Source organism: Natrix helvetica (assembly GCF_964273705.1).
Source record: "Natrix helvetica genome assembly, chromosome: 1".
Classification (NCBI taxonomy): domain Eukaryota; kingdom Metazoa; phylum Chordata; class Lepidosauria; order Squamata; family Natricidae; genus Natrix; species Natrix helvetica.
In genome coordinates, this window is record NC_138548.1 from 372,823,820 (window position 1) to 372,950,821 (window position 127,002).

At 43.5% G+C, this 127,002-nt stretch overlaps 1 protein-coding gene across 1 annotated transcript; it reads right to left on the bottom strand.

Annotated features, from left to right (window-relative positions):
- Nucleotides 1-24,990: 24,990 nt before the first annotated feature.
- Nucleotides 24,991-117,782, bottom strand: LOC309382730 (vomeronasal type-2 receptor 26-like; the record flags this gene model as incomplete). Its single annotated transcript, XM_081934522.1, has 13 exons — nucleotides 24,991-25,886; nucleotides 55,606-55,732; nucleotides 58,808-59,107; nucleotides 60,127-60,183; nucleotides 62,401-62,640; nucleotides 102,442-102,546; nucleotides 103,702-104,019; nucleotides 104,383-104,514; nucleotides 104,666-104,957; nucleotides 115,393-115,502; nucleotides 116,046-116,270; nucleotides 117,207-117,461; nucleotides 117,621-117,782. 13 exons carry the CDS (start codon nucleotides 117,780-117,782, stop codon nucleotides 24,991-24,993), a joined length of 3,219 nt encoding a protein of 1,072 aa, XP_081790648.1.
- Nucleotides 117,783-127,002: the final 9,220 nt, after the last annotated feature.

Sequence of the window (127,002 nt, forward strand, 5' to 3'; positions counted from 1 at the left end):
CCTCTCCTGCAGGGGCACAACCTCCAGTTCTTCTCTCTCTCTGCACCGTTTCCAAACTTTCACAGAAAAGGCATCCGTGATGTAGGAGCATAGAAAAGATGCCTGTGCAAGGTAATGCATGGTGGGGTAAAAATGTGTATACCCACCGTATTTTGCCATGTGGCTCCTCTTCATCAGAAAGGAAAAAATGCTATGAAGGAATTGAACGGGAAAGTCATCGTGTGCCAAGAAAATGGTGAAATCCCAGCGTATTGTTGTGATCAGGACTTTTCCTCTAACCGACTCCTTCAAAGCTTCAAATATTGATTGTATGATCTTCAGCCCTATATTGAATGAATAATCCTCTGCCCCATAAAGAAACACATTCACCTGTCTCCAGTTTTTGTATGGATCAATATTTATGGACACCTCATAAATTGTTTTGGAAAAGGTTTGTGTTAAAACAGGACAAATGCCATTCCTTAGCAACATAGAAGTTAATATCCTCATGAACCTCTCTCCCTGGTCAGTCTCTGGAGCCATCAGGCCAACCAAAGTCCACCTGTAATGAAGGAGCAGCCGGACTATCCCTGGGTACTGGAGTCCTTCAGCGGGGAGCATCGGGTAGAAGAAAGGAGAGTGAGTTTTATCACTTGAAGTCTGGGAAACAAAACTGTAGCTGATCTGAAAAGCAATGAAAGGTGTCTTTTATTTAATGCCCATCACATCCAAAATTAAAGAAAAGAATTCTGGCTTGATTGAAACGACGACTTGATTCCTAGTAAATGTTTATGAATTGATTTCATTGCCTTTAGCTTCTCTAATAGAGAATCTTTCAAACTAACAATGACAGAATTAGAACAAACTTTGGACATCTTCTTGTTCAGTTCTCTGCTCAAGCAGGAGACCTTGTACCATTTTGGATACTTGTTTATATCCAATCTCTTCTTAAAAACCTCCAGTGATTGAGTATCTACAATCTCTGTTGGCAAACTATTCCAGTGATTAAATTGTTTTTACTGTTAAGAAATCTCTTTTTATTTCTAGATTGGTCATCTCCTTGATTAGTTTCCGCCAGTTGCTTCTTGTCCTGCCTACAGGTGCTTTGGAGAATAGGATGAAAACTCTTGGACTGTGTCCAGAGTGGGAGGGAATATGTCTCTTCTAATCCTTTCCTCCATTTGCATATTGAGCCGTTATCCTTAATACAGTACATAATATCACTCTTTTGTTCACTTTCAATAGAGGACCTCTGAGTGAATGTTACACGACTAAAATTTCTGTTCCCAGCACAAACACACCTGTGGAACTTTGTAGATCCCTGATAGGGTTGAAATTTGGATAGAAACATCTATTTCAGCCCCTTCTAGAAGAGCCATAACATTTCTTTGCCTTCCACAGCTGTAGTTGGGAACATTGGCTTCCCCATCTGAAAGGAGATCCAGCAGAGCATCTGAAGTAATTTGTGCACTGTAATATTGTTCATAAATATTGTAACCCAGGGTGATGTTGGGCAAGAGATTGGAATCCTTGTTGATCTCCTGGACAGCAAAAAGGAAGGAGAGCCTTTTCCAGTGTTCTGGAAATGCTCTCCTGCAAATATCAACATATTAGAATGCAATCAATAAAAAGCATTTTATTTCACATTTTTAAATTATAAAATGCATCATTGACTCAGATCCAGAGGTGGTATTCAGCCGGTTCAGACCGGTTCAGCTGAACTGACAGTGGAATTCAGGGGTGGGCCCATTCACTCGCTCCAGCTCTATGCTGTCCTATTTAGGCACGTTTTCAAGCCAAAGCACATGTGTGGACGGGGCGCTTGCGAGTGAAGCGAGTGTGTGAGCATGCTCATATTTGTGAACCTGTAGGGAAAGTAAGTGACTACCACCTCAGCTCAGGTCCATTCTTTGTGAATGAATTACAATTTTTTTTTAAAAAAGTTATCTTTTAAGAAAACCCAGTAAATTGCTTAAATATAAGTCATCAGATCAGTTTCAAAGAGATGATACCAGTTTGTGATGGAAGTTACCTTCTGAAATATTTAAGAGTTGGAAGTTTGATCTATCCCTCTATATAAACTATGGAACCATTAAACCCTAACGTTGGAAAGGCTACCATTCTCACCTTTAGACACATACACACAAACACACATTAAGGAGTAGCTGTGACTGTTAACAAAGCCAAATGTTCGCTTCGAGAAATTTAGGGGTTTTTTTGCCACAATTTTTTTTTCAAAACAAACATAAAAAACCTTCTTCTTTACATACTGTAGAAAGTGTATCAGTTGGTTACAAAAAGCTTTCGTGCATCTCTTCCAATGTCATGAAGTTTAGTTCATATTAACTCTAGTATTTTAACAGGTGTTTATACATATTACCATCATCATACCTCCACTTTTATTTGACTATAATTATTTAAACGTCCTTCATCATAAAATATACCAAAATTTAGTACATAACCATATACTGGCATTTCATATACTATATCTAAAATCCTCCATTGATGCTGAATCCTTATGTCCTATTCTAGCTAAACATCGATAATATTTCATAACAAAATTTTCTAATCCTCCTTTCAAAATCACTGTTTATAATTTACATTCAGTTTCCTTATATTATACATACATACATACATACATACATACATACATACATACATACATACATACATACATACATATATATATATATATATATATATGTATGTATTTGTGTTACAACCCCTGGTATGCCCATAGGGTATGGCTAGCTGATGAGAGCTAATTAGCTCGAAATAGATCTATACTAGTCTCCCTTTATTTATTTATCAGTACAAATACAACACACACACACACACACACGTATATATATATATTCATATATATATGAATTATTATCATTATCCTTCTTTATTTGACTATATCCTATATCATAACATTTTCCCCTAATAATTAAAACTTAACTGTGTCTAATTTAATTCTTTTTTATTGTTATTATTATTATTAACCTTTATATATAATCCAAAAGGATTTCTAGCCTTCCCTTCATGCTTATCATTCAATATTCATATCCAGTTATTGCTTATCATAACACTACACATTGTATACATTATTATCATTATCCATTTTTTATTTAACTATACCAACCCACCATGAATTCCATTCACTCTTATCTACTGCTAATTTGCCTTGACCATTCTTAGTTCAGATTCTTATAGAGAGCTAGCATCAGTGGTGGGTTGCCAATTCGGACATGTGCGACACTTTTGCACGAGGACAGAAACGTCCGAGTGGGTGGGTGGAGCCTCCTGCTGCCGCTACTACCAGTTCACCCTATCCAGGCCAAACTGGCAACAATGCACCTCTGGCTAGCATGGAATAACCGAATAACAGAAGGGACCTTGGGGGTCTTTTTGTCTGCTCTATCAGGAAACCTTATACTGTATCAGATAACTGGTAGTCCAATCACTTCTTAAAAACTTCCAGTGTTGGGGCATCTACAACTTCTGCAGCAAGTCGTTTCACTGGTTAATTGTTCTCACTGTAGAAAATTTCTCCCCAGTTCTAAGTTGCTTCTCTCCTTGATTAGTTTCCACCCATTGCTTCTTGTCCTACCCTCAGGTGCCTTGGAGAATAGTTTGACTCCCTCTTCTTTCTCTCAACCCCCTGAGATATTGGAAGACTGCTATCATGCCTCCCCTAGTCCTTCTTTCTCTTAAGCTAGACATACCCAGTTCCTGCAACCGTTCTTCATATGTTTTAGTCTCCAGTCCCCTAATCCTCTTTGTTGCTCTTCTCTGCACTCTTTCTAGAGTCTCCACATCTTTTTTATATTCCTGATTTCTTGAACCTGAGAGAATCATTTCAAAAAGCACTCATACATGTTTGGAAATTCCATGACTTAACAAATTCCTGTCTGTGATTCCTTCATATTATCAGTAAATTTGAGTCCAGAAAAAAGAATACGGAGATTATCTCATTTTCAATGTAGGGGGGGAATATAGCATTCTTGCATTTTTGTGTCCAATGTCGACACTTTTATGGGGTAAGGGAGGGGTAAATGGGAGCACCCACCCTCTCTTCTCCAGTCTAGCTCTCCAGTCTAGCTCTACTTGGACAATATCACAGAAAGTGAGATTAGAGGTAACAAAAGTGATCAAGTGATTTGTAGACTGGAAGATAACTGTATGCCATGAATGGACATTCACTTACCACAATAATTCATTCAATGGAGCTGTGTTAAAATTTAAGAGGTGAAACTTAGCCCTCGTTGCAGAGTACATGCCATCAATGAAAAATTCTCCTGGCCTGTAATGATTCTTGGGGTTCACCCCTTCCTTCATCAGAGTCAAGAGACATTTAGCCTTCAGATTCATATAGACTCCTTGGGTCCACAGCAGCAGCAAAAGCAGCAACATGATTTGTGCTCCTGATTGAGCCACCAGCCCTGTTCTTGCTTGGAATAAAGTTTGAGAAGACTCTACAAGTTGTAGAAGCCCTCCTTCAAGACCTAAGCTTCAAGGGCTTTTCTAATCAAGATAAGGTCCAGCCAAGGCTCCACAACTGAAGGGAAGATGCATGACCACAGCCCCTGCCTACACTAAAAGGCTCCCCTTCTTCTTTCTCCAGAACCATTTATGCACTCACAACTATAGAATAGAATAACAGAGTTGGAAGGGACCTTGGAGGTCTTCTAATCCAACCCTCTGCCTAGGCAGGAAACCCTATACTGTTTCAGACAAATAGCTATCCGACATCTTCTTAAAGACTTCCAGTGTTGGGGCATTCACAACTTCTGGAGGCAAGCTGTTGCACTGATTAATTGTTCTAACTGTCAGGAAATTTCTCCTCAGTTCTAAGTTGCTTCTCTCCTTGATTAGTTTCCACCCATTGCTTCTTGTCCTACCCTCAGGTGCCTTGGAGAATAGTTTGACTCCCTCTTCTTTGTATCAGCCCATGAAATATTGGAGCCACTGCTATCATGTCTCCCCTGGTCTTTCTTTTCATTAAACTAGACATACCCAGTTCCTGCAACCGTTCTTCCCTTTGTTTTAGCCTCGAGTCCCCTAATCATCTTTGTTGTCTTCTCTGCACTCTTTCTAGAGTCTCACTTTCCAGTGTCATGAAATCAGCAGATAAGGTTTTGTCTGGCATTGATGGGAAAACATGTTGTTGACCTCTATTGTCAAATTTTCTAAAGTTTGTAGAAAAGTCACTAGAGATTAAGTCTCAAAACAACAAGGAAATCACTATGGTTTGGAAAATTGTAAGGAGGAAATACATTGCTTCTCTGAACTTTTGAACTTCTGAAGATTTGAACTCTGGGAGTAAGACAGAAGAAGTTAGATTCAAACTCATGTCAAAATAATTCTCATGAAGGCTATAGCCTAGGTTGACATTGGGCAAGATCTGGGGATCCTGGTTGACACCTCGCAGGGCAAATAAGAAGGACAGGAAGTTCATGTGTATATTGGTGCTTCTCCTGCAAAATAAGCCCACCAGATAGATTAGGCTAAGAGACAAGGATTGGCTCAAAGTAATTCAGTCCACAGGTGAGGGTAGAACCTTGGTCTTCCATCCCTCTTGCCAGTCCAACAGCTTAACTACTATACTACCTTGTCCCCAGAAACCCAGAATGGCACATGTATCAGTATCTCCTAACAACAACTTGCTAAGCAGTTTGACTAAGAATCGGTGATTGCCCCAAAGTCACCCACTGAGCTTCCAGGGTGATGGATAGACTTGGTCCTGTGTCTCCCAGCCACCTAATCCATCTAGGAGATTATGGGGAGTCTGGGAAAATAACAGGTGAGATGTTAGTAATCAACATCAAGCGATAGCAAAGTAGTTGTCTGAAACGAAATGGCACCTCAATTCATGTTGCTGAAGGCCTGGGAAGACATGTCACAATGTTCCTAAGACTTAATAAGGAACTCAGTAATAAAAGAAAGCTGAAATACTTAGGAGACTACATGAAGGAGACTAAAATAAACTGACAAGACTAAACTAAGGAGACTAAACTAAGGAGAAAGTTCCCAACAGTGAGAACAATCAACCAGTGGAACAACTTGCCTTCAGAAGGTGTGAGGTTTTTAAGAAAGAACTGGACAACTATTTGTCTAAAAGGTATAGGTTAGGGTGCTTGAACAGGGGGTTGTATAAAAGACCTCCAAGGTCCCTTCCAACTCTGCTATATTGTTATTTCATCCCTAATTCTTCCGATAGATCATAGAACCATCAGTCTTTCTGCAACTACTAAGAGAGAAGCTCACCTTTACCAGCCTCCCTCCTTCATTTTCTGAGGGATTGTTTTACTGCCTCAGTTCCCTTACTTAGGACAAAACCATCTGATCTTCCTTAATCATATCAAACATCAGCTTGTATTCGGCCAAGAGAGTCTCACCAGTGGAAAGAAATAGTGGCAATATCCACCTGCTAGGCTTATCTGAGCAATTATCATGATGAAGGATTTCTGAGTGTTTTGCAGAAATCTGCTCCTTTATATTTATTCCTGTTAGATCCACTTCTACCTTTTGCACTTTTATCATTTGCTCTGTTAGAGCAAAAATCAGCTCCATCCCTTGAATGGCCAATGGAGACCCAGCAGTTCCTTCTCATTGCTATACTAACTGTTGCTCTTTCAAACATTCTACAAAACATGTTTTCCCCTTAGTCTAATATAGGCAGCTCTGATGGATTCATGGAGGGAGGATCCTAACAGATTAAGAGCAGAATGATCTAACTATTCCTTAGGATTTAATTCATCTTTTTCCTCTGTGCTGCATTCATTCCTGTATATCTTTTGTAGAACTATGTATTTTCCCAATGTATTTTCCCTAAAGTCAACAGAGAATTCTGCTATCTAAGGCAGGCAGAGAATTGAGGCGATAATTCTTGATAGTGGAACCAGCTGAAATCAGTATCAACTATGGGAAACTTACACAAGAAGTATGCTTGAGGGAGAGATGTCAAAATTGTACAGTTGGAGCCGTGTTTTTCTTAGAGAGAGATGCCCCCAATGAGATAATCTCCTGGTCTGTAGTGATTCAATGGCTCCATTCCATAGTGTTCCAAAGTCAAAAGACGCTTCGCCCTCTGCACCCCATAGGCAGTGTGGGGCAGAATTAACATCAGAAACAGATGCTGCAGGTTCATCCTTTCTATGACTTTGCAACCCCTTTCTCAATCAGTCAGAAGGAAAGTTGGAGGCAACTGAAAGCCCCTTGAAGACCAAGGCCATTCAGAGTCTTTATCAATGCAGATGGAGCCAGCCATGGTTTCCAAATCTTTCAGGGTTTGGGAAGAACTCAATTCTACCTTTGAACAACTTGTTCCTGCTCTCAAGTACATCTGGAGAAAAACATTTTTGCAAGAGCTCCCTGATGCAATGCTGCTCGGCTTGACGTGGATTGATAAGGGGAAAAGATTAGGATCTTTGACCATGAAACAGATTGCTCAAAACTAGGATCTGGATAGTTAGAGTTCATGTAGAGTACCTTGTAATCGTCCAGACAGGAGGTGATCAAAGTGTGAGTGACAGTGACTAAGACAGTGGTTCTCAACCTTCCCAATGCCGCAACCCTTTAATACAGTTCCTCATGGTGTGGTGACCTCCAACCATAAAATTGGTGTCTCAGTTCGTAAGACCATCGAAAATAGGTGTTTTCCGATGGTCTTAGGTGACAGCTGTGAAAGGGTCATTCGATTCCCAAAGGGATCCACAGGTTGAGAACCACCGGACTCAGAGTTTCCAGTCAAATAGTGGGTGTAACTAGTGCACAATTTGCATCTGTGTAAAAGTACTCGTACTGTGGCTGTCACCTAGAGGTGGGTTCCTACTGATTAGGTCTGGTTTGGCTGAACCGATAGTAACTTGGTGGCCTGGGTAGCTGGAACTGGCAGCGACCCAGGCCTGCCACACCATGAACCGGTTCTCCCGGAAGCGCCATAGGCACCACCATCTTGTTTTTTGCTTCTGTGGATGCACAGAGCAATTTTAGTGGTACTGTGCAGCCCCGAGCAAACCACACCCCTGTGCAAACTGGCAGTAGCGGTTACCAGAACCCACCCCTGCTGTCACCTGCTCTTTGATTAGGATCTCCTAAGTATCTACAACAGAGGTGTATAACTTGATTTCATTGAGGGGCGCATCAGAATTGTGGGCGCCAGCATGATGTCACTTATGTCAGGGGTGCCTGTAGTGGCCTGAGCACTCTGCCAGCGAAAACAAGCTCCTGACCTCCGTTTTTGGCTCTGACGGCCTCCTGCAACCCTATGGCAGCGAAAACAGAGCTTGGGGGAAGGCTACATAAAACACTCACGAGCTCCTTTTTAAGTTGTGGAGGCACCGTGGGGTGATCCTTTACTATTTCCAGGACAGCCCCGTGGGCCGAATCTAAGCACCCCATGGGCCGGATCCAGCCCCCAGCCTTTGATTTTGACACCCCTGATCTACAAGAACCATAAATGATCTCAGTGATTAAAGATCAGGGGTGGTAGAGTGGGAGATGGGGCGGTATTTTTCTGGGAAGCATGATTCCAGTGTGTTATACCGGTTAGGTATTCCAGATCTCTGGGTTACAAGATATCTGGAGTACTGCTGGCACAGAACAAAAAAAAGATGAACACAAGTGACAGCCACTGTTAATGCCTACATATTTCATGGCACTAAAGGTGCAAAAGCACAAATATTTCTCCTCCCTTATTGCACCGTGTTGTGGGCCAGCAGCAGCCTGCTGAGCTGTTGGTGGACTCTGACAGCTCAGTCCATTATGGGGCTTCTCTGGAGGATGAGGAAGACTCTGGAGGATGTTTGGAGTCAGAGCAAGAACTAGAGAGACCTGTTGGCCACCAGGTGGCATCTGAGCAATGAGGAGGAACAGAGGGAGGTTGTCCCTGATGTGCGTATGTGTAGAATTGATAGGAGAAAGGAACAGCTGGGGAGAAGACATCATAGAAGGAAGTAAGGACAGCTGGCTAAGGATGTGGCCCCTCCCAAAGAGTTCATAGGTGGAGTGACAGGAGGGGAATCTTTGCAGGAAACAACAGTCCATTATACAAGCCATTGAGAAAGCATTCTGTAAGTTTAATCTTGGGTTCTTGAAGATAACTTTCTAGGATCCCAGCTAAGGGGTGGCTTTATCTATGTAATTAGTCATGGCAGACAGCCAAGCCTGTGTCTGCATATTTATTGGAATCACGGGACAGAACACACCTACAGATAGCCAACTGGCAGCCCTGTTGAAAATGACCCAGATCCTTTTGGGTAAAGAGGATCCTGAGATTCACATTCAGGATCATGCTGAGGAATCTGCAGAGCATCTTTTGCAGGGTTGCCCAGGGCCTATGGAGTGGTTAGTTCTGGCCCGCAGGGTTGCCCGGGAAACAGCGGACCAGCCCGTGGTGCCTCTGACAGACAAAATGTAGCTTGTGAGGGCAGCATACAGTCCTCTTGAGCTCCGTTTTCATTGACAGAGAGTTGCAGGAGGCCATTGCAGCTAAAAATGGAGCTCGTGAGGGCCATGGGCAACATTCTCAAGCTCTGTTTTTGCTGGCAGAGGGTTGCAGGAGATCATCGCAGTCAAAATTGGACCTTGGGAGTCTATTTTTTAAGCATGGTTTGTCATGGAGAAAATTTTATAAGAGCTGGCATAATCACATATAATCAATTGTTTCATCAACCTCACTAGATATTGATTCTATATCCAATTTCTTGTTGTTTCTAGCAGTTCAGACAACTTGCTTCTTTACCTTATCACCACTCTGCTCCAATTTATATAAGAGCATAAGGAGGGACTCCAGATCACATTAGCCACACTTTTTGCAATTAAATTAAAAAATGTGCTTCAAGATATTTGTGTTCTTGGTTGAGGAAATTCTGTTACACCCTCATCCAAACCATCCATACACACCTATGAACATTTCTAAACACTCGATAGCAAAGAGAACAGGGGAAATCACATTTATTAAACAGCCGGTAAACTATTTCCATCATCTGAAGACATAATAAATTTGAAATAATGGAGAAATGGAGGAAAAAAACAATGTTGTTTAGCTTTATTTACTTTTTTAAAAAAAGCTCAATAAAGTGTCCAATACAGGTAAAATATGAATTTTTGGGAACCAGCTGTACGAAATGCACTTGATTATTTTATTTTGACATTAAATGTTCTTTTGTATTCAAATCTGGTCTTAGGAAAATAATGTAGCATTTGGGAAAAAAAATGAAGCTCAGCAATCCAGCGCTGGAGGCCAAGATAGAGAAGACCTGCACGGCCACCATGTATTTTCCTTTGGTGCTTAGGTAGGTGGGCACAAAGGAGATCCAGACACTGCAGAAGACCAGCATGCTGAACGTGATCAGCTTGGCTTCGTTGAAGGCCCCAGGCAGATTCCTGGCCATAAAAGCCACCATGAAGCAGATAGCAGACAGGAAGCCCATATAGCTGAGGGCACAGTAAAATATGGTGATGGATCCTTCATTGCATTGTTGGATGATCTCTCCAGGCTGAGAGTGCAGATCAGACTCAGGAAATGGGGGAGAAGTGCCAAGCCAGCTGCTGCATATGACTATTTGGGCACCAGAGCAAGAAAGGACCATAGAGACGGTCAAGCTCTTCCCCAGCCATTTCTGAACTTTATTCCCTGGTTTTGTGGCCAAGAAAACCAGCACCACTGTGATTGTTTTGGCCAAGACAGAAGAAATGGCAACTGAGAAGATGATGCTGAAGGTTATCTGTCGGAGAAGGCAGGTGGCTCTGCTTGGCTGGCCAATGAACAAGAAGGAGGTGAAGAAAGAAAACAGGAGGGAGACCAGGAGGATGTAAGAGAGGTCCCGATTGTTGGCTTTGACGATTGGAGTGTCTTGGAATTTAATGAAGATTCCCAAGACAAAGGCTGTGAGGAAAGAGAGGAAGAAGGCAAAAAAAGCCAGGATGATCCCCAGATTCTCTTGATAGGATAGGAAGGTTTTAATCTTGGGAATACAATTATCTCGAAGGATGTTTGGATGTCGATCATCTGGACATTTGGTACATTTTTCTGCATCTGTAAGAAGTAAAAGTAAGACTTCTCATAAATCACATATTTTAATTATATGGGGAAATAGGAAAAGCATGAATAATTATATGTGAAGGAAATCAATGTGCAATAAGGAAAAAATGGGGACTGTCTTCCACTGTTCACATAGAGGATGAACTTCTGCTGAGTATATTTAAGTTGGTTTTCAGAAATAGCAAAAACACGTATATACCACTCTACAGTGCTTTAAAGCACTTTTTTTGGAATATAGTTTTATTATTTTTACATTTAAAACAATGCACTACTGCAAACTCGAATTGACCATACATTCACATTATATACAACTAGTCTCAACCATTAACTTCTAGCCTACTTAATACATTGTCTATCCTTCTGTCCAATCACAATATATACAGTTTGTTCCAATCTTGTCACCTTGTCTTATACCAATCATAAAATCCGTTCCAGACATTAAAATATTCTGATTCCCCTTTATTTTTAAGTTCAAGAGTGAGCCTATCTGCTTCCGCACAGGCCAACACATTTCTGATTATATCTAGCTCCGATGGTGTATTTTCATTTTTCCAATATTGTGCATAAATTATGCGCGCCATAGTTAGTACATGTATAATTAGATAAAGTGATAAAGTATATCTTTCTTAAACCCTTCCGATATTATACCTAGGAGAAAAATTTCTGCTTTACAGCACTTTGAGCAGTGTACAATGTCAGTATATTACCCCAAATAATCTGGGTCCTCCTTTTAATGATCTTGAAAGGATGGAAGGCTGAATCAAGGTCAAGATCGAACTCCTGGTTGTGGGCAGAATCAGCCTACAATACTGCATTCTAACTACTGCGTCACCACGATGAGCAAGGAAGGAGAATTGTAGACCCAAGCAACAAATCAAAAGATGTCTTTCCAGGAAAAGCAACTCCCTGACACAACTTTATGTTACAAAGAAACTAAAACTGTCAGTTCAGTCATAAGACCATTATATAGATTGGATGATAAAGATAAAGGATAGGAAGGAAGCAAAATCATCATCTCAGTTACCAAACCTTAAGAAGACCAAATAATGCTGAGAAGATGTGAGGAGATCCCAGGAGGGATCTGAAAACAGAAGACCGTTTGATAAACTCCATGAGATTAATACCTTAGAAAGAACTTTTGTTCATCAAACTTGTTTATTACTTTTGTACTAGGACCTTGCACAGAAAATGACTAGAGTCTCTCTTCTTCCTGAAGTCGTACCTACCTTCCTGGGTGGAGATGGTTCCTTTTGCACAAGGAATACAATCATAGCAGCAGATGGGTTCCCCTTCCCGGGCTACTTTCACAAATCCAGGATGACAGCTTTCTACACATCTGGAAGGAGGTAAGGGCTGAGGAGAGAGAGAGAGAGAGAAACATTCAGAAAATAAATTTATTTCATGAAAGGAGACAAAGAAGGAAGATGGACTTGGTGATCTGAAATTCAAGACTGAGTTTCACTTTGTTTGAAGGCTATGAAAATGCTGGAGCTCATCCAAGAGATTCAGGTGGATGTTGCTTCCATGTTATCCTCATTTTTCACAGACTGCAAGTTTTAGATTCACACTCTACATTTATATATATAATTACTCAAGGAAAAATAGAATGGATATTTTGCTTTGGTAAAATTAATCCTGTTGCCCATGAATCAAATCTAACTACATTTAACAGGACTAATAAATAATAAATAAATAAAACGAATAATAAATACTAATAGATAATTTAATGAGACTAATTTAATAGGACTAATAAATAAACACGAAGAACAATTATAGGAATCTGGGTATGTCTAGTCTAATGAAAAGAAACACTGGGGGAGACATGATAGCACTTTTCAAAACTATTTTCCAAAGCCCCAAAATGTAAAACAAGAAACAATGGTTGGAAACTAAACAAGGAGAGAAGCAACCTGGAATTAAGGAGAAACTTCCTAACAGTGAGGACAATAAACCAGTGGAACAATTCACCTCCAGAAGTTGCAAGTGATCCATCACTGAAGGCTTTCAAAAAGAGAATGGATAACCATTTGTCTGAAATAATATGGGGTTTCCTGCTCGAGCAGCGGGTTGAGGAGCTCTGAGGTCCCTTTCAACTCTATTATTCCATCTTCTAATGATAATAAATACACAAGGGTACATTTCTTATGAAAAGCTAGACAGTTAAACACAGAATTGTCTTGGACAAATTGATGACATTCAATTTGTCCGAGAGAAATTGGACAGTTCCTGTCCAAAGAATGCAACCTAGTTGGTAAGAGCTTCAGCAAAAGCATGAAATCAACATATTCCCACCTTCAACCCTTCCATCCCAGAGGACAAATTTGGATTGATAATAAATGTGAAATCCTTTGATCCTTGTCTTTCTAGACTTCCAAACTTTACTTGGTTAATAAAGGTCTTGGAGAAAATCACCCAGTTCATAAGGTCCAGGTCTGATGCCAGGTCTCCATTTTCATTCAAATAAACTCCTTCTATGGAATCATTGTAAAACTGAGGACTTTGAAGGAAGGAGTGAAGCTGGCATAGAAGAGAGAATGATTTTTCTTAGAATGGATTCCCAACATTCTATGGTGTGTTGGGGATGAACACAAGATCTCGCTGTTTACATACCAAATGACAACAATCAGATTAATTTCTCAAGTAAAATGAAGCCCAAGAAGGAACTTTATGTCCATAGATTGCATGAATATCTGAAAAGCTCAGGGGGATTTTCAAACAACACAATATATAAAAATACTTTAAACCCAAAAATGCACTAAGTCAGAAGCTTTCAGAAAGAGTGCTAACGATTAGATGGCTGCAAGGAACATAAATCAGTCTAGTTCAGATGTATACATGTACATGGCAAGAAAAATGAATATTGCAAGGCGGATGGCATAGGGAACAAAGCTGTTACAGAATCTAGTAGTCCTGCTCAAAATACTTCGGAACCTTGTCCCAGAGGGGAACAACAGAAACAGACTGTAAAGTGAGTGTGTGGGGTCTCTAACAATGCTTTGAGCTCTAAGTGCATAGTGCTTATACGCAGCATCTTGAATAATGGAAAGCAAGCTTCCTATAATCTTCTCTGCTGTCCTCACCACTCTCTGTATATACTTTCTATCTGAGGCACTGCTACCACCAAACCAAACAGTGATGCAGTTTGTTAAAATGTTCTCAGTCGTATCTCTGTAAAAAGTGGCCAGGAGAGAAGGAGAAAGATTTGCTATTCTCATCCAAGGCAGGAAATGGAAATGCTGGTTTGCACGCTTCACTAAAGATGACCTGTGGAGAGAACAATTCAGATTGTTGGTTATCTGCACCCTCAGATACCTAACCCTACCTTTCCCGATAAATGGAGTTAAGGATCATTCTTACAGGGAGGCTCAAAGTGAGGCAGGTCTGACATCTCATTTCAACCCTACAAATATTCTCCTTTATTAGAGAACCTATTGCTAAAGAAAGGAAACAAGAGAAAAGGATTCAAAGCCTTCATTAAAAACATTTCTCTCTCCTAGAGGACGAACACAGGGAAGGTAGTGAAAAGGGTAGCAAGGTGCAAGATATGAAGGAGAGGGGGTGTGTGGCTCCACCTGGGGACAGGGAGGAAGGAGCAATATCGAAAAGGCTCAGGTCACAAAAATAAAAGTATTTACCTTTACCTTTATTTCGATTTTTATACCGCCCCCTCTCCCCAAAGGGACTTGGGGCGGTGTACAGTCAAATGAAATAGATAAAATGGACTACAAACATGCAAACATAAAAACATAGAAGAGGAGGCAATACAACACTGTACAGGTAAAGCAGATAAAAACAGTATATAAACAATCCTAAAAAATACCCAATTAAAATTACCCAGTTAAAATATATCTGCCAAGAGGTATAATGAGGTTATGAATGGTCCAGGCCGGCTAAACGGAACAGGTGAGTCTTCAGTTTTCGTCGAAAGGAGAGAAAGTCGGTGGTGGTTCTGATATCGGGGGGGAGGTCATTCCAGAGGGTTGGGCCCATCACAGAGAAGGCTCTACTCCTAGGTGTCGCCCGTTGGCACTGCCTAGTGGACGGCACCCGGAGGAGCCCCTCCCTGTGAGAGCGAATTGGTCGCAGGGAAGTGTGTGGTAGCATGCGATCCCGCAAGTACCTAGGTCCTGAGCCATGGAGCGCTTTAAAGATGGTGATTAACACCTTGAAACGCACCCGAAAGACCATAGGCAGCCAGTGCAGCTCGCGCAGGAGCGGTGTTACGTGGGAGTACCTAGTACTCCCAAAAATAGCCCGCGCGGCTGCGTTCTGGACTAGCTGCAGTCTTTGAGCGCGTCCCAAGGGAAGCCCCATGTAGAGGGCATTGCAGTAGTCCAGCCGAGACATCACCAGTGCATGAGTGACCGTGCGTAGGGCATCCCGGTCCAGTAGGGGGCGCAATTGACGCACCAGGCGAACCTGGTGGAATGCCCCCCTTGCCACGGCTGCCACATGGTCATCCATTGACAGCCGGGCATCTAGGAGGACACCCAAATTGCGCCCCCGTTCCACAGGGGGCAATTGCTTGCCCCCTATGGTCAGCGATGGAATCAACTGACTGAACCGGGGTGCCGGTAGCCACAGCCACTCAGTCTTGGAGGGGTTGAGCTTGAGTCTGTTGTCCCCCATCCAGACCCCGATGGCTTCCAAACACCGGGTCATCACCTGGACAGCCTCGTTGGGGTGGTCTGGGGTGGAAATGTACAGCTGCGTATCGTCAGCGTACAGATGATACTCCACCCCAAAACCACGGATGATCTCCCCCAGCGCTTCACATATGCGTTGAACAGAAGGGGCGAGAGGACCGACCCCTGAGGCACCCCACAAGTGAGTGGCCTCAGAGTCGACCTCTGCCCCCCTGCCAACACACATTGCATCTGGTCGGAGAGGTAGGAGCCGAACCACCGCAAAACGGTGCCTCCAACTCCCATCCCCCCCAGCCGGCACAATAGGATACCATGGTCGATGGTATCAAAAGCCGCCGAGAGATCTAATAGGACCAGGATAGAGGAACAACCCCTATCTCTGGCCCTCCAGAGATCATCGACCAACGCGACCAAGGCCGTCTCCGTGCTGTGTCCGGGCCAGAAGCCGGACTGGCGTGGGCCTAGATATTCGGATTCCTCAAGTTGTCGTGGAAACTGCTGTGCCACCACATTCTCTACAACCTTCACTAAAAAGGGAAGGTTGGAGACTGGACGATAATTAGCTAGCTCCATCGGGTCAAGGGAAGGCCTCTTGAGTAAGGGCCTCACCACCGCCTCTTTCAAGGCGGCAGGAAAGGACCCCTCGCTCAAAGAGGCATTCACCAGGCCCAGTAGCCAGCCTCGTGTCACTTCCCAGGATGCCAGTACCAACCAGGAGGGACACGGGTCCATTAAATATGTGGTCGGTCGCAGCCGTCCACGCAACCTATCCAAATCCTCGGGGGCAACAGACACAAACTCCTCCCAGAGTGGTCTCACAAGAGTCACTGTTGGCGGCTCCTCTGGTCCACTGAAGGGGGTCCATCCGCTCCGGATCTGAGCGATTTTGTCCTGCAGATATTCCCCAAACTCCTCTGCTCTGCCCTGTAAAGGGGCTTCCCGCGTCCTCTGTGATAAGAGAGAGCGGGTCACCCGAAACAGGGCGGCAGGGCGGTTATCGGCGGACGCAATAAGAGTGGCACAATGTCTGCGTTTGGCCACTCTTAATGCCACAAGGTAAGTCCGTAAATAGGCTCTTACTTGTGTTCGGTCAGATTTGGAGCGTGAAGACCTCCACCTGCCCTCTAGGCGTCTCCTATGGCGCTTCATCACCCTCAGGTCCTCGGTGAACCAAGGAGCCCGGGTGGGTCGTCGCCGCAGGAGAGGCCGCAAAGGCGCAACTCAGTCCAGGGCCCCAGCGGCCGCCCTATTCCAGGCGGCCACTAGGTTCTCGGAGCGAGAGCGGGTCAGGGCTACAGGGAATGGCCCAAGCTCCGTCTGGAACCTATCCGGTTCCATCAGGCGCCTGGGGCGGTACCAACTTGGACAGTTTGGTTCCGCCTCCTCGCGGTGGGGGGTAGCACCAGGGAAGTCCAGCCGGAGACATGAGTGATCTGACCATGACAGGGGAGTAATGGTTACATCCCCTCTTCCCAGATCACTCGCCCACTGTTCAGATACAAAAACAAGGTCCAGAGTGTGGCCACCTCCGTGTGTGGGGCCCTGAATTAATTGGGTCAGGTCCATGGCTGTCATGGAAGCCATGAACTCCCGAGCTACTTCGGATGCTTCCCCCATCGACGGCAAGTTGAAATCCCCCATAACCACAAGCTTGGGGGTCTCAACTGCCGTCTCTGAGATCAGCTCGAGGAGCTCGGGCAGGGCTGCTAACGTATAGCGAGGAGCCAAGTATACAATCAGCAAGCCCCACTGCCTCCCTGGGCCCCATTTCACACCAAGGGACTCACATCCGGGTATCTGAGGTACAGTGAACTCCCTCGGGTCTAGACATTCCCGTATAACTACCGCCACCCCACCACCCTTACCCAGGGCCCGAGGCTGATGGAATGCATGGAAACCCGGCGGGCACATTTCCACGAGGGGTAAACCACCCTCGTGGCCCAACCAGGTCTCCGTTATCCCTGCAAGGTCCAGCTCCCCCTCTGAGATCAACTCATTAATGAGGGGGGCTTTGTTGGTCACGGACCTTGCATTGCAGAGCATCAGCCTCAGGCCTTGGCTCTGTAGTTCCTGACCACCTAGGTTGCGGGGGTTGGTACAAATGACCGGGTGTAACCAACAACCACGGTCTCCCAACCGACGCTGTGGTCTTCTCCTGTCCTCGCATCCCCCCTCCCCGCGACCGATGTAATAAGACAACCCTCTATTGGAACGTTCTTTCCCCTCCCCCCCTCCACCACACTCACTTCCCTCCTGGGAAATTATTTGAAATAATTGTAATTGTTGATATACTAGAAAGTGACAAAGGAAAAATGATTGAACACATGGTTGATACAATGTAGAATAAGATTCTGTTTTTTGCTTATCTTTTATACGTTGTTTTTAATATTGTAAAAATTGTGAGATTTGGAGGGATTTCTACCACTAGCGTGGGAGCTGCCAAAATTTTCTATGTACCCCTTTACCTTTTCCCATAAATGTTTAAAAACCTATAAAATTCTTTTTAAAAAAATAGAGAGAGAGGGATTCAAACGAGAGATGAGCTGGAAAGTTGGGATCCAATTTAATGTTTATCTTTCAATATAGAAATACATATAGAATATAGAATTATTATAATAAACACACACAGACACACAGATATATCTAGTTCTTCCATGTATAAAAGTGATTCTTATCTGCAGAAGAGTGATGAGGAGCAGAAAAGAAATACCTGCCAAGCCTTCAGCCTTGGAGACTCTGAGTTCTTCCCCTCTTTGATCCTTGCGCTCTTAGATCTGGATAAATAGGTTGCATGTAAGGCCCGTGCTACAGCCCAGACAGTGTTGTAAATGAAATAATTATCCAGAGACAGGATGTGATCCCTCTCCTGCAGGGACACAACCTCCAGTTCTTCTTTCTCTCTGCACCGTTTCCAAACTTTCACAGAAAAGGCATCCGTTATGTAGGAGCATAGAAAAGATGCCTGTGCAAGGTAATGCATGGTGGGGTAAAAATGTGTAAGCCCATCGTATTTTGCCATGTGGCTCCTCTTCATCAGAAAGGAAAAAATGCTATGAAGGAATTGAATGGGGAAGTCATGTTGTGTTAAGAAAATGGTGAAATCCCATCGTATTGTTGTGATCAGGACTTTTCCTCTAACCGACTCCTTCAAAGTTTCAAATACCAGTTGTATGATCTTCAGCCCTATATTGAATGAATAATCCTCCGCCCCATAAAGAAACACATTCACCTGTCTCCAGTTTTTGTATGGATCAATATTTATGTGCACCTTATAAATTGTTTTGGAAAAAGTTTGTGTTAAAACAGGACAAATGCCATTCCTTAGCAACATAGAAGTTAATGTCCTCCTGAACCTCTCTCCCTGGTCAGTCTCTGGAGCCATCAGGCCAACCAAAGTCCACCTGTAATGAAGGAGCAGCCTGACTATCCCTGGGTACTGGAGTCCTTCAGCGGGGAGCATCGGGTAGAAGAAAGGAGAGTGAGTTTTATCACTTGATGTCTGGGAAACAAAACTGTAGCTGATCTGAAAAGCAATGAAAGGTGTCTTTTATTTAATGCCCATCACATCCAAAATTAAATAAAAGAATTCTGGCTTGATTGAAACAACGATTGGATTCCTAGTAAATGTTTATGAATTGATTTCATTGCCTTTAGCTTCTCTAGTGGAGAATCTTTCAAACTAACAATGACAGAATTAGAAGAAACCTTGGACATCTTCTAGTTCAGTTCTCTGCTCAAGCAGGAGACCTTGTACCATTTTGGATACTTGTTTATATCCAATCTTTTCTTCAAAACCTCCAGTGATTGAGTATCTACAATCTCTGTTGGCAAACTATTCCAGTGATTAAATTGTTTTTACTGTTAAGAAATCTCTTTTTATTTCTAGATTGGTCATCTCCTTGATTAGTTTCCGCCAGTTGCTTCTTGTCCTGCCTACAGGTTCTTTGGAGAATAGGATAGAAAACTCTTGGACTATGTCCAGAGTGAGAGGTAATATGTCTCTTCTAATCCTTCCCTCCATTTGCATATTGAGCCGTTATCCTTAATACAGTACATAATATCACTCTTTTGTTCACTTTTAATAGAGGACCTCTGAGTGAATGTTACACAACTAAAATTTCTCTTCCCAGCACAAACGCACCTGTGGGACTTTGTAGATCCCTGATAGGGTTGAAATTTGGGTAGAAACATCTATTTCAGCTCCTTCTAGAAGAGCCATGACATTTCTCTGCCTTCCACAGCTGTAGTTGGGAACATTGGCTTCCCCATCTGAAAGCAGATCCAGCAGAGCATCCGAGGTCATTTGTGCACTGAAATATTGTTCATAAATATTGTAACCCAGGGTGATGTTGGGCAAGAGATTGGAATCCTTGTTGATCTCCTGGACAGCAAAAAGGAAGGAGAGCCTTTTCCAGTGTTCTGGAAATGCTCTCCTGCAAATATCAACATATTAGAACGCAATCAATAAAAAGCATTTTATTTCACTTTTTTATTATAAAATGCATCATTGACTCAGGTCCAGAGGTGGTATTCAGCCGGTTCAGACTGGTTCAGCTGAACTGACAGTGGAAATCGGGAATGAGCCCATCTACTCGCTCCAGCTCTATGCTGTCCTATTTAGGCACGTTTTCAAGCCAAAGCACATCTGTGGACGGGGCGCTTGCGAGTGAAGTGAGTGTGAGAGCATGCTCATATTTGTGAACCGGTAGGGAAAGTAAGCGACTACCACCTCAGCTCAGGTCCATTCTTTGTGAATGAATTACATTATTTTTTTAAAAAGTTATCTTTTAAGAAAACCCAGTAAACTGCTTTAATATAAGTCATCAGATCAGTTTCAAAGACATGATACCAGTTTGTGATGGAAGTTGCCTTCTGAAATATTTAAGATTTGGAAGTTTGATCTATCCCTCTATATAAACTATGGAACCATTAAACCCTAAAGTTGGAAAGGCTGCCATTCTCACCTTTAGACACATACACACAAACACACATTAAGGAGTAGCTGTGACTGTCAACAAAGCCAAATGTTCGCTGGAGAAATTTAGGTTTTGAAGTCCTTGAGGGGAGACTTAACTGATATTGAAATCATTACATGGCTATGAAACCAGGAATCTGTAGGAGATGACCTGGCTGAGCCCAAGGGAGGGGTCAAGCATGTCATCAGTCTTGAATCCCTTCACACCCACAAGAGATCTAAGTCCAACCCATCATGAAGTCCATTCACTCTTATCTACTGCTAATTTGCCTTGACCATTCTTAGTTCAGAGCTAGCATCAGTGGTGGGTTGTCATTTTGAACATGTGCGACACTTTTGCACATGCACAGAAGTGTCTGGGTGGGTGGGCGGAGCCTCCTGCTGCTGCTACTACCAGTTCACCCTATCCGGGCCAAACCAGCAAAAACGCACATCTGGCTAGCAAGGAATAACAGAATAACAGAAGGGACCTTGGGGGTCTTTTGTCTGCTCTATCAGGAAACCTTCTACTATATCAGATAACTGGTGGTTCAATCACTTCTTAAAAACTTGCAGTGTAGGGGCATCTACAACTTCTGCAGCAAGTCGTTCCACTGGTTAATTGTTCTCACTGTAGAAAATTTCTCCCCAGTTCTAAGTTGCTTCTCTCCTTGATTAGTTTCCACCCATTGCTTCTTGTTCTACCCTCAGGTGCTTGGAGAATAGTTTGACTCCCTCTTCTTTGTGGCAACCTCTGAGATATTGGAATAATGCTATCATGTCTCCCCTAGTCCTTCTTTTCATTAAACTATACATACCCAGTTCCTGCAACCGTTCTTCCTATGTTTTAGCTTCCAGTCCCCTAATCCTCTTTGTTGCTCTTCTATGCACACTTTCTAGAGTCTCAACAACCTTTTTATATTCCTGATTTCTTGCACCTGAGAGAATAATTTCAAAAAGCACTCATACATGTTTGGAAATTCCATGACTTAACAAATTCCTGTCTGTGATTCCTTCATATTATCAGTAAATTTGAGTCCAGAAAAAAGAATACGGAGTTTATCTCATTTTCAATGTAAGGGGGGAAATATAGCATTCTTGCATTTTTGTGTCCAATGTTGACACTTTTATGGGGTAAGGGAAGGGGTAAACGGGAGCAACCACCGTCTCTTCTCCAGTCTAGCTCTCCAATACAATACAATACAATACAATACAATACAATACAATAGTAGAGTTGGAAGGGACCTTGGAGGTCTTCTAGTCCAACCTCCTGCCTAGGCAGGAAACCCTATACTGTTTCAGACAAATGGCTATCCAACATCTTCTTAAAGACTTCCAGTGTTGGGGCATTCACAACTTCTGGAGGCAAGCTGTTCCACTGATTAATTGTTCTAACTGTCAGGAAATTTCTCCTCAGTTCTAAGTTGCTTCTCTCCTTGATTAGTTCCCACCCATTGCTTCTTGTTCTACCCTCAGGTGCCTTGGAGAATAGTTTGACTCCTTCTTTGTGGCAACCCCTGAGATATTGGAAGACTGCTATCATGTCTCCCCTAGTCCTTATTTCTATTGAACTAGACATATCCAGTTCCTGCAACCGTTCTTTATATGTTTTAGTCTCCATTCTAGCTCTACTTGGACAATATCACAGAAAGTGAGATTAGAGGTAACAAAAGTGATCAAGTGATTTGTAGACTGGAAGATAACTGTATGCAATGAATGGACATTCACTTACCACAATAATTCATTCAATGGAGCTGTGTTAAAACTTAAGAGGTGAAACTTAGCCCTTGTTGCAGAGTACATGCCATCAATGAAAAACTCTCCTGGCCGGTAATGATTCTTGGGGTTCACCCCTTCCTTCATCAGAGTCAAGAGACATTTAGCCTTCAGATTCATATAGACTCCTTGGGTCCACAGCAGCAGCAAAAGCAGCAACATGATTTGTGCTCCCGATTGAGCCACCAGCCCTGTTCTTGCTTGGAATAAAGTTTGAGAAGACTCTACAAGTCGTAGAAGCCCTCCTTCAAGACTTAAGCTTCAAGGGCTTTTCCAATCACGATAAGGTCCAGCCAAGGCTCCACAACTGAAGGGAAGATGCATGACCACAGCCCCTGCCTACACTAAAAGGCTCCCCTTACTTCTTCTTTTCCCAGAATCATTTATGCACTCACAACTATAGAATAGAATAACAGAGATGGAAGGGACCTTGGAGGTCTTCTAATCCAACCCCCTGCCTAGGCAGGAAACCCTACATCCCTTCAGACAAATGGTTATCCAAATTCTTCTTAAAAACTTCCAGTGTTGGAGCATTCACAACTTCTGGAGGCAACTTGTTCCACTGATTAATTGTTCTAACTGTCAGAAAATTTCTCCTCAGTTCTAAGTTGCTTCTCTCCTTGATTAGTTTCCACCCATTGCTTCTTGTTCTACCGTCAGGTGCCTTGGAAAATAGTTTGACTCCCTCTTCTTTGTATCAGCCCCTGAAATATTGGAGCCACTGCTATCATGTCTCCCCTGGTCTTTCTTTTCATTAAACTAGACGTACCCACTTCCTGCAACCGTTCTTCCTATGTTTTAGCCTCCAGTCCCCTAATCATCTTGGTTGTCTTCTCTGCACTCTTTCTAGAGTCTCACTTTCCAGTGTCATGAAATCAACAAATAAGGTTTTGTCTGGCATTGATGGGAAAACATGTTGTTGACCTCTATTGTCAAATTTTCTAAAGTTTGTAGAAAAGTCTCTAGAGATTAAGCCTCAAAACAACAAGGAAATCACTATGGTTTGGAAAATTGCAAGGTGGAAAGACATTGCTTCTCTGAACCTTTGAACTTCTGAAGATTTGAACTCTGGGAGTAAGACATAAGAAGTTAGATTCAAACTTTTGTAAAAAAATATCATAATCAATATTATGAGATGGTTTAGTATAGACGTGAACAAGCACACATCAGTATGGACTTTGTTGATTTTGATTTATAGTGAACTGGTTCTATTTGTCAAGTTAGGCAAACATCTGTTGAGATGGATGGTTGCTCATCCGTTGAAGGCAGACACATTTAACAAAATAAAAGAGTTGGAAGGGAATTTGGAGGTATTTTCTTGCTCAAGCAGAAGAACCCATACTAGACAATATTTCAGGCAAATTTCTTTATTTCATGTTTCAATTTGGGCAAATAACAACAGTACATCCATCATAACACACATAAGTATAAAACAATATAAGAAAGAAGAGCTGGAAAAACCCAGCTTGGGCTGGGAATCATATTCCAAGAATGGGATGCAGGAAAACTGGCAGATAGAGATGGTGGAACCAGAGGCAGGAGGGTGCTTTGGCCCCAGTAGAGGTGGGAGGCTTACAGAGAGTGGCACAAAGGAAAGTAGGAAGGCTGCTCAATTCCAATTGATCATAAGAAGGAAGGAGGAAGAAGAAATCCAGGTAGCTCGTTCAAGAAGTCCTTCTTGAGACCAGTGGAGGAACCTTTGGCCACTACCAGGATCTAAGCCCTCAACAGGAAAAATCCCCAAATAACAAATATGGTGAAGTAGCTGTCCTGCTATTTCCTTTAGGTTTTAACTAGGTGGTGGTGGTGCACTGAGTGCTTCTCTCAGAGAGCATATAATTGCATATAAGGCCCTTCCTGGTGTAGGTCTGTGTGAGTTGAGGGAGTGCACCTCTAGAGCCTTTTTGGTGATTGGACCTGCCCTGGAGAGCATCATCCTTCTGAGCATTGGTCCTAATGCTGGTGGCCTTTCAGATGGTTGAGAAGACCTGTTTATATGACCTGGTTGGGGGGAGGGGGGAGGGCAGAAGAAGTGATGCAGGGAGGTCACAAGGTGTCATACAACCCATGCGAGGATTCTGTTGTGGATTGGCTATTGATTTGTGTTTATTGTGATGCTATCGTATCTTCAAACTTTTAAACTGTTTGACATGAGCAATTAATCCCTATTAGGATGCAGCAAGCAAGCGATGTTTGTTTTCATTGATTGTTAGTTAAACTGCATCCAAAATCCCATAAAAGTCCCAAGAAAACCTTTTGCTCAGAATGAATTGCATTATCACTTTCATTTCAGTTCTGCAAGGGCAGTTTTAATTTATTTATTTGAGAAAGAGAATAATTATTCACAATTCTTGCGCATGAGTGGACGCCTGGCACAGTGGTTTAAATGTCAGAATCTTTACAAGCATTCATTCACAGAGATTTTCTACACTGAAGAATAAAGGAAGGACAAAGGGGTAAATAGTGTTTATTTAAAAGTAGCATATTTCTATCATGACGTAAGCTTTTTGTTCATTGTCTTATAACCATTAGATTATCAAATACTGTTACTCAAATTTACCAAGTCATATTCTTGAGAAATAGCCCACTCATTTTCTTTCTATCTATTTAATCATCAGATGTTCTTTTGTATTCAGATGTGGCCTTAGCAGAATGATGTAGCACTTAGGGATGAAGACGCAGCCCAGCAGTCCAGCACTGGAGGCCAAGATGGAGAAGATCTGCACAGCCACCACGTACTTCCCCTTCGTGCTCAGGTAGGCAGGCACAAATGACACCCAAACACTGCAGAAGACCAGCATGCTGAAGGTGATCAACTTGGCTTCATTGAACGCACCAGGGAGTTTCCGGGCCAGGAAAGCCACTGTGAAGCAGATAGCAGCCAGGAAACCCATGAACCCGAGGGCAACATAAAACATGGCAACAGAGCCTGAATTGCATTGCAGAACTATTTCTCCAGGTTGAGATTGCTTATCTGAAGTAGGAAATGGGGGAGAGACTCCCAACCAGATGGAACAAATTATAACTTGAACAATGGAAGAACAAAGGATGATTGAATTGGCTAAACTCTTTCCCAGCCATCTCCTCACTCTGTTTCCTGGCTTTGTGGCCAAGAAGGCCAATACCACTGTGACCGTTTTGGCCAAGAGAGAAGACACGGCAACTGAGAAGATGATGCTGAAAGCTGTTTGTTGGAGAAGGCAAGCGGCTCTGGTTGGTTGGCCAATGAACAGGAAGGAAATCAAGAAGGAACACAGGAGAGAGACCAGAAGGATGAAGGAGAGATCCCGATTGTTGGCTTTGACTATGGGAGTTTCTAGAAATTTGATGAAGATTCCTAATACAAGGCCCGTGGTTAAGGCCAAAAACATGGCAATGGAAGCCAGGATGATTCCCAAATCATCCTTGTAAGAGAGGAAATTGAACTTTTTAGGGACACATTTGTCTCGATATTTATTGGGATGCTCATCTTCAGGACATCTAGTGCATTGTTCTGCATCTGCAAAGACCAAGGGGAAGAAGAGGAACATTGGCCTGATTTATTCACACTGCTTGCTTCATAATATCTCATTGTAGTTTTGCATTTTCTGAAAATATAAAGATAATCCAAAACCAGAAAAGCAAACTATGAAGGAGTCTATTTATGTAAACATCTGGTGATGATTGGGGGAATTTCCTAAAAAAGGTGACATAGAAAGAAGACATTCATTGGAAGAAGACATGTTCCATCAATGGTTACTTATAGCAGGTGTCATATCTCTTCAGATATAGTCAAACTATTTACAAAACAACTACCATGTTTTCCCAAAAATAAGACACGTCCTATTTTCTTTTGACCCCTGAAATAAGCACTTGGTCTTAATTTTGGGGAGGTCTTATTATTTTTGAGATGCAGGAGGCAGTGAGTGTGGTCACCTCATGGCTGCTGCTATGTTGCAATATTTTCAGGGAGGGCTTATTTTCAGAAGAGGGCTTATTTTTGTGCAGATGCTCAAAAGCCCAATTGGGCTTATTATCCAGGGAGGTCTTATTTTCAGGGAAACAGGGTATTGATCTGGAAAGTTGAAAAAAATATATCTCCCTTTGGATTTCTCTCCATTTCTCACTTTCCTCTCATCAACTTGATTCATCCTAAATCTGCATTAATTTGACTTTTTTGAGAGAGATTTCACTACATAAAAAAATATCAATCCTAATTTTCATTGCCTATTTCTCCATTTTTATCTGTCAGTTTTGTGTGTCCAATCACACTTGGCCAATAAAGAACTATTCTCTTCTCTTCATCTAAAAATAATTAAAATAAACCATGTACATTAATATTTTTTTAAAGAGAACAAAAGAATCTCCAGCCAATAGTACAGTTATGCAATACAATTGGCATTATGAGATTTTTTAAAAAAGAGCTTTTGTGGAGGACCTATATAAAGGAAACTGAAATCTAATGAGCAAATTGGAACAATTTGGATCATTGGCAGGCTTCAGGAATAATAAACAAAAGACCAAGATGTTGAAATGACAAGATCAAATAGAATTAATCAAATAGAAAATGGATTTTGTGATTGAAAAAAAGGTAATATATTTGAGTATGTAATAAACATACACTCAAATTTTGTGAGTTTATGTTTATAAAACTTAAAACATAAAACGTTTATTCATAGGAAGCATTTTATAGATGAGGAATGATAAGAAATAATGGTAAACCAACCTACATGTACTAAAATTTTCTCAAGGGGATTGTAAAATGAAATCCAGAGGAGATTTCATAATAGAAGAATGTCCATATTCTGATTTTATGGTTTTGAACAAAGTAAGAATAAATGCAAAATAGAATTACCGTATTTTTCGGAGTATAAGACGCTCCGAAGTATATGATGCACCTAGATTTTGGGGAGGAAAACAAGGGAAAAATATCTGCCTCTGCCTCCCAGCAATTTGCCTCCTTGCAACAAACAGTACAGACAATATACACTGTTTGTAGTGTTATATTTCAGACTATACTTATACAGATGCTGTTAAAATTGATGTGCTTTCTGGAAGTATAGTTATTTTCTGCTATTTAAAAGAATAGCACTTTTAAAAACAATAGCACTGGGCCTCTTCAGATCAAGCATTTATTTTAAAAAGCTTCTTCATGTTGTTAAGTTGTCTAGAACAATAAAAAAGCAGTCTTTAAAAAATAAGTCTAATTTGAACATCATATAGGCATTTATAGTTGTGGACTTACCTCCTTGCAGCAAACAGCCTGATTAGCACAAGAAAAAAAAAATCTGCTTCCCAGCAGTTTGCCATGTGGAGCAAGCAGCTAGTTTCAATTTCAATTTCTCCCGATCATCAGCTCTTAGAGGCTGCAGGGATTACTATAGCTCAGCGATGGCAAACCTTTTTTGGCTCGCATGCCATAAGTGGAGGGAGCGCAGGGAGGTCGTGTGCAGGCGTGCCGCACCCATAATGCAATGTGCGACCCCCCAGTGCGCATGCACGCACTACAGGCGTGACCCCCCATTTTTGCATGCTTTTTTCGCCCTCCCCAGGCTCCAGAAGCTTTATAGGAGCATGGGGAGGGCGAAAATAGCCTCCCCTGCCCCCCGGAAGCCTTCCAGAGGCTTCAGGGACCTTCAGGATGCTTCCCTGAAACCTTCGAAGCAGTCAAAATGACCCTCCAAGCCGGTTTACTCGGAAGGTCGTTTTAAGCACTCCGAAGGCTTCAGGGACCTTCAAGAGGATTCCCTGAAGCCTCTGGAGAAGTAAAAACGACCTTCCGAGCAAACAGGAAGTCTGCTCCCGGACTTCCGGTTTGCCCGTAGGGCCAGTTTTTTGCGCTCTGGAGGCTTCAGGGAAGCTCATGAAGCCTCCGGAGGGCCTCTGGGGGGGGGCTCTTTTTGCATTCCCCAGGCTCCTATAAAGCCTCTGGAGCCTGGGGAGGGTGAAAAATGGCTTTAAAAAAGGGTGAACTCAGCTGGCCAGCACACACATGCGTACTGGCCAGCTGACAGGGCAGAGCCTCACGTGCCCTGACAAATGGCTCCACATGCCACCTGTGGTACGCGTGCCATAGGTTCGCCATCACTGCTATAGTTTATTGAAGCCTCAGCAAGCCCCATTTGCTGCAAAGAGGTAAATTGCTGGGAGGCAGAGGCCAAAGGGTGGGGGCCATGGGTGGGTGGGGCTACATTCGGTGTATAAGACACACCCAAATTTTCACCCTCTTTTAGGGGGGGAAAAGGTGCATCCTGTACTCCGGAAAATACAGTATGTCCTAATGATAAGCATGAAATTGATAAATGTATAAACATTTGGTGAAATATGAGACAGAAAACAAGTGAAATAATGTATGATAATATAGAATAGAATAGAATTCTTTATTAGACAAATGTTGGACACAAAAAGAATTTGACTGCTCTCAGTGTACATAAGGAGAATAAAATATATTAATCAAGAATAAAAAGATACAACACTTAGTGTTAGTCAAGATTACTGATAAGCTATCAAATCATATTAAGAAACAATTGAGAACAATATAAATGGAAAGATGCAAGCAATATGGTTATAGTAATAAGTTGGAAGAGATAGATACTAGTAAAGAAGAGAAGAATAATAGCAATACAGTCTTAGTAAATTATTTGACAGTGTTGTGGGAATTAGTTGTTAAGCAGAGTGATGGCATTCAGGAAAAAAAAAACCTGTCCTTGTGTCTAGTTGTTCTGGTGTGCAGTGCCCTATAGCATCGCTTTGAGAGTAGAAGTTGCAACAATTTATGTCCAGGATGTGAGGGGTCTGTAGATATTTTCACGGCCCTCTTTTTGACTCGTGCAGTATATACGGCTTCAATGGAAGGCAGGTTGGCAGTAATTGTTTTTTCTGCAGTTCTGATTATCCTCTGAAATCTGTGTCTGTCTTATTGGGTTGCAGAACCAATCCAGACAGTTATAGAGGTGCATATGACAGAGTCAATAATGCCTCTGTAGAACTGAAACAGCAGCTCCTTGGGCAGTTTGAGCTTGTTGAGTTGGTGCAGAAGGAACATTCTTTGTTGTGCTTTTTTGATGATGTTTTTTTATGTTAGGTGTCCATTTTAAGTCTTGAGATATGATAGAACCTAAAAACTTGAAGGACTCTACTGTTGATACTGTGTTATCTAGTATTGTAAGAGGTGGTAGTGTAGGAGGTGGTAGTATATACATTTTTACTGAATATACAAATGGCCAATAGGAAATAATAATAATAATAATAATAATAATAATAATAATAATAATAATAATAATAATAATAATAATAATAACAACAACAACAACAATAAACTTTTATTTCTAGACCGCACCCTTTCCTAAGCAGGACTCGGGGTGGTGTACAGTCATTATTAAAACCATATACAAATACATAGACATAGACGTAGACGGAGGAGGTAGAAAATATACTGTACAATACTTAGTTAAAATACAAATAAAATTAAAATTCCCTTAAAAAAAAAATTCCCCAATAAAATGTTTGCCAGGAGGTGGAAGATGGAGCTATAAATCGGCTAAGCCAGCTAATTGGAACAGGTGGGTCTTGAGCTTCTGTCGGAAGGAGCGGAGGTCGTTAGTAGTTCTAATATCGGGGGGAGGTCATTGCAGAGGGTTGGGCCCATCATGGAAGGACTGTGGGGAGCTGTTGAGCCCCCCCCGCCCGCTATGGATTATCTGCTCACTCTCTTACGGTTTTTAAGAACTGCCTAACTCCCTTCTATTGAGAACTGTAGATTATAGGCCCTACTTATTTTTAACCACTTCTACCTATTTCTTTATCCATCTCTCTCATCCCTCTCATCTTATAATCTTGGTTGCCGTTCTGTTATGATTTTAACGGGTAGACTTATTTAACACCTTTAGCACCCAGTATCCATCTTAAGCCCGGTGTATTTATGTATTTATTATTTATCATTTATTATGTATACGAGGTCTGACCTTATTTTAATGCGGGAGTCCCCCCTCTCGCAGCTATGGCCTCCTGCCCTCTCAAGGGCCCACCTCGAGGACGGGTTTATTAACCCAGAGAGGTGGAGGAAGCGCACACTGAGGGGTTTTTTAATTAATTGTTTTTTAAAGGTTGTAAGGGGTTCCAGGGGTGGGTGGGGGGAACAGGTCAGAAGGGATGGGAGAGCCAGGCACCTAGGTGTGGTCAAAGGAGGAGGGAGCGGAGTGGGGGAGGAGAGGGAGGATAGCATTCCTGTGCAGGGCTCCTTGATACCAACGGTCGTGGGGAGGGGCAGGTGCGAGGACAGATTAAGAGCGCGTAGTCGGTTGGGAGACCGGGGTTTTTGGTCATTCCCGGTCGTTCGTACCAACCCCTGCATACGAGGTGGTCAGGATCTACAAACCCAAGGCCTGAGACTGATGTTATGCAACGCGAGGTCCATTGTCAATAAGGCCCCCCTCATCCACGATCTAATTTTGGAGGGGGAGCCGGACCTCGCAGGAATAACCGAGACCTGGTTGGGCCACGAGGGTGGTTTACCCCTCGTGGAAATGTGCCCGCCAGGTTATCGAGCATTTCACCAGCCTCGGGCCCAGGGAAGGGGCGGTGGGGTAGCAGTGATTATCCGGGAAGACTTAGAGCCGAGAGAGTTCACTGTGCCACAGACATCCGGGTGTGAGTCCCTTGTCGTGAGATGGGGCCCAGGGAGGCAGTTGGGCCTGCTGATAGTATACCTGGCTCCTCGCTATACGTCAGCGGCCCTGCCTGAACTCCTCGAGCTGATCTCATTGGTGGCGGTTGAGACCCCCAAACTGTTAGTGATGGGGGATTTTAATCTGCCGTCGATGGGAGAAGCGTCTGAGGGGGTTCGGGAGTTCATGGCTTCCATGACAGCCATGGACCTGACCCAGTTAATTCAGGGCCCTACTCACGAGGGAGGCCACACGCTGGACCTTGTCTTTGTCTCTGGCCAGTGGACGAGTGATCTGGGAATAGGGGATCTAGCCATTATTCCCCTGTCATGGTCGGATCACTCACTTCTCCGGCTTGACTTCCCTGGAGCTACCCCCCACCGCGAGGAGGCGGAACCGGAAGGCATTAGATGGTTCCGCCCCAAGCGCCTGATGGAACCAGATAGGTTCCAGACGGAGCTTGGGCCACCTCCTGTGGATCTGACCCACCCCCGAGTTGAGGACCTGGTGGACGCATGGAATAGTGCGACTACCGGGGCCCTAGACCGGGTGGCGCCTTTGCGGCCTCTCCTGCGGCGACGAACCACCCTGGCCCCTTGGTTTACGGAGGAGCTAAGGGTGATGAAACGCCACAAGAGACGCCTAGAGAGTCGTTGGAGATCCTCCCGTTCCGAATTTGACCGAGCACAGGCACGAGCCTATTTGAGGACGTACCTTGTGGCATTAAGAGCGGCCAAACGTCAACATTGTGCCGCTCTTATTGCGTCCGCAGATAACCGCCCTGCCGCCCTGTTTCGGGTGACTCGCTCCCTCTTGTTTGAGAGACCGCGGGAAGCCCCTTTACAGGGCAGAGCAGAGGAGTTTGGGAAATATCTACAGGACAAAGTCGCTCAAATCCGGATGGGATGGGCCCCTTTCAGTGGTCCAGTAGAGACGCCCGTGGCGAGTCTTGAGGGACCGCTTTGGGAGGAGTTTGACTCGGTTGCCATCGAGGATTTGGACAGGTTGCGCGGACGTCTGCGACCCACCACATGTTTATTGGACCCGTGTCCCTCCTGGCTTGTACTGGCATCCTGGGAGGTTACGCGCGACTGGCTCCTGGGCCTAGTGAACGCCTCGTTGGGTGAGGGGTCTCTACCGGCCGCCTTGAAAGAGGCGGTGGTGAGGCCCCTGCTCAAGAAGCCTTCCCTGGACCCAACGGACCTAGTCAATTATCGTCCTGTCTCCAACCTTCCTTTTTTAGCGAAGGTTGTAGAGAGTGTGGTGGCACAGCAGTTCCCACGTCACCTGGAGGAAAATGATTATCTAGACCCGCGCCAGTCCGGCTTCCGACCCGGGCACAGCACAGAGACGGCCTTGGTCGCATTGGTTGATGATCTCTGGAGGGCCAGAGATGGGGCTGTTCCTCTATCCTGGTCCTATTAGATCTCTCGGCGGCGTTCGATACCATCGACCATGGTATCCTGTTGCACCGGCTAGAGGGGCTGGGAGTCAGGGGCACCGTTTTACGGTGGTTTGGCTCCTACCTCTCTGACCGGACGCAACGTGTGTTGGCAGGGGAGCAGAGTTCGACCCGGAGGTCACTCACATGTGGAGTGCCACAGGGATCGGTGCTCTCGCCTCTCCTGTTCAACACATACATGAAACCGCTGGGCGAGATCATCCGTGGTTTTGGGGTGGGATATCATCTGTATGCTGATGATACTCAGCTGTACATTTCCACCCCGAACCACCCCAATGAGGCCGTCGAAATGATGTCCCGGTGTTTGGAGGCCGTACGGGTCTGGATGGATGGCAACCGACTAAAACTCAACCCTTCCAAGACGGAGTGGCTGTGGCTTCCGGCCCCCCGGTTCAACCAGGTGTTTCCATCTCTGGCCATTGGGGGCGTGCAACTAGCCCCCATGGAACAGGTGCGCAATTTGGGCGTCCTCCTAGATGCCCGGCTGTCCATGGATGACCATGTAACAGCCGTGGCGAGGGGGGCGTTCCATCAGGTCCGCCTGATGCGCCAATTGCGTCCCTTATTGGACCGGGATGCCTTACGCACAGTCACCCATGCGCTAGTGACGTCTCGCCTGGACTACTGCAATGCTCTCTACATGGGGCTTCCCTTGAGATGCACTCGGAGACTACAGTTGGTCCAGAATGCGGCCGCGCGGGTGATTATGGGGAGGACTAGATACTCCCCTGTAACACCTCTCCTGCGCGAGCTGCACTGGCTTCCTGTGGTCTACCAAGTGCGTTTCAAGGTTTTGATTATGATCTTTAAAGCGCTTCATGGCACAGGACCTAGTTACATGCAGGATCGCATCCTGCCCCACACATCCCTACGACCAATTCGCTCACACAGAGAGGGACTTCTCCGGGTGCCGTCCGCCAAACAGTGTCGGGGGGCGACACCCAGGAGCAGAGCCTTCTCTGTGATGGGCCCAGCCCTGTGGAATGACCTCCCCCGTGACATCAGGATTATTTCCGATCTCCGCTCCTTCCGTGTACAGTTGAAGACCCACCTCTTTCAATTATCTGGCCTGGCTCAACCGTAATTTTTCATATTCCTCCTGACTGTCTTTTTTAAATTTTAAATTTTTATTGTATATTGGGTTTTTATTATTGGGGTATGTTAATGGTTTTAATTGTCTAAATGTTGTAATCTATTACCTCCTCCGTGCATGTATGTCTTTGTATATATGTTTGTTTATATATGTTCTAGTGTACGCCGCCCCGAGTCCTGCTTGGAAAGGGAGCGGCTAATAAATCCAAATTTATTATTATTATTATTATTATTATTATTATTATATCACAGAGAAGGCTCTACTCCTAGGCGTCACCACTGCTTGGCGGATGGCACCTGGAGGAGTCCCTCCCTGTGAGAGCGGATAGGTCATAGAGATGTGTGAGGTGAGATGCGGTCCCGCAGGTAACTAGGTCCCATGCCATGGAGCGCTTTGAAGATAGTAACCAACACCTTGAAACGCACTCGAAAAACCACAGGCAGCCAGTGCAGCTCGCGCAGGAATGGTGTTATATGGGAGTATCTTGTTCCTCCCATGATAACCCGCGCGGCCGCATTCTGAACTAGCTGTAGTCTTCGGGTGCATCTCAAGGGGAGCCCCATGTAGAGAGCATTGCAGTAGTCCAGGCGAGACGTCACCAGCGCATGAGTGACTATGCGTAGGGCGTCCCGATCCAATAGGGGGTGCAATTGGCGCACCAGGCGAACCTGGTGGAACGCCCCCCTCGCCACGGCTGTCAGATGGTCATCCATCGACAGCCGGGCATCAAGGAGGACGCCCAGATTGCGCGCCCATTCCACGGGGGGCAGTAATTCGCCCCCTATGGCCAGCGATGGTGTCCACTGGTTAAATCGGGGCACCGGTAGCTACAGCCACTCAGTCTTGGAAGGGTTGAGTTTAAGTCAAACACCGGGACAAACACCGGGACAACATTTCGACGGCCTCGTTGGGGTGGTTTGGGGTGGAAATGTACAGCTGTGTATCATCAGCGTACAGATGATATCCAACCCCAAAACCACGGATGATCTCACCCAGCGGCTTCATGTATGTGTTGAACAGGAGGGGCGAGAGGACCGAACCCTGCGGCACCCCACAAGTGAGTGGCCTCAGGGTCGACCTCTGCTCCCCTGCCAACACACACTGCATCCGGTCGGAGAGGTAGGAGCGGAACCACCGCAAAATGGTGCCCCCTACGCCCACCTCTTCCAGCCGGCACAGTAAGATACCATGGTCATTGGTATCGAAAGCCGCTGATAGATCTAATAGGACCAGGATAGAGGAACAACCCCTATCTCTGGCCCTCCATAGATCATCTACCAACGCAACCAAGGCCGTCTCCGTGCTGTGACCACTGCAAAACGGTGCCCCCTACGCCCACCTCTTCCAGCCGGCGCAATAAGATACCATGGTCGATGGTATCGAAAGCCGCTGATAGATCTAATAGGACCAAGATAGAGGAACAACCCCTATCTCTGGCCCTCCATAGATCATCTACCAATGCGACCAAGGCCGTCTCCGTGCTGTGACCGGGTCGAAAGCCGGACTGGCGCGGGTCTAGATAGTCTGCTTCCTCCAGGTGGCATGGGAACTGTTGCGCCACCACACTCTCAACAACCTTCGCTAAAAAGGGAAGGTTGGAGACAGGACGGTAATTAGCTAGTTCCTCTGGATCCAGGGAAGGCCTCTTGAGCAGGGGCCTCACCACCGCCTCTTTCAAGGCGGCCGGCAAGGACCCCTCCTCCAGTGAAGCGTTCACCAGACCCAGGAGCCAGCCTCGTGTAACCTCCCAGGATCCCAGTACAAGCCAGGAGGGACACGGGTCCAGTAAACATGAGGTGGCTCGCAGTCGCCCATGTAACCTGTCCAAGTCCTCGGGAGCAACAGAGTCAAACCCCTCCCAGCGTGGTGTCTCAAGACTTGCTTCCGACGTCTCCCCTGGTCCACTGAAGGGGGCCCATCCACTCCAGATCTGATCGATTTTGTCCTACAGATATTCCCCAAACTCCTCTGCTCTACCCTGCAAAGGGGCTTCCCGCGACCTCTGTAATAAGAGAAAGCGGGTCACCCGAAACAGGGTGGCAGGGTGGTTATCCGCGGACGCAATAAGAGCGGCACAGTGTCTACGTTTGGCCGCTCTCAGAGCCACAAGGTAGGTCCGTAAATAGGCTCTTACCTGTGTTCGGTCAGATTCGGAGTGTGAGGACCTCCACCTGCTTTCTAGGTGTCTCCTGTGGCGTTTCATCACCCTCAGCTCCTCGGTAAACCAAGGAGCCAGGGTGGTTCATTGCCGCAGGAGAGGCCGCAAAGGCGCTACCCGGTCCAAGGCCCCCGCAGCCGCCTTATTCCAAGCGGCCACTAGGTCCTCCTTCCGGGAGCGGGTCGGGCTACAGGAAGTGGCCCAAGCTCCGTCTGGAACCTATCCGGTTCCATCAGTCACCTGGGGCGGAACCATCTGGGACAATCAGGTTCCGCCTCCCTGCGGTGGGGGGTAGCGCCGGGGAAGTCGAGCCGGAGAGAAGAGTGGTCTGACCATGACAGGGGTGTGATAACTAGAACCCCTATTCCCAGATCACTCGTGCACTGTCCAGATACAAAAACAAGGTCCAGTGTGTGCCCACCCTCGTGTGTGGGGCCCTGAATTAATTGGGACAGGTCCATGGCTGTCATGGAAGCCATGAACTCCCAAGCCACCTCGGATGCTTCGCCCGTCGACGGCAGGTTGAAATCCCCCATAACCACAAGTTTGGGGGTATCAACTGCCATCTCCGTGATCAGCTCGAGGAGCTCAGGCAGGGCCGCTGATGCATAGCGAGGAGCCAAGTATACAATCAGCAAGCCCAACTGCCTCCCTGGGCCCCATTTCACACCAAGGGACTCACACCCGGAGATCTGTGGCACAGTGAACTCCCTCAGTTCCAGACTCTCCCGTATAATTACCGCCACCCCGCCACCCTTACCCACGCCCCGCGGCTGATGAAATGCACGGTAACCTGGTGGGCACATCTCCACGAGGGGCAAACCAAAAAGGAAAATATAAGTCATTGAAAGGATTGAAATTTACATTATATTCTGTTGATTGACATTTGTCAGTCAATCGGAGTGCCGATTTACTGATCAGGTACAACACATAGAACAGCTTGTAAGAATAAACCTGTGGTCCTAGTATATTTAATCCCAGGCTCTATTATTCCCCCCAGATTCCTGGTGAATTTGATTGTGGATATTCAGCCAAACAAGAGAAATAAAGATCCAGCTTTAGAAAAACATTTTCTTGGACTCACTCACCTACCTTCCTTGGTGGAGATGGTTCCTTCTGCACAAATACGACAGTGGTAACAGCAGATGGGCTTCCCTTCCTGAGCCACCTTCATAAATCCAGGACGGCAACTTTCCACACATCTGGAAGGAGGCAGGGGCTGGGCAGAAGAGAGAGCATCAAGGTAAAGGAAATGAAAGCAGAGTGAAACCATAGCCTACAATTTAATTTTAAACTGGGAATGGGCTTTCTTGGTCTGTTTAAATATTAAGAATAGGTTCGCACGAAATAACAAATCTATTAATAAAAGTACAGAACAGTGCAATTCAATTATAAATGTATTTACAAAAATATATATTGAGTCCCAACTTTTTTGGTGCAATAAAATGCAAAATAAAACTTACAGTACAATTCAATTATAAATATATCTATAATAAGAATAAAAGAGCCACAATGGCGCAGTGGCTAGAATGCAGGACTGCAGGCTACTTCTGCTGCCTTCCGGCTGCCTGCAATTTGACAGTTCGATTCTCACTAGGCTCAAGGTTGACTCAGCCTTCCATCTTTCCAAGGTTGGTAAAATAAGGACCCAGATTGTTGGAGGTGTAAACTACTTAGAGAAGACTGTAAAGCACTATAAAGTGCTTCTTCTTCCCACAAAGAGGAGGGAGTCAAACTATTCTCCAAGGCACCTGAGGGTAGAAGAAGAAGCAATGGGTAGAAACTAATCAAGGAGAGAAGCAACTTAGAACTGAGGAGAAACTTCCTGACAGTTAGAACAATTAATCAGTGGAACAGAAGTTGCCTTCAGAAGTTGTGAATGCCCCAACACTGGAAGTCTTTAAGAAGATGTCGGATAGCTATTTGTCTGAAACAGTATAGGGTTTCCTGCCTAGGCAGGGGGTTGGACTAGAAGACCTCCAAGGTCCCTTCCAACTCTACTATTGTATTGTATTGAAGTGGTATATAAGTCTAAGTGCTATTGCTATAAAAATTATACTGACTCCCAAATTTTGGTGCAGTAGAATACAAAATAAAATTTACAGCCTCAACTCTTTATTTTTACAAACATAGTAATTATTAGCTGTTTCTATAGCAACAAACTATTCTAATTAGCAAATCCCAAGTCAATCAATCAGAATAGAGCTGGAAGGGACCTTGGAGGTCTTCTAGTCCAACCCTCTTCTCAAGCAGCAGACTCTATGCCATTTCAGACAAGTGGCTGTCCAGTCTCTTCTTAAAACCTCCAGTGATGAAGCCCCTACAACTTCTGAAGGCAAGCTGTTCCATTGGTTAATTGTCCTCACTGTTAGGAAGTTTCTTCTCAATTCCAGGTGGCTTCTCCCCTTGATTAGTTTCCATCCATTGTTTCTTGTCCTGCTGTCTGGTGCTTTGGAAAATAAATTGATCCCCTTCTCTTTGTGGCAGCTTCTCAAGTACTAGAATGCTGCTATCCTGTCTCCTTGTTTTCTCTAGACTGGCCAAACCCAAATCCTACAACTGTTCTTCATATGTTTTAGTCTCCAGGCCCTTAATCATCTTAGTTGCTCTTCTTTGCACTTTCCCCAAAGTCTAACATCTTTTTTGTAATGTGGGGATTAAAACTGGATGCAGTATTCCATGTGCGTCTGTACTAAGTTTTTATAAAGTGGCCCTAACACTTCACACAAAGTATCATAACAAATTCCAGATAAGAACAGAATGTATTGTATAGGGTTTCCTGCCTAGGCAGGGGGTTGGACTAGAAGACCTCCAAGGTCCCTTCCAACTCTACTATTGTATTGTATTATTCTGAAGCCCAAGTGGAATATTGGAGAGTAACTCAGCTTTTGAATATAGTTGAGCACATCTGGGAACTCAAGAGAACGAATAATATAGGATAGAAGGATGAGGTTACAAAAATTCAAAGGACCAGTTCCTGACAAATAATCTCAACTGAAGGATGTCGTGTCCTTTGAGCAAAAGGACTCATTTAAACAATAAGAATAATTCAAGCAACTTCAAACCTATAACTGGGGGCAGGATGTCTCATGTAAATCTGGATTTTGGAGGAAGAAAAGAGCTGTCTGAGCATTCAGAGAGAATTTAGGAAATGTAATCAGCTCTACCTGATGGAGCCATTTGGGCCACACAATGGCCTGTTGGTTGATGCTGAGTTTGGGCTCCAGGGATTCCTGTCTGGAGAGACTCCCAAATTTCATACTGACAACTGAACCATTAGGAAACTTCAGCCAGTCCACAAGGTCAAAATCAGCTGCCAGCTCTCCATTCTTGTCCACATACACTCGGTTCGTGGAAGAGTTGTAAAACTGGGTGGCTTGGAGAAAAGGGTGAAGCTTGAATGAGAAAGAAAACAGAAAAAGAAAGAAAGTTGTTTCAACATGGTTCAAAATAGTTCATTCTCAGACTAATAAAATTGCAGGAGACAACTTCCGGGTTAGAAATGAAGAGATCCAGCACTTCCCTGCTTCATAGAAGGGCAGTGAGGAAGAAGAGAAAAAAAGCTTAGCCATAACATCTTTGAAGACATACTTAGTCATTGTGTTGCTAGAATTTATCTGTCTCCCCACCCCATTTCTGTCTCTCATCTATCTTATCTTATCTTATCTTATCTTATCTTATCTTATCTTATCTTATCTTATCTTATCTCATCTCATCTCATCTCATCTCCTATCTATCTATCTATCTATCTATCTATCTATCTATCTATCTATCTATCTATCATCTATCTATCTATCATCTATCTATCTCAAATTCAAATTCAAATTTTTAATTTGTTAGCCGCTCCCTCTCCGCAGGGGACTCGGGGCGGCGTACAATAAAAATATACATACATACATATAGACATACAGGTACACACATATACATACATATACATACATGGAGGAGGTAGTAATCAAACATATATCACATTAATAATAATAGTAGAAAATTAAAATTAGCCATTAAAATATCCCATGATAAAATACAATTTAAAAGGACTGTCAGGAGGAGGATAAACTACGGTTGAGCCAGGCCAGATAATTGAAAGAGGTGGGTCTTGAGCTTTACACGGAAGGAGCGGAGATCGGAAGTAATCCTGATGTCAAGGGGGAGGTCATTCCACAGGGCTGGGCCCATCACAGAGAAGGCCCTGCTCCTGGGTGTTGCCCCCCGACACTGTTTAGCGGACGGCACCCAGAGAAGTACCTCTCTGTGTGAGCGGATTGGTCGTAGGGATGTATGGGGCAGGATGCGATCCCGTAAATAACTAGGTCCTATGCCAGCGATGGCGAACCTTTTTTGGCTCACGTGCCACAAGTGGGGGGAGCGCAGGGGGGTCGTGTGCGGGCGTGCCGCACCCATAATGCAATGCGTGACCCCCCAGTGCGCATGAGCGCACAACGAGCGACACCCCCCATTTTTACATGCTTTCTTCGCCCTCCCCAGGCACCAGAGGCTTTATAGGAGCCTGGGGAGGGTGAAAAGAGCCTCCCTCGCCCCCCCGAAGGCCCTCCGGAGGCTTCAGGGACCGTTCGGAGGCTTCCCTGAAGCCTTCGGAGCACTCAAAAGGATCCTCCGAGCAAACCGGAAGTGACTTCTGGGTTGCTCAAGGGTCGTTTTAAGCGCTCCGAAGGCATCAGGGAAGCCTCCGGATGGTCCCTGAAGCCTTCGGAATGCTTAAAACCACCCTCCGAGCAAACCGGAAGTGACTTCCGGTTTGTTCGGAGGGTTGTTTTAAGGGTTCCGAAGGCTTCAGGGAAGCCTCTGGACGGTCCCTGAAGCCTCCGGAGGCCCTCTGGGAGGGCGGGGGAGGCTCTTTTCACCCTCCCCAGGCTGCTATAAAGCCTCTGGAGCCTGGGGAGGGCAAAAAATGGCTTTTAAAAAGGTGAACTCAGGTGGCCAGCGCGCGCATGCGCGCTGGCAGCTGACAGGGCAGCACCTCGCGTGCCCTGACAAATGGCTCCGCGTGCCACCTGTGGCACGCGTGCCATAGGTTCGGCATCACTGTCCTATGCCATGGAGCGCTTTAAAGATCGTAATCAAAACCTTGAAACGCACCCGATAGACCACAGGAAGCCAGTGCAGCTCGCGCAGGAGAGGTGTTACATGGGAGAACCTAGTCCTCCCCATAATCACCCGCGCGGCCGCATTCTGAACCAACTGTAGTCTCCGAGTGCATCTCAAGGGAAGCCTCTATCTATCTATCTATCTATCTATCTATCTATCTATCTATCTATCTATCATCTATCTATCATCTATCTATCTATCTATCTATCTATCTATCTATCTATCTATCTATCTATCTATCATCTATCTCCAACCACCCATATCTATCTATATTATCTTTCTCTCCCTCCTCCCTCCTTCCCTCTCTCATCTATAATTTATCTAACATTTATTTCGCTAAGCTTAAAATGGATCCACTCATTGACCAAGTGTCTTATAACCCTACCCTGTATAAATAGGATTAAATCAACTAAAATATGAGCACTTGAAAACAGATATTACACCCACAAATTCAATGCAGTAGCAGCAAAATAGTACTGTGTCGAGAAACCATAAACCTTAAATAAACTCATTCAGGGAAAGAACTTCTCTCATATCTCCTCCTCCTCCTCCTCAAAAGTCTGCAGAAACAACCAAGTTTGAGTTGCTTTCCTAGATCTTTGTAATATATAAAGGCAGGATCACCTTTTTCTGAGATGCTGTCCCAAAAAGGTGTGTGTGTGTGTTTGTGTGTGTGTGTGTGTGACTGAGAGGCACCACATTCCAGAACTATGGATGCTTGAAGAGAGAGAACCTGGAGAATCTAATCGGGCAGGCAGAAGTTCTAGGGAAAAGACAGCCTCAAAGACTTCCAACTCAAACATTCCCCCCTCCCCAAAGTCTTAGAATGCAACCAAAACTCCACAATAATCTGTGGAGGTCTCTGCATGGCACAGTACGTGTTCAAAGTATGGGAAGATTGGGGGAATAGAGGTGGAGTTGTCTGTATTTGGGAAAAAGAAATACCTGCCATGGCTTCAGCTTTTCAGTGTCCAACCTCTTCTTGTGCATTCTCTTGGAGATGGACAAATACGCAGCATTTATGGAGCTTGCAACATTCCGCACAGCACTGTAGATGTTGTAAGTGTCTAAAGTCAAGGTTCTTTCAACCACTCCTTGGGGCAGAATTTCAACGTCCTCTTTCTCCCGGCATCTGGTCCAGCCTTTCACAGCCAAAGGGTGCTTGGCATACGAACACAGAAAAGCATCATTTGCAAACCTCTCCATTAAAATATATATTTTTTCGAAATCATCGTATTTTGTTCTTTTCTCAGTCTGGATGAGGAAGGAAAAAATGCTATGGGTGTATTTGAAAGTTAGGGGAGCATATGTCATCTCAAAAGTGAGATCCCACAAAGCAGTCATGACCCAGACTTTCCCGACACTGGGCTTTGTCAAGGATCCAAGAATATGTTGTATAATGTATATTCCCTCTGTGAAGGACAGAGCTTCAGCATAATAAAGGTATACATTGACCTGGCTCCACTGAAGGAAACCTATGGAATTAAGCTTCATTTTTTTGGTATCTAGTGAGATTGTTTGGGAGAAGACAACACAAATATTATTCTGGGTGAGCATTGGCTTAAAAGTTTGGATGAACTGCTCTCCATTGCTGGTGTCAGCAACAACAAGACCGATCAATGTCCATCTGAAATATTGAAGCAATACGATAATCCCTGGGTACTGGACCCCTTCTTTGGGGACTGACTGGTAGAAAAAAGGAAAATAGGACTTATTGCTGAGTAATGGCGAAGCAAAAGCATAGCTGACCTAAAAAAAAAATAAAGGCATTCATTTTATTTCGCATTTTTATTTGACTGACTGTCAAACTATGTACGACCTGAAAATTACAATGATTGTATGATGTTCTATGTTTGAGTAGACAAAATTAAAGACATGAATATAGGTTGCTCTCTCCCCCCCTCCCCATTACTTACTGGGAGAGAAAGCATATGAAAAGAAATCTTGGATCCCAAGGTGAACATGAGCCAAAAGTGTGATTCTAGTGCACAAAGAAAATTCCATCGTGGCCCTGGGTGGCATTAATGGATGTGTAGTGGCAAGGTCAAGAGAAGGTATGTTTCCCTTTCATTGGCAGCTAAATATCGGAGACTAAATTTTTGGAAGGACAATGATAAACTAGAGGAGAGCAAGTCAAGATGATAAGAGGCTGGAAACAGTTGAAGGTATTAGGTGTGTTTAGCCTGGATGAAGAAGATTATAGGCACCATTGCATGAGGGGCTGCCTATGGAAGACAGGGCACAATTGTTTAGCTCCAGTGAAGAAGACAAAACAAGTAGCTTACAATGGAGAAGATTTCAGCTGGATGTCCTAGTGTAGGAGCTGTCCAACTTTGGAAAAGGCCACCTCAGAAGGTAGTTGAGTCCTTTGCTAGAGATGTTTCAAGACAGCCTGGATTATTGTGTGTAGGGGATACTGGATTCCTGCACTGGATTACATAATGCCCCCAAATCTTTCCAATCCTCCAAATCTGTGACTCTTTGGTTCTTACTGCCAAGAATGTCCATTGGTGGGATTGTTGTGGACTCTGCCCATCTCCCCTGACTGGTCCCATCAGGGAAAGGGCCTTCCTCCAGCACAATTTCTAGATTGGGTCTCTGCTACCTATTGGGATTGCTTCATTAGCCTGGACTACTGTGTCACTCTTGATTCTTCCATAACCCCACTATTCCTTATTATTTCTAGAGGGAAAACGTCTTTCTTTGAAAATCCATTCAAAAACAAAACAAAAACCCAACAACTTTCAAATTTAGATTTTTTAGAATTATTTATTTCTCAGTGCATAACATATGTACAATGAGATTGGTTGAGCTCCCTCAATGCACCCCCCTCCAAACACAATAGAACTCACAGTGAAGACAGAAAATCCCTAACCCGATAAATCATATTAACAAACACCCAGTCCTATTGCACCAGTGTGAACATGTTACATGTCGTGGCGGCCCTGCAAGTCCACATAACGTAGTTATGATGTTATTTCGCATTCAGGAGTCTGACAGCCCACAGATAGAACTCAGCAACTAACTGCAAAGAAACATACTTGTGGGATTTTGTAGGTGCCCAGCATGGTTGAAATCTGAATTGAGTATTCAGAGTCGGTCCCTTCGAGAACAACCAATGTACTTTTTGTCTTCCTGCAGCTGTAATTTGGGATGTTGGCCTTGCCAGCTGAAAGGAAATCCAGTAGAACAGCTGAAGTCATTCTTGGATCAAAATAATTGTCATGGATGGTATAGCCCAGGGTGATGTTGGGTAAGAGGAGGCGATTGTGGTTGACCTCTTGGATGGCAATCTGGAAAGACAGGAGCTTCCAGTACATCATGGATCCTTTCCTGAAATATATCATACTGTTAATTGGTTTGGAGGAGGAGATTTGTAGATAATTTTAGAAGATCTAGAGAAGAGCATGGATACAACTAGGCATAAGACTGAACTCTGTTATTCTGCCTTGATCCACCTCCATGGAGACCAAGGCATTAGGACATCTAGAAGGGAAAATGCAGTCACAGAATCAATCTTATTCTCAAGGCCAGATCAAAAGTATAAAATGATGGCCACATCATCAGCTTTGCTTGAACACTTACAGAGAGGGAGAGCTCAGGTCTTTCCAAGGCTGGAGTTCAGTAGAATCATCCAGCAGAAGACCTGGCCATTCTCTCCAGCTGTGTGAAATGCCTGTCTCTATTTTGTCAGTTGCTTATTCCTGAACTCCGACTAGGACAGAAAGTTTAAAGCCCCAAGAAAAGGGCACAAACCCTTACAGAATTGTGGTGCTATTATTTCTCTCACAGCCAGAGTGACTTACAAGCCAACATCAGTCTTGGGAGCTCTCCTGAAGTTATAGACTATAAATGAAGCGTAGGTTGCAGAAATGAGTCCCCCAACGAGATGGTCTCCTGGCCTGTAATGATTCCATGGATCTGCCCCATCCCTCTCCAAAGTCAAGAGGCATTTGACTTTCATCATCTCATAGGCTGCTAAGGGCAGCTGCATCAGGAAGAGTAGTAGGAGCACCATCCTTGCTGGATCTGGAAGACTGACTGCTTTTGTTCTAATCAAAATGATCAGCCAATGACAATAGAAGGCACCTACCTTTTCCAAGTCCGAGGTTTTGTTCACTTGGCTAAGAGGGACGGAACTCACTCAAGCCTTGGGTGAGAGTAAGAATACTGATGCAACCCCTCCCCACCGGTACAACTCCTCCCAGGGTCTCAGGAGCATCTGGGAGGGATTTATGTTTCTGACCTTTCTCTCCACACAATCTCTTTCTGTTGTTCCTTAGTTTATTGTTTATGTTGAGAGTTGGAAAAGTCCCTAGAGAGTAGATGGAAAAACATGAAATAAATCACTATCATTTTGTTAAAATCCTGCGCACAGCTCCAATTGTTTCCATTATTCGATGTGCCAGCACTCAATTTAGAATTTGCAGGATGGGTACCAAAGAAGGAGAACATCCAGAGAGATGCCACTACTTTAAATCAATCTTTAAAAAGATTTATTAAGAAATTGCCCCTAAATACTTTACAACATCTGGTGGATATGACCTCAATCAGTTGGGCAAACCCCAACAGTGGGGAAGATAAATGTTTCAGAAATTGACTCACAAGGAAGCTGGGAAAAAGGGGGAAATCCTACAGCCCTTTCCCCCATTCTCTCACCTTTCGGAATAATCAATTCTGTTCAGGGATAATTAGCAATGGGAACTCACTGTTGATATTAACGCACGTTGGGGAGAAAGAAATAAGCAAGCACACAATAGGAAATACAGAATCAAAATCAGAAAAGAATTGGACGGGACCTTGGAGGTCTTCTAGTCCAACCCCCTGCTCAAGCAGGAGACCCTACACCAGTGATGGCGAACCTTTTTCGCCTCGGGTGCCAAAAGCACATACGTGCGCGCTATCACACGAACTCGAGTGCCGACCCACATAACGTAATGTCCCCGCTCACCTGTGTGGACCGCGCATTTTTGCACAAGGCTTCCTCGCCACTCCCTGCTCTGGCTGCTTCCCCTTGGATAACACCCAGTGAGGGGAGAAGTTGCTCTGCCACTAACGGGCAGAGATTGGGGTGGGGGTGAGGGGATGCTCAAGTGTGCTCCTGTGTCAAAAAACCTTCCCTTATCATTCTCCTGTGTAAAGATTGGGCCCTTTTTACAATGGCAGGTGTGAGTCCAGTTGCTAAATTCTCCCCTTCTATTAAAGAGGATCCTGGGCACTACAGTCAATAGACAAATGAGGAAGGGAGCTTCTGGCACAGGGGAAAGAAAAGCAGCAAGGAAATAAGGAAAAGCAGCTTTTTCCCCTCAAGGTGGCTGCTCTGTTTCCCCCCTCCCCCGTGCTAGCACAGAGGATCCTGCCTGGTCCCTGCAATCCAAAGGGAAATGAGGAAGAGAGCAATCTGCATGAGGGAAAGACAAGCAACAAGGAAAGAAGAAAAAGCAGCTTTTCCCCCTCAAGGTGGCTGCTCTGTTGCCCTTTTCTCCATTTCAGCACCACTCCATGGAGCCTGCCCCACCCCCCATCGCCCAGGTCCTCGCTTCTCCCAAGCATTTCTTTGCCTATTTAATTTCCCCTCCGTAGCATTTTTCCATCGTGTTTCTTGCCGTTTTGGACAGGAAAACAAAGTTTGTGGGACTAAAAAAAACTCCTTTCAATCAATCAGTTCCAACTTTGCGAGATCTCTTCCCCCTCCCCAAGTTGTAATTGATTGAAGTTTTTTTTTAGTCCCACAAACTTTGTTTCTCTGCACACGATGGCAAGAAACGCGATGGAGCTGGAAATCAGGTAGGCAAAGAAATGTTTGGGAGAAGCGAGGACCTGGGCGATGGTGGGTGGGGCAACCTCGATGCCCTAGCACCGAAATGGAGAAAAGGGCAACAGCAGCCATGTTGAGTGAAAGAAGCCTCTTTTCTTCTTTCCTTACTAGCAGGGGGGAGGGGGGAACACAGCAGGCAGCACGCGGGAAAGAAGCCTCTTTCCTTGCCGCTTGTCTCCCCTGTGCTGGCAGCTTTCTCAGCGATCGGGCAGGATCCTTTTTAGTAGCAGGGGGGAGGGGGGAACACAGCAGGCAGCACGGGGGAAAGAAGCCTCTTTCCTTGCCGCTTGTCTCCCCTGTGCTGGCAGCTCTCTCAGCGATCGGGCAGGATCCTTTTTAGTAGCAGGGGGGAGGGGGGAACACAGCAGGCAGCAGGAGTGAAAGAAGCCTCTTTCCTTGCCGCTTGTCTCCCCCGTGCTGGCAGCTCTCTCAGCGATCGGGCAGGATCCTTTTTAGTAGCAGGGGGGAGGGGGGAACACAGCAGGCAGCAGGAGTGAAAGAAGCCTCTTTCCTTGCCGCTTGTCTTTCCCCGTTCCGGCAGCTCTCTTTGCATTGGGCTGTTTTTCGCCCTTTGGAGGCTTCAGGGAATCCTCCGGAGATTAAAAAAAACTATCGAAAATCAGCTGGCCAGCGGGTGCATGCGCACTGGAGCTGACAGGGCAATGCCTCGCGTGCCCTCAGAAATGGCTCCGCGTGCTGCCTGTGGCACGCGTGCCATAGGTTCGCCATCACGGCCCTACACCATTTCAGACAAGGGACTGTCCAGTCTCTTCTTAAAAATACGCAGTGATGAAGCATCCAAAACTTCTGAAAGCAAGCTGTTCCACTGGTTATTTGTTCTCACTGTTAGGAAGTTCCTCCTAATTCCAGGTTGCTTCTCTCCTTGATCAGTTTCCATCCAATGTTTCTTGTCTTACCTTCTGATCCTTTGGAAAATAAATTGATAACCCCCTTTTTTTGTGGCAGCCCCTCAAATACTGGAATACTGCTATCACATTCTTCTTTTCTCTAGATTCTCTAGACACCTAATTCCTGCTTGTTTGTTTGTTTGCTTTATTGGATTTATATGCCTCCCTTCTCCCAAAGGACTCAGGGCGGCATACAACATTAAAAAACACATCTCACAAAACTTAAAAGGAAATTAAGGAAATTAATTTCCTTAATTCCTGCAACTGTTCTTCATATGTTTTATGTTTTAGTCTCCAGGCCCTTTCCTTAGCCAACTCTGTACTTTATTCCCTGGTTTTGTGGCCAAGAATGCTAATACCATCATCACTGTTTTAGCCAGGATGGTGGAAATGGCAACAGAGAAGATGTTGCAGAATGCTATTTGTTGGAGAAAAGTTCGCTGTCAGGCTACTGTATATTTTCTTGTGGTTCTTAGGCCTGCCGCACTTTTTATTATTCTACTATGCATTTTCTATTGTGGGAAAATGGGAGTGGGGGATTGTATGGAGTTAGATGGTATGGAGCCATAACAAAATTCTTTCTAGAAAGCCAAGGTCATCCTTTGTCTTTGCACCTCTGCACCTGACCGGAACGGGATGGGTGGAAGCTGCCAGCATGGCAGTGGAAGATTGGACCATGTGATGGACTTGTGGGCATGGGGGCAAGATCATGAACTTTCAACTGGGTGGGGAAAACCAGGAAGCTTTCAGATTCGGGTTTCCTCAGATGTGCCCACATGGCTCTCTAAATAAATTGGAACCTTGAACAATACTTTGTCTTGGACTCTGATTTATTTTTGGATGCTATTTGGAACCCTGACTGGCCTATAAATAAGAATGAGGTCAAAAAGGAAAGCAGGAGGGCAGTTAGGAGGCTGTAGGAGAGATCCCAATTGTTTCTTTTGACTACAGGAGTCTCTTGGAATTTAATAGAGATTCCCAAGATGTGCCAAGATGGGAAACTGGAGAGTTTGGCTCAAATCTGTTTTAAAACACCCATCAAAAATCCAGAATTCAGAAAGACTTTTAGCATGGCCATAATAAGACTGGCATCTTATTATAGGCTTAATAAAGGCTATAAAATGTGTCCCTTTTCCTGAGCTTTTTCATGAATTGAGTTCTGGAAACGGAACCTTTGCTACTCTTAGAGTTCATCCAGCTGATTGGGGTCATATCCTCTTTTTTTTAATAAACAAAGTTTTATTGGTTTTTTGGTATTTTACAAAGGTAAAAGGTAAGGGAAAGGTTACAAATTTTGGCAGTTGCGAAATGCGGTAGGTGCACCCCCCCCTCCAAACTCATAGTATACATTTGCATAAAATTCAATATTAAGTAGTAACATATGGTCAGTGTGGCAAATTCAATTGGTAATTTCGATCAGTTTATATCAGGTGACTTTTCTTACTCATTTTTGTGATCTGAGCTTTCTTGATGTCGCCCCATCTCCCCCCGCTGGCAGAGCTCCGGCCCCTCCCGTGTCTTGTATGTCTGTTAGGGAGTCTTCTGGTTTTTCTAGAAGTACTTTGTTTTTTTTCCATAAAGGCCTGCGCCTCTATGGGTGTATTAATTCTAACTCTTGTCTCCTCCCAGAATATTAACATACCTTCAGGCATCAACCATCTAAACCACACCCCCTTCTGGTATAATTTATTCGCCAATTGCAAATAATTTTTTCTTTTTTCCCTCACTTTCTTGGGGATCTGTTTCAGAATGGTTATCTCCTTATCTTTGTATGTCAAGGCTTGCCCCCTTTGTGCACTCAGAATTTTATCTCTTGTACTTTTCCTAAGGAATTTAATGTGTACCTCCCTGGGAACATTGTGTGTTCTAGCGTAAGCTGAGTTCACTCTATAAGCCAGGTCTATTTCCCACCCCATCTGTTGTTTCTCCTTCTGGATATACTCAGCCAAAATGCTTGTCATGATGTCCCTTATATTTTCATCATCTGTCTCCATCACATTTTGAAATCTAAGATAAAAAGACATTCTCTCAAACTCTATTTTCATTTGTTGGGTATCAAGTTCTTTGTTTCCCTTCTGCACCCCCTCTATCCCCTCCCTCATCTCAGCCGCCCCACCCTCCAAAAGATCCAATCTCTGAGTTCTTATTAATTTTGCCCTGGTTCTCTTTAATTTCTTCTTTCATCTCCTTCAATTGTCTCTTTATTTCCTCTTGTCCCTGTAGAAGTTGCTGGAACATTTGATTAAACTCCAGCTCTGTAGATTTAGGTTGCATTAAGGCTGTTATCGTCGATTGTGTACTAGGACTGGAGGTTGCAGATGTCAGGGCAGAGGCAGCAAAGCCTGGCTTTCCAGGAGGTGGTTTTTTAGGTGGCATTGTTTAAGGAATAAAGAGTCCAGTCAGTATAGAGAATGATCAGTCAGAAAGGTAGAACAGCCACGAGAGTCCAGGAGACAGAGGGTCCAGGCAGAAGAGAGTTTTTTCTAATCACCCTGGCAGAAGAGCAAAAGTTTTTCACTCCAGGGAGTTCAAAAGCAATCAATCAACAAGAGATTTGTCTGAGTAGCACGGGGACAAAGACCGGAAGCCTGAAGTTTTGAAGGTGAAGTCAAGTTTCACATTTCATGAAGACAACGGAAGTGTGCCATCTTGCCCTGCCAGCTTCCAGTTTCGAGGCAACAAATAAAGTTTTCAAAGTTCAAAATTCCCAAAGTTTCCAGATCATCATTATATTATAAGTTTGAGTCCGAAAGTCCACTTAGTAGGGGCGTGACATCATTGATTGGCTCTCCCCCTCCTCCTTCCCTTGGGGCTAAGAGCACAGTTGTTTCCAGCCGCCTGTCCGAGGGGGGGGGGAAATCCCCCTCCCTCCAGCCGCGCCTCTCCAAGTCAAGCTGAAAAGTAAAGTTTACACAGCTGACAAGTTTTCAAGTTTGTGATGGGAATGGGGGAAGTTTATGCCTCACCACATTGCCGCTGCATCCTTCAGCTTTCTTATCTCCAATCAGCCTCACAGCGAAGACGCCGGAGCGTCTCCCCTTCGTGCTCCTTGGTGCCTGGAGCGAAGCGGGGTCCCCCCGCCGGCCGCCAGCGATCCAGGGGTCCCCCCGCCACGCCGCTCCTCCAGCAGAACGCCTCTGCGGGGCGTCCTGTGCCCCCCAAGGAGTGGGGAGCCCACTGGGGATGCGCGGGGCGAGCAGTCCCTGCCCGTCGCCGTCAGCCGCCGGAACCGGAAGTCATATCCTCTTGATGTAAGTTTTAAAGGGCAATTTCTTAATAAGCCTTTTAAAAAAAACATTAAAAGCCCTTTGCTTCTTTTCATGTTCTCAATTTCTCTCCTGCAAATTGTCAATGAAGTGTCAACATGCAGCTTAAAAGAAACATCAACATACTCTAATCACCACCAGACACAGGCTCGTTCTATCATATGTGATGGACCTCCACAAAAAATGTTGGACTAAAATACATACGTGGCTGAAAAAGATGATACAACAACATATTGACTTAAAACCTGAAATATTTTTGCTGGGGATTTTACCAGAATATTATAATGTATATTTGATTATCCATGTTATAACAGCAACCAGGATTGTATTTGCACAAAATTAGAAAGTGAAGAGATCCCTACAGAGGAGAATGTGATTAGGAAAATATTAGAATGTGCAGAAATGAACAGATTGACACTGGCTAACAAAGGGAAAGAACAAACTGATGATTATACAATTTCGGAATCTTTACACCGGTGGTTAGAGAACAGACCTAAGAATTAATAGTAAAAGAAGCTATCTAAAGTATAAGAAATGTATTAATCGTCAATATAACTAATAGAGTTAAATAAATTACAATGGGTTTGTTATAATATTAGATACTTAAAGTATTGGAAATTAAGCCAAGATGAGATTAAATAATGAGTACAATGGTATATTTTAAGGTTGGCACAAAATATTTGTACCCAGACGACACACTGGTTGATGGAAAATGGATTGTTTATATAAAAATAAAATAAAATAAATATTTTTTAAAAATTAATAGCCTCTCCTTGAATCACATTCCTTTCATTCCTATCTGAGGGACCATCTCTTGCCGGTCAGATCCACCCAATGTCAGGGTTCCAAGTAACACCTCCAATGAAAGAAGGCTCCGAGGATTGAGTTTCCTCAAATTTTATTAGAGATGTCATATTGGCACATCTGGTAAAACCCAAACCTGAAATCTTCCAGGTTTTCCCTACTCAAGTGAAAGTCCAAGTCCCTGCCCAGCACCCACACGTCCATTACATAGTCCAATCAGGCACCATCAACTGCCATTGATACTCTTTCATGAGGCCCTGAAGAGGTGGTTTCACCAGACTGTGATGGAGCCCATCAAAAGGTTTATTTAACCATGTGTTGTCGCCTGGGGAGGGGTTTATTATGTTTTTGTTATTATTTTCCTAAGCTGCATTTTTATTGCTTGTAAGCTGCCTTGAGTCACTATGAGTAAATAGGTGGCTATATAAATATTATAAATAAAATTTAAAAAATGAATAAAAATTAAAGAATAATAATACAACACAACACAACCTTAGGGCACAGATGCACTTATTGTTTTTCACCTTTTTTTCCTACCATTGCCTAGAAATTCAGGCATCCTGAGTTTGGCATGGAACTGGAAGCATGGAAGCCAATTTCCATGAATTTGAGAGAGAAAAACTTTTTCACTTTTTCCAAAAGTGGCTTTTTCCCAATAATACGAATCACAGGAAATACAGACAATGTGAAAAGTCTTTATTAGGGTGTGTGTGTGTGTCAAGTCTTTTTATAGGCTACAGAACCTTGACACCTGAGCTACAAATATTCTCCTTTATTGGTTTCCTAAATTGAAAAATGAACCCTAGACAGCCATGCTAAAATGCTAATATCTTCACTAAAAAGTTAATGGTGAAGGCTAAAATTCCAAGCAACACTGCCAGACATAGAAACAATGGCAGTTTGGCTTTAGCGGGAGATTACTTTAAAAGCAGCCAGCAAAATAGTGTTTTCCCCTGAAAAGTAGCTAATGACGAATTAACAAATTGGGTGGGAATTGTACTCCAGACCATCCACCAGAATCACTTTGCTGCTTCACTTTTCAACATCAGTTGCTCCTTTGTATTCAAGTCTGGCCTTAGCAAAATGATGTAACACTTAGGGATGAAGATGCAACTCAGGAGGCCAGCACTGGAGGCTAAGATGGAGAAGACTTGCACGATCACCATGTACTTCCCCTTTGTGCTCAGATAGGTGGGCACAAAGGACACCCAAACACTGCAGAAGACCAACATGCTAAAGGTGATCAGCTTGGTTTCATTGAAGGCTCCTGGAAGATTCCTGGCCAGGAAAGCCACCACGAAGCAGATGACAGCCAGAAAGCCCATATAGCCAAGAGCAATATAAAACATGGCAGCAGAGCCTTCATTGCACTGCAGAACAATCTCTCTTGGCTGGGAATACATATCAGAATCAGGGAATGAAGGGAAGAGTCCTAGCCAAGTGAAACAAATGACAACTTGGACACTGGAACAAGAAACGATGATCGAATTGGCCAGACTCTTGCCCAGCCATCTCCTCACTCTGTTTCCTGGCTTTGTGGCCAGGAAGGCCAGCACCACTGTGATCGTTTTGGCCAAAACAGATGACACAGCAATTGAGAAGATAATGCTGAAAACGGCTTGTTGGAGAAGGCAGGTGGCTCTCCTTGGCCGTCCAATGAAGAGGAAGGAGGTCAGGAAGGAGAGCAGAAGGGAGACCAGGAGGATATAGGAGAGATCCCGGTTGTTGGCTTTGACGATTGGAGTTGCTTGGAATTTAATGAATATTGCCAAGACCAAAACTGTGGTGAAGATTAGGAATAGGGCAAAGGAAATAAGGATGATTCCCAAGTGCTCTTGATGGGACAAAAATGTGACAATTTTGGGGATGCATTTAGTTTGAAGCTTGTTTTGATACTGGTCTTCTGGACATCTTCTGCAGTATTCTGCATCTGCAAAGGACAGATGTAACATCTACCATGAATTTATAGGATGGGGGTTAGATTTTGAAATAAAAAAACCCAAATCTTACTTTGTATGTGTATGTATCTGCCAGGGGAAAGGGAGGTGGACAGAAAAAGTTTATGAGCATGTGTGTGGATGTGCTTCTTTGCATTAGCAAGTGTCCAAAGATGATGAATTGAGAAAACGTAGCTAGATTAAGAAGGGGCAAAATTTGAGATGTGTTATTTTTAATTTATCAAACATCTCCATTTCTCTCCTGCTCTTTTCCCTCTTTGGAAACTGTAGGAAGCCAAAGGGAAGAAGGACAACCATCTACATCATGCAAGAAGGTCTTCAATGGCTTGGAATTGGCCAGCCTGAATGAATTGGTATATTCTGGTTCACCCAAATTCAGCTTGATTTATATCACAACTCATTAATTTCAGGATAACATTTAAATGCAATATAAATATTGTTGAATTATTTATGGATTCAGTTTTTCCCACCTAATCCCAATGGTTAATTTGAAACTGATAAAGATCTTTGGTTTGACCTTCCCTTATAATAACTATAATGTGGAAAGATTCCTCTCTAGTTGCAATGTATTCCGTGAAACAGCTATTCCACAGGAAACACAGACCATCCCTTATCTCCTCCATGACAGGACGAGAAGCAATGGATGGAAACTAATCAAGGATAGAAGCAACCTGGAATTAAGGAAAATCTTCCTAACACTGAGGACAATTAATCACTGGAACAGCTTGCTTTCAGAAGTTGTGGGTGCTTTATCATTGGAGGTTTTTAAGAATAATAGAATAGGGTAGGATAGGATAGAATAGAAAAGAATAACAGAGTTGGAAGGCACCTTTGAGGTCTTCTAGTCCAGCCCCCTGCCTAGGCAGGAAATCCTACTCCACTTCAGACAAATGGTTATCCAACATCTTCTTAAAAATGTCCAGTGTTGGAGCATTCACAACTTCTGGAGGCAACTTGTTCCACTGATTAATTGTTCTAACTGTCAGGAAATTTCTCCAAATGCTTTGGAGAATAGCTTGACTCCCTCTTCTTTGTGGCAACCCCTGAGATATTGGAACGCTGCTATCGTGTCTCCCCTGGTCCTTCTTTTAATTAAACTAGACATACCCAGTTCCTGCAATGGTTCTTTATATGCTTTAGCCTCCAGTCCCCTAATCATCTTTGTTGCTCTTCTCTGCACTCTTTCTAGATTCTCCACATCTTTTTTACATTGTGGCGACCAGAACTGAATGCAGTATTCCAAGTGTGCCCTTACCAAGGCCTTATAAAGTGGTATTAACCCTTCAGGTGATCTTGATTCTATCCCTCTGTTGATGCAGCCTAGAACTGTGTTGGCTTTTTTGGCAGCTGCTGCACACTGCTGGCTCATATTTAAATGGTTGTCCACTAGGCCTCCAAGATCCCTCTCACAGTTACTACTACTGAGCAAGGTACCACCTATACTGTAACTGTGCAAATTGCCCAGAGACTGGACAATTTGTATGAAATTGTGTAGGGTTTTCTGCTTAAACAGGAGGTTGGATTAGACAACCCCCAAGGTCACTTCTAACTCTGTTATTGTGTTCTTCTGTTATCTTGGAGGAACATGGATAGCCAGAAATGGCTATCCTGAGTCCTTTCTGGAACTAGAAGATCCCAAGATGACCAACTAGATCCTATATGAGTTGGCTGTTATTCCCCTTGATGGATAGCTTTACAGTATAGAAACAATATTATACTCTTCATCATGGTAAAGTAATACATTACTTCATGTAACTTCATCTGATCCTTCACAAAGCCACAGAAGCTTCTAGTTAGCTGCTTGGTTTCCTCTACATCTCACAATCTCATTCTAACGGATTCTGGCATTCCCGTTACTGTTACTCCCTTGGTGAAACCAATTCTGAAACTTAACTACGTTCTCCCCTTAATATCAAACTTTAAAACATTTTCATAGAAAAGATCTGTAGGAACCTTTGCTCCATTTCCAAGAGCTGCTTGGAGTCCCATTCACCCACCTTCTTGAGTAGAAATGCTCCCTTCAGCACAGGGGTTGCAGTTGTAGCAGCAGATTGGTTTTCCTTCCTGGACCACTTTGAAGTATCCAGGTTGACAAACCTCCACACATTGGGAGTAAGGCAAGGGCTGAACGGGAATAAAAGTGGGATTCAGAAGCATTTTCAAAAAGCTATGGCATGAGACATAGAGTCAGAAGGGGGTGAAAATAAAGGTATGTGCAAAATGGACTAGACACGGAATGTTCTGTTTCTCCTCCAGGCAATGGTGTGGTGGCCATTCCATGGATGGTCCAACAATTTCCCCATAAAGTTATTCTTAAAATTGGAAGCGGTTTGTGATAGGCAGATATGCTTCCATTTCGGAGGATTGACTCCGGGAGACTGCCTGAGGAACTCTTACAAAACCACATCAGTTGGATCCCGAGGAGAAATGAGAATTCTGGAATTCTCCAGCATGTTAGATTTCACCCTTCTCTTCTACCAAATGTCTGGCCATGTTGTCAACTTGGATTTATTCATGGTGATTTTACTTCTCTTAAAATCCTGTCCCTGGTTCTCTCCACCATCGTGTCATTTCCCTCTGTGTCCTTGAGATAGAAGCAGGGGTGGTTTGTGCCGGTTTTACTACGCGATTCGTAACCACATGCATGCGTCCCAGGCCAGAATTCTACTAAAGTTTTGGCCAAATCGGCAGCAATCCACCTCTGGTCAGAAGCCTTCTATATTCCACAGAATATCTTCATTGCTCATACTAAATTAAAAGACCACAAGTCCGAAGCTCATATATGAAGGCAATCAGTCTACTACGTAGGTTGGGAAGGGAGGAAACAATCATTGAGGTAACGAGAGAAGAGATACAATAGAATACAATAGTAGAGTTGGAAGGGACCTTGGAGGTCTTCTAGTCCAACCCCCTGCCTAGGCAGGAAACCCTATACCGTTTCAGACAAATAGCTATCCAACATCTTCTTAAAGACTTCCAGTGTTGGGGCATTCACAACTTCTGGAGGCAACTTCTATTCCACTGATTAATTGTTCTAACTGTCAGGAAGTTTCTCCTCAGTTCTAAGTTGCTTCTCTCCTTGATTAGTTTGCTTCTTGTTCTACCCTCAGGTGCCTTGGAGAATAGTTTGACTCCCTCTTCTTTGTGGCAACCCCTGAGATATTGGAACAATGCTATCATGTCTCCCCTAGTCCTTCTTTCTATTAAACTAGACATACCCAGTTCCTGCAACCGTTCATGTGTTTTAGTCTCCAGTCCCCTAATCATCTTTGTTGCTCTTCTCTGCACTCTTTCTAGAGTCTCCACATCTTTTTCACATCGTGGCGACCAGTACTGAATGCAGTATTCCAAGTGTGGCCTTACCAAGGCTTTATAAAGTGGTATTAACACTTCACATGATCTTGATTCTATCCCTCTGTTGATGCAGCCTAGGACTGTGTTGGCTTTTTTGGCAGCTGCTGCACACGGCTGGCTCATATTTAAATGGTTGTACACTAGGACTCCAAGATCCCTTTCACAGTTACTACTACTGAGCAAGGTACCACCTATACTGTACCTGCACATTCCATTTTTGTTGCCTTTGTCCCTACCTGGCTGAGCCATTGGGACTTCATGATGGTCTCCTTATTGATGCTGAATTTGACTTCTGTAGAACCTTCTCTTGCTAAACTCCCAAATTTCACTCTATTGGTTGACTTATTGGAAAACCACAGCCAGCTCACAATGTTGAAGTCAGCCATCAAATCTCCATTCCCCTCCAAATATATTCCTTCCATGGTATTATTGTAAATCTGGGGCATCTTTAGGGAATGGTGGAACTACAGTATGAGGAAAGGAAGTTTATAGATAGATGGATCAGGTAAATACAATACAATACAATACAATGCAATGCAATGCAATGCAATGCAATGCAATGCAAAGCAAAGCAATGCAATGCAATGCAATGCAATGCAATGCAATACAATACAATACAATACAATAGTAGAGTTGGAAGGGACCTTGGAGGTCTTCTAGTCCAACCCCCTGCCTAGGCAGGAAACCCTATACCGTTTCAGACAAATGGTTATCCAATATCTTCTTAAAGACTTCCAGTGTTGGGGCATTCACAACTTCTGGAGGCAATTTCTGTTCCACTGATTAATTGTTCTAAGTGTCAGGAAATTTCTCCTCAGTTCTAAGTTGCTTCTCTCCTTGATTAGCTTCTCTATAAATCAAGTTGATTTATAGAGATGTGAGGAATTTCGCTTTCTGAATTGCAGCCTATTCTCTTACAACAGGGGTGTCAAACTCGATTTCATTGAGGGCTGCATCAGGGTTGTGTTTCACTTTGGGGGGGGCAGGGAGTATGTGGCCAGAGTGTGTGTGGCCAGCTCAACACCTCTCATGTTAGGGGCACACCTGTGGCGGTCCAAGCACTCTGCCAGCAAAAATGGGCTCCTGAGCTCCGTTTTTGGCTGTGAAGGTTTCCTGCAACCCTCTGCCAGCTAAAGTGGCATCCTGCAACCCTCTGCCATCAAAGATGGAGTGCGGGAGGGCTGTCCATATGAGCACCGCCCCCTAGAGTTGGAAACAACAAGCAGATATGTGCGAGGGGAACCTTTACCTTCCCCTTAACTGCAAACATCATGACTAAACTTCAGTTTGAAATCTTTAACATTAGCAATATGCATGAAACGTCAAAGAGAATACCTGCCATGGCTGGATCTTTTGAATCTCTGTCCTGCTTTTTCTTTGCATCCTTGTCCTCTGGGATTGAGGTGAATAGACCCCATTTAAGGCCCGTGCCACAATCTGGATGGCATTGTAAATTAAGAAGTTATCTAGAGAGAAGGTCTTTTCAATCTTCTCTTGAGGCAGAGTCCCCACGTTCTCTTTCTCTATACATCTTGCCCAGCCTTTGACAGAAAAGGTAGGCTTTTCATAAGAACAATGGAATTTTGCGTTCATAAATGCTCCAGTAAGAACATAGATATATTTTAAGTCATCAAATGTGGTCCTTTTGCTTGTCTGGATAAGAAAAGAAAAAATACTATGGGGGTATTTGAAAGACAAGTCGCTAAATGATAATTCGATGGTGAGATCCCACAAAGCTGTTATAATCCAAAGTTTTCCTACAACAGGTTTTGTCAAGGACTCCAGTATATATTCTAAAAAAAATGCTCCCTCTTTAAATGTAAACTCTGCGTAGTAGACAAATACATTGATTTGTCTCCAGGCGTTGAAAACAGAAACCATATACTTGAAGTTCTCAGCATTCATTAATACGATTTGTGAAAAAACAGCACAAATGCCATTCTGAGCCAGCAAAGGAATGAAGGTCTTAATGAAATGCTCTCCATTATCAGTGGCTGCAGCAAAGACTCCAATGAACGTCCACCGAAAATACAATAGCAGTTTAATAATCCCCAAGTTCTGAGCACCTTCTTTGGGGACGGTTCGGTAGAAAAAGGGTAACTGAGTTTTCTCGCTCAGGAAAGGTGAAGTGAAAGTGTAGCTGATCTGGAGGAAAAAAACAACCCAAAACAATAGGAGGTTTGCGTTTCATTGTAGGTTTTCAGAAAGTCCAACTATTAGATGCTGAAGAGATAGTTTCAGATGTTAGTTAGTGGACAGAAAGATTCCAACTTACCTTGGTGGACATAAAATGGGGAACGGGAATGCAGAGAATGTAGACAAGCAACTGTCTATGGAGGTTCTGAGTCATCTTATGGTTATCCCAAAGGTGCTTTTTAAAGAGGCAACTGGACTTTCTGGTTTTCCTTTTGAAGACATTTCACTTCTCATCCAAGAAGCTTCTTCATCTCTGACTGGATGGTGGGGAATGGAAGGATTTATATTCCTTGCAGACGGCTGGTTGTTAGCACTCTAGAAGAGTCCTTGAGGCCAAGTATTATCAAGGCCACCCGAGTAGTGCAAATGGGTGTGGAACCTTCTTGGAACTGTTGAAAGGACTGTGTTGTAGACAGGAGATAGATGATGTCATATCCCCCCCCCTCTGATGAGAGAAGGCTGTTCACTTTTGACATAAACCATGGCCTCTTTGACCCCTCTTTCAAATCAGTGGTCCTCTCTGTCCAAAATATGAACTTTGCCATCTTCAAACACATCAGGACAAGATTCAGCAATCCATCTGCATTTAAAAGACAAAGGCTACACTTTTGAAGAGAACAAAGTCCACATTTTGGACAGAGAGGACTGCTGGTTTGAAAGGGAGGTCAAAGAGTCCATCTATGTCAAAATTATACAATAGCAGAGTTGGAAGGGACCTTGGAGGACTTCTAGTCCAAACCCCTGCCTAGGCAGGAAACCCTATACCATTTCAGACAAATGGCTAGCCAATATCTTAATGGCTATCCAACATCTTGTTGATTGAACAGTCCTCTCTCAACAGAGTGGGAAGGATATGTGTTCTGACCCCCCTCCATCTGGTAATGAACACCGACACAGGTTTAGCTGTCTGCAACACTTTATTGACAGTCCTCTAATCTTGCTGGCTGAAAACCCAAAACATGACTCACAGACAAGACGTTGGCAGCAACCCAGACTCCAACAGATACAAACAAGAACTTCTCCAGCTGGGTACAAACAGACACACAAGGCAGATCAGACAAAGAATTCTCCAGAGAAATATGAACGGTTGTGTCCTGAAAACAGTTCCCTCCCAAAATCCCCTCTTATATACGCTCTTGGAAGGGGCCACCCCACAACCACCTGAGCTTAGGAGCTTGTCTCCGGAGCAGCTGTTGCCTTCGTTTCTCCGCCTTTCTATGCCGGGCGTCAGGGACAAACCCCCTTTGATCTTCCCCACTGCTCCATGCCTCAGGCGCCTCCTGGTGGCCAACCAGCCTATCTGGTCCCTGCTCTGCGTCTGAACCCTGCCCAGGGTCCTCCACCTCCTCCATAGCCGACTCATAGGGTTCATCACTATCTGAGTCGCTCAGCAGCTGCAAAGGATCCTGTTGGGTCACAACAGATATGATATCATCTATCTCCAGTCTAAAACACAGACCTTTCAACAGTTCCAAGAAGACTCCACACCCATTTGCACTACTCAGGTGACCCTGAGGACACAGATAAACCTCCAGCTAGCTTCAATGACTCTCTTAAAGGCCAGCTGTCTGCAAGGAGTATAAATGCTTCCATTCCTCACCATCCAGTCAGAGCTGAAGAAACTTCTTGGACGAGAAACAAAATGTCTTCAAAGAAAAATCAGAAAGTGTAGTTGCCTCTTGAAAAAGCACCTTTGGGATAGACAAGCAACTGACATCAAGGGACAGTTAGTTAAAAAATAATAATAATAATAATAAATTTGGATTTATTAGCCGCTCCCTTTCCAAGTAGGACTCGGGGCGGCGTACAATGGAGCATAAAACATAAAAAATATATAACAACACCAAACGTACATACATACACAACACACATACATACACGGAGGAGGAAACAAATTACATCAATAGACAGTTAAGAATCAGCTTTAAAATACCCCAATTGTAAAAACCCAATAAAATTAATATTTAAGGACAATTTAAAACAGTTTGGAGGAATGGGAAAATTACGATTGCGATTGAGCCAGGCCGGATAATTGAAAGAGGTGGGTCTTCAGCTGTACACGGAAGGAGCGGAGATCGGAAGTAATCCTGATGTCACGGGGGAGGTCATTCCACAGGGCTGGGCCCATCACAGAGAAGGCTCTGCTCCTGGGTGTCGCCCCCCGACACTGTTTGGCGGACGGCACCCGGAGAAGTCCCTCTCTGTGTGCGCGAATTGGTCGTAGGGATGTGTGGGGCAGGATGCGATCCTGCATATAACTAGGCCCTGTGCCATGGAAATTCACATCTCTGCAGGATCCAATTTGAGTTGGTCACTGGGACCAAAGTTTTATTCTGCTTCCAAGCTTTTGGGCTCATGTTGGATTCCATTGTCAGGGAGCATTTCTCTCTCCAAAGTAGGTGCACTGGACTGTTCTACATGTTGTATTTATATGGTTCCAGGTTGTGCATAGTTGCTGAATTAACATGTGTAGTTGTTTAGTTAATCTGCGTAATTGTTTAGTTAGCAACAAACAGCTACACACAACTAGGAACCATATAATACAACACATAGAACAGGCCAGATCCTGGTTGTATGTAGAGTGGTTAACTAAACAACTATACACAACCAGAAACCATATAAATACAACACATTGAACGGCTTGGTGCAGAATTCTGGAGAGAGAGAGAGAGAGAGAGAGAGAGAGAGAGAGAGAGAGAGAGAAGTCCCTCATATACACCCCAAGGCAGCCACATCTCTTCACTAACTTGCTTAAGTTCCTTGATGATGGGCTCCAGCACAAGCCCAAAAGCTTCGAAAAAGAATATATCTTTGGACCTGGTGACTGACCCAGATTGGATCTTGCAACATTATCCTGGGACATGTGTATTCATTTGCAATCCAAATATATTTTTCTGGATAGTTGATGCTTCCAGAGTACCTGACTAGCTTGAGAACTGAGCATTCTGAACTATCATTTTTGCTCATTGATAACTGTTAATTATAGCTATTCCTATGTTTGCTCTTTTTCTTTTGCCCCGATCCTAATGGGGCTCAAGGTTGACTCACCATTCCATCCTTCCAAGGTTGGCAGAATGAGGACCAAGGTTGGGGGCAGTATACTGACTCTGTAAATTGCTTAGAGAGGGATGTAAAGCACTGTGCAGTCTAAGTGCTATTAAACTGTCCCAAAGATTTCTAAGGAGGAAGCCTCCTTGAAGTCCTCGGGAGTAAACGTAGAGAGCCATTTGCCTGCTCTATACCTGTGGTATTTTGTAGATGCCCAACATGGCAGAAATGAGGATGGATATGTCAGAGTTGGCCTCTTCCATGAGAACCAGCATGTTTCTCTTCCTTCCACAACTGTAGTTGGGAACATTGGCCTCTCCAATTGAAAGCAAATCCAACAGACCATCCAAAGTCATTCTTCTACTGGAAAAGTTGTCATGGAGGTTGTAGCCCAAGGTGAAGTTGGGTAAAATGAGGGGATCTTTATTGATTTCCTGTATGGCAAAAAGGAAGGACAGAATTTTCCAGTACATCATATTTGGTTTCCTGAAAAGATACGTGGGTCATGCCATGATACCTTCAGTGAAAATAATCAACTTCATGTGTGCTATAGTGACGGCACATCTTTGTCCCCAAAGGTCCTCTTATCTACTTATTGTTATCAAATTTATTTGCTGCCTATCTTGCCATGGGGCTACTCTAGGCGGTTCACATCCATTAAAAAAATGAAATAAAAAGGAAGTTTAAACAAAGCTAAAGTAAAACAGAACAATAAAATAACAGAGAGAAAAAAGAACAAAGAAAAAGAAAATAAAGAAAAATACACCAATGCTTAGACAGTTTGAAAGCCAAAACACAGTAATTTCAGATAAGCTGTACATTGTTGTCACTTTCATATAAAACATTTGCTAGACCAATTCTTGAATACAGCTCATCTGGCTGGAACCCGACATTAATATAATTGAGTGAGTCCAGAGATATTTTACGAGAAGAGTCCTCCATTCCTCTAACCACAATAAAATACCTTATGTCACGAGACTTGAAATTTTGGGCTTAGTCAACTTAGAACTACAGTGTGCTTAGTCTGACCGAAGTGTAGTACATAAAATTATCTGCTATAATGTCCTACCTGTCAATGACTACTTCAGCTTCAACCCCAACAATACACAAGCACACAATAGATACAAACTTAAAGTAAACTGCTTCAAACTCGATTGCAGAAAATACGACTTCAGCAACAGAGTGGTCAATGCCTGGAATGCACTACCTGACTCCGTGGTTTCTTCCCCAAACCCCAAAAACTTTAACCTTAGATTGTCTACTGTTGACCTCACCCCATTCCTAAGAGGTCTGTAAGGGGCGTTCAAAAGCACACCAATGTGCTTAATGTCCCTGTCCTAATGTTCCCTTTTATTCATATCCATTTCATGTTTTCATAGTCATGTGTTCTGACCCCCTCCCCACACCTGTGAATACACCAGAACACAGGCTTTGCTGTTTGCCACTGTTTAGTTACTGAGATAATGAATCCTTTGGCTGAGGGCCCAGGCAACTCACGTTCAATAGAATAGCTCTGCAACAACCCAGATAATTCAAATGAAGCAATGCAGATAGTCCAAACGAACAGACACGGCTAGAGTACACAGATAGATTTTCTTAACTACTAATTCAAACGGTTGTTTCCTGCAAATGTCCCCTCCCAATGCCTCACCTATAATCTCTCTTGGGAGGGGCCAATCCACAACCACCTGTGCTTAATCATCGCCTGTGAGTCCGCCTACGGAGTTGCTGCTTCCGTTTCTCAGCCCTTCTCAATCTAGCATCAGGGACAAACTGCCTTTGATGCTCCCCACTGCTCCATGCCTCAGGCGCCTCCTGGTGGCCAACCAGCCCCTCTGATCCCTGCTCTGAGTCTGAACCCTGCACAGGGTCCTCCACATCATCCAGGGCAGACTCACATGATTCCTCGCTATCCGAGTCCATCAGCAGCTCAACTGGATCCTGCTGGACCACAACAGTCATGTTTATACTTATATCTTTTATCTAATACATGCTTGATGAAATAAAAAAATAAAAGAAATAAAAGAAATAAACTTCAGACAGAGAAGTTGAAAAATATCAGAGGAAAAGGTATTGGCGAGCCACTTCTGAAAATGTGGTCCAGAAACTTTCCTGGACCAGACTGTAATAATCAATCAAAATTAGTAATCAATCAAAATTCACTCAAAGGACAAAAATACACTTGTTATATTTGCATAGTATGCATGTAGCTATATATATATATATATATATATATATATATATATATATATATATATATATATATATATATATATATATATATATATATATATATATATATATATATATATATATATATATATATATATATATATATATATATATAAAGGAATGTGTATATGTGCATGAGATAGGGCAGAAAAGAGAAAATTTACAAATTGAACAGAAGCACCAATTCTTCCAGTTTTCCCTTGAGTGAATGGTCCCGATGTCTGATTGCTTGAGGGAGAGAAGACCTACTCAAAACACTTTGGCATGAGTGGAACCAGAGGTGAGTCAAGAAGGAGCTTTTGAAAAGACCCATGCCCATATCTAGGAAGCAACAACTGGTTACTGATCTGGAAGTGAGGAGTCAGGCAACTCCATGAACCAGTGAGGAAAGACATGATGGAACAACTTGGTGAATGTCTGGAGGCACCAGAGCTGACTGCTGATGGGGTTTTTTTTTTTTTGGATTTGCAGAAACTGTCCTTCTGGAAGATCAGCTTTTTCTCTCGGCTGGGACTGACCAGTTAGAGCCTTCTGCCCTTTTGTTGGATGGACATGTTGAAACCATGACCATGAACTCCCAAGCTAATCACCTTGAAAGATCAAAGCAGGTTGTCTGTGCAGAGATCAGTTAGACATAAGGATGCTGAGTATTAATGCTTGCTTTTGTTTTATCAACTGAATGTGCTGTATTTCCCAGTGTTTGTATACACATGTATTAAAATTCAACTCTCCCTTCGATTTTTCTCAAAAACAACGTAAGAATAGAATAGAGTAGAATAGAACAGAACAGAACTTTAATAAGAGAGGTGGAAGGAACCTTGGACTTCTTTTAGTCCAATCCCCTGTTCAGGTAGGAAACCTTATACCATTTCAGACAAGTGCTTGTCCAATCTCTTCTTAAAAACTTCCATTGTTGGAGCATTCACAATTTCTGGAGGCAAGCTGTTCCACTTATTAATTGTTCTATCAGGAAAGTTCTCCTCAGTTCTAAGTTGATTTTCTCCTTGATTAGTTCCCATTCATTGCTTTTTGTCCTGCCTTTAGGTACTTTGGAGAATAGCTTGGCTCCCCCTCTTTTTTGGGGCAGCCCCTTGAGATATTGGAAGATTGCTATCTTACCATCCCTAGTCCTTCTTTTCATTAAAGTAGACCTACCCAATTCCAGCGACCATTTTTTATATGTTTAATAATATAATATCATTCAGTATTCTGTGACTTACCGAGAAGGTTTTTTAGAAGGACTGAATCTGAAACTCAGATCCTCTAATTGTCGAATATTTGTTGCAGGGAAGACGCCACTGATAATATAGTCTCCTGACCTGTAAAGATTGAGTGGGTTTCTTGTATCCCTTTCGAAGGTCAAGACGCACTTGGTGCTGAGCATCCCACAGACTGCCTGGGGCAACAAGAGCTCCATCAGAAGCAGAAGCAATGGCCCCATTTCTGGTATAACAGAAATAAGCCCCTGCTTTGCATCGGATCTTTGAATCAGCAAAGTAGACAGAAAATCCAGCGGAGGAATTGAAAGCAAATTGCAGCAAGACTTGGTTTCAGTTGCTTCCCTAATACAATAGGAAGTCCAGAGAGGACTTCCAAAATGATGGGCCAACACAGCAGCAGAGCTCCTGCTGCTTGTGAAGCTCAGCCCAGTTTCTTAAGGGCACAAGACAATTTATACACCAACTTTCCTGATGCCAGATATTTCTGTGCTGCTCCTGAGTCTGGTGAATTTCTCCAGAGAATTTCCCGGGGAAAAAAAAATCCCTTGACATTTAGCATGAAAGCAAGAAAACAAAAATCACTATTAATCAGTGGTGAAATCTAATCCCCTCACCACCAGTTCTGTGGGCATGGCTTAGTGTGCGTGTGTATGTGTGTGTGTGTGTGTGTCATGTGACTGGGTGGGCGTGGCCAATTTTTTTTCACTTTCAGCTATTTTTTTAGCTTTTTAAAGCATTTTTTCCCCTGCCGGAATTGGCAAGCTGTTCCACTGATTCTTTGTTCTAACTGTCAGGAAAATTTTCTTTAGTTCTAAGTTGTTTCCCTCCTTGATTAGTTTCCACCCATTTGATCTTGTTGCTTTGGAGAATAGTTTGACTCCCTCTTCTTTTTGGCAGCCCCTGAGATATTTGAACACTGCTAGATGGGTGACACACATTATCCTGAGGCCTCTACCATCCTCTGGAATCCACTTAAGCTCACTGCTTTGGTGACTCCATCCAGCCACCTCATTCTCTGTCGTCTCCTTCTTCTTCTTTTTTTTTTCCAAAAAGTTTTATTGGTTTTTTAAAACATTTATAAGGAAAAGGGGTAAGTGGAATGGTATACAAATTTTGGCAGTTGCAAGTATGGCAGACGCCCCCTCCCTCCAAACTCATAAGGTACATCTATGTATAAAACATTAATACAAAATCGTATAAAATCAGCATATCACTTCTATAAAGATATTTCAATCAGCTTATATATTATAATATATAGTCTAGGTATAATTTCATTATTACTTTCGGTCTGTTTATAACAATGTGATTTTCTTACTCATTTTTGTGATCTGAGCTTTCTTAATGTTGCCCCTTCTCCCCCTGCTGGCAGAGCTCCGGCCCCTCCCGTGTCCTGTGTGACCATTGAAAAATCTTCTGTTTTTTCTAGGATCGCTTTATTTTTTTCCATAAAGGCCTGAGCCTCTATGGGTGTATTGATTCTAATTCTTGTCTCCTCCCAGAATATCAGCATCCCTTCAGGCATCAACCATCTAAACCACACCCCTTTCTGGTATAATTTATTCGTCAATTGCGAATAATTTTTCCTTTTCTCCCTAATTTTTTTTGGGATCTGTTTCAAGATGGTTATCTCCCTGTCGTGATATGTCAATGCTTGCCCCCTTTGTACCCCCAGAATTGTGTCTCTTGTGCTTTTCCTAAGAAATTTGATATGGACCTCCCTGGGCACATTGTGTGTTCTGGCATATGCTGAGTTCACTCTATAGACCAGGTCTATCTCCCATTCCATCTGTTGTTTATCTTTGTGTATGTATTCAGCTAAGATATTAGTCATGATGTCCCTTATATTTTCCCCATCTGCTTCTATAACATTTTGAAATCTAAGATAAAAGGACATTCTCTCAAACTCTGTTTTCATTTGTTGGATATCAAGTTCTTTGTTACCCTTCTGCAAAACTTCTACCCCCCCTCGCCTCCGCCACCCCACCCTCCACGAGGTCCAGTCTCTGTGAGTTCTTATAAATTTGGGCTTGATTCTCTTTGATTTCCTCCTTCATTTCCTTTAATTGTTTCTTAATTTCTTCCTGGCCTTGTATAAGTTGCTGAAGCATTTGTTGCAAATCCATCTCTGTACTCTTGGGTTGCATCAGTTCTGTAATCTTTGACTGTGTGGCAGGACTGGATGTTGCAGATGTCGGTGCAGAGGTAGCAAAACCAGGTTTTCCAGGTGGTGGTCTTTTTGGAGACATAGTTTATAAAACAGAGAGATCAGTCAGTGTAGAGACTGGACAGCTGAAGAAGTAGAGCAGGCAGATGAGTTCAGGAGGCAGAAGATCCAAGCAGCTGGGAGTTTCTTTAGTCAGTCTAGCAATAGAGAAAAATTTTCTCTCCAGAGGGTTCAGAAAATAGCAATCCACAAGAGATTCTTCTGGGTGGCAAGGAGACAAAGACCGGAAGCCTGAGTTTTAAAGGTGGAGTCAGGTTTCAGAGTTCATGAAGGCAACGGAAGTGTGCCATCTTGCCCTGCCAGCTTTGGGCTCAGAGGCATAGCAAACTTTTAAAAGTTCAGAAAATTCTCAGTTCACCCATAAATTCTGGAACTAAGTCCAATGAAAGTCACTTTTACAGGGGTGAGGCATCATTAGTTGGCTCTCCCCCCTCCTCCTTCCCCTGGGGGCGAGAGCAGAATCTTTTCAAGCCGCTTGTCCAAGGGGGGGGGAAATCCCCCTCCCTCTAGCCGCACCTCCAGCAAGAATCCGAAAGTTAAACTTTTAAAAAAAGCTGAAAAGTCCATCAATTCAAAAGAAAGGGAATGAAGAAAGGAAGCCTCTCACCATACCGCCGCTGCTTCGTTCAAAAGTGCGTTCTCCGATCGGCATGGAGCGAGACGCTTGCGCGCCCTCCAAAACTGCTCCCCGATGCCTAGAACGAGGCGGAGAAGCCCCCGCCAGCCGCCGCCGACGCCAGGACCCTCTGCGAGCCACTCCCTCGGCAGGACGCCTAAGCCCGGCGTCCTGTGCCCCCCCCAAGCGGGGGAAGCCCACCGGGAGAGCGGGAGCAGGCAAAGGTTTGCCTGTCGCCGTAGCCGCCGGAACCGGAAGCTGTCGTCTCCTTCTTCTTTTGCCCTCTGTCTTTCCCAGCATTAGGCTCTTCCCCTGTGAGTCCTTCCTTCTCATTAGGTGGCCAAAGGATTTGTGCTTCATAAGTATTTGATTGTCATGTACATGTACAGTTCTTGATCAGGTACATGTACATGTACCTAATCAAGAACTGTATAGTAATAAATAAAGTAGACAAGTTTTATAAATTTATTTATTTATTTATTTATTAGACTTGTTAGCCGCTCCCTCTCCACGAAGGGCCTCGGGGCGGCGTACAATAAATAAATCACATGTTACACGATTAGACATTACACAGTTAGACATTACACGGAGGAGGTATAAAATCACAACAATTGATACAATACATAAAACAACAATAATAAGGTTAAAATTAAAATACCCCTATTTAAAATTTTAAAATGTAAAAAGTTTAAAATTGCCAGGAGGATTAGAGATAGAACTATAGTTGAGCCAGGCCAGCTAGTTGGAAAAGGTGGGTCTTGAGTTTTGTACGGAAGGAGCGGAGGTTGGTAGTAATCCTAATGTCGGGGGGGGAGGTCATTCCAGAGGGCTGGGAGAAGGCCCTGCTCCTGGGCGCCGCCCTTTGGCACTGCTTAGTGGACGGCACCCGGAGGAGTCCCTCTCTGTGAGAGCGGATTGGTTATAGAGATGTATGGGGCAGGATGCGATTCTGCAAGTAACTAGGTCCTGTGCCATGAAGCGCTTTAAAGATGGTGATCAGCACCTTGAAATGCACTCGATAGACCACAGGGAGCCAGTGCAGCTCGCGCAGGAGAGGTGTTATATGGGAGTATCTCGTACTCCCCATAATCACCCGCGCGGCCGCATTCTGGACCAGTTGTAGTCTTCGGATGACCATGTGACAGCCGTGGCAAGGGGGGCGTTCCACCAGGTTCGCCTGGTGCGCCAATTGCGCCCCCTACTGGACCGGGGCGCCTTACGCACAGTCACTCATGCGCTGGTGACATCTCGCTTGGACTACTATAACGCTCTCTACATGGGGCTTCCCTTGAAATGCACCCGGAGGCTACATTTGGTCCAGAACGCAGCCGCGCGGGTAATTATGGGGAGTACTAGGTACTCCCATGTGACACCGTTCCTCCGCGAGCTTCACTGGCTTCCTGTGGTCTATCGGGTGCGTTTCAAGGTTTTGATAACTATCTTTAAAGCGCTCCATGGCTTAGGACCTAGTTACTTGCGGGATCGTATTCTGCCCCATACATCCCTGCGACCAATTCGCTCGCACAGAGAGGGCCTCCTCCAGGTGCCGTCCACTAGACAGTGTCGTGGGGCGGCGCCTAGGAGTAGAGCCTTCTCTGTGGCGGGCCCAGCCCTGTGGAATGACCTCCCTCCGGATATTAGGAATACCTCTGACCTCCGCTCTTTTCGTATTAAGCTTAAGACCCACCTATTCCAAGCAGCTGGCCTGGCTCAACTTTGATCTAACCATATCGCTCCTGACGGGTTTTTAACTGGGTATCTTAATTATATTTAATTTCTAGGGGATTTTAAATACTGTATTTTAATTGTTTTTATTGATCAGCCGACCTCCTCCTTGTGTGTGTCTCAGTATATGTCTCTGTTATATGTTTGTTTTGTCCACATATTTATTTCATATGTTTCATTGTACGCCGCCCCGAGTCCTTCGGGAGAGGGTGCGGCTAAGAAATAAATATATTATTATTATTATTATTATTATTATTATTATTATTATTATTATTATTATTATTATTATTATTATTCGGGTGCATCTCAAGGGAAGCCCCATGTAGAGAGCATTGCAGTAGTCCAGGCGGGACGTCACCAATGCATGAGTGACTGTGCGTAGGGCATCCCGGTCCAATAGGGGGCGCAATTGGCGCACCAGGCGAACCTGGTGGAACGCCCCCCTCGCCATGGCTGCCACATGGTCATCCATAGACAGCTGGGCATCTAGGAGGACGCCCAAATGGCGCGCCCGCTCCATGGGGGTCAGTTGCTCGCCCCCGATGGCCAGCGATGGGATCCACTGGTTGAACCGGGGGGCCGGAAGCCACAGCCACTCCGTCTTGGAGGGGTTGAGCTTAAGTCTGTTGTCACCCATCCAGACCCGTACGGCTTCCAAGCACCGGGACATCATTTCGACGGCCTCGTTGGGGTGGTTCGGGGTGGAGATGTACAACTGCGTATTGTCAGCGTACAGATGATATCCCACCCCAAAAGCACGAATGATCTCACCCAGCGGCTTCATATATGTGTTGAACAGGAGAGGCGAGAGGACCGACCCCTGTGGCACCCCACAAGTGAGCGGCCTCAGGGTCGACCTCTGCTCCCCTGCCAACACGCATTGCGTCCGGTCGGAGAGGTAGGAGCAGAACCACCACAAAACGGTGCCCCTTACCCCCAGCCCCTCCAGCCGGTGCAATAGGATACCATGGTCGATGGTATCAAAGACTGCTGAGAGATCTAATAGGACCAGGATAGAGGAACAACCCCTATCCCTGGCCCTCCAGAGATCATCTACCAACGCGACCAAGGCCGTCTCTGTGCTGTGCCCGGGTCGGAAGCCGGACTGGCGCGGGTCTAGATAATCAGTTTCCTCCAGGTGACGTGGGAACTGTTGGGCCACCACACTCTCTACAACCTTCGCTAAAAAGGGAAGGTTGGAGACGGGACGATAATTAGCTAGCTCAGTTGGGTCCAGGGAAGGCTTCTTGAGTAAGGGCCTCACAACCGCCTCTTTCAAGGCGGCTGGTAAGGACCCCTCGCCCAATGAAGCATTCACTAGTCCCAAGAGCCAGTCTCGTGTGACCTCCCAGGATGCCAGTACAAGCCAGGAGGGACATGGGTCCAATAAACATGTGGTGGCTCGTAGTCGCCCACGCAACCTGTCCAAATCATCGGTGGCAACAGAGTCAAACTCCTCCCAGAATGGTCTCTCAGGACTCGCCTCGGGCGTCCCTCCTGGCCCACTGAGGGGGACCCATTCCCTCCGGATTTGAGCGATTTTATCCTGCAGATATTCCCCAAATTCCTCTGCCCTGCCCTGTAAAGGGGCTTCCCGCGGCCTCTGTGACAGAAGGGAGCGGGTCACCCGAAACAGGGCGGCAGGGCGGTTATCTGCGGACGCAATAAGAGCGGCACAATGTCAACGTTTGGCCGCTCTTAATGCCACAAGGTATGTCCTTAAATAGGTTCTTACCTGTGTTCGGTCAAATTCGGAACGGGAGGATCTCCATCTGCTCTCTAGGTGTCTCTTGTGGCGTTTCATCACCCTTAGCTCCTCAGTAAACCAAGGGGCCAGGTTGGTTCGCTGCCGCAGGAGAGGCCGCAAAAGCGCCACCCGGTCTAAGGCCCGGGCGGCCGCACTATTCCATGCGGGTACCAGGTCCTCCATCCGGGGGCGGGTCAGGGCTACAGGAGGTGGCCCAAGCTCGGTCTGGAACCTATCCGGTTCCATCAGGCGCCTGGGGCGGAACCATCTAGGACATTCCGGTTCCGCCTCCCCGCGGCGGGGAGTAGAGCCAGGGAAGTCAAGCCGGAGAAGTGAGTGATCTGACCATGACAGGGGGGTAATAGCTAAGTCCCCTATTCCCAGATCACTCATCCACTGGCCAGAGACAAAAACAAGGTCCAGCGTGTGGCCTCCCTCGTGTGTGGGGCCCTGAATTAATTTAGTCAGGTCCATGGCTGTCATGGAAGCCATGAACTCCCGAACCACCTCGGATGCTTCTCCCATTGATGGCAGGTTGAAGTCCCCCATAACTAAAAGTTTGGGGGTCTCAACCGCCATCGCTGCGATCAGCTCTAGGAGTTCAGGCAGGGCTGCTGATGTATAGCGAGGAGCCAAGTATACAATCAGCAGGCCCGACTGTCTCCCTGGACCCCATCTCACGACAAGAGACTCGCACCCGGATATCTGTGGCACAGTGAACTCTCTCGGCTCCAGGTCCTCCCGGATAATCACCGCTACCCCGCCGCCCCTACCCTGGGCCCGTGGCTGGTGGAATGCTCGATAGCCTGGTGGGCACATTTCCACGACGGGTACACCTCCCTCGTGGCCCAACCAGGTCTCCGTTATTCCTGCGAGGTCCGGCTCCCCCTCTGAGATCAGATCATTAATGAGGGGGGCCTTGTTGACAACGGACCTCGTATTCCATAACATCAGCCTCATGCCCTGGCTCTGTAGATCCTGGCCACCTAGAATGCGGGGGTTGGTACAAGCGACCGGGTGTGTCCAGCAACCACGGTCTCCCAACCGACTACAGGTTCTTAGTCTGTCCTCGCACCCACCCCTCCCCACGACCGTTGGTATGGCAAAGCCCTCTGCTAGAGTGTTATTTTCCCTCTCCTCCCCCACTCCGCTCACTCCCCTCCCGACCACACCTATTCGCCTGGCTCTAATCTCACTCCTGGCCTGATTAACCCTCCCCCCTGCCCTAGAACCCCTTAAAACCGTTAAAAAACATTTAATTAAAACCCCCCTTAATTTCCGCTTCCTCCACCTCTCTGGGTTAATAAACCCGTCATCAAGGTGGGCCCTCGAAAGGGCTGGGGGCCATACCTGCGAGAGGGGGGACTCTCGCAGCAGCAGTAGGTCTGACCTTGAATATATTAAGTTCATGTAGTTGTCACAGGGGCGAGCTCGTTTTCGGGTGCTGTGGTTGATATCATGAGTTTGTTTGAAAGCCAGGATATGTTTTATTGGATTTGGTTCCCTAAATCACCTCAACAAGTTTTGGGTTTTTTTCATCTATACATTTTATGATATCCAATTAATTAATTAACTAATATCCAATTAATTAATTAACTAATACCCAATTGATTAATTAACTAATATCCAATTAATTAATTAACTAATATCCAATTAATTAATTAATTAATCTCTAAGGGCATGAATATTTTGTTGCATTTTCTTCCTCTCTTTTTCACTAGGTTCCTGACAATAATCGTATTCTGTTTTGTCCTATGATTTATTTCTAACTTCATAAACAAAGAACAGCATCTCTCTCTCTCTCTCTCTCTCTCTCTCTCTCTCTCTCTCTCTCTCTCTCTCTCTCTCTCTCTCTCTCTCTCATGAAGAACAATAGTTACTTTTTTTAAAAAAACAGAAATACCCCAGTAGTAGAATCTGAAGTGGAACATTTGATTACTGTATAATGAAGAAAAGTAATTTTCAGGGATTCTGTTTTGGTAAAAAAAAAGAAGTTGTCATATGAACATGAACAGTCACCCATTTCTTAACAAATTATCACGTGAAGTGTTAATACCACTTTATAATACCTTGATAAGGCCACACTTGGAATACTGCATCCAATTTTGGTCGCCATGATGTAGAAAAGATGTGGAGACTCTAGGACAGTGATGGTGAACCTTTTTTGCCTCGGGTGTCAAAAGCATGTGCACATATGCTATAGCACTTGATTGCATGCCTACTCCCATAATTTAATGCACCCCATGCCTTGCCCCCTGCACATGCATGCATGACCCCCCCTGCTGCCCTCCCAGGCTTTCTTGGAGCCTAGGGAGGGCAAAAACGGCTTCCCCTGTCCACTGGAACCCCTCCGGAGGCTGGAAATGGCCCATTTTCCGACTTCTGGTGGGCCTGGTATGTTCATTTTTCACCCCCCCCCCAGGTTCCAGAGGCTTTCTAGGAGCCTGGGGAGGGCAAAAAATGACCCAACACACAAACTGGAAGTTTGGGAATGGACTTTTGGGTTGCCCATTGGGCCATTTTTCTCCTTCCGGAGGCTTCAGCCTCTGGAGGGCAAAAAGCAGCCCAACGCACAAATGGGAGGTCCGTTCCCAAACTTCCAGTTTGCATGTTGGCCTGTTTTTTGCCCTCCGGAGCAAAACGGCCAAAAATCAAGCCCAAAAATCAGCTGGCCAGCACATGCATGCATGCTGGAGCTCACAGGGCAATGCCTCGAGTGCCCTCAGAAATGGCTCTGCATACCATAGATTTGCCTCACGGCTCCAGGAAGACTGCAAAGAAAAGCAACAAAGATGATAAGGGGACTGGAGGTTGCAGGAACTGGGCATGTCTGGTTTAATGAAAAGAAGGACTAGGGGAGACATGATAGCAGTGTTCTGATATCTCAGGGGCTGCCACAAAGAAGAGAGAGTCAAGCTATTCTCCAAAGCACCTATAGGCAGGACAAGAAGCAATGGGTGGAAACTAATCAAGGAGAGAAGCAACCTAGAACTAAGGAGAAATTTCCTGACAATTAGAACAATTAACCAGTGGAACAACTTGGCCTCCAGAAATTGTGAATGCCCCAACACTGGAAGTCTTTAAGAAGATGTTGGATAGCCATTTGTCTGAAGTGGTGTAGGGTTTCCTGCCTAGGCAGGGAGTTGGAGTAGAAGACCTTCAAGGTCCCTTCCAACTATTCTATTCTATTCTATTCTATTCTATTCTATTCTACTCTACTCTACTCTACTCTACTCTACTCTACTCTACTCTACTCTACTCTAAATGCAGGCAACATCTAGTAGAAATCAGGATTGATGATTTCCTTCTTGGGACTTGACAGTTCATCTCATGCTGAAAATCTGCCTGGGGAGTGGAATGTATCAAGGTATTTGCTAAGAGAACTTTGGGAGAAACTTCTCCTTCCTCCCTTCTTTGTTTATCTTCAGGATGTCCACTCCATTTGTGAGTCCCCCCCCCTCCACAATTGGGCAGAGTTTAGAAAGTCTCTCCTTGTCGCCATTATCCAAATCATAGTGATTTATTTGTTGCTTCCGTGTTAAATCTCCAAAGACTTTTCCATCAACTTTGCAATTTTACACAAACAAAGCCATAGTATGCTTTCAGCTTAATATCATCAGAATGCTTTAATTCATTGCATTGGAAACTCCTCTGGCACTAAATGGCCCAGGAACAAAGGAGAACCTCAGGAGTCTTTTACGGACAGTCAAGTGCTGTACTTGTTCCCTCCTCTTCAGAAGCCTTGACTGGACCCTGGACTGGGAATATTGGAAGAAGAGGTTTTGCTTTCTTCCACCTCTTCATAGGATCCCCTCTTCAAAGAAGACATGGGGCTCCATCATGAACACGAGGTCATGTTGCTGCTTCTGCTGCTTCTGTGGCCCCAGGCAGTCTTGGGGAATCTGAAAGCCAAATGTCTCCTGACTTTGAAGAGGGACCAGGTGGACCCACAGCCCCATTTCAGGCCAGGAGAGTTTCTCATTGCTGGCATAGTATCTGCAACGCAGGCTAGGTTAGAAACACCAAGCTTCAACACAGCACCTTCAGCTAAATTAATCATGTAAGTTTATCTTCCTGCACTGCATTAGACCTCCTTGTCTATGGAGATTATCAGTCATGGCTGGCTGGGGAATTCTGGGAGTTGAAGCCCACAAGTCTTAAAGTTCCCAAGTTTGGACACTCCTGAGATAGGGAGAAATGGTTCATATATCATTCAAGTCTTGTTAATACAGGAGCATGAAGAAATTCAGGTGAAGTCAAAAGAACAATTGATTGCAGAAGGACAGAGCTTTCAATGGTTCTCATCTGCAGAGTTAAAACAACGGATTATATGGGCAAAAAAGGGTGTTAAAAAAATCCCTCCCCAGAATTTAAAATTGTATTATTTACAAACCACGAACATGTAAATAGCAAAAATGTATAAACTTTTTAAAAAATATTTGAAACAGAAGAACAGTCTGTGAACTCCAGGGCAAAATAAGGTATTCAATTTGAATATAACAGAAGTGAAAAGAATCTGGGTAATTGCTATTAAGTTTACCCAGTGGCATAATTTAGGAGATTTTTTTTTTAAAATAAAATGTGGTATGCTTGCTATATGATGTCATCAAAAAAGATGATCAAAAATGTACAACAATATTTCAAAGCAGTGCTGGAACTGAGAAAAGTGGGAAAGAAATGCTTTATTATGCACAGGCAAATTAAGAACATTTGGATACAAATTCAAGAAATGATGCAAATCATCGCGTTCTATCATATGTGGTGGACGTGCAATGAGGCAAAAAAATATTGGAAAATGATTCAATGATGGTTAGAACAAATGGTGGGAGAACAAATTATGTTTAAACCAGAAACTTTTCTCCTAGGCATAATACCGGAGGGGTTTAAGAAAGATACGCTTTATCTAATTATACATATACTAACTGCAGCGCGCATAACCTATGCACAGTATTGGAAAAAGGAAAATACACCATCAGAGCTAGATATAATCAGAAAAGTGTTGGCCTGTGCAGAGGCAGATAGGCTCACTCTTGAACTTAAAAATAAAGGGGAATCAGAATATTTTGAAGTATGGAATAGATTTTATGATTGGTATAAGACAAGATGACAAGACTGGAACAAATGTATATATTGTGATTGGACAGAAGGATAGACAATGTATTAAGTAGATTAATTGTTAATGGTTGAAACTAGCTGTATATAATGTGAATGTATGGTCACTTCAACTCCGCGGTATTGCATTGTTTTAAATGTAAAAATAATAAAAAATATATTTAAAAAAAAGAAATGATGCAAATCATTTAAAAAAAACCTAATATTTGAAAAAATAACTATTGTTTTTATTGGGGCTTCTGAGCAATGAATTATAAAAGATTCAACATAGATGGATTCTGTATCTGATAACTGCAGCAAGATTATTTCATGCCCAACAATGGAACAATAATGAAATTCTGCATTGAAGAAATGAATTGTGAAAATATCAGAATTTTCCCAAATGACAATTCATCTCTTTAAAAGAAGACTGGAACACACACACAAATACACAAACATACACATTTGTGTGTATGTGTACATATACTGTATATGCACACATACCTACACACACACACTTCAAGTCTTTTCTTCTCTTAATTTAATGCATTTCCTCCTCACTTTTTCTTTCTTTTTCTTCTTCTACTTAGTCTTTTATTCTGTGTAAATATTCTTCATAAATATCAATTTTCAAAAACCTAAAGCAAAGCTAATAATAACTAGATTACATGACCCAAAAGTATCCTATTGTAAAATAGAAATAGATTGAATATAGGATTCCATGCGTGCTATTTGTGTAGAACAGAACAGAATAGAATTCTTTATTGGTCAAGTATGATTAGACACACAAGGAATTTGTCAGTGTACATACAATAATGATAGATCATTATCATAGTTATCGTAAAAATACATTCATCATAAAACATTAGATGCAGCACTTAGTGATAGTCATGATACTAAATTAGCAATCAAGATAAATCATAGTAGGATACTAAGTAAACAATATAAATAGTAAGATATAAGCAACAAAGTTATAGTCGTATTTTAAGACATGTGAAACAATCCATTCAAGTATATATATATAAGGAGGTGCACCTAAACCTCACAACCATGGGTGCATATTGCTATACAAAACAGCTTAAATAAAATATGTTTATTGATTATGCTTTAATATATTGATACTTGCAGGAGAGCATCACCAACATTATGGAAAACATTATCCTTTCCTTTTGCTATCCAGAAGATCAACCAGGATTCCCATCTCTTACCTAATATTACCCTGGGTTACAGTATCTATGAAAATTATTTCACTGCACAAATGACCTCGGAGGCTTTGCTGGACCTGCTTTCAGATGGGGAGGCCAATGTTCCCAACTACAGCTGTGGAAGGGAGAGAAACACAGTGGCTGTTCTTGAAGGGGGTGAGACTGGCATTTCTACCCAGATTGCCAACATGTTGGGCACCTACAAAATCCCCCAGGTGTGTCTTTGCTGAGAAAACAATCTGCAACTTTCAGTCAGACATCTTGTGTTGTAAATGAAGGTCAAAGCTCTACTACAGAAATTGTAGGACTTAAGTTTCTATTGAATGTGTTGGAATTCATTGTTGGAATGTATTTCTAGACAACAACTACAGTAGTATTCAGTCAGTAAATGTGGTATTTACAAGTTTTGATCTATGATGTATAGTCTATGCTCTTTTGTTCTGAGTAGAGTTTCTTGTTTACCACTACAGTCAAATAGTTGAGCAGTAAAGCACATGGTGACTGTACTTTTTGTTCGCTCTGTGTGGTGGTTTATGTAAACAGTATCTAACAGAATGGGAGAGAATTATATGAACAGACACATCCAGTCAAACAGAATAGAACTGGAAAGGACCTTGGAGGTCTTCTAGTCCAACCCCTTGCTCAGGCAGGAGACCTTATACCCAGGATGGCGAACCTATTACACATGTGCCACAGGTGGCACGTGGAGCTATTTGTCAAGGCATGCGAGGCATTGCCCTGTCAGCTGTCCAGCGCACATACGTGCACTGGCCAGCTGACTCTAGCCTTTTTCGGAAGCCATTTTTCAGCCTCCCCAGGCTCCAGAGGCTTTATAGAAGTCTGGGGAGGGCGAAAACAGCCCCCCTGCCCCCCCTGAGGTCCTCCAGAGGCTTCAAGAGCTTCTCTAAAGCCTCCGGAGCACAAAAAACCAGCCCTGTGGGCAAACTGGAAGTTCAGCAATGGACTTCTGGTTTGCTCATAGGGCTGGTTTAAGCCCTCCGGAGCCTTCAGGGACCTTCCAGAGGTTTCCCGGAAGGCTCCGGAGGATGAAAAATGAACCTGGAAGTCACTTCCAGTTTGCTTGTAGGACCGGTTTAAGCCCTCCGGAGCCTTCAGGGAAGCCTCCGGAAGGCCCCTGAAGGCTCCAGAGGGCTTAAACCAGCCATATGAGCAAACTGGAAGTCCGTTTACGAATTTCCAGTTTGCCCATAGGGATGGTTTTTTGAGCTCTGGAGGATTTAGGGAAGCTCCTGAAGCCTCTGGAGAGCCTTCGGCGGGGGGGGGGGAGGCTGTTTTCGCCCTCCCCAGTCTTCTATAAAGCCTCTGGAGCCTGGGGAGGGTGAAAAAAGCATACACAAAATGGGGAGTTGCGCCTGTCATGCGTGCATACACACTGGGGGTCGCACATTGCATTATGGGTGCGCTCCCCTCGCTTATGGTACATGAACCAAAAAAGGTTCACCATCACTGCCCTATACCATTTCAGTCATCCCCTGTCTAGCACATCCTATTGTAAACTGCATATATCTGCTAACTATTGTTGTTCTTAGTTACGAAGTCATGTCTGACCCATTGTGATCCCATGGTCATCGTTCCTCCAGGCCTTCCTGTCCTCTACCATCCTCTGGAGTCCATTAAAGATCACGCCTACTGCTCCGGTGACTCCATCCAGCCACCTCATTCTCTGTCGTCCCTTTCTTCTTTTGCCCTCAGTCTTTCCCAGCAATCTAGGCTCTTCTCCAGTGAGTCCTTCCTTCTCATTAAGTGGCCTGAGTTTTTGAGTTTCATCTTCAGGATCTGGCCTTCTAAAAAGCAGTCAGGGTTGTCTCCTCTAGGATTAACCGGCTTGATTATTTTGTAGTCCAAGGGACTCACGGGAGTCTTCTCCAGCACCATAGTTCAAAGGCCTCGATTCTTTGGCTCTCAGCCTTTCTTATGCTGACTATATGCAGGAGCAAAATGCTGCTCTGAAATGAGTAGAGAACAGGGGTGGGTTCCTGCCAGTTCTAACCTCTTCTATAGAAGAGGTTCCACAAATCTACCATGCTGTTTAGAACCGGTTCCAGATCCCTCCCCCTGCCCATCCACACCACGCTTGCCCTGCCCGCCGCTCACTGATTGGCTGGCTCACCAATCGCCCCTCCCGCTTCTAAGAGTCCTATCTAAACCTTAAAGTCTTAAAGCTGTCAAGTTTGAACACCCCTGGCTTTTTGTTTTTCTAAAGGGTTAGGGGTGCAAGGGTCTTGTAACTTGACAGCTTTAAGACTTGCATGCTTCAAATTCCAGAGTTTCTGAGCCAACATTTTGGTTGCTAAGCAAGAGGGTTTTTAAGTGGGTTTCACCACATTTTACAAGTTGGCCACGCCCACCCAGTCACATGACTGCCAAGCCACTCCCAATCGGTCACATGACTGGCAAGCCACTCCCATCCGGTCACATGGCTGGCAAGCCACTCCCACAAAGCAGGCCACACCTACAGAAGAGGTTCTAAAAAGTTTTGAAACCCACCACTGGTAGATAAGCAATGTAAGAGCAGAATGACAGAGACAGTCCTACAGAAAATTCTTTAATGCACTGAATGGAATAATTCCTCCATCAGGACTAGATGTTTGGTTTTACAGGTCTTAAATAAAATGGCATCTCCTTTTTTCCATTTCAGATCAGTTACACTTTTGCTTCCCAGATTCTGAGGGATAAAACAAAGTTTCCCTATTTCTATCCAATTCTTCCTGCAGAATGGGTCCAGTACCAAGGGATAATCAAGCTGACTCATCATTTTAGATGGACCTTGGTTGGTCTCCTTGCTCCAGACACTGAAAATGGACAAAGGTTCATGAGAACGTTGACTCCCATGCTGATCAAGAATGGCATTTGTCCAGTTTTATCACAAACCTTCCCTATAGCTGCTCAGGGATTGTTCATACCCTTGCCATCATACCTCAATTGGAAAAAGGTGAACATATTTATTTATAACGCAGACATTTATTCAATGAATAGGGCCATTTCAATTATACATAGGTTTTCTTACTATTTTAATGAATCTCCTAGAGGAAAAGTCTTGCTCACCACAATCAGCGGGGACCTCACAATTGTTTTTGGAGACAAGAACTTTCCCATTCAATTCATCCATAGTTCTTTTTCCTTTCTTATGAAGAGTGATCAAATAACAGAGCTTGGTGTGATTAGGCTGCTTTATTTGTCCATGGCACAATTTGTACAGACTTCCATCCTGTGTTCCTACACCACAGATACCTTTTCAGTAAAATTCTGGACACGGTGCAGAGAGAGAGAAAAAATAGAGGTGCTGAGAAAAGAGGAGATGGATCAAATCCTGACTCTGGACAGCTATTTCATTTACAATACAATCTGGGCTGTGGCACGAGCCTTGAATACAGCCTATTTATCCAGATACAGGAGGACATCATTCAAAGGGGTCAAAAACCTGAAAACTCCAATGCTGAAGGCTTGGCAGGTATTTCTTTTTGATTTCTTACCCTCCCATTTGCATCAATTTTACCCTGATCATTTCTTTTGCCATGAATTCTTTTTAATTGCTTCTTACTATTTTTTTCTCAACCTCATATTCCACTCTTCATTACAAGGAGGAAAACAAAGAGTGTGATGTATATTAGGCAGTGTAACACCTATGACACCCCCATCTCCTGGGTTACCTCTCTGCCCCAGGACACACTTTACCCAGAGTGGGTCTCCTTCATGGGCTAAGAACCCCTTTGAATACTCTTCCCCTGGTCTAAACTCTCTGTAGGATCAGAGACATCAAAGAATGTCATAAATGGCAGCATACAGAAAAGCCTCTCTAGGACATGAAGCTAAGCAGGCCAAGGTCAGGTTAGAAGGAATATGAAAAAGTCTAGGAGATCAACAATGAAGAATGTTCCATAAAATATTCTGTAGATGTTCTATATAATTGCAAAGAGGTTGCAAAAGGATTGTATAGACTGTAAGTTCTAATTAAATGTGACATAACCCAAAATATAACCCAAAATGTTACATGTTACATTTGTCAAATGGGAAATATGAAGCCTTGGATGTATGATGAATTATTTGAGATGCTAAAAAACACACATAAAACTTTAAATGGTAAGGGAAAGTCAGAAATTCGGCTGGAGTATACAAATCAGGAAACAGAAGAGAAGCTGGTAAAAGAGCACAAATGCAGAGCAAGAAAATAATATTCAAGGAAAAGGAACTGAAAATAAAAAAAACAGTTAGATAATTTCACTGGGATTCACAGTGGCACAAAAAGGATAGACAGCTGGTCTTGTTGTATTTGGGTCTTTTCCCGTGTAAGATTGAGATTGTCTTGGCAACGTTTCAGCAAGGTCTCACTTGCCATCTTCAGGCTGGGTTTTGGGCTTAAAGTCCATCTTCAGGCTGGGTTTTGGGTTTTTTGGGTTTTAAAGCTTTAAGCCCAAAACCCAGCCTGAAGATGGCGAGTGGGACCTTACAATACAATAGTAGAGTTGGAAGGGACCTTGGAGGTCTTCTAGTCCAACCCCCTGCCTAGGCAGGAAACCCTATACCGTTCCAGACAAATAGCTATCCAACATCTTCTTAAAGACTTCCAGTGTTGGGGCATTCACAACTTCTGGAGGCAAGCTGTTCCACTGATTAATTGTTCTAACTGTCAGGAAATTTCTCCTCAGTTCTAAGTTGCTTCTCTCCTTGATTAGTTTCCACCCATTGCTTCTTGTTCTGTCCTCAGGTGCCTTGGAGAATAGCTTGACTCCCTCTTCTTTGTGGCAACCCCTGAGATATTGGAACACGGCTATCATGTCTCCCCTAGTCCTTCTTTCTCTTAAGCTAGACATACCTAGTTCCTGCAACCGTTCTTCATATGTTTTAGTCTCCAGTCCCCTAATCATCTTTGTTGCTCTTCTCTGCACTCTTTCTAGAGTCTCCACATCTTTTTTACATCGTGGCGTTGTGAAACGTTGCCAAGACAATCTCAATCTTACATGGGAAAAGACCCAGAGATAATGGTTAGATGAGGAGGAAGGAAAATAAGGAACATATTAGTAGATTAAAGGGAATTATAATTAATATTATTAATAATGTGTAGTTAATGAAGATATAAGGGAATTATAGCAACATTATTAATTGTGGGTTAAGTTAAATTAAGTTAAATGTTTTTTATGTAAAAAAATGAATTCGATGATGTATGTTGCTTATAGCAAAATAGGCTGACAGATGAAATGCGAAATGATAATTTGGTTTAACTTTGAAGATAATTTAAGTTAGGAGACAAAGATGAAATGTTAAAGAATGGGATGGTGAATTTGAGACACTTAGCGATGGAGTCGATGCTACTGTAAGAGATTAGAAATTAAGGGCAATTAGTGATATTGTTTATGTAATAAGAAGAAAATAAGTTTAAGATAAAAAAATATGGAAAGAGAATAATATGGCTGAAATTGGAAACAGAGATATGGTGTTAAATGGATTATGTATATGAGAGGATGTAAAAGAAAAAAACGGACAACACTTCGTTCACAAAATATGTAAACATGTGTCATAAAAAAATAAAAACCTTGAAAAAAATAATTGCACGGAGATGACTTTAACTAGTAAGAGAAATCATCACCTATCACCTCAATGCAGAGTTTCTTTAGCACAGCGTACTAATAGAGTAAAGCCCCCTATAATTACCTTCAGGGTGAGCAAATGTTTTTCTCCTAGTAATTTGCTCATTGACCTGTCCTTTATAGCATTGTTTCCATGTAAGTCATTTTATTTCATTTTGGCTTTAGTGGCAGAATTTCTGCAGTGTCCTTGTGCCCAACATCCATTTTCTGTAGGGTTTAAAGTTTGGGCCTCATTTGCACACCTTACCTTTCCCAAAGATGCTTTTTAAAAGGCAACTGGACGTAAGGGTTTTTTTTTTTTTGGAAAATGTTTTACTTCTCACCCAAGAAGCTTCTTCAGTTCTGAAGAAGATTGAGCTGAATACTGTATTCAGTTCTGGTCTCCACGATGTAAAAAAAGATGTGGAGACTCTAGAAAGAGTGCAGAGAAGAGCAACAAAGATGATTAGGGGACTGGAGACTAAAACATATGAAGAACGGTTGCAGGAACTGGGTATGTCTAGCTTAAGAGAAAGAAGGACTAGGGGAGACATGATAGCAGTGTTCCAATATCTCAGGGGTTGCCATAACGAAGAGGGAGTCAAACTATTCTCCAAGGCACCTGAGGGTAGAACAAGAAGCAATGGGTGGAAACTAATCAAGGAGAGAAGCAACTTAGAACTGAGGAGAAACTTCCTGACAGTTAGAACAATTAATCAGTGGAACAGAAGTTGCCTCCAGAAGTTGTGAATGCCCCAACACTGGAAGTCTTTAAGAAGATGTTGGATAGCCATCTGTCTGAAACGGTATAGAGTTTCCTGCCTAGGCAGGGGGTTGGACTAGAAGACCTCCAAGGTCCCTTCCAACTCTACTGTTGTATTGTATTGTATTGTATAAGATTGAAAGAAGTTTCTTGGATGAGAAGCGAAACGTTTTCAAGAACCCCCCCCCCAACAAAGACCAGTTGTCCTTTGAAAAGTGCTTTTGGGACAACAATGACCTAGATGACTGAGAATCTCCATGTATGATATTTCCTGTATTCCCTATTGTTTTTCCAAACTCAGCCGTGAGAATTATAAACAGAAAAAAGTGGACTGGGTTAATCTTATCAGCTTATTTATTACCCTCCTTATTTTGAATGGACATTCTTGGCCCTTTTTACAAGATTTTAATTCTATATTCCTCACTACGTTTTCTTCATTCCAAATCAAAAGGAAATCTCTCGGCACAGAACTTTATGTGCCCTGTGTAACATTGCTTATTTTCTCTTTCATCCCAGCTTCATTCCTTCCTTCAAAACGCAGAGTTTTATAACAGTTGCATTGATGGGGTATATTTGGATGAGAAGGGAGATCTGGTAGCAGACCTGGACATTATAAACTGGATGGTTTTCTCCAATAGGTCTCTTAGCAAAGTCAAATATGGCAGTCTGGAAAGGCATGGATCCTCGGATGCCAAATTTATGATCAACCAGAAAATAATGGCAAAGATAGAAATGCTGAACAAGGTGGGGGGGAAATATTTCATTCTACTCTTTTTGAAACTCTTATTGAGAAGATTGCATTGTTGGAGCAGGGACAGGCTTGGGATGTTATCTCAGTTCTCCACATCTTCTTTGATTAGATATTCAGGTGTTTATGAAAAATACATACTTAACTATTCCAGTTAACTGTTTATCATCTTTCTGCAAGAAAGCTAAATGGAAGTCATGGAGCAATATGATTCATTTTGCTGAAGTAAAACAAAAATACATTCAACTTTCTCTTTGGTGTATACATTGGAAATTAAACTAAATTATCAGATCCCAGGAGTTGTGGTGGTGCAGTAGTTAGAATGCAGTATTGCTGACACAGATTTTGGGGGGCAATACACTGATTCTATAAACCACTTTAGAGAAACCTGTGAACACTATGAAATGGTAGTTAGAATGCAGTATTGCAGGCTAACTCTGCCTACAGCCTGGAGTTCGATCCTGACTGACTCAAGATGGACTCAGCTTTCCATTCTTCCAAGCTTTGTAAAATGATGACATGGATTTTTGGGGGCAATACACTGATTCTGTAAACCACTTTAGAGAAAGCTGCAAACACTATGAAATGGTATATAAATCTAAGGGCTATTGCCAGTTGTCAGTTGTAGAACCTGAGGTGGGATTCAGCTAGTTCGGACCGGTTCACGCAAACCGGTTGTTAAATTTCTGCCCAATTTGGCGAACTGGCTAATCTCACCACTGGCTGGCCCTGCTCTGCCCATTTTTCGCCCATTTTTTTGCCCCATTTTGGGGCTGTTTTTTGGGCCATTTTGGATGTTCAGTAGTAGTAAATAAATAGAGAGGGAAATTGTTCCTTGTTGAGGCTTTTGAGGTGAGTGGCCAGGAGGCGGGGCTGGGTGTGATGAGTGATGTTGGCTTGGCCACACCCACCCAGTCACATGATCACCCGGCCACGCCTACCCAGCCAGTCATTAGGGCAGAAAACTGGTTGTTAAATTGAATCCCACCACTGTGAGGAACATTAGAAGAGAATATAAATAGGGAAACAACAAATAGCTGAATCATTTTAATGAGCACCAAGCTTTTTTCAAATAGGCTTAAAATTTAGTAAAGCTAAGCCTTGGACTGGTGATCCCCAAGACTTTCCTCTTTTACCTCTTTTTTTTAAATGCAGGAATTCATTTCATTTCTTTCTTTCTTTCTGCCCAGGACCTTCCCACTTCTAGGTGTGTGGAAACCTGTCTTCCTGGGTTCAAAAAGGTGGCTCAGGAAGGGAAGCCCATCTGCTGCTATGACTGCCATCCTTGTGCAGAAGGAACCATCTCCACCACAGAAGGTAGGTGACACCAGAGGAATGGGGCAAAATTTGGAGAGAACCATATAACTTGACATTTATTATGAGAGAACATTTTGAAATGCTTGGCTATTTTTTAAATAAAAATCTTTGTAATCTATATTCCAGAGTTATGCTGGAACACACACAGACACACACACACACACACACACAACCACAGAGCACCATATTGGCTCTTTGGAATAATATTGATCAGGTTCATTGTCCATGTTAGAGCAAACTATTTCAATGGGAAGCCATGGGTAATGGTTTCAGATTTCCTGAGAAACCAAGAGCGAGGGAACTGTGTTGAAGGTTTCAGAAGCCAGTGACTTGTCTTTGTACCTCTTCCATTCTCTATTCCTTCTTGCTACATTCACAATCCAGGTTAGCCCACTCCTGAATGTGGCTCCCTATACCAAATAGGGATATGGATCTGATGAGTTAAATTGAGCTTTTAACTAAGTAACTCTTGAAGTAATGAGAGAGGATTGAGGAGAGAAAAGAGGAGTTTCATGAGTCAGAGTTGAGTAAAAAAATCCTCCTTGATGTGGGAAGATTTCTCTCTTGTTGTCTATACAACATAGAGGAAGGCATTTTGATGTCCTCACTCCATATCTAACTCATCTTGAAGAGCATCTCCACTGAATTGTTCTTTCTCTATGTATTGTTTTTCCACTTCTACTGACTGCAGCTATGCTAAGTGATCATTTGTCTGTAGAACCTTCTATCATAGGAAGGATCTCAGTGGTCCTCTGGAGCACTGACAAAAACTGGACAGTACGTTACAACAGGCCTAATAGTGCAAATGTAATATTATGCTCTTTCTTCCCTTGGATCCCTTCCTCTATATCAACAAATGCATGTTGAAATGAAATGGTGACATTAAAAAAATGCAACATTAAGAACTAGCTCTAGTAAAACATAGAAACATATGCATCTCATTCTGCACAATCATTCACACTAACAAAAAATTTAGCCAAGCAATACATTTGATTGAACAGGATGCTTAATGGGCGATCCAACTCTTTCTTTTTTTCAGATGCAGAAAAATGTACCAAATGTCCAGAATATCAACACCCAAACACCAGACAAACTCACTGTATCCCCAAGATTGAAAACTACCTTTTTTACAAAGAAAACCTGGGGATCATCCTGACTTCCATTGCTTCGTTCCTCTCTTTAGCTGCAGGCTTTGTCTTGGGGATCTTCATAAAATTCATGGAAACACCAATTGTCAAAGCCAACAACCGGGACCTCTCGTACATCCTCCTGGTCTCCCTCCTATTTTCCTTCTTGACCTCTTTTCTATTCATTGGCCAGCCAAAGACTGCCACTTGCATTCTCCGACAAACAGCCTTCAGCATCGTCTTCTCACTTGCTGTTTCTTCAATCCTGGCCAAAACAATCACAGTGGTTTTAGCTTTCTTGGCCACAAAACCAGGGAATAAGGTGCAGAGATGGCTGGGGAAGAGTTTGGCCAATTCTATCATCCTTTCTTGTTCTGGTGTTCAAATTGTCCTCTGCAGCATCTGGTTGGGCATTTCTCCCCCATTCCCTGAGTCAGACATGTACTCACAACCTGCAGAGATCATCCTCCAATGCAATCAAGGCTCTGTTGCCATGTTCTACTTTGCCCTTGGCTACATGGGTTTCCTGGCTATTATCTGCTTCATAGTGGCTTTCCTGGCCAGGAATCTACCTGGGGCTTTCAACGAAGCCAAGCTGATCACCTTCAGCATGCTGGTCTTCTGCAGTGTTTGGGTGTCCTTTGTACCTGCCTACCTGAGCACTAAGGGAAAATACATGGTGGCTGTGCAGGTCTTCTCCATCTTGGCCTCCAGTGCTGGATTGCTGAGCTTCATCTTTTTCCCCAAATGCTACATTATTTTTCTAAGACCAGATCTGAATACAAGGGAATATTTGATGTCAAAAATATAGTTATTAAATGTATTTTGGATAGTGGATTTCCAGATATGTCAATTAATAATTAGAGGCAGTGATGTGCCTAATCTCCTGCTTGTAATTGCTTGTATGGGGCAACCACAGGTACCCTGTTCTGGTTGTGATGTAATCTGACTCACCCTTGCATTTCTGAAAGTGTTCCTGTAGATTGTATAGCATGTAAGTAATTTTACCATGGTCATGATAAATACCTGTTCTGACCCCCCCTTCTTCCCTTGCCCACACAGAACATGCTCCGGAACAATACTACTTTAACAGGATTTATTGCACAGACAGACAGACATATCCTTGGCAGTAAACCACCACGGCAAGGCTCACAGACATGAGACACGATAGCTGCTATCCAGCATGCTACGTTTCCAAGACAGAACTTTCCAAATAATTCCTTTGATAGCCTGAAGGGGAGTCTACTTATCAGCAGCTGAGAGCAATTACCGCCAGTAACTGCGCCCTTGCTCCTTGCACCTGTGGGCGCGGCGATAATGGGCATCTAGGAACTCCCTGCTTATTTCTGAGTCACTGTCCCGTGACTCTCCCCACTGCTCCAAGGCATGGCATCCGGAGCCCCCCTCCTTTGGCTCTCACCGCTGCTCCATGCCTCAGGCGCCTCCTGGTGGCCGACCAGACTCTCCGATCCCTGCTCAGAGTCAGAATCCTGTCCTAGGTCCTCCAGAGCCGACTCATAGGGACCCTCGCTCTCGGAATCTGGTGGCAGCTCCAACGGCTCCTGCTGGGCCACAACAAATACCTTATGGCATGGGTCACCAACATTATGGACCTCAGCGACCACTAAATTCATAATATTGCAAATGACCTCTATACAACCTAGAGTCTAAAATTTTCTTCACATAATAGTGTGTTTCTCCCTCTATTACTACTGGAGGAGGGGGAGGCTGGGGTGGATGGTCTTAGGCTGGACCCAATCACTGGCTTCAGTAAGCTGCAATGAAAGACTGAGTGAATTTTCCCTAGAATTCTTGGCAGACTGAGCTGAACCATAACCGGGTTAATTATTTTCACTATTGGGAACGGACCTAGAATGGGCCTAATTTCTTGCTAGGCACTCTTAATCTTATGTATTTGGTAGACAAGAAAACTTTATCCCCCACACGGAAGGGGTGGTGGAGCGAGCAGTGTTTATCAGCTTGTTTATTTTACTCTTTTGCCGCTTCCACCAGAGCTTTTTCTCATATTTTCCCACCCCTTTTTAAGAGAGTCCATCCATTCAGTCAGAGATATGGAAGAGAGGGGTTCCCTGGGCAGTTCAAGCATGGGAACAAATTCCATGCCACTGGTAACTTGAAAAGGAGTTAATCCAGCGCTGCTGTGGACAGCGTTGTTGTACGCGAATTTGGCGAAAGGTAGCAAATCTGACCAGTTTCTTGCTTCTCGGCCTTTTGGCTAAGATCAAGTGTGCAGAACTTGGCGGTGAACTGAACTCCGCGGTCTGAGATGATCCTCCTGGGTACTCCATGCAGGGGGTAAATGTGTTTAACAAACATTTTCGCTAGCTTCTTTGCAGATGGCAGTCCTCAGCAAGCAATAAAATGGACTTGCTTGGAAAATAGGTCAATGACTGTCCAAATTACTTTATTACCGTTGCCATCTGGAAGCTCAACGATGAAGTCCAGTGTGATCTCTTCCCATGGTCAGCTAGGATTGGCCACTCGTTGCAATAATCCAGGGGGCTTGCCTGGCCATATTTTCATGGCAAGTGGCACAGCTTTTTAAGTAGTCTTCAACTTCAGCTTTCATTTTTGGCCACCAAAATTGATACTTGGCGAAGTGGAGTGTTTTTTGAGGAATCCAAAGTGGCCTCCTAACTTCGTGTCTTGGCTTCGCTGTAGTACTTCCAGCCCCAAGGTTGCAGGAATGTACAGTTTTGATCCTTTCCAGGCTAAGCCATCTCTCATTGTCAGGTTGTCCTTGTTGTCGTTGAGCCAGGGGTCTGCCGGCAGAGCCAATTTCATTGCTGTGGTCAACTTGTCCTGGCTTAGGGTAGGCGGTTGTTTAGTCTGGCCTCTGGTGGTGACTTGGGCCACCTTTTGATGGGAAGTGGGAAGGATGGGGTGAACCACTTCTTCACCTCTCGTATTGTGGTTTTCTTGATAAGGCATCTGCCAGCAAGTTCTTCCCTGCAGGGATGTGCTTCAGTTCGAATTTGAAACTTCGGAAGTATTGTGCCCAGCGAACTTGAGTTTTAGGAGGCTTTTGAAGGCTTCAAGGTTTTTATGGTCAGTCCAGACCTCAAATAGGACTTTCCCCCCTTCCAGGAAATGTCTCCAAGTGAGTAGGGCCCACCTGACTGCATATGCTTCTTTCTCCCAAATGGCCCACCTCCTTTCAGTAGCGGTGAGTTTTTTGGAGACATAAGAGCAGGGCAAGAGGTGTCCTTCTTTGTTCTTTTGCAACAGCACTGCCACTACAGCCACATCACTGGCATCTGTCTGGATTATGAATTGCTGTTCTGGGTCGGGGTGTTGCAGTATAGGCTTGTTAGAAAAATTTCCCTATATAAAAAACAAAGAAAAACCACAAGCAACCACAGGCAATAAATCTTACTTTAAGATCAGAGGTTTATTGTTTCATGAACAATTTTTGATCATAAATAGCAAACATAGCATTATTTAAATTAGCATCTTATTGCAATAAGTTCTACTGTCATAGCTGAATCCAGCAAGGATTAGCTATGGCCAGTGGCCCTGAACTCTTCCCAAGACAATCTTTTTATACTTTTCTGCATGCATTTCATAACCTACTTCCTTGTTCTGCCTTACTGACCATCACTCTCTGCAAACACCCGTGTACATTTGAAGTTCTCAGACCCTTGTTACTTTCAGTTCCTCATTTCCTACCATCTTACTCTTCCTGCTCTAAATATATCCATATCAAGTACAAACTTTGCAGAAAATGCAGCTCAAGTCAGCACATTTGGAAATATTAGTCTGTTACATTTTGGAATTATGCTAGTTTAAAACTTTGGTACAGTTAGGCCTGCAAGCTCACTCCCAGACCTATTATCTGCAACTTTCCAATCAATATTATCTCCCCTTACAAGCTCTTGGGCAAAGAGATATTTTAATGTCTCAAATGCTTTTTGACAGTCTATTGTCCACACAATAGGTTAGTTTGCCTTTGGCTTTGTCGGGAAAGGCCCTGTTTTTAACAGTTCAGTCAATGGCAGGGCAACTTCTGCAAAAGCCAGGAGAAATTGCCTATAGAAGTTGGCAAATCCAAGAAAGCTTTGTAGCTGTTTGCGGGTGCTTGGGGGTTTCCAGTCTAACAGAAGCAATTAAAAAGTGTTTGGGTGTCCTTTGTGCCTGCTTACCTAAGCACCAAAGGGAAATACATGGTGGTCGTGCAGGTCTTCTCCATCTTGGCTTCCAGCACTGGGCTGTTGACTTCCATCTTTATCCCCAAGTGTTACATCATTATGCTCAGATCAGATCTTAATAAAAAAGAACATATGTTGTTAAAATGAAATATAAAATGACTTTTAGATGTATCTTTTCCAGAGTAATATTTAGGAATTCCAAAATTTAGGCTAAACCAGAGGAGCCCTGGGGGTCAGTATTGTATGCAAACTCTGCCCACAGCATGGAGTTTGATCCTGATGTGGCTCAAGGTTGACTCAGCCTTCCAAGGTTGGGTAAAATGTGGATTCAGATTATTGGGGGCAATGCAATACAATACATTGCATTGAGAATGCAGTAAAACCTTATGGCAGTGGTGGTGAACCTTTTTGGCACCAAGTGCCCAAACTGCAATGTGCGTGCATGTTTGCGCACCAAAGACCAGCTGACTGGTGCTCATGTGCATGCTGGCCAGCTGATCTTCGGGTCTCTGGCATGTGCATGCATGTTTTGGGGGCCATTTTCAGGCCCCTTTATAGCGGTATGGTGCCTGCGAACACCAACTGTGCATGTGTGCGCTGGAAAGCAGAAGAGCAGCTGGCAACAGCATGCGTTCCCACAGAGAGGGCTCTGCATGCCACCTCTAGCACCTGTGCCATAGGTTTGCCATCACAACCCTATGCGGTGCTACATAAGTTTAAGTTATATTGCTATTGCTAAATTGTTTAAATAACCATTTTCATTTTAATCCTCTCTGTCTAATGCAAGCCTGTAAACCATTGTTATAGTATGCATAAAGTATTTGTTGATTAATCCATTAAATATTTGGTTCTTTAAATTTATCCCTCTAGTTTTGAGGGTCTAGTCACTTTATATAAGGAGGCTCTGTTCCTGCACTCTTCTGGACAGAGAGCTTTGATGTTGTTCCTGTGATCTGTTGGAGCCACTCTCCAAGCTCAGGAGTCACAGCCCTGAGTGGTCCTACCATCACTGGACCCCTTTGGCTTTTACATCCTCTTTTGTTCCTTCTTCAGGCCCTGGTACTTCTCCAGTTTCTCACGCTCCTTCTTCCTGGTTGAGTTAGGACTAAAGGAGAAACTTTCTAAGGATGTTTAAGGATAGAGGACAATTAACCAGTGGAACAGATTGCCTTCAGAAATTGTGAGTGCTTCATCCTGGAGGTCTTTAAATAGAGACTGGATAACCATTTGTCTGAAATGTAGGTATAGGGCAGGAGGCTTGAGCAGGAGGCTAGTCTAGAAGACCCACAAGGTCCCTTCCAGCTCGATTCTGATTGATTGATGTTGCTGACTCTTAGCACCACTACATCTATCACTACTGCTACCTGATCCTTGTTTACTACTAGGCCTTAAGGCCCAGTGCAAAAGATGGCTTCCAGGCCTGACACCACAATGTCTAGATGATTGGCTATGAGGCGTTGCCGAATCTGAGATGTAACTCTTGGATTTTTTGCCATTTCTCTGAGCATTACACGATTTGACATTGGGGTGAATTTGTTGGGATGTCAACTCCTGGGAAGACTGGCAAATGTCTTGAATGTTTTCCACTTGTGAATAATCCTCCTCACTGTAGAATGATGGATTTTTAAACTGTTTGGAAATTGTTTTATAACCTTTCACAGATTGATGGGCAAAAAACAATTGCTTCTCTAAGATCACAGCACATGTCTTTCCTCTTTGGCATTGTGGTAACAGACATAAACACACACACACACACACACACACACACACACATGCCTTCTCCATTTTGACTTTCTTTTTGGAAAATAAATGATGCCATGGTTATGCCACGTGTTGTTGTTTATCTCAGGCTGTATTTACCTACTTTTAAGAACTGCTAAGGACCAGATCTTTTTTCACTATATTCTGGTACATAAAACCATAGAACTCAAAAATGGTGTACTTTCTTTTTCACATGAATGTATATTCATCATTGGCACACAATTGAATACAATACAATAGTAGAGTTGGAAGGGACCTTGGAGGCCTTCTAGTCCAACCCTCTGCCTAGGCAGGAAACCCTATACCGTTTCAGACAAATGGCTATCCAACATCTTCTTAAAGACTTCCAGTGTTGGGGCATTCACAACTTCTGGAGGCAACTTCTGTTCCACTGATTAATTGTTCTCACTGTCAGGAAATTTCTCTTTAGTTCGAGGTTGCTTCTCTCCTTGATTAGTTTCCATCCACTGCTTCTTGTTCTACCCTCAGGTGCCCTGGAAAATAGTTTGACTCCCTCTTCTTTGTCAAATTCAAATTCTGTCTTTCGTTTAAATTTAAGGGACATTTTATCATGCACAAAAGGACATTTGAACAAAGTTATGTTTTAATGAAACATTAAATTAATGAAAGATTAATTGTTTTCATTGTCAAGAAATTTCTCTTTGTAAGTTGAATCTCTCTTTAACAAGCTGGAGACTAAAACATATGAAGAACGGTTGCAGGAACTGGGTATGTTTAGCTTAAGAGAAAGAAGGACTAGGGGAGACATGATAGCATTATTCCAATATCTCAGAGGTTGCCACAAAGAAGAGGGAGTCAAACTATTCTCCAAAGCACCTGAGGGTAGAACAAGAAGCAATGGGTGGAAACTAATCAAGGAGAGAAGCAACTTAGAACTGAGGAGAAATTTCCTGACAGTGAGAACAATTAATCAGTGGAACAGCTTGCCTCCAGAAGTTGTGAATGCCCCAACACTGGAAGTCTTTAAGAAGATGTTGGATAGCTATTTGTCTGAAACGGTATAGGGTTTCCTGCCTAGGCAGGGGGTTGGACTAGAAGACCTCCAAGGTCCCTTCCAACTCTACTATTGTATTGTATTGTATTGTATTGTATTAAGCTTCCACCCATTATTCCCTTCAAATGCAGATGATCCAACCCAGTCCAAGAGACGCTAGCTTAGGGACATTATTCAAGGCTATTGATGTCAAACCTATGATGTCAAAGGTGACACACCAGGACATTTTGGGTGACATGCCAGTTTTTGCTAACACCCAACAATTACTCCCGAATCTACTTCCCATTGTTGCATGATTATCAGAGGCATGAGAATGGGGCCCTTTGGACCCTCCAAAAATGAGTTTGTTTTACTTGTACTTCATTTCTGTCATTATTTGACAATTCTTTATATAGCACCAGACATAGAAGTTGGATCCAGCCAGTTCAGACTGGTGCGGGTGAACCGGTTGGTAAACTTTTGCGCAGTTCGGAGAACGGGCTAATCACAACACTAGCTGGCCCCGCCCACCATGCCCCTCCCAGTCACTCCTTATCTCACCTCGCCCACCTTGGCCACGGAATAGCAGCTGCTGTTCTCTGGCTCCCGCTCTCACTAGCTCGCTTGCCTCGATCATGTAGCCCCTACAGCCCAGCCCAATTGCCTACCTTTGCCCGCCCTCCATGGTGCAGCTAACAGCTGAGCCTTCCTTTGCCATTCTCCACTGCCTCCCAAGCATCCCAGCTACCTGCCTTCCTGATAAGCCTTCCTTTGCCTCTTTCTTAGCCTGTTATAGGCCCTTCCTAGGGCTCCCCTGGCCTAGTTCCCGATGAAATGGAGGGTTCCTGGGCCTGAACCAGCCCTCCCAGCCCTCATTCAGGCCTCCCTAGGGCTCCCCCAGCCTGCTAGAGGTTGACATGGAGGATCCCTGGGCCCATTCTAGCCCTCGCCACCCCATTTCCCATGGCTTTAGTGTACTTACTTTTCAAAGAGCTGCAGAAGAGGCTGGCACACATGGCAAAGAAGCCAAAGTCCTTTATTCATAAGCCAGTGAGGCTGTAAGAATGTGAGATGTAAGGAAAACAGATTTATGCATCTGAATAAAAGACTTAGGCTTCTCTGCCATGAGGGCCTGCAGGCTTGGTTTGGACCCAGTCTGGTCAGGCTTAGTTTGGGCCCAGTCTGCTTGCTGCTGACTGGCTAGTTTGAATGAGCAGCTTCAGAGATTGGGGTATGGCAGTCAATCAACAAGGGCCTTGCAGTTCAGCCCAATGAGACAAAGGAAGTAACCTCCTCATTGATTGACTGCTGCTGCTGCCTAGGCCTGCTGGCCACATGGCCCTAGCCGAAGTCTTTTACTGCCATTTTGGACAATAGAACGTGTTTTGTCCTCCTTTTCATTGTAAAAAAGTTGGTCACCTTATTTACTCAGAAGCTGGTGAAAATGTTTTCCTTAGATTTCACATTCTTACAGCTTCACCATCATCTGAATAAAAGACTTTGGCTGCTCTGCCAGCGGGTCAGCCTCTTCTGGACCTCTGGAGATCTTCAAAAAGTAGGTAATCCATGGGAAATGGGGTAGGAAGGAGCAAGTGGAATCTGAGATGCTAGGAAAGCAGAGCCAGTCTGTGGCGACCCAGCGGATCAGGATGGGGTGGGAGAAGCAATTGTGTGGACACAAAGTCTTTTCAGGCGCTCCGCTCCGCTGAGGAAACATCTCCGTTCCCAGCCGAGCTGGTGGAGCTCAGGCAGGCGTCGTTGCTTCGCCAGGGGCGGGGCAAGACTGTACTTCCGGTTTCAGCACCGGAAGGGAGCGCGAGGCCAGGTGGAGCGCTGAAAGGGAGCGCGCAAGCCAGGTGGAGCGCTGAAAGGGAGCGCGCAAGCCAGGTGGAGCGCTGAAAGGGAGCGCGCGCGATCCGGTGCGATCCAGCAGGAACCCACCACTGAAATGTCCCTATGTCAAAAGTCCAAAACCACAAGGTTCAATTAAAGTTCGTTAATGGCACGTAGTCCATACCTGTAACAAAAGGAGAAGTAAGACCCCCATCTCCTTATAAGGCTTTTTCCTCAAGGTAACCAATAAGAAATGAGTTAAGTATTTCCGTGTTGCGCTGCTTTTGAGAATGTATAAGAATGCGTGCTTGGATAATGAAGGTCGTTCAGAAATTGCAAGTTAGCCATGTGCTAACTTTCTGAACCTGGCTGCCAAATAAACTTTTCCTGTATCCTGAGAAGTCTAAAGCCTGTCATTTTCTGCAACAGTGTCACACCAGCTGAGTCAAGCTAGGCCTCTCCTGGATTTTTAACACACCAAGCCCAAAATGTTCATTATCGCTGCTCTAGGAATTACACTTTTTTGTGTAATAGTGTATTACTTTTAATCAGATGTAATGGAAATAATACACCTCCAAAGATGAAGGGGATGAAAGTAATGTGGCTCAGAGGTCTAAGGAGAAATTTTGTGAGAGTGAGAACATTAATCAGTGGAATGACTTGCGTGCAGAAGTTGTGGGTGCTCCATCAACTGGAGGTTTTGAAGAAAAGATTGGACATACCTTTCTGAAATGGTATAAGATTTCCTGTTTGCACAGGGAGCTTGGACTAGAAGACCTCCAAGGTCCCATCTGTTATTCTGTTATACCATAGATAGGACTGTCATCCTAATCTCAATTCATGGCCCTCTATAGTCTAATAATATCTTATACTTGATGATCTCTCACCCTTTCATCCCAACCAAACAACATGTCTCAGCATACAATTTTAAATCTGGTAAACCCAAACATCCTTTTTCTTTATTGTCTTGTGATGGTGTGCACTTAATTCTTGGGGGGTTTCCCCCTCTTTCCACATGATTGCAATAAGCTTCAGTTGGGGCTGAACTTGAAAAGTATCCAGATGCTTCAGCTGGTATAGAATGTGGCCATGTGAGCAATTTTGTGCCCCTAAAGAAGGGAGCGAATAATATCTTTGCTCCAGTGGTGGAATTCGATTTTTTTAAACTACTGGTTCTGTGGGTGTGGCTTGGTGGGCATGGCTTGGTAGGTGTGGCTTGGTGGGTGTGGCAGGGGAAGGTTCAGGGGTGAAATGCTACCCGTTTGCACCCATTCACGCAAACCAGTAGGGACGATTGCTGTTGGTTCTATGAACTGGTAGTGAAAAAATGCTTCCAAGGATCGCACAGCTCACAGCTGATCCGCGCGATCGTCAGAAGCATTTTTTCTGTTTTTTAAAGCATTTTTTCCTGCTGGTTCAGATGAATAGGCAGGAAAAAAATGCTTTAAAAAGTGAAAGAAAAAGCTTCCGATGATTGTTCAGATCAGCTGTGAGCCATGCAATCGTCAGAAACATTTTTTCACTTTTTAAAGCAATTTTTCCCTGCCTATTTGCCTAAACCAGCAAGAATAAAAATGCTTTAAAAAGTGGGGGAAAAAAAGGTTCCATGACAATCAGCTGTGCCATGGGATCGTGGAAACATTTTTATTCACTTTTTAAAGAATTTTGTACTACCTATTTTCCTGAACCGGTAGTAAAAAAGGTTTAAAAAGTGAAAAAAAAAGATTTCCATGATCGCACAGCACAGCTGAACTCCCCCCCACCCACTTTTTAAAGCAATTTTTTACTACCGGTTCAGGTGAATAGGTAGTAAAAAGTGCTTTAAAAATTAAAAAAAGTTGGCCACGCCCACCCAGTCACATAACCCACCAAGCCACACCCACCAAGCCATGCCCAGAGAACTGGTGGCAAAAAAAATTACATTTCACCACTGGGAAGGATATTGCAAAATCTCCATTCCCTCCCAATCAGTTGGGACTCAGGAGGCAGAGAATAGATGGGGGCGGGGCCAGTCAAAGGTGATATTTACCAGTCCTCTGAACTACTCAAAATTTCCACTACCGGTTCTCCAGAACTGGTCAGAACCTGCTGAATACCACCTCTGCTTTGCTCCATGAACTCCATTTGGTGCCAGTTTGCTTCCAGGTCCAATTCAAGGCTTTAGTTGTGACCTATAAAACCCTACATGGTATAGGACCAGGTTACCTACAGGATCACCTTCATCCCAGGTCAATCTCACCTGGTCAGGCAGGGATGGTATCCTATAGAATATTCTCCCCTAGAAGTGAGGCAGGCCGCCACTCATCTGTCCTTCTGTAAAGGTGTCAAAACATGACCATGTGGCCTCATGTGGTAAGCTCAACGAAGCATGTAGCATATGTCTACTTTTTTTAAATAGGAGCAATAAAGTAATAAATAATATTTTTGCCATTATCTGGAATTATGAGGAAAGACATACCCAAAATAAATTTCTTATTTTACTTTGACATCAAATGTTCTTTTGTATTCAGGTCTGGTCTTAAAAAAATAATGTAGCACTTGGGAAAGAAGATGCAACATAGTAGGCCAGTGCTTGAAGCCAAGATGGAGAAGACCTGCACAGCCACCATATACTTCCCCTTGGTGCTCAGGTAGGTGGGAACAAAGGATATCCAGACACTACAAAAGACCAGCATGCTGAAGGTAATGAGTTTGGCTTCATTGAAGGCCCCAGGTAGATTCCTGGCCAGGAAGGCCACCGTGAAGCAGATGACAGATAGGAAGCACTTGTAGGCAAGGGTAAGGTAAAACATGGCAATAGAGCCTTCATTACATTGCACAATCATCTCTGAAGTTAGTGAGTCTGTGTCCAGCTCAGGGAATGGGGGAGAAGTGCCCAACCAGATGGTGCAGAGGACAAGTTGAACAACAGAAAATGAAAGGATGATGGAATTGGCCAGGCTCTTCCCCAGCCATCTCTGTACTTTATTTCCTGGTTTTGTGGCCAAGAATGCTAACACCACCATGACTGTTTTTGCCAAGATAGTAGAAATGGCAACCGAGAAGATGTTGCTGAAGGCTACTTGTCGGAGAAGGCAAGTGGCTCTCCTTGGCCGGCCAATGAATAGGAAGGAGGTCAAGAAGGAAAGCAGGAGAGAGATGAGGAGGATGTAGGAGAGATCCCGATTGTTGGCTTTGACTATAGGGGTTTCTTTGAATTTAATGAAGATTCCAAAGACTAAGCCTGTTACCAAAGAGCAGAACAAGGCAAAGGAAGCTAGGACGATCCCCAAATTTTCTTGATATGATAAGAAAGTTTCAATCCTAGGTATACAGATGTCTCGGTTGATGTTTGGATGCTGATCCGCTGGACATTTGGTGCATTTTACAGCATCTGAAAAGAGCAAGATGAACATCTCCCTCAAATGATATTTTTCCATCAGACTGGAGTTTTTGGTGTTTTCCCAACAGCTGGAGTTAAACTGATAGTTGTGTGGATTCATCTGGTGGAGAAAGGTTCTATGCCAGTGGTTCTCAACCTGTGGGTCGGGACACCTTTGGGGGTTGAACGACCCTTTCACAGGGGTCGCCTAAGACCATCGGAAAACACATATTTTTGATGGTCTTAGGAACCGAGACACCAATTTTATGGTTCGGGGTCACCGCAACATAAGGAACTGTATTAAAGGGTCGCGGCATTGAGAAGGTTGAGAACCACTGTTCTATGCTGAAATGCTTAGGAAATTTAAGTACTGTAACCCAGAAGGACGAGTAGCCAAATCAAAGGTTTGCCACACATTCCTAGGATGAACTGTGTCTACTTTTAGTGGTTGCATCATTTGCAAAAGAAATTCTATGGCAGGGCTCCTCAAACTTTGGCCCACAAGCTGGATGCACCCCACCAAAGCCATTAACCCAGCCTGCATGGGACCACAAAGCTGCCCCGCCCATATCACCCCACCCATCTGCTGCCCCCCCACCCGCCTTCTGGAGGCCAGGGAGGTCAAAAACGGGATGTGCACATGACCTCTGGAGGCCAAAAATGGGCCTGTTTTTTGCCTCCCTGACCTCCAGAGAGAGAGAGAGAGACAGACAGAGGGAGGGAGGGAGAAGGAAACACACACACACACACACACACACACACACACACACACAGAGAAGTCCCTCATACACACCCCAAGGCAGCCACATCTCTTCACTAACTTGCTTTCCACCCCCAGGAGCATAACAAATTAAAGTTAAATTTGTCGGTATTGTTTAGACTTCTAAATTGGCCAAGCCAATCCAGTCACATGACCACTTAGCAATGCCCACCCAGCTTGTCTGCCCCCCCAACAGTCTGAGGGACCGCGAATTGGCCCCCTGTTTAAAATGTTTGAGGACCCCTGTTCTATGGACTACATTTTACAGTGAAATCTGATATGATTCTTTTAAGAAGGGAGATATTTCACACATAAAAAATCAGCTACTGCTTTTAATTTGTACACTGGGTGCTGGGGAAGTCCCCTTATTACATTCTCCTTGCAAAAAGCAATCCACTTAGAACAAGGAGATGGTGAGGACTTTGTCTGAAGAGCTGTTCCTTTGACTGGTGAATTCTCCTGTGTCTTTATTCTCCCACCCAGACCAAGAAAGTAACACTAATGTATTTTGTGTCCTTGGGCGCCTCTATTGAGAGCTGAAAAAAATCTTCAATTTTACAGTTCTTCCTGAGGCTCCAGCTGGAAGGAAATATTTCTATTCAGAGATGAATGAAGGGAGGGAGGGAAGGAGGCAAGCAGACAGGCAGGATCCAATGTTGGACTTGTAGAGGAAACTCTTAAACAAACAAGTTCAGTCTTTCACTCATGTATTAGTGGACCAAGGAAGGGAAGGGAAAGAATCCAAATTTTTGTATTTCCCCAGAGATGCCAAATAAAACAGAGGAGGCTGATCAGTACAGAAGATAAAGAGCAAGATATGTCTTTATCATCATATATTTCAATAACTTCTCAATATTATTTCCAGCACATATTATGTTATACATATTAAAATAAATTAGTTTTTTTTACAAAAATCCAAGTTTAATGCCTATCAAAACAATATTTTCAGAATAATGTCAGGATGTCTATCTTCCTTCCAAAAACATCTCCCTTTTCTCTGCTGTCACCCACCTTCTGTGGTGGAGATGGTTCCTTCTGCACAGGGAAGACAGTCGTAACAGCAGATGGGCTTCCCTTCCTGAGCCACCTTCATGAATCCAGGATGGCAGCTTTCTACACACCTGGAGGGAGGAAGAGGCTGAGGAGATAAAGGAAAAATGCACAGAAAATGAACTTATTGCATAGGAAGGTTTTGTGATATCCAGTTGAAGATTTAGATTTGACTAATGAGAAGTCAATATACAATGTGAGGTTTGAAAAACATATTCTGTCTTTCTTTCTATTCCATCTAATGTTTCCTATACACTGTAGATTTTCATTTTAAATTTAGAGATGAAATTTATCAGGAAAATGTTGGACAGGTTTCTTTGGTTACTTATTCTAGGCTACTTGCATGACTGGCTCAATCTACCTCCCTTTCCATAGATTCTGTGACGAGTTTGTATGAAAATTGAAGACTATATTTTTCATGGCAACGTGAATAGCTGATAAGGAAGAAGTTTGTGCTTTTGAGAACATGATCAGCTGATATGGAAACTCAAAGGCACTGGGAAGAAAGCCCCATCACACCACACCTCAAAATTTTATTCTTGTTTTTGTAACCTTCAGTGGAATAAAATAATTATTAGTCTCACCTTGTTCAGCTTTTCCACTTGTGTGATACTCTTCTGGTCAACGAAAATTTTCAAATCCTGGGATACCTGTTTTTTTAGACTCCCAGATTTCACTCTGTTGATAGATTTATTGGGAAAAATTACCCAGTTTACAATGTCCAGGTCAGCTGTAAGATCTCCTTTCTCATCCAAATATACCCCATCCATGGAATTATTGTGAAATTGGGGGCTTTGAAGGAAGGAATGAAACTGGAAAGGAAAGAAAAGAAAAAGGATACAAGAATTTCTTTGAAAAGACCCCCTTAGTTTTCTCTCCTTCTCTCTCTCTCTCTCTCTCTCTCTCTCTCTCTCTCTCTCTCTCTCTCTCTCTCTCTCTCTCTCCTCTCTCTGTGTGTGTTTCTCTCTCCCTCTCTCTCTTTCTCTTTCTCTGTCTCTCTGTTTCTTTCTCTGTGTTTCCCCCCCCCTCTCTCTCTCTCTTGTTGTCTCTCTCTGTCTCTCTCTAAAACCAGGTCCTATTTTGAGTTTCCAACTTGGTTAGGATAGTACCAATAAACCTAGGAATAATAACAGCTGCTCACATAATGTTTTACTATATAGATCAGAAGAATGATTATAAAGGACAGGAGTTTCGATATCTGAAAATATTATTGTTCTCCCTGCTTTATCAGACCAATGCTAATAACAAAACTCCTCAAAAGGCAAGCTCTACATTTTTATTTCATTGATATTTGATAAAGTAATATTAACCTAAACTAAAACTTTTGGCCATTCAGAGGGCTGAAATTTTAACTTGTTAGAGTTGCCTGATTCAGGTAGGTAGCATCATGTTTCCTACTTTCCATTTTTGTTCTCCAGGATCTTCAGTGGTGAAGACCAGAGACCTAGCACAAGAAATATCACTCATGAGTTCAAGCATTAGTCCAAAATGTTTGTTCCTTACAGTCCTTACTTTCAATGATTGGAGAGAATTGCCTATTGGCTCCCACCATCTAAAGTGTAACCTAAGAAGAACCTAAGATCATCCAGAGAGTATATAAGACCAAGTGCTATTGCTATATTGCAGTCAAAGAAACAATTATTAGAAGATATTTGAATGGATGAGATTCCCACCTAAGCAGGGGGTTGAATTAGAAGACTTCCAAGGTCGCTTCCAACACTGTCATTCTATTATAAAAGAATGGCTGAACAATCAAGATATGAAAGCATTTTCTTTGAAAACAATAAAAAAGAGAGAAAATTATTTCAGAAGGCAGGATCAGTGGGTATGGGTAGAAAAATGAAGGGATTGGACAGTTATAATTGGGTTAGGACAGCGTTTCATGATAATTCAATTTTTCAGAATAATAACTTAAGCTTACAAAACTGATTTTCATCTGCAGGGGAACAATGATAGAAAACAATTACCTGCCACACCTTCAGCCTCGGATCTTCTACCTTCACACCCCTATTCCTCACTGATCTTTTGGATGTGGAAATATAAGCTGAATTTAAGGCCCTTCCCACAGCCCAGATGGTGTTGTAAATGAGATAGCTGTCCAGAGCCAGAACCCGATCAATCTCCTCTTTCCTCAGAGCCCCCAGCTCTTCTCCCTGTCTGCACCGCCTCCAGACTTTCACCGAAAAGGCATCCTTAGCGGATGAACATCTGAAAGTTTTCTTCACAAAGTTATGCATGGACGTGTGAAAGAGATGCAGAGCATCGTAGTTTGCCCATTTCTTTTTCTGTATTAGAAAGGAAAAAATGCCGGCCACATACTTAAAGGAAAAGATGCTAAGTATTAAATCGATACTGAGATCCCAGTGAGCTTTAGTGATCCAAACTTTTTCTACAGCGGGTTCTAGAACGTGTTGAAATAACACCTGCACAAACATCATTCCCACCTGGAATGAACTAGCCTCTGAACCATAAACAAAGACATTGACTTCCTTCCACTTGTAATGTTTTTTAAATGAAAATAACATGTAAGCCACGTTTAATGGAAAGGTTTGGTGTATAACTGCACAAATGCCATTCCTTAACATCAAAGAAGACATCGTCCTCATGAACCTCTCCCCCTGGTCAGTTTCTGGAGCAAGGAGCCCAACCAAGGTCCACCGGAAATAGAGGAGAAGCTGGACCATCCCTGGGTACTGGACTCCATCAGCAGGGAGCATCGGGTAGAAGAAAGGAAACTGAGTTTTATCCCTCAGGATTGGGGAAGCAAGACTGTAACTGACCTGAAAGGCATAGAAAATGGTGGCATTTTACATTTAACAAGCCAAATGCAATTTCACTCATTTCCACAATCAAGCTCTTCTTTTCATTTACTGGAGAGGATCTCTGATGGAAAGTTGCATGGTTGAAAAGTGTCTCCTGAGAAAGACACACCTGAGGGATTTTGTAGGTGCCCAACATGGTTGACATCTGGATGGAGATACCAGTCTCTGCCTCCTCCAGAACAGCCACTGTGCTTCTCTGCCTTCCACACCTGTAGTTGGGCACATTGGCCTCGCCATCTGAAAGCAGGTCCAGCAAAGGATCTGTAGTCATCTCTACCTTGAAGAAGTTCTCGTAGATATTATAACCCAGGGTGATGTTGGGTGGGATATGGTCACTCTGGTTGATATCCTCAGTTGCAAAAATGAAGGGCACAAATTTCCAATAATGTTTGGGTGCTTTTCTGCAAGTACGAACATATCAGTGAAAATAACATTTAACTTTTCTTCCATTAACATCTTTTTAATCCACTCATTCATAATGACCTGCAAACCTTGTGCAATATTAAAATATATTTCAGTAGAAAAAGAATAAAAAAGCAGAACATTTTGCTTCGTATAATATTTCAAAGACACTCTTCCAGGTGGTTATAGTAACACAACCCATGAGAAGAGAAATATGTCCATTGGAAAGTTGCAGGTAATAGGCCTAGGAGTGAGCTTGCAGGCCTCTTTGAACCAAAGTTTTAAACTAACGTAATTGCAAAATGTACCAGACATATTTCTAATGTGCTGATTGGGCGCTGCATTTTCTGCACAGTAGGTAATTGTATGGATATATTTAGAGCAGGAAGAATGAGATGATGGGAAATGAGGAACAGAAAGTAACAAATAGCTGAGAGCTTCAAATGTACATGGGTGTTTGCAGAGAGTAACAGTCAGTAAGAATGTAAGAACAAACAAGGAAGTGAGACTATGGAATGCGTAGGTCAGTAAAAAAAAGAAAGCATAAGTAATTCTTATACATTTCTTCTACATTTAGACAACAAAAACAAAATGCACAGGTACAGTATAGGTGGTACCTTGCTCAGTAGTAGTAACTGTGAAAGGGATCTTGGAGTCCTAGTGGACAACCATTTAAATATGACCCAGCAATATGCAGCAGCTGCCAAAAAAGCCAACACAGTTCTAGGCTGCATCAACAGAGGGATAGAATCAAGATCACGTGAAGTGTTAATACCACTTTATAAAGCCTTGGTAAGGCCACACTTGGAATACTGCATTCAGTTCTGGTCGCCACGATATAGAAAAGATGTGGAGACTCTAGAAAGAGTGCAGAGAAGAGCAACAAAGATGATTAGGGGACTGGAGACTAAAACATGAAGAACGGTTGCAGGAACTGGGTAGGTCTAGTTTAATAGAAAGAAGGACTAGGGGAGACATGATAGCAGTCTTCCAATATCTCAGGGGTTGCCACAAAGAAGAGGGAGTCAAACTATTCTCCAAGGCACCTGAGGGTAGAACAAGAAGCAATGGGTGGAAACTAATCAAGGAGAGAAGCAATTTAGAACTAAGGAGAAATTTCCTGATAGTGAGAACAATTAATCAGTGGAACAGCTTGCCTCCAGAAGTTGTGAATGCCCCAACACTGGAAGTCTTTAAGAAGATGTTGGATAGCTATTTGTCTGAAATGGTATAGGGTTTCCTGCCTAGGCAGGGGGTTGGACTAGAAGACCTCCAAGGTCCCTTCCAACTCTGCTACTGTATTGTATAAATGTGACTTGAGATGAGAATGGGGTCCTTTGCCCAATAGCTGTCTTTGTAGGATCTGCTATCTTTCATTGGACCCCATTGCAATGGTTTAATTTATAAGTTTTGTTGTGTAATTGCATTGCTATGTTGGCTATTCATGTTCCAAATTGCTCATGAAATAAACCTCTGATCTTAAAGTAAGATTTATTGCTTGTGGTTTCCCTTGTTTCTTTTATCGGAATATTTTTATGACAAACCTAAATTTCATGCATTGGTCTTCAAGTATTTTGTCCCATATCTGGTGGACTGTTTAATCCCTTGTAATAGGGGTGACTGATATTCCCAGATAATTTTCGCATTTTAAATGCAGTTCTAGGAATCTTTCAAATTATATTATTTTTTTAAAGATACTGAATAGCTAAAATAATTCATTAGCTCTTGTATATTCTTCATATTATAGATATTTGATAAGTTGGACCAATCTAATTATGAATGGCTACAACCTGGATGCCTTAAGAAGCTTTTAAAGTCCACTTTATTCTCTCCAGCTCTCAGGCAGAGTGAATTGAAAATCTGTTGAATCAACTTCTGTTGGTATTTTGTTTGTTTCTGGGGCGGTTTATGATTCTTTTCCTATTTCCTATTTTGTACTTGAATTGTAAAACACCCAGGATATGAATTCTACACATAAATAAACATATCGACCTGCCTACCAATACTGAATCCCCCCAGCCAAGCAGGAGACCCTACACCATTTCTGACAAATGGCAGTCTTGTCTCTTCTTGAAAGCCTCCAAGGATGAAGCTCTCACAAATTCCGAAGGCAACTTCTGTTCCATTGGTTGATTGTTCTCACTGTCAGAAAATGTCTCCTAATTTCTAGGTTGAATCTCTCCTTGGTCAGTTTCCATCCATTCTTCCTTGTCTCGCCTTCAGTTGCTTTGGAAGACAGCTTGACCCCTTCCTCACTGTGGCAGCCCCTCAAATATTGGAACACTGCTATCATGTCTCCACTGGTCCTTCTCTTCACTAGACTAGCCATGCCCACTTTCTGCAACTGTTCTGTTTATGTTTTAGCCTCCAGTCCCCTAATCATTCTGGTTGCTCCTCTCTGCACTTTTTCATTATCTCCTCTCCAATGCAGAGAAAAAAGACAGTGCTTGGACCAGTGTCCCCCAGAGTCCAGCTCAACTCAAGGGTAAGTTAGAAGGGGGGTGTACCATTCTGTTCCACTGTTTCCACACTCCAACTGATCATAGGATGGAAAGGAAAACAAATATGGGCAAATACTGCATCTTGATTGGATCTTGATATTTGATAGCTCAAAATGAGCTTCTTTAACCTATGGTGTGCAGTAGAGATCCCAAGTTAGAATCAGAAAGTAAGTTAGGAAAAGGACATTGGGGAGAAAATCTCCCTTTTTCAGAGAATTGAAAATATAGACATTCATTGGAAATGGAGCAGCTATAATGCAGAGCAGGGAGATTGACTTACTTAGAGAATTGTGTTGAAGGACTCCTATTGAAGTGCAGGGATTGAAACCTAGCCTTTGTTGCAGAGAATATGCCACTGATGAAATAATCTCCTGGCTTGTAATGATTGTCTGGGTCTACTTCGCTTTGTTCCAGAGTTAGGAGGCATTTGGCTTTGTGCATCGCACAGGCTCCCCTTGGCCACAGAAGCGGCACAAGGAGAAGTATACGCAACATGACTTGTGTTCCTGATTGAGCCCTCTCTGTCTGCATTTTCACAAAGAACGAGAAGAAGAGGTGGAAGAAAATAAAACCTCGTTCAAGACAGAAGCTTCAGACCCAGACAGGGTCCAGGAAAGAAACTGAAAAACAGCCCTTGCTTGGATTAAAACCAACCCCAGAATCTCTTTCTTTCTCCTCAGCCATTTATGTAAACATGACTGTATGTTAGATATAGATTAACAGAGTTGGAAGGGAGCTCGTAGGTCATCTAGTCCGACCCCCTGCCCAAGCAGACCCCACAACATTCCTGACACATGGCTGTCCAGTCTCTTCTTGAGAGCTTCCAGTGATGAAGCTCCCACAACCTCCGAAGGCAACTTCTGTTCCATTGGCTGATTGCTCTCACTGTCAGATAATGTCTTCTGATTTCCAGGTTGAATCTCTCCTGTTCATGTACTGTTCATGTTATGTTCATGTACCCAACATTTCTGACTTTCCATTTTACCCAACATTGTATTTAAGTCTGATAGCAACATCAAAACACCTTCTGACATGTTTGGATTACATTTTCTGAAAGTTTGCAGAAATGTCTCTAGGGGCTTAACATAAACTCAGCAAATCACTATGATTCGGAAAAAAGGTCCATGGAGTTTCTCAGTCATCCAGTTTGTGGTTGTCTCAAAGGTGTTTTTTCCAAAAGGCAACTGGGCTTTCTCGAGGTTTTTCTTTTTTAAACATATTTTGCTTCTCATCCAAGAAGCTTCTTCAGCTCTTCAATACAATTTGGATAATTGCAAGAACAGAAGCATCAACTCTCAGAACCCTGAACAAGTCAACAAGCACATGCCCAAAGGAAGACCTTACAGATGTGGCTCCTGAATTTGAAGATGGGCTGGCAAAGCAGACTAGAGAATTTGGCCCCAAATGTTTCTAATAAAAAGTTTTAGAAAAACCAGGATCAAGAGAGATTTTGAGCATGGCCAGGGAGAGTGGCATCTTAATATGGATTCAGTTAGGCATTCATTTTTAGGGGAATTTGCAAATAGGTTCTTTTGGTAGCTGTGAGTCCCATTTAGAGTGGAGGGATTTGTCCCTGTTTGAAACATAAAATGTTATTTATTTATTTATTTATTAAATTTATATGGCATTCGTCTCACTGTCTAAAGCTTGGGAGATCAGCAAAATGATTTCTTAATTCCATAAATCTCTAATCTGCCTTCCTGTTGAAGAGGTTTTACTCTTTTAGAACAGGGTGACAAATTTGAAGGCCCAGGGGCCGGATTCAGCTCGTGGGGTGCTTAGATCTGGCCAACAGGGCTGCCCTGGAAACAGTGAAGGGCCGGCCCTTGGTGCTTCTGCCAGCAAAAACGGAACTCAGGAGGATTGTGGACAGCCCTCCTAAGCTCCATTTTCACTGGCAGAGGGATGCAGGAGGCTGTCGCAGCGGAAAACGGAGCTCAGGAGCCTATTTTCACTGGCAGAAGCGCTCAGTTTACCATAGGCTCTGTGACATGAGTGACATCGAGCTGGTCACACCCACCCTGGCCATGCCCCCCCCCCAGAACCCCCCAGGTCAAACATAACCATAATGGGGCCCTCAATAAAATAAAGTTTGACACCCCTGTTTTAGCCCTTTACTCATTTTAGCCCCTTTTTAGCCCATTTATTGGCCTTCCAAAGTTGGATCTGGCCCTCTCTAGTTCACATTTATCCCAAGTCACTTGCATGACCTCTTAGAGATACAATTCAATTTTCTTCCATTGTCTCAAATCACTCCAGTCAAATGAGTTACCTAACTTTGCCCAGCTTACTCGAAATAGTGTTTAATGGGGCTGTTTCTCATGGGTATCTATGGAAAAATGGGAAGGGGACCAAAATCAAGAAGTTGACCAATTTAGGAACATGGTGCAACCCTGCACAGCTCTTCAGAAAGTGCACGTTTCTCCCTGCCCTATGTCACTAGTCATTTTTATGTACTCCAGGGAGTAAGAATAAGTTACCTGAAGAACTGTTGAGTTGAATATCTTCTTCTGGTCAGTGTTCTGACCCAGCATACGCAAGCAATGAGATACCACTTACTCACGAGAAACACAAACCCCTTTATTCCAACAGAGAAGGAACAGCCTTGTCACTTTGGATAAACAACCCCAAAAGTAGTTAGTCACAAATGAAAGTCTTTTCCCCTTCTGAAACAGAATGAGTCTTTGACAAGAAAAATCTTTGTTCGCACAAGAACTCAAGCTAGAAAGTCCTATCAATGATTAAGCCAAGCAGAAACACTCCCTGTTCACACTGGCTGAAGCAAATTCACCCCCTGTTATTTCCCAGCAGGGAGACTCAGTTGGCACCTCCAATATAGAGATATTAGTCGCAACCAACCTGGTTCTGGCAAATGACTCCGACTGGATTGATGTAGGCTGAAAAACGAATGGTTGTCTGCAACAACAGGTCACTCCCAAACCCCTACTATTTATTTTCCAGCCAGAGAGGGGCTGGATAGCATCTATAATGTCTTTTCCCTGAGAGCCGGCTTATTGGCTTTCATTGCTCTCCTCTCCTCTCCAATCCTCTCCCTTCCCCTCCCCTCTCTATGCATACATTCATACACACATCTGGGATGGCCCAATTTGTTCCTTCCCTTCATTAAGCTCAGGCCCTGAAGACAGTTGCCTCTCCACAATCAGTGGCAAATGCAGACCACAGCTCTGCATGTGCCACTGATTCTGCTTCCTCATCAGAGCCTTCCAAAAGCTCCGAAGCTGACATAGGCTCTCCCTCCTCCTCGTCTGACTCTGCTGCTAGCTCTGCAGGCAGCTAATGGGCCACAGCAGTAAGATAACAATCCCATTGCTAACAGTTTCATGAAATAATCATTAAAAAGAATCCCCCTATTTCAATGCTTTTGCCTGTGTCATTCCATACTGGGCTTTGGTTCATTAGACTAGACATACCCAATTCCTTTAACCGTGATACACATGGTTTAACCTCCAGCCGCCTCATCATTTTTGTTACTCCTCTCTGCAGTTTTTCCAGAGTCTCAACATCTTTTTTTTATAATGTGGTGACTAGAACTGGATGCATTATTCCAAATGTGAGCTTACTAAGGCTTTGTAAATCAATACTGGAACTTCATGCAATCTTGATTCTGTTCCTCTATTAATGCAGCCTAAGACTGCACTGGCCTTTTTGTCTGCTACAGCACACTACTGGCTCATGTTTAAGTGATTGTCCACTAGGACTTCAAGATCCCTCTCACAATTACTGGCATTAAGCCAAGTTTCACCTTGTCTATACCTCCCCAGTTGTTTTTTCTTGCCTTAGTGTACAATTGTACTTTTATCTACTTCAAATTTCATTTTTTCTAGGTAGGTTAGATGCAAAGTAAAATAAACTGGTTTGCATATTCATAATCTTTTTTTAGGACAATTCAAATAGCAAATAATATTTTTGTAATAATTAAATGGCATTTTGGGGAAAGACATAAAATTATTTCTCATTTTATTTTGACATTAAATATTCTTTGGTATTCAGATCTGGTCTTAAATAAATAATGTAGCACTTGGGGATGAAGAGGCAGCATAGCAGGCCAGTGCTTGAAGCCAAGATGGAGAAGACTTGCACGGCCACCATATACTTCCCCTTGGTGCTCAGGTAGGTGGGAATGAAGGATATCCAGACACTGCAGAAGACCAGCATGCTGAAGGTAATGAGTTTGGCTTCATTGAAGGCCCCAGGTAGATTCCTGGCCAGGAAAGCCACTATGAAGCATATGACCGCCAGCAAACCCATGTAGCCAAGGGCAAGGTAGAACATGGCAACAGAGCCATCAGTACATTGCAGGATGATCTCTGCAGATTGTGAGTGCATGTCAATATCAGGAAATGGAGGAGAGGTGCCCAACCAGATGCTGCAGATGACAACTTGGACACCAGAGCTAGAAAGAATAACGGAGTTGGCCAAGCTCTTCCCCAGCCATCTTTGCATCTTATTCCCTGGTTTTGTGGCCAAGAAAGCTAACATCACTGTGATTGTTTTGGCCAGGATGGAAGACACAGCAATCGAGAAGATGATGCTGAAAGCTGTTTGTCGGAGAAGGCAAGTGGCAGTTTTTGGCTGGCCAATGAATAGAAAGGATGTCAAGAAAGAAAGCAGGAGGGAGACCAGGAGGATATAGGAGAGGTCCCGGTTGTTGGCTTTGACTATGGGAGTTTCCATGAATCTAATGAAGATCCTCAAGACAAAGGCTGTGGCTAAAGAGAGGAACAAGGCAATGGAAGTTAGGATGATCCCCAGATTTTCTTTATACGATAAGAAAGTTTCAGTCTTTGGTATGCATTCATCTCGGTTGATACTTGGATGCTGATGTGCTGGACATCTGGTGCATTTTTCAGCATCTGAAAAGAGAAAGATTTAACCTCTGCCGTAAAACAAGAACTTCCATTACATGTATAGTTAGAGTGAAACAGATGACGGTGAAGATGAATGTGAGTGGATAAATGTAATAGGTAGCAAAGGTTGGGATGTTCAAGCATTATACTGCAAAAGGAAAATTGTAAAAGGCAAATGAAGAGTTGTGTTGCTTTTGGAGGTTGCACTGTTCCCATTCCATACTCAGAATAACAGAATAAGTAATGTGTCAGGCCTGCAGTTATATTCCTTTTTAGGATATTTGGCCTACCACACTATCTATTATTTCATTATGCTGCTTCATTAGTGTAGTAGTTGGGAGGGGGGAATAGAAAGGAGTAGAATTGTGGAATGTGTTGTTGTCATTCCTTTCTAGAAGCCCAAGGTCATCTTTTGTCTCCGCACCTCTGCACCTGACCGGAACCAGCTGGGTGGAGATGCCAGCGTGGCTGAAGAAGATTGGACCGTGTGATGGAATTAAGGGTGTGGGGATAAGACCATGAACTTTCAACTGGGTGGAATCCCAGGAAGGTTTTAGATTTGGGATTCCACAGATGTGCCAACATGTCAGTCTTATTAAATTGGAACTTTAAGGATAGCTCTGCCTTGGACTCTGATTTAATTCTGCATGATATTTGGAACACTGACATAATGTTCATTCCATGGATCCCCTACTTAAAAATTACTTTAAACAAGTGAAATCCCTTTATTCCCTCATTTCTCATCAGGAAGGAAGGGAGGAAGGGAAGGAGGGAGGAAGTTAGTTAGTTTCCAATGTTACCAATAGCACTTGGAATTATGTACCACTTCACAGTGCTTTAGAGCACGCTCTACATGGTTTATAGAGTCTGCATATTACCCCCAACAATCTGGGTCCTCATTTTACCAACCTCAGAAGGATGGAAGACTGAGTCAACCTTGAGCAGGTGAGAATTGAACTACTAAACTGCTGGCAGCCAGCAGTCAAGAGAATTTGCCTGCAATACTGCATTCTAACCACTGTGACATGATGGCTCATGGCCTGTGTTAGACAAAAAAAGTCCAGGCTTTTACTCATTCCTTAGTATATGAGTAAAGAGAAGTAAAGTGAAGGGTAAGGTAAGGTAAAGCAACGGACAGTGTTGCAAGTAATGCTCCCATAGAAAGCAGAAGTCCGTGGCAGGTAAATTCCTCAAAGAACAATTGACTGGATAAATCATACTGGCACAACTGTGTTGTGGCCTGTAGGCCACCGGCCCCTCCATTAGCCAAATCAGAGAAGGAAGTGGAGGAATGAGAGTGAGGGTCAGCATCAAGGCAACCTAAGAACTCAGAGGAGGGAAAGGGAATAGAGCTTTCAGAGAGAGCGAGAGCGAGAGCGAGAGCGAGAGAGAGAGCGAGAGAGAGAGAGAGAGAGAGAGCGAGAGAGCGAGAGAGCGAGAGAGCGAGAGAGAGAGAGCCTGGGCCATTCATCAGCTCTCATATGAAGAGTCAACAGCCCCCAGGTCTGGAGGTGGCTAATAAGGAAGATGAGGCACAACTGGGCTTGACATCTGGATGTGCAGAAGACAGAGGAGAGGAGTGGAAATCCATAAGTTGATCCTTGTGAAGGAAGAGTCAACATTGCTAACAAAGCCCCACCCTAACTCTGGGGATAAAAGGCAGGGGGTGGAGATGAATAGATGTGGCAGGCAACTATTCATCTTCTGGCTGGATAGACTTGTTAGCTTGTGGTAGAAAGAGAAACTCTTTGCCAGGGCTGCTGGTGCTCCTAATATAGGAATTATTGCTTCAACTACAGAGGGTTTGTCGTGTTTGGGGAGCAGGGTCAGAACAAACTGGTAAAAACAGACTCAGTTCCCATGGTTTTCGCCTAATTAAAAAGTGAACGTTCCCCTTTCCCCCAAATTATCAATCACATTGTCCAATAGAGGTGCTGAGTGGTTGCTTGGTCGCTCCACTCCTCCTCTCCAAAGCACCTGTTGGAATGTCCTTGGTTCCCACAGGAAAACTTTTTGTTTTGACTACAAAACAGAGTTATCTAGTTTCCCCCTCTCTTTCTGCCTTGGGGCAACCCTGAAGCCTCAAAGATGGCCTCAGCCAGGTTCGCTTTGGGATCTACAGCAAAGTGATGAGAAGTATTTGATGGGCTGTCACAAAGAAAAAAGGATTGACTTATTCTCCAAAGCACCAGAGGGAAGGACAAGAAGTAATGAATGGAAGCTTAATAAAGAGAAATCCATATTAGAAGTAAGGAGAAAATTTCTGACAGACCAATCAATAGTATAAACTGCCTCTCAGAGGTGTGGGTAGTCCACCACTGGAGGTTTTTAAGAAGTGGCTGGACAACAACAGAGGCTCCTGCCTTGAGCAAAGCTTGGATTAGAAGACCTTTGAGGTCCTTTCCAGCCCTATGATTCCACGTTCGATGGAGAATTTCTCCATTTCTCCAGAGATGCCAAGAAAAACTGACAGAGATTCACCAGTAGACGAGATGAAGAGAAAGAAATGCCACCTCCCTTCTAATGCATAGACCTTGTGGATCCCTTGTCTTTTAGTAACCTGCTCTAAATATAAAAGATTATCAATCAATCAGAATACAACTGGAATGGACCTTGGAGGTCATCTAGTCCAGCCTCCTGCTCAAGCAGGAGACCCTATGTCATTTGAGACAAGTGACTGTCCAGTCTCTTGTTAAAAACCTCCAATGATGAAGCACCCACAACTTTTGAAGATAAGCAGTTCCAATGGTTAATTATCCTCCCTGTTAGGAAGTTTCTCCTTAATTCCAAGGTATTTCTCACCTTGATTACAGCAGTTTCCATCCATTGTTTCTTATCCTGCCTTCTGGTGCTTTGGAAAATAAGTCTTCCTTGTGGCAGCTTCTCAAATACTGGAATACTGCTACAACTTATCACTTGTTATAAATATTTTATCACTCGTTATAAATTATACATATCAAATGCTTTTTTTTTTCATTTCAAAGCCAAGCTTACAATACATATCAAAAGAAACTTTCAACTGCTTTCTTTCCTAAAGTCGGCCTCATTTCTTTGGTGTCACTCACCTTCCGTGGTAGAGATGGATCCCTCTGCACAAGGGCGACAATCGTAGCAGCAGATGGGCTTCCCTTCCTGAGCCACCTTCATGAACCCAGGGCGACAGCTTTCCACACACCTGGAAGGAGGAAAGGGCTGAGGAGAGAAAGGAGAAATAGCCAGGAAATGAATATATTTTCAGAAAAAGGACAAAGGAAGATGGTATTATTAATTTCCAGTTCAAGTTTTAGCTTTGAGTAGAAGTCAATAGGAAAGGCGAGGTTCGTTAAAAGGGATTGAACTGCATATTCCTTCTTGATTTCTCTTCCCTTCTGAAGTTTCATCCACAGTACCATTTTTAGGCAGCCATTTTAAATTTAGATATGAACGTTTTCAGGGAAATATTGGGTAGAATTTTACTTTGGCTAAGTGAGTTAGCTTACTTGCATGATTAGCTCAATCAATCTCCCTTTCCATACAATCACTGAATAATTTGCATTAAAATAAAATACTATTTTTTCTTTGTGGCCATCTGAATAGCTGAAGAAGTTTGAACTCTTGAGAGCATGATCAATTGAAGTGAGAACTCAAAGGCATTGAAAGCAAACCTCTCACCCACCCCAAAAGTGCATCCTTATTTTCACCACCTTTTTCAAAGGAAGAAAATAAATATTAATCTCACTTTCAGCCTTTCCACCTGGACGACACTCTTTTGGTCAATGAGAACTTTAAAATCCTGGGATGTCCTTTTTTCTAGACTCCCACATTTTATTCTCTTGACAGAACTGTTGGGGAAAACCATCCAGTTCACAACATCCAGGTCAGCTGTCAGGTCTCCTTTCTCATCCAAATATACCCCATCAATGGAATTATTCTGGAACTGAGAGCCTTGAAGGAAGGAGTGAAGCTGGAAAGGAAAGGAAGAGTTTAAAAACCAAGTGAAACTCTATCCGTGGGATGCAGGCATCACATGAAACCACACCCCCAATGGCCCATGGAAAAACCTCTCTCCACAGAACCGGTTCCTAATGCCCTAAAAGTTGGGGGCCACTGCTTTACAACTCCCTCGAATCAGTTTGCAGAATATTTTCCCCAACAATCTGAGTCCTCACTTTACCAAGCTCAGAAGGATGGAAGGCTGAATCAGTCTTGAACTGGTGATAATCGAACTGCTGGCAGTTAGCAGGGCATAAGGTTAATTTAATTTTTCAGAAGAAGTAAGCAAGGCATCCACTCACAAAACTGATTTCCATTCTGATGAAAAAGTCTGATGGAAAATAAATACCTGCCAAGCTTCAACCCTTAGAGCATTTACCTTTATAGCCCTGTTCCTCTTTGATCTCTTGGATGTGGAGATATAAGCTGAATGTAAGGCTCTTCCCACAGCCCAGATGGCATTGTACTTGAGATAGCTGTTCATAGCCAGGACCTGATCGATCTCCTCTTCCCTCAGAGCCACCAGTTCTCCCCTCTGTCTGCACCGTCTCCAGATTTTTACCGAAAAGCCATCCTTAGCGGATGTACATGCAAAGGATTTCTTCATAAAGTTAAGTGTGGATGAATAAAGGGTGGAAACTGCATCATAATTGGCCCATTTCCTTTTCGGCAACCGAAAGGAAAAATTGCTGCCAAAGTATTTAATGTCAACAACATCAAACATCATATCAAGACTCAGATCCCAATAAGCTGTGGTGATCCAGACCTTTTCTACAATAGGTTCCTGAAAGTTTTTCAATAAGCCTTCTATCAACATCATTCCAATTGCGAATGAATTAGACTGTGAACCATAAACAAAGACATTGACTCCTCTCCACTTGCGATATTTTTTAAGTGAAGAACGTACTTCAACCAAATTCAGTGTAAAGGTGTGGTGTATAACTGCACAAATGCCATTCCTTAACATCAAAGAAGACATCGTCCTCATGAACCTCTCCCCTTGGTCAGTTTCTGGGGCAAGGAGAGCAACCAAGGTCCACTGGAAATAGAGGAGCAGCTTGACCATCCCTGGGTACTGGACTCCTTCAGTAGGGAGCATCGGGTAGAAGAAAGGAAACTGAGTTTTATCCTTCAGGATCTGGGAAACAAAACTGCAACTGATCTACAAAGGAAAAAAAAAGGAAGACAGTGCTAGCTTACACTTACAAGCAAAATGTAATTCTTGTCATTTCCAAAATCAAACTCTGCTTTTCATTTGCACAACAGCATCTCTGACTGAAAGTTGCATGGGTGAAAATGGTCACTTGGATAAAAAAGAGACCTGAGGGATTTTGTAGGTGCCCAACATGGTCGAAATCTGGATGGAGATACCAGTCTCTGCCTCCTCCAGAACAGCCACTGTGTTTCTCTGCCTTCCACATCTGTAGTTGGGAACACTGGCCTCCCCATCTGAAAGCAGGTCCAGCAAAGGATTTGTAGTCATTTCTGGCTTGAAGAAATTTTCATAGATATTATAACCTAGGCTGATGTTAGGTAAGAATTTGATATTCTGGTTGATGTCTTTGGTAGCAAAAAGGAAGGGGAGGAAGTTCCAGTAAATTTTGGATGTTTTTCTGCAGGTAAAAAACAGTTTTAATCCACTCAATTAGAAATATTCTAAACAGTTTGTAACATTCCACAATATTACCATAGAAAAAAAGTAAAAACAATAGGAATTTTGGATCATAGAGAATTTCAAAGGAACTTGCCACTTCAATTTCTTGTGTTGGTTTTCAAGCATTTTATAGTATATTTGACAGACTGCTTCCTCTCTCTTAATATGGGTGGCTGATGTCCCCAGATAGCCTTCATATTTCAGTGCAAGTCTAGGATTCTTTCAAATTGTGTTACATTTTAAGACACTGAATGGCTAAACACACATAATTATTGTTAGCACTTGTATGTTCTCTTAATATTTGTGCAGTTGGATCAAACTATCTGAGATAAATGACTAAACTATCTACATAAATGACCTTTGCGATCATCTTATGAACAACTGTGTCCTCTTTGCTGATGACGTAAAAGTATTCAACACCACCGACAATGCTACTGCCCTTCAAAGCAATCTAGACTTTGTGTCTGAATGGTCAAAGAAGTGGCAACTCCAAATCTCAACCAACAAGTGCTCTGTCCTGCACATTGGTAAAAAAACCCAGAACACAAATACAAGCTAGGAAGATATGAGTACTCGTAACAAATGATTTAAGTGCTAGAGCTCATTGTAACAGCATCGCCAAAAAGGCATTAAGAGTTTTTAACCTAATCTTACAAAGCTTCTTCTCTGGTAATATCGTATTACTAACTAGGGATACAAAACCTTTGCCAGACCAATTCTTGAATACACTTCATATGTCTGGTATCCACACTTTATATCGGACATTAATCCAATTGAGTGAGTCCAGAAATATTTCATGAGAAGAGTACTACATTCCTCTGCTTGCAACATAATACTCTACACCACCAGGCTTGAAATCCAGAATGTATTATTACTATTTTGGTTTATGGATATATGATTCTATCTACTTACTCCACTTTGTCTCTCTGCTTCCCCCCTTCCAGTCAGCAGCTCCAATCACCAGCCGCAGGAAAGTTCAAATGAAATGGAGTTAAAGGGCCACTACCTACTCCTCTTTGTCTCTCTGCTTCCATGTGTGTTATGTATGTATATGGGTAGATGTATACTTCCTCGTGAGAGAAGGTAACAGGATTTCACAGGATTTCATTTTTAATGTGGGCTAGTGTGTTCATAGTAAAAAATGACAATAAAGTTTATCTTATCTATCTTATCTTATCTTGAATCAAAATCAGAGACATTCACAAATCCCATGAATGACTAGGTTCTTTCTTCCCAGCAGCAGACATTGTGGTGCAAAGTCATCTATCTGGATTTATCTCATCTCGGATGCAGAGATAAATACAGCATCCCTCTCTGTTTAGCTGAGATGTCGCCCAGTGTGTAACAAATCTCAGGAGTGAGATGGAGAGAAAGGTAATTCTGTCCCTCGGTTTCCAGATTCTAGCTTTGCTCAACAGATGGAAAGAAAAGTGGGTGGGGGTATTGATACTTGGAATCTCAAACTGATCTTCATTACATGCAGTGGTCAATAGGGACTCCAAGGTAGAATCAAAAATTAAATTAGCAAAAGGAGCAGATCGAGGGAAGAGCAACATTTATTCCAAAGAGATTCTTTGGAAAAAGAGTCACTCTAATGCAGTGCAGGAAGATTGACTTACTGTGAGAATTTTGTTGAGGGACTTCTATCGAAGCTTAATGGTTGAAACCTGGCCTGCATTGAAGATATTATGCCACTAATCATATAATCTCCTGACTTGTAATAAGTCTGTGTCTCCTCATCATTTTCCTCCGGAGTCAGGAGGCACTTGGCTTTGTGTATCTGACAGGATCCCCTTGGCCACAAAAGGATCACAAGAAGAAGTGTCAGCGATATGACTTGCATTCCTGTTTGAGCCTTCTCTGTCACAGCTGCTTTTTAACAAAGAACGAGAGAAAGGTGTTGGCAAAAACCTAAAACTCTTCCTCAACAGAAGCTTCAGATCCACTCAAGAGAAGGAAACACAGCCCCTTTCTGTCTTAAAACCAATCCCCAGATGCTCCTTCTGTTTCCAGAGCCACTTATGCATCCAGCATTTCTGATGTAGACTCCACCCAAAATTGCCTTTTTGTCAGATATTGACTTCAAAGTATTTTCCGGCACGTTTGACTTTTATTTTCTCAATGTTTGCAGAAATGTCTCTAGGGATGTAATACAAAGTCAACAAAGAAATCACTAAGATTTGGATAATTGCATGGAAAAGAACCATCAGCTAGCAGAATGTTGAACTGGCCAGTAGTCAGGTGCTCAAAGGGGGAACTCACAGATATGACTCCAAACTTTGAATATGGGCCATGAGGGAGACTGAAGAATGAGGTCCCAAATCTTTTCAATGGAATTCCTTTTGAAAACTTTTAGCAAGGCCATGAAGCGTGACATCAGAGGTGGGTTCCTACCAGTTCGGACCAGTTTGGCTGAGTAGGTAGTAACCTCGCCAGCCGTGCCCCTGAACCAGTTCTATCCATGGTGCTACCATCTTGTTTTTTGCTTCTGCGCATAAGCATTTTTTTTACTGCTGTGCATGTGCAAGAAGCGTGTCCCTGAGCGAACCGGCAGTAACAAAAGATGAAACCCACCCCTGAGTGACATAATGATATGGATTTAGTTCGGTGTTTCAGAATCAGAATCGCAATAGATCTGGAGGACAGGTCTTCTAGTCTAACATCCTGCTCAAGCAGGAGACTCTCTCTTTGATTACCGTAGTTTCCATCCATTGTTTCTTGTCCTGACTTCTGGTGCTTTGGAAAATAAATTGACACCCTCTTCTTTATGGCAGCCCCTCAAATATTGGAATACTGCTATCATGTCACCCCTAGTCCTTCTTTTCCTTAGACTAGCCAAACCCAAATCTTGCAATCGTTCTCTATATGTTTAAGTGTCCAGGCCTTTAATAATCTTAGTTGCTCTTCTTTGACACATTTCCCAAAATCTCAACCTCTTTTTTGTAACATGGTGAACAAACCTGGCTGCAGTATTCCAGGGGTGGCCTTCCTAAGGTGTTATAAAGCGGTACTAATACTTCACGTGATTTTGATTCTATGCCTCTGTTTATACAACCAAGGATAGTATGAGCTTTTTTGGCTGCTGGAATACACTGCTGACTCATGTTTAAGTGACCGCACACTAGGACTCTGAGGTCCCTCTCGCAGTTACTGTTTTTGAGCCAGGTTTCACCTAATCTGTACTTGTACCTTTGATTTTTCCTGCCAAGGTGCTTTTCTCCATGTTACACTTCATGTTGTTGAATAAGGCCCACTGTTCAAGTCTTTCAAGATCTTTTTGGATCCTGAGCTTATTTTCTGAAGTGTTGGCTATTCCTACCACTATAGTGTACTCTATTCCTGCCAGCTTAGTGTTCTTTCCTCCAAATATGGGAATTAGTTTTATAAATGTATGCCTTGGTTATTTATTCTGAAAACAACAACAACCCTAATATTATCCCGAAATTCAAATCCAATCTAATTCCAAACAACCATATTTTTCTAGGTGACTTTGTTGATAAGTGTGAAACTAGCTGTGGATCCTATTCAGGGCCGGATTTAGATGAAAAGAGGCCCTAGGCTATTCCACTTATGGGGCCCTTTCACCTCCCATTTTTAAATTTGTAAATTACATGAGAGATAATAAAATACATCATTACTGTGATATATATCAATATATTAAATGAAACATGTTGTAATTGGTACTAACCTTTCTAAAAAATGTGGCACGGATAATAAATAAAAATAAAAGGCCCCTCTTGATCTTGAGGCCCTAGGCTGAAGCCTAGTTAGCCTATAGGAAAATCCAGCCCTGATCCTATTTAAAGGTAAAGGTTCCCCTCACACATATATGCTAGTCATTCCCAACTCTAGGGGGCAGTGCACATCTCTGTTTCAAAGCTGAAGAGCCAGCGCCGTCCAAAGGTGTCTCCATGATCATGTGGCCGGCATGACTAAATGCCAAAAGTGCACGCTATTTACCTTCCCACCAAAAATGGTCCCTATTTTTCTACTTGCATTTTCAAACTGCTAGGTTGGCAGAAGCTGGGACAAGAACGGGAGCTCACTCTGTTACGTAGTGCTAGGGATTCGAACCGCCAAACTGGCGACCTTTCTGATTGAGAAGCTCAGTGTCTTAGCTACTGGGCTACCACGTCCCTATTTAGTGATGGGCAATTAGCCCCTTTTTAGAGACAGGGAAATTTGGGGATTAGCAAAATAATTTCCTGCTGATCATATTAATCTTCTCTTCTGCTTCCTGTAGAGTCCAGCAAAATCCTGAGAAGGAGGCATTTTGTTTTGTATGAGCTACATCAGGTTCTGCAAATATGATTCAGGTGTTGGTCTTTGCTTTGCTTGTTAAACTGAACCGCAGTGTCATTTCTGTATTTCTATATACAACATTTATGGGATGCGGTGGCTCAGTGGCTAAGATACTGAATTTGTCGATCAGAAAGGTCAGCAGTTCGGCAGTTTGAATCCCTAGTGCCGTGTAACAGAGTGAGCTCCTGTTACTTGTCCCAGCTTCTGCCAATCTAGCAGCTCAAAAGAATGTAAAAATGCAGATATAAAAATAGGGACCACCCTTGGTGGGAAGGTAACAGCATTCCATGTACCTTGGGTGTTTAGTCATGCCAGCCACATGACCACGGAGACGTCTTTGGACAGTGCTGACTCTTTGGCTTTGAAATGGAGATGAGCACCCCTTCCTAGAGTCAGAAACAACTAGCACGTATGTGCGAGGGGAACCTTTACCTTTTATAGACTATGCAAAACAGCCAACCAGCCCAAAAGACTGGTGACACGTCTCCACTAGTAATCAGCACTCAGGTCAGCATAGATTAGCTCCAAGGTTAACTTCAGACCAACAATCAAGGAGACAATACCCCAATCAAGAAACTGCCAAAGAGGCATCTGTAAACAGCCTGACCAAAGAATCTCTAAGTCCACCCATACAGACAGGCAAGACACCAGAATATAAACTGACAGCAAACTACACCCCTTTCTAGCACTGATGAGTCGAGAACGACTAGCACATATGTGCGAGGGGAACCTTTACCTTACCTATATACAACATTTATCCACAGGTTATGTGTCTCCTGTTAGAAGGTACCCTAAGGTAAGATGGGTGGCCAATAAATTTTATAAATAAAAATAATAAAATCTTAAAAATCCTTAACATAATCATTGAAAATTCAGGGTCCTTGTAGACATTCAGGAATGTATTTTACATGGAACCACAAATGGTTGCTGAGGAAGAAAGGGAGTTGGTGCTTTTTAAAATACTTTATTGATTTATTAATCAAATTTATATACCATCCATGTCTCTGCCTAAGTGACTCTGAGCAGTTCACAGTTAAAACCCACAAGATCCATACAAAACGTGACACAATTTAAACAACAAAATTACGACATTAAAGAGACAGAAAAAACTGACCATCTTGAGGAGTTGGTATAAGTCCTCAACGTATGACCACAACTGAACCCAAATATTTTGCTGCTAAATGAGACAGTTGTTAAGTGAATTTTGCCTCACTTTATGACCTTTCTTTCCAAAGCAGTTATGTGAATCAGTGAAGATGATAAATTAGTAACATGGATGTCTCACAGGTGCTTTTTCAAGAGACAACTGGACTTTCTTATTTTTCTTTGAAGATGCTTTGCATCTCATCCAGGACGCTTCTTCAATTCTAAGAGCTGAAGAAGCTTCTTGGTTGAAAAGGGAAACATCTTCAAAGAAAGTCCAGTTGTCTCTTGAAAAAGCACCTTGCAGGACAACCATGACCTGGATGATTGAGAATCTCCAGAGACATCTAATAACATGGTTCTTAAGTGAATCTCTCCTTCCTGCTGAATTTACTTGTCAGAAGGTTGTAAAAGTTGATCACATGACCATGGGACTCTACAACCATCATAAATATGAACCCGTTTCCAAGCATTTGACGTTTGATCACAGGACCATGAAGATCAGAGGTGGTAGTCAGCCGGTTGCGACAGGTTCAGGCGAACCGGTCGCTTTGATGATCAGCTGGCCCCACCAACCCGCCCCTGCCCTATCCTGTCTTTTACTTCCTGCTTTCTTGCTCATCTCAATCATGCAGCACAGCTGATTCCCCCCCCTCGCTGTTCTACTTACCGTTGCTGACTTGGAAGGTAAGAGTTGAGCTTCTAAATGCTCCACTTTCAGTGCTGTGCTCAAGAGCTTTAAAGTGCATGCACACGCTCACCAAACCGGTTGTTAAACCAGCAGCATCCCACCACTGACAAGGATGCTTCAAAGGCTGCCACTGTGAAAAATGGTCATGTCACTTTCTTCAGCATTGTTGTAAGCGATAAAATTGTAAGTTCAAATGATCACTACATGAACTCTTGTAAGTTGGACTACCTGTACCGCTCTAGCTGTCAGGCCTGCAGCCGGTTCCTTTTGGGATCTTTGGCCTGCCACACTCATATTCTATTCTACTATGCTGTTTCATTAGTGGAGAATTGGGAGGGGGAATAGTAAGGAGTAGAATGTGATGTTGCCAAAATAAAATTCCTTTCTAGAAAGCCAAGGTCATCCTTTGTCTCTACGTCTCTGCACCTGACTGGAACTGGATGGGTGGGACTGCCAGCATGGCAGTGGAAGATTGGACCATGTGATGGACTTGTGGGTGTGGGGCCAAGATCTTGAACTTTCAACTGGGTGGGGAAAACCATTAGCTAAATCAAATTAGATGGTAGAGGCTCTTGGAAAAAGGTGGTCCATTAAGTAACCTGTTCCCAAGCCACAGAGGCCTTTAAAGAGATGACACCCAGCATTTTGAATTACACCTGGAAACATACCAATAATCTATGCAGCTCATATAAGTAGTGTTGTTACTTGGGCCATATATTTGACACCATTAACTATCTGTGGAACCGAGCGGTGAGGTGGCCTAGCAGTGAAGCTAATTGCCTCCTGTTCAGAAGGTTGAGAGTTCAATCCTAGGTAGCGGCAGATATTTTTCCCTGGGTGCAAAGAAAAAAGATATCTGTTGAGAACTCCACATGGTGTCAGGAAGAGTATCTGGTAAATGCTCAGCTCCATCCAGTCTCCCTGAATTACTTAAGGGATGAGCATTATGATAAGGGAGTAACTATCTGCGCAACCACATCCTGCAAGCACTTGAAGTTTCCTAATGCATTTCAGGGGCAGCCCCATGGAGAATGCGTTCCCAGGAATCTAAATGATAGGTTACAAGGGAATGGGTAAGGGTGAGCAGAGCCTTCCAGTCCAGGAACGGGTGCAACCAATGTACAATATGAACATGTCAGTGAAGTGCAGTCAGGTGAGGCAAAGGAGGCACAGCCTCACTGCTCTCATCATGAAAAGAAAAAAAATGTAAAAGGAAAAAGCTGAGCTAGTTGCTGCCTGACCGTGGATGCCTCTGCTTAGCTATTAAAAAAAAGCCTCTTAAAAAGCGCCCTCTACTATGAGGCAGGAGAATTGCATGTCTCATCTAGTCTGACTTTAGGCATTTTATGATCATTCGAGCAGAGTTAAGCAAGGGTTAAAAGCCTAAAAATTCCTGCCGTAGGCGAGGCACGCAGTTCTCCTGCCTCATAGTAGAGGGTGCTTTTTTAGAGGCTTTTTTAAACAGTTAAGCAGAGTCATCCACGGAAGCCAGGCAAAGAGCCATGCTGTAACACACACACTTTCCCCCAGCCTCTTTCTTTAGGAAGGCTCGGATCGGCTCCCCTCCAGCTTCTCTGCCTCTCCTCTCATCTCAGCCTGCCAGCAGGAGGTGAGTGGGTGGGCTTTGTTGCATTCCAGGCATTTCCTATCCAGACAGCAGGCTGCATTTGCAATTTGGGGAAGGCAGCAGGGGAACGGGGTGGTGGTGGTGGCAGAGGAGCTGCTTTCAAGCCACTGGAAAAGATATCCAATCCAACTTTTCTGTGTATGTGTGTTTGTTTGAGAGTGAGTGAGAGAGGAAAGGGGGTAGGAGAGATAGTCCAATCCAACTTCTCTCTGTGTGTGTGTGTGTGTATGTGTTTGAGAGAGGGGGAGGAAGGGAGAGATGGAGGAAGGAGGGGAAGGGAAAAGAAAAAGAAAATGAAAAAATGAAACTTATTTCACAAAGGAGAAAAACAAATGCTGCCGTTTTAAATTGGAACTGAGCATGCCTGCCTGTGGAATTCTGGGAGTTGAAATCCACAAGTCTAAAAATATTTGAAACCCACCACTGTATCAGTGCCTCACCAGCCATAAACCTCACCGCACGTCACTGGAACATGTGCAATGGCTCTCATAGATACAGTTATCACCTGTTCTTTGAGCAGGAACTAGGAGTCTAGGAGGACCTCCAGATTCGTCACCAAGTCTATCTGCGATAGAGCAATTACATCCAGAACTGAAGATGGAAGAACCTTGTCTCTGGAGGGTGCAAATACACATAGCAACCTAGTCTTGCAAGGGTTCAGTACAGTGGTGGGATTGTTATTTTTTTACTACAGGTTCTGTGGGCATGGCTTGGTGGGCTTGGCTTGGTGGGTGTGGCAAGGGAAGGTTACTGCAAAATCCTCATTTCCTCCCGATCAGCTGGGACTCAGGAGGCAGAGAATAGATGGGGGTGGTATTTACTGGTTCTCTGAACCAGTCAGAAGTGGTATTTACTGTTTCTCTGAACTACTCAATATTTCCACTATCAGTTCTCCAGAACTGGTCAGAATGCTGAATACTATCTCTGGCTCAGTAGGAGTCCTTTTCACCCCATCCAGTCCCAGCAGCTTCCAGACACAGGGATAAGATGTCCATGACATCATTCAAGGGGTCTGGGATAGAGATATAAGGCCACATGACATCTGCATATTGATGATATCTCCCCTCAAACTGATGGATCACTTCACCCAGCGGTCTCATGTAAATGTTAAATAGAAAAGGAGAGTTCACCAAACTCTGAAGCATTACACAAATTAGGGGATGCTGGGTGGATCTCTCTCATACTATCAGTGGCAAATGGAACTGATTCTGAAGAAAGGAAGAGAACAATTGAAGCCAAAACCTTTTCTTTTAGAATCGAGGAAGAAACAGTTAGGAAAAAAAAAC